The 115,076-nt window shown below is 45.0% G+C and overlaps 1 protein-coding gene and 1 pseudogene across 1 annotated transcript; one reads left to right on the top strand and one right to left on the bottom strand.

The window, feature by feature from the left end:
• Positions 1-22,593: 22,593 nt before the first annotated feature.
• Positions 22,594-23,437, bottom strand: LOC106972507 (peroxiredoxin-1-like; annotated as a pseudogene).
• An 8,538-nt stretch (positions 23,438-31,975) lies between these two features.
• On the top strand, positions 31,976-113,724 carry CDH1 (cadherin 1). The gene is made up of 16 exons (XM_015069392.3): positions 31,976-32,144; positions 33,028-33,142; positions 89,663-89,880; positions 91,538-91,681; positions 91,781-91,936; positions 92,691-92,835; positions 94,195-94,370; positions 94,631-94,759; positions 96,761-96,943; positions 98,204-98,448; positions 102,428-102,573; positions 105,518-105,742; positions 106,057-106,287; positions 109,187-109,317; positions 110,900-111,043; positions 111,950-113,724. Exons 1-16 carry the CDS (start codon positions 32,097-32,099, stop codon positions 112,157-112,159), a joined length of 2,646 nt encoding a protein of 881 aa, XP_014924878.2. The 5' UTR covers positions 31,976-32,096; the 3' UTR covers positions 112,160-113,724.
• The last annotated feature ends 1,352 nt before the right edge of the window (positions 113,725-115,076 follow it).

Genomic DNA, 115,076 nt, shown 5'->3' with positions numbered 1-115,076 from the left:
GCCTTTCTGCCTATGACATACCAAGTTTGGATGTCAGCATTTATTCAATGTCCCCACCATCCATGGACATGAATGATTCTACTTTTTTGCCCTTAACAATGTTGAAATAAACTCCTTGGAGCACCCAACTCTGCAGATGCTTCAAAGCCAGTCCTCCAGTGACTAGGAATGAGTCTCACTAGGGTGGGAGGGGCCTGTGGTTCTGTTTGGGATCAAGGCTGCTTGTTTTCCAAGTGGAGGGTTCAGTCAAGGATGACAGCTTGGTGCTGAAAGGACCCCTTGGGCTCATTGTTTTAAGTGATTCCCCCCTCACCCTCATCCAGACTTAAAAGCCAAGGTCCCAGATCCCTAATCCAAAAAAGCATGAAGTTGTTGGAGGGGCACCTGGCTGCCTTGGTTGGTGGAGCATGCAACTCTTGATCTCAGGGTTATTAGTTCAAGTACTATTTTGGGTATAGGGATTGCTTAAAAATCTTACAAAAGTGAAATTGTTGGAAATAAGAGTTCAGATGGCCAAGAGACCTGTCTGTTTGGCCTCATCTTCCCAGTGTTTCTCCTTAAACCCCCAAATGCAGAGCACTTTGAAAATTGCCCCCAATCCACCCCTGTCATTTTTCAGATAGGAAAAGATACAGGTTCCAAAAGCAAGCACTCCCCCAAGATCATCCAGCAGGGCCGAGATGGGCAGAGCCCAGGCCTCACTTCACACGGTGCGTTTTCCCTTGCTGCTGACCTGAGCTGAGGGGCTGCAGATAGGACCCATCTCCCCAGGTGGGCTTGTCCAGGCCCTTGAGAAGGGGCCTGAGGAAAATGGCTATCATCCTTGGAAGGTGGGCAAGTAGCTGAGGCCTCAAATTCATGGCCTCCATTGGAAGGCATGGACCTTCCTTAACCACAGGCCCACACAAAGGCACTCCAAGAAGGGTCCAGGCAAGGAAATGCCGAAGGATGGCCAGTCGGGAAGGGGCCCTGAGGTCAGCTTGGTGGCCTGCCATTTAACGGGTGGGGGCAATCACTGGAAAGCCCCTTTTTCAGCCCACAGCCTGTATGTCCAGTTTCAAACTCGCATGGGAACTCCACAGGGCCAACTCTTGGGCTAAAGGTAGAGCTACTTCCCACCTTCCACTAAGGAGCCACGGTTCAGGGCACAGATTCAAATTCTGGCACTTCCAGTGTATGTGCCTTAGACAAACTACTTAGCCTACCTGTGCCTCACTTTTCTCATCTGTAAAATGGTCATAGTAAATAAATTAGTATCTGTAAAATGTTTACAAGGGTGCCTGGCATACAAAGCTGCGTTAAGTGTGATCTCTACTGTGGTGGTTGTTGAGACTGGCAGGGCCAGTTACTGCTCCTTTATCTCCACACCCACAGCCTGAGTGGAAACTGCACTTCCCACCTGTAGAGAGACATTCCCCGTCTGCACAAAGTAGTGAGGGCAGCCGTGATTTCTCCGCAAGCCCTTCCCCACATGCCCAGCAGAGGGCACTATTCATCAGAACCGCAGACCGTCCCGAGCGCCTTCCACTCTGGCGACTGAGGGCAAAGTCTACAGGAAGGGAATCTGAGGGCGGAACAGTCTCCCTGGCTGGCACGCACCTTGCAACGGGAGTCTGCTGTGCGCCAGGAAATGCCTTGGACATTTTGGTGACGATAGTGGAGGCAGCGGCAGTCAGTATTGGGCAGTGACTGGCCCTGCCTTTCACGTGGGTGGAGTCAGTTACCTGCATTCTTCCACCAACAGTCCTAACAGGTTTTATGCTTCCCTTTTTAAGAGGAAATTGAGAGTAAAGAGAGTAAAGGCCATATACAGACAATGAATGACCAAGGCAGTTTTGGGGTCCAGGTTTCCTTGATTCCCAGGTATGAGCTCTTTTTACTATTAAGAATAAAAACTCCAAGGCACCTGCCTGGCCCAGTTGGTGAAGCTTACAACTTTTTTTTAAAATTGCTTTTAATGTTTTTATTTATTTTTGAGAGACAGAATGAGGAGGGGTAGGGCAGAGGGAGAGGGAGACACAGAATCTGAAGCAGTCTTCAGTCTCTGAGCTGTCAGCACAGAGCCCAACGTGGGCCCTAACTCATGAACTGGGAAATTGTGACCTGAGCTGACACTCAACTGACTGAGCCACCCAGGCCCCCTGGAGCTCACAACTTTTGATCTTGGGGTTGTAAGTTCAGGCCCTGCTTTGGATGTAGAGATTACTTAAAATCTTTATTTCTTTCGAGAGAGAGCTCACATGCAAGCTGGGAAGGAGCAGAGCGAGAAGGAGAGAGAATCCCAAGTAGGCTCCATGCTGTCCACACAGAGACCAATGCAGGGCTCAACCTCAAGAACAGTGAGATCATGACCTGAACAGAAATGAAGAGTCAGATGCCTAACCGACTGAGCCATCCAGGTGCCCCTAAAATCTTAATTAAAAAAAAAAAAAAAAAAAAAAAAAAAAAAAGGAATAAAAATTCCAGCTATGATGGAAGTGTGGGTGCTGACAGGTAGTGAGAGAGGGTCTTCATATAAGGCATAGGGTCCCCCATGCAAGGCAGAGTTGACCCTACCTGACCCTGAGATTCTGAGGCCCTGACACTGAAAAGCCACAGCATTTCCAACCACTTCTGGGGTCCCCCTGATTATGTGGGGCATTGGTTCACTTAACTATTTATTGAACATGTATTCTGTACCAGGCACTGTTCTAGGTGCTGGAGATACAGAAATGCAGAAAACATTCACAATCCCAGCCCTTAATATACTGGGGACTTTGGGTGAAATTGTGGATAAGGCTCACATACCATATGAGTTGACTCAAACTGTTAAATAAAAGATATTCTATCTTTGTGCTGGAACAAGCATGGCTTCACAGCTATCTGGAAGGCCAGGTTTTAATCTGGTTCTTCACACATCCAGAGTACTGGGCCAGAATGTGGCTTCACAGGCAGAGTTAGCCCCCAGCCCAGGAGCAAAGGTCAATCCACTTTTCTACCCACCTCATGCTCCATCCACACCATGACATTCCTGTGTGTATACCGCAGCCCATGCATCCAAGCTTTGTCTACTGATCCCCCACAGACAGCCTTCCATCCCCTGAGCCTGGGAATATGTACCTGGGCTATGCTGGCTGCCCTCTGGACAGACCTGGTGAAGGCCTAGGGCCATTTGGTCAGGGAAAGGTCCCGATGGCAAGGGAGGGGACCCGGGTGCTAGCAGTCACAACTCCTTGGCCTCATGGAAGGAGCTGGAGGGCCAGAGCAGGGCCTTCTAGAGCACAGTGCAGAGGCCCTTTCTGCCCAGTCTAAGGACAATCCTGCCAACATTCAATGGGAGACATACCATAAATAAGATAAATCAGTAAAATACATGGTACAATGAAAGGTGAAGCTATAGAAGAGAAAGCTGGGATCAGGTGCAGGAGGGATGGGGCTGGGGGCGGGGCTCAGTTCTAATAGTCGGGGAAGTCCTCGCTGAGAAGGGAGCATTTGAGCAGAGTGGAGGGTACTGGGGAGCAAGTATGCAGGTATGTTTGGATAAAAGGAACAACAAATGCAGTGGCCCTGAGGCAGGAGTGTGCTGGGTGGGATTCAGCAGGGAGGCCAGTGTGCCTGTTGCAGAGCAGGAGTCAAAGGGCAGTGGGAGGTGAGGTCAGATGCGTGGCCCAGGGTTCCCAGTTCTGGACTGCTGCCTCTACTCCAGGGCTGGAGGCTAAGTCTAAGAAGCCCTGGAAAAAGGCCTGACTCAGCAACCTGGGTTCTCTCCCAGAGCTGGTGAAACCTGATTCCTCCTCTGCTCCATCCACAGCCACTGAGGAGGCAGCAGCCAGGACCTGTCCAGGCCTGCGGGCAGCTGCAGAGCTGGCAGGCAGGAGCTGCGAGATTCTTCTCTCAGTGGGTGGGGGAGCCTGTCAGAAAGGGTCCTCAAAGTCCAGTGGGGCAGATTCCTGGTGAAGAGTGAAGCCCCTAGAGGGCACAGAATGGGTGTGAGTCACCTGAGGGTGTGACCTCTCTAGGCCTCAGGTTCCTAAGACGGCCCTCTCTCTCAGGGCTGAAAAGAGGCTGCTGGGAGGTAACACTTGGAAAGCACTCAGCACTCTGCCTTGTGTTCAGTTAGCGTTCAGTAAGTGGTGACTGCTGTTATTGTTGTTGCTGCTTGTTATTTGGCCTTCTCCAAGTTAGGCCCAACCCTCAGCTGCCTCAGCATTCCTGTGCCCACTGCCCAGCAAGCTTCAGGGGTGTGGCGGGCCTGGGGAGGAATCTGAGAGGGGATGGGTGGGCCAGGAATGCTTGGGCTGGGTTCCATCCGTTCTCTGCCCCCTGCCTTCCAGTAAACGAGGGCCGGCCGGCTGATAGGACAGGGCAGGTCTCTGTGTGTCACCCTGGAACCTGACGACCAAGACATTGTGGGGAGACAGTGCTAAGTGATTACAGGAATTATTATCGTTAAAGCTCGTGTGAATTAGATACTTACCATGTACCAGGCAATATGCTAAAGTTTCACTCCAAATCAAAAACAGAGTTATGTCTACAGGATCTGACCCCTTTGCCTCTGGGACGTCACCTCCTACTGCTCTTTTTCTTCATTCACACTGTTGTTATGACTACATCAGCCTCCTGTTTGTCCTGAAAAATTCTAGGCTGGCTCCCACCTCAGGGCCTTTGCATTTGCTGTGCCCTCTGCCTGGTTTGCAGTTCCCCTCGATATCTCGGGACTCCCTCACCTCCTTCAGACATCATTCAAATGTCAGTCTGTCAGATTCAACCCCTGGATTACCCAGTTTAGAACTGGCAATGCTGCCCCCTCACCACACCTTATTTTTCCATAGTGTTTATTGTTCCCCACCATACTATACTTTATATTTTATCTATTGTCCTATTTAGTTTTACTCCTCCCCGTACCCTTTGAAGGTTAGCTCTGTGAGGGCAGGGATTTTTGTCCCTTTTCTTCACTGCTACATCCTCAACCCACAAAATAGTGATAGGAACATAGTAGGTATTCAGTAAATATTTGTTGAATAAAGGTGCTTTAAATTCTCAAGGCAGGTTTTATAAGTTCCTTTTCGGAAATGAGGAAACTGAGGCCCAGAGAGGCAGGGCAAGTCACCTGCGGTCATGTACAGACGACAAGCAGCAGAGCTGAGAGAATCCAGGAACAGCATGTGTGACATCTCATTTAACCTTGACAGCAGTCCCAGGAATGGTTATGATCATCCCATTTTACAGAGGAGCAAACCGAGGCCGGAGAGTGGCACAGGTGGGAGATGAAGCTGGTTCTGTCCTGACCAAGCCACTGTTTTGTGTAATAAGGGCTTCTTGCCTGTGGCAGGATTTGAGATGACTTTGGCCAATACACCAGGCAGGTATGTAAGTATTAAATGATCCTAACTCACATAGAAAGTTACTCTATTTTCAATTTTCCTGCAATCCTGCTTGCATCAAGGAAAGAGTCCTCCTTTTTTTGTCCTTAGCAAGTCTAATGACTTAAGACTTATGGTTCTCTCTCTGGCTAAGAGGGCCTAGGGGTACTTGGGTGGCTCAGTCGGTTGAGTGTCTGACTTCGGCTCAGTTATGATCTCATGGTTCTTGGGTTCGAGCCCCAGGTTGGGCTCTGTGCTCACAACTCAGAGCCTGAAGCCTACTTCTGATCCTGTGTCTTCCTCTCTCTCTGCTCCCCTCACCTCTCTCTCTCTCAAAAATAAATAAACATTAAAAAAAAATTTTTTTTAGAAGGCCTAGAATTTAACAGCATTGTTCTGTCATTATTATATTTATATTTACTTTCTAGTTATGGCAAATGATGCTGGTTTTCCATTTACACTACCGTAAATGTTTTGCGTTCAAAATATATTTCCTTGGGGCACCTGCGTGGCTCACTCGGTTAGGCGACCGACTTCAGCTCAGGTCACAAACTCACAGTTCATGAGTTCAAGCCCTGCATCGGACTCAGTGCTAATGGTGCAGAGCCTGCTTGGGGTTCTCACTCTCCCTCTCTCTGCCCCTTCTGCATTCTCTTTCTCTCTCAAAATAAATGAATGAGGTTTCATGAAATAAAATATATTTTCTTGGGGCACCTGGCTGGCTCAGTTAGAAGAGCACACGGTGACTCTTGATCTTGGTGTTATGGGTTCGAGCCCCATGTTGGGTGTAGAGATTACTTAAATAAAACTTTAAAACAAAATATATGTCATAAATAAATAAATAAATACATAAATACATAAATAAATAAATAATAGTTCCTTAGATTTTAAAGAGTCCATTTAAGGGGCGCCTGGTTGGCTCAGTTGGTTGAGCATCTGATTTCGGCTCAGGTCATGATCTCACGGTTCGTGAGTTTGAGCCCCGCGTTGGGCTCTGTGTTGACAGCTCAGAGCCTGGAGCCTGTTTCCGATTCTGTGTCTCCCTCTCTCTCTGCCCCTCCCCCACTCATGCTATGTCTCTCTCTCTCTCTGTCTAAGAAATAAATAAACATTAAAAAAATTAAAAGAAAAATAGTCCATTTAAGGGCACCTGCATGGTTCAGTTGGTTAAGCATCTGACTCTTAATTTCAGCTCAGGTCATGATCTCATTTGAGCCCCGTGTTGGGCTCTGCACTGACAGTGCAAAGTCTGCTTGGGATTCTCTCTCTCCCTCTCTCTCTGCCCTTTTCCTGCTCACTTGCACATGCGCGTGAGCACACTCTCTCTCTCTCCCCCAAAATAAATATTTTTTAAACAAATAAACAAATAGTGAATCCACTTAAAGAAACAATATTAAGTAAACATTAGTGAAGGTAGAACTCAGGGAAGCCGTAAGCAGTGAAGGTGGTATTTCAAAGAATGAAGCTATAAAATTAAAATCCATGCTCTACGTTTTAGATGTTCTTTCAAAGAGTATTCACTTTTTTTGGAGGGGGTGGCAATTTACATCCAGAAAGTAAAAGAAAAATTATGTGCTAATCTGGGTATTAAAAGTTGCCTACAGGGGCACCTGGGTGGCTCAGTCCAACTTTGGCTTAGGTCATGATCTCACAGTCTGTGTGTTTGAGCCTCGCGTCAGGCTCTGTGCTGACAGCTCGGAGCCTGGAGCCTGCTTCGGATTCTGTGTCTCCCTCTCTCTGATCCCCCTCACCCCTTTTCATGCTCTCTCTCTGTCTCAAAAATAAGTAAACATTAAAAAAAATTTTTTTTTAAGTTGCCTACAGTTCAGAGCAGAATGGAACTTTAGGGACTGGAGAAATCCAGGAAAGCTTCCTGAAGGAGGAAGCCCTTTGGGTTGGCTTTAAAATATACATAGGAGTTAGGGGCGCCTGGGTGGCTCATTCAGCTAAGGATCTGACTTAGGCCCAGGTCATGATCTCACGGTTCGTGGGTTAGAGCCCCACATTGGGCTCTGTGCTAACAGCTTGGAGCCTGGATCCTGCTTTGGATTCTGTGTCTCCCTCTCTCTCTCTCTGCCCCTCCCCACTCGTTCTCCCTCTCTCTCTCTCTCTCTCAAAAGTAAATAAACATTAAAAAAAATTTTTTTAAGTATATATAGAAGTTAGATAAGGGCTGAAAAAAAAAGAAGAGTCCCCTGTTTTCACTTGCCATCAAGTAAGGTAAGAAAACTGAGGCCCAGAGAGTAGTTATAGTTCAAGTCTTGAGGGAACCCAATGAAGTAGAAAATAAACCAAGCCAAGCCAGGGGAGGTAGGACCAGGGGTGGCAGGGAAAGGAGGGACAGCAAGGACCAGGGTGGCAGTGGGGGTGGGGAGGAGAGGACAAGAGAAGTTTTGGGCTTGAGGCAGTAAGGAGTCCCAGTGGGCTTTGGAAAAAGGGAGAGGCCCCTAAGAACAGCAAACAGGTAGGCAGAGTGCATAAGAGCATGAGCTCCGGAGCCCCACTGCCTGGGTTCAAGTCACTCTCTGTCATTCACGACAAGTTATCCATTTCTCTACTCATTAAGAAGGGGATGATGAGGGTACATTCCTCACAAGGTTGCTATAACAATTGAATAAGTTGATGCATGTAACAAACTTAGAACAGCACTTAGTATTTGGCAAGTCCTCAATAAATATTAATCCTTATAGTTATTATTATTAATAACTATAGGGTGGACTGGAAAAAACAAGACGTTGGAGTCAGGATGCTGATCAAGGGGCGCCTGGGTGGCTTAGTCGGTTGAGTGTCTGGCTCTTGATTTCAGCTCATGTCATGATCTATCAGTTCATGAGTTTAGGCCCCACATTGGGCTCTGAGCTGACAGTGTTGAGCCTGCCTGGGATTTTCTCTCTCCCTCTCTCTCTGCCCCTCCCTCACTCTTGTTCTCTCTCAAGTAAATAAACTTAAAAAAAATGTGTTGGGGTGCCTGGGTGGCTCCCCACGTTGGTCTCTCTGCTGTCAGCACAGAGCCCACTTTAGATCCTCTGTCTCCCTCTCTCTCTCTGCCCCTCCCCCACTCATTCTCTCTCCCCCTCAAAAATAAATAAACATTTTTTAATATATATTTTTTAATGTTTATTTATTATTGAGACAGAGACAGAGCATGAACAGGGGAGAGGCAGAGAGAGAGGGAGACACAGAATCTGAAACAGGCTCCAGGCTCCAAGCTGTCAGCACAGAGCCCGACACGAGGCTCGAACCCATGAACTGTGAGATCATGACCTGAGCTGGAGTCGGATGCTCAACCGACTGAGCCACCCAGGCGCCCCTAAATAAACATTTTTTTAAAAATTTATTTTTAAAAAAAGGATGCTGATAAGAAGGCTGCCACTTCTGTGTCTCAGTTTCCCATCTGAATCACCTGCTCTCTGGGGGTTCTCCTTTCCAGCTTCGTGAGGTGTGGGAGCCCATGGAGTACAGGGAAGAACAACTACTAGAACTTGGTGCCTGCCTCATCGTTCAGCAAATATTTATTGAGCCGCTGAGTGCCAGGCCCTAAGAATATATGGAAAAACAAGAAGGCCCCACCCCATGCCTTCCTCATAAAGCTCCAGGAGGAACCAGGCAATTACAATGCAGACCAGGAGGAACCTAGCCTGACCTGGTGTGGATGGAGTCAGGGAGGGCTTCCTAGAAGAGGTAACATCCAAGCTGAGACCTGAGGTCTGTGTAGAAGTTTGTCAGGAGCTGGAGAAGGAGATCAGGAGGAACAGCATGTGATCAGCAGGGAGAGGGGCATGACCAAATTAGTACTCTAGAATGATCCCTCTAGCATGTGTCCCAGATATACTTGCATATATGCAAAATTCCAGATGGACAAAGCCATTCAATGTTGTTGCATTGTCTGTAAGAACAAAAGATTGGTAACAACCCTTACTTTGGGGGGGGGGGTGCTGCTTAAATAAACTGCCACATTCACGGCTTGGGATGGATATTCTGCAACTGAAAGCAAAGAAGGAAGAAGCTCTTTAAGGACTGATGTGGAAAGATCTCTAAGGTATCTGCCAAGTGAGAGAGCAAGTTAGAGAACAATGTGTAAAGTGTGCTACTTTTTGTGTAAAAAAAAGCGGGGGGGGGGGGAATGAGGGTATGAGTTTTTTTGTTTTTGTTTTTGTTTACCTAAACATGCAGAGAGAAACTCTAGGATAGAATAGAATAACCATCCAAAAGAACTTCTTGTGATGACAGAAATGTTTGTATTTGTGCTGACCGACACTGTAGCCACTAGCCACACATAGCACTTGAAATATGGCCAGTGTGACTGAGGAACTGAATGTTTCTTTCCTTTAATTTACCTAATTATTAAATTTAAATCCAAATAGCCACATGTGGAGGGATGCTTGGCTGGCTCAGTCAGAAGAGCATGCAACTCTTGATCTTGGGGTTGTGAGTTCGAGCCCCACATTGGGTGTGGAGATTACTTAAAAATAAGAAAATAAATAAACTTTAAATAGCCACATGTGGAAAGGGGAACTAACCAGCACAGAAAACGTTGCTGTGACCCAAGTAGAGGTGATGATGGGCGGGGCAAGAGTGGTAGTGAGGAGTAGACAGAAGTGAGTAGATTCAGGGATATTTGGGAGGATTGGATGGCCTATTGGATGTGGGCTGATAGGTGAGTGAAAGGATGGACTTACAGGGACACCCATCTGGCTCAGTCAATAGAGCATGTGATTCTCCATCTTAAGGTTGTGAGTTGGAGCCCCACATGGGGGGTAGATTCACTCAAAAAAAAAGCAGGGGGCATGCCCAGGTGGCTCAGTCGGTTAAGCCTCTGACTTCAGCTCAGGTCATGATCTCACAGTTGGTGGGTTTGAGCCCCACGTCGGGCTCTGTGCCAACGTGGCACACAGGATCTCAGAGCCTGGATCCTGCTTCTGATTCTGTGTCTCCCTCTCTCTCTGCCCTTCCCCCGCTTGTGCTCTGTCTGTCTCTCTCTCTCTCTGTCTCTCAAAAATAAATAAAAATGTTGAAAAAAAAAAGAAAAGAAAAAAGTAATAAGGAAGGTGTTACAGACTAGATGTTCAAGCTTCTGGTTTAGGCAACTGGTTGATCATGGTGCCATTTTCTGCAATGAAGAAGAAAATTAGAGGAACAGGTTGAAGAAGGGCAGTGATGAGTTTGGTTTTGGACATGCCTGTATTTTGAACACTTTGAGGTGCCTACGGGACATGTCAGTGCAGATGTTCAGTTGCAGTACAGTTATATGAGAATCAGGCTGTGGAGAGAGGTCTGGGCCACACCCAGGCAGGGGACCTTGGAAGGGAGGGGCACTGGTGCTAGCTTCCCACAGCCTCCATCCTGCTTCCCACTAGAGATGGAAGAAGGAAGTGGCCACCAGATAGAGAGGAAGGAAGAAGAGTAAAGGAGAAGTGAGTGGGGAGACCCTTCAAGATCTTTATGTCATAATTCTCATTTCTATGGAGTGGTTTCCTGGGGAAAGAAGTAAAAGCTGAGGGACAAGACCCAAGTATAGGGCATGAAGGAGAGACAGAGCTTCAGGGACCCTGCTCTATCATCTCATGACTTGCCAGGCAATTGGGAGGAACGGGCAGTAAGAGGAACAAGGTACCCAGTCTACCCCTGTGCTTCCTGGCAGCCCAGCAGTGAGAAAGCTTGGGGATGGGGAAGTAGGATGTCACTGGGCCAACCCCAGTACTGAAAATCTAAGAGAGTACCCCCATCCTGGATGACCCCATGAATCAATGAGTCTATGAAAGTTTCAACAAGAGCAGCTGAAAAGCTGAATAACAAGTAGCCAATGAGAACTTCAAAGGAAATGATAATACAGTAAAGCTATGATAATAATAATAATAACCCCCTTCTCTCAAGAGCTTAAGAAAACTTGTAAAAGCCAAGTAGTTTGCAGAATACTTTTTTTTTCTTTTAACCCATTCCAATCAGGTGGCCAGAGCAATCTAATCTTTTTAAGATATAGATCTGATAACATTCATTGTGCTCTATGATAAGGATATTATGACCCCCATTGGACAGGTAAGAAAATGGGGAGGGGCACCTGGCTGGCTCAGTTGGTTGAGCATCTGACTTTTGATTTTGGCTCAGGTCAGGATCCCAGGGTCATAAGATCGAGCCTCCGTGCTATGCATGAAGCCTGCTTAAGATTCTTTCTCTACCTCTCCCTTTGCCTCTACCCTGCTCATGCTCTCTCTAAAAAAGTAAATACAAGGATGCCTGGGTGGAGCAGTTGGTTGAGCTTCTGGCTTCAGCTTAGGTCATTATCTCGTAGTTGGTGAGTTCGAGCCCCACATCGGGCTCACTGCTGTCAGCACAGAGCCTGCTTCAGATCCTCTGTCCCCTTCTCTCTGCCCCTCCCTTGCTTGTGCTCTCTCTCAAAAATAAGTAAACACTTAAATAAATAAATATAAAAAAGTAAATACAAGAAAACCTTGGATTGGGAGTAACTTGTTCTGCAAGTGTTCCCCAAGACGGGCAAACGTTTCTAACACATTTTAACTTGATGAACGAGCGACATCTTACAATAGGAGTAGTATGTGATGCTGAATGTCACATGATCACAACTAAGCCAGTGGTTCTTCTCTCTTTCTTTCTCTTGCTGCGGTATTATGGGTGATTGTCTGCTATACTCCAATGCTCTGTTTCAGCCCGGTGTTTGGCAGAAATCGGTGACTTTTCCAGAATATTAGAAGGTGCCCACAACTGGCACTAGCCTATTTTTTGTCACTTCTAAGCACGTATGGACAGTCCTTTGCTTTTCCAAACAAGAGTAAGCTTAGGAATGCTTTGCTTCATTCTAGGTCAGGCTGCCTGCAGATATAGACCCTGTCTTCTGCTGCCTTATTGCCGGTTACGTTAAATACAGTATATGACAAGAGTTTATCAATACTTTACTGTAGTCAACACACATGCGAGTGTATACAGTGGCCCCCATGCAGAAGAAGATTCCATTGAGCCAATAGATAGCAGTGATTCCATTAGTGATAGGAAAATCTGTCCTACATAATAACTGTCCTCTCTCTTGTTTCCCTCACACGAGCCATGAAGTATTTTAAATGTAAGTGCAGGTTCATTTGTTTATTTTTCTTTATATTTTGTATTTTCTTTGTTATTTTGTATTATATTACAGTATTATAATCATTTTTATATGAATATTTTTGGGTTGTGGAAAGAATCATCTGAGTTTCCATTATTTCTTATGGGGAAATTCATTTTGATATACAAGTGCTTTGGATTACAAGCGTGTTTCCGGAACGAATTATGCTCACAAACCAAGGTTTTACTGTAAATAAAAATTTTAAAAAGCAAATTTAAATTAAAAAATAATAAAAATAAAAAATATCTTTAAAAAAATAAGTAAGAAATAAAAAGAAAATGGGGATAAGATAGGTAGGGAAACAGCTGAGATTTGAACTCAGGATTTCCTAGCTCTGAGGTCCTTATGCAGTCCACTTCTAGGCCCAACACATCATCCTCCCTGGTGTGGCATTTTCTCCCTCCCACTGATATTGGCCCTTGGCCAGTGTTTCCCCCTCTTTCTCCTCCTGATACCTCTCCACCCTTCCATCCCTCCCCTCCCTCCCTCCTTCCCTATGTCTCAATGGAAGTGAAGTCAAGATTGTTTTTGGTGGAATGCACTTTATGATCTTTGAGAAATATTTTAAATGTGGATCTCATATATAGTTTCCATTAAGGAAAAAACAATAAAACCAAGTCAATTCATTCTTATACGTCACTCTTTTTTATTTCCGCTAGTAATTCAGTTGACCCACAATTAAAGAGGAAAAGTTTCCCTAATGCTAATCAGGTTGCTCTTGCTCCTGCTGGCTGGGGTCAGGAGCAAGTTTATTTTTCCAGAGATATTAGGCATCTTGACTCATGAGCCACCAGGGAATAACTTCAAGTTTTTCATTTCAAGTGTTTCAGAGGGCTGCTTACAAACACTCTGCCCATCCTCCCTGTACCTACCAGGTTTCTTGCTTAAGACAAATACTGTTGCTTTTGAGTTTCGCTGCCTCCCAAGGATTACCCCTCCCCCCTCTGTGCCAGAGTGACCTTCTCAGAACATAGATCTCATCATGTCCCTTCTTTGCTTAAACACTTCAGTTCCGTTCCCATGACCTACTAGATGAAGTCCAAGTAACATGTCATGTGAAGCCCTCTCAAAACCCTGGCCTGAATTGACCTTACAGGCCTAATGCCTGCCCACTCATCACCTCTCACCAGGTACAGGCCCCACAAGCCACAGTGGGCAGTTCACTCTTAGAACATACGCTTTCCTATTCTCCTTTGCTTGTGTTGTTCCCCTGTCTAAGAGTCTTTCCTTCTCACCCCATCTGTCCCTGAATCTGGTAAACTCTTACAAACATTTCCTCTGCAAAGCCTTCCATATAATCCTAGGAGAGTCAGAATTACCTATTCCCTTGACATTTTGTTCCTTATGCTAGTAGAGCTCATGAGAGCCTAGCTCTCTTTTTTCCTTTAAACATTTTACTTTATTTTATTTTATTTTTTTTTAATGTTTGTTTTTGAGAGAGAGACACACACAGAGTGTGTGCGAGGGAGGGAAACACAGAATTTGAAGCAGGTTCCAGGCTCTGCGCCACCCAGGTGCCCCCTTTAAATTTTTTAAAACTTATTTATTTTGAGAGAGAAAGAGAGGGAGAGAGAACGGGAAAGGCAGAGAGAGGGGAAAAGAAAGAGAATCCCAAGCAGGCTCTACACTTGTCAGCGCAGAGCTCAATATGGGGCTCAAATTCATGAGCAATGAGATCATGACCTGAGCTGAAACCAAGAGTCCGAGGTTTAACCACCCAGGTGCCCCATGAGAGTCTAACTCTTAGGCGTTTTGTGTCCATCTCCTCCATGTCTTGAGCTTACTGAGGGCCTCTGCCTTAATATTCCCAGCCCACATTCTCTTTTTCTTTTTTTAAGATTTTTGCTTATTTTTAAAGTAACCTCTACACCCAACATGGGGCTCAAACTGACAATCCTGAGATCAAGAGTAGCACGCTCCACCGACTGAGCCAGCCAGGTGCCCCTCCAGCCCACACTCTCACTGCAGCCCCACGCACTGTACCTGGGACCCAGGCAGGTGCTAAGAAATGCTGAATTGAAATCCAAGACCGAAAACCTTCTCTGAATCCCATCTTCACATTTCCAGTAAAGGGAGTTAATTAACAGCTGGCCTCTCAACTTTCAATACCACTTTGCCCCTCCTTTAGCTTACAGGTGACTTGGCTCCTGCCATAATGTCACTTCACCCAGGAAGTCTTCCAGGTTTGAAGTCTCCCTCCTATGAGCGTTTCCTTAGCGCCTGCATTAGCACTTATCACCCTGAATTATAAATGCCTCTTTACGTAACTATCTCCTTCACTTGTCTGAGGATACCTTGAGGGTAAGGGACTATGGGTCTAGCCCAGGGCAGGTACCTGGTGATAGTTAATAATTACAGAGCACTTTCAGCATGCCCAGTGTGTTTTGAGCACTTAACATATACACTTTATGAATACTCAAAAAAAATTTTTTAAGTACTTTCTACCCCAGGGCACCTGGGTGGCTCAGTCGGTTCAGCCTCCTACTTGGGCTCACGTCATGATCTCGCATTTCCTGAGTTCAAGCCCCACGTTGGGCTCTATGCTGGCAGCTCAGAGCCTGGAGACTACTTCGGATTCCGTGTCTCCCTCTCTGTCTCTGCCCCTCCCCGGCTTGTGCTTTGTCTGTCTGTCTGTCTCTCTCTCTCTCAAAAATAAATATTTTTTAAAAATTTTTTTATTTTTATTTTTTATTTTTTTTTAATTTTTTTTTTTTTAACGTTTATTTATTTTTGAGACAGAGAGAGACAGAGCATGAACAGGGGAGGATCAAAGAGAGGGAGACACAGAATCTGAAACAGGTTCCAGGCTCTGAGCTGTCAGCACAGAGCCCGATGCGGGGCTTGAACTCACGGACTGCGAGATCATGACCTGAGCCGAAGTCGGCCACTTAACCAACAGAGCCACCCAGGCGCCCCTAAAAATTTTTTTTAAATAAAATACACTCTCCTCCCAATGTCAGGCTCAAACTCACCACCCCAAGATCAAGAGTCACATGCTGTACTGACTGAGCCAGCCACGCACCCCTGTATACTAACTCATTTAAATGCCAGAACAATCCCAGGATGTGGGTATCATTAGCCCCATTTTCCAGAAGGGCAAACTGAAGCTAGAGAGATTCTAAACTTGCCCAAAATCACACGGCCAGGAAGTGGAGGAACAAGGATTTTAATCCAGGCCATCTGGCTCCAGTGCGAACTCTTACCCACTGCATGATAATAACTGCATAGTGATGAACGGAAGTAGGGTTGATGGTAAGGAGCCTGGTACACCTTGAACTCCTGCTCATCTTCTCCTAGGAGACATGGTCCCATGCCAGACTGCAGGGAGTTGACCAAATGCAAGGCCAAGATCTGTACTAATAAAGCGTTCTTGCTGTATAGCATTTTAATAAAGACTTGTTTTCCTCTGCCAGAGAAGCCACCCCATTTCCTGCTACCCCACAGGGAGGTCCTGGGAATGGTTAACATTGCTTTGCTGATGAATAACCTCTAAAGTAGCTTTAGTAACAAAAGACCTCACAGTACCAGGTCTGCTGCCAGACCTCTTGAAGACAATACCCTCTCTTCTTGCTGGTGGGCACAATATATGGCTCAACCCCCTGAAATATGCACATTATCTTTGACTTGGTAACTCCCCCGGCAAAACCTATCCATGAGATTCATCAAAAGTGTATATATAAAGGAGTTCCTCATAACATTGTTTATAAGACTAATCACTGGAAAACCCCCCAGGTCTATCAGAAAAGGGATTAGTTTAATAAATTATAGGCATCGGGGTGCCTGGGTGGCTCAGTCAGTTAAGTGTCCCACTCCGGATTTCAGCTCAGGTCATGATCTCACTGTACATGAGAGTGAGCCCTGCATTGGGATCTGAGCTGATGGCACAGAGCCTACTTGGGATTCTCTCTCTCTCTCTCTCTCTCTCTCTCTCTGTCCATCCCCTGCTCACACATGTGCACATGCTTGCTCTCTCTCTCAAAATAAATATTTAAAACAAAATAAATTATAGGCATCTAACAGTGGAAAAGTATACAGTCATTAAAATGCTATTGGAAATCTCTATTTATTGATGTGATAGGGTACTCATGAACTGCTGTTGAGTAAAACATAGGTTACTTTATAGAACAGGTAGAATTAGGTAGTTTATTCCTGAAAGATACATTAAAAATGGTAATAGTACTTGCCTTTGGGGAGAGGAACAGAGTAGCTGGGGAACCAGAGAGGAAGAGTTACTTTTTTTTTTTTAAGGTTTTTTTTTTTTTTTTTTAAGTAACCTTAAGTAATCTCTACACCTAACTCACAACCCTGAGATCAAGAGTTTCATGTTCTACTGACTGACCCAGCCAGGCACCCCAGAAAGTTACTTTTTAATTTGTATTATTATTATTATTATTTTTAAAGTTTGTTTGTTTGTTGTAATCTCTACACCCACCATGAGGCTCAAACTCCCGACCCCAAGATCAAGAGTCACATGCTCCAGCTAGGGTCACTGATACGGCTATTCTAGTTGCTAAGATACTATATTGGAATTTTTTCATATTAGTTCATAATCAACTGCTTCCCTGAGGCCCTCAAGGACTCCCCACACCTGCTGCCTGCCCCCATGGCCCCCAAACCTCCCTACCACCCAGTAATCAAAAGGGTAAAGGGCCTGGGGTCCCTGTTCTGGTGTTAAGGGCTGGTGTTTATTATTTTGAGTGGTGCCTAGGTTTGCCAGTTGTTAAATATTACTAATGTCATTCTTGCTTATTGCCCTGGATTGTAAACACCTGGTTATGTTGTCTGTTCATTCCACCAAATGGAAAGCTCCTTGAGGGCAGGAAGCCACCCCCTTCACCAGCAAAACTCTTGGCACATGCTAAGTGCCTGACGTGTGTTTACCAAATGAATGGATGGATGAGTGAGTGAGGAATGAATGCAGCCTGAAAAGTTGGAGAGTCACTCCGGAAAATTACAGGCCTCTCATCTTCCGTCTGGACTCTGGAGTTCCTTCCTGCCATGGAGACCTTGCTCTTTGCCCAGGTTTTATCTCTGTGCTGGTCCCTGCAGGAGGCTCCGTCCGCTTGCCACAGTCTTTCTCAGCTTCACTTTCCCTTCCTATAAAACATGGACTGTCACTGAGAACTGCTGACCCTGAGAGGACCAAGATGGATCCCTTTCTTTCATGAGCCCATGAGTAGACAAGCACAAGTGTGTCCATATACACAGGCAAACACGCACAAGGACAGGAGGGGACAGTCAGCATGCTCACTGACTGTGGTAAGGCTCACTAACTGAGCCTGGTTTGCCCTGGGCTTTCCTCGTTTTACTTTTTTTGAGAGAGAGAGAGAAAGAGAGAGAGAGAGAACACATGGGGCAGAGGGAGAGAGAATCTTAAGCAGGTTCCATGCTCAGCACAGAGCCCGATGCAGGACTCAATTCCACGACCCTGGGATTATGACCTGAGCCCAAATCAAGAGTTGGGCACTCTAGGTGCCTGGGTGGCTCAGTTGGTTAAGTATCCGACTTTGGCTAGGTCAGTATCTCATGGTTTGTGAATTTGAGCCCTCTTTAGATCCTCTTTCTCTGCCCCTCCCCTGCTTGCATGGGAGTGCTCTTTCTTTCAAAAGTTAATAAACATTAAAAAAAAAAAAAGAGGGGGACCTGTGTGACTCAGTCAGTTAGGAGTCCGACTTTCGCTCAGGTCATGATCTCATGGGTTCGTGAGTTCGAGCCGTGTGTCGGGCTCTGTCTGGGCTGACAGCTCAGAACCTGGAGCCCGCTTCAGATTCCATGTCTTCCTCTGTCTGCCCCTCCGCTGCTTGCACTCTGTCTCTTGCATTGTCTCGAAAATAAATAAACATTTAAAAAAATTAAAAAAAAAAAAACAGGCACTCAACCAGCTGAGCTACCCAGATGCCCCTGGACTTTCCTGGTTTTAACACCAAGGGTCCTATACTCCAGGAACATCCACTATCCCTGGCAAATAGGGATGATTGGTCTCTAGCCCTGAAGGTTGGTTGGGTCATTCTTCATGGACAGTGGAGGGGTGATGGCCTTCAGATGGACTTCTGTGTTGCTGGTGCTCAGCCCAGGACCAGGCACATGGTGGGTTTGCCACAGCTCTGCCACTTACTAGTCTTGGAAAATCACCTCACCTCTTGGCGTCCTCAAGAGGGGACAGCATAGTATCTTCCTCAGAGATGTGCATGAGTCAATAATATGAAAAGTGCCTGGTACTAGTACCTGGAACACAATGAGTATTACATAAATGAGGGCCATTTTTGTTGTTGTTGTTGTTACAATTGTATGTTACATGGATGAAAGGTTTCTGGATTTTTCCATTTGTGAAACAGAAAATGTAGGAGGTATAGGGCTACAAAAGTCACCCCTCGGCTAAGCTTGCTCTTAGCAAGATTCTCCTCGCCACTTAAAAAAGAAAGCTTTCTTCTGATAAAATTCTTAAACCGCACAATTCACCCATTTCAAGCATCCAGTTCAGTGGCTTTTAGTGTATTCACAAGGTTGTGCCGTCATCACCGCAATCTAAGTTTAGAACATATACTTCCCTCTCTAAAAGAAGTCCCGTACCTGTTAGCAGTCACTCGCAATTTTCCCTCCAACCCCCCGGTCCTGCCCAACCCTAGGCAACCCCTAACCTATTCTCTAATAGGTTGGCCTATTCTGGACATTTCATAAAAATGGAACCATAAACTATGTGGCTTCTTTGAGCACCATGTTTCCAAGGTTCATCCATGTCGTAGTGTGTATCAGACCTTCATCCTTCTCATGCTGACACCCCACACCCCTCCTTCAATCCATTTTAGATATATCTAGAAAGGGTTAGACACTCGGCAAGTCAGAACAAGTTTGAGCTTGTGGAGACAGAGACCAAATAATTTTTTATTTTTGCTATATCTGTTTCTTTTATTCATTATATCTTACATTTTCTTTTGCCCTTCCTTATTGATTTTTAAAATCTTTTTTGTCTTTATTTTGCTTATTTTTTTTAATGTTTATTTTTGAGAGAGAGGGAGGGAGGGGCAGTGGGAGAGGGAGACAGAGAACCCCAAGCAGGCTCTATGCTGTCAGTGTAGAGCCCCACGTGAGGCTCAGACTCACGAATCGTGAGATCATAACCTGAGCTGAAACCAAGAGTCAGTTGCTTAACTGAGCCACCCAGGCACGCCCCCCCCCCCTCAGATTTTATTTTATTTTTTTACTTTTATAATTTTTTTGTAAATTTTTTAAATGTTTATTTATTTTTGAGAGAGAGAGAGAGAGAGAGAGAGACAGAACGCAAGCAGGGAAGGGGCAGAGAGAGAGAGGGAGCAGAATCTGAAGCAGGCTCCAGGCTCTGAGCTGTCAGCACAGACCGTGAGATCATGACTTGAGCTGAAGTCAGATGCTTAACCGACTGAGCCACCAGATGCCGCAGATGAACTTATGACCCCAAGATCGAGAGTCACATGCTCTATCAATGGAGCCAGTTGGGTGCCCCCTATATTTTCTTTATCTTTTAAAGAGATAATATTTGAGTTTTTTTAGAAGAATAAATATATAAAAAAGAAGAAGAAGAAATATATATATGTTACAAAACATAATATAACAGGTAATTGTGCACTCGCCAGTCACCCCAAATTTCCCTCTTCATAGAAATATCTGTGGGAAGATGAGGATTTGGTGTCCTCACAACCGTCCCAGCTTCCCTCTCAAACAACTCCCAATTTTTTTATCCAATTTTGAAAAAAAATTTTAATGTTTATTTTTGAGAGAGAGAGACAGTGCAAGAAGCAGGGGAGGGGCAGAGAGAGAGGGAGACAGCAGCTCCAGGCTCTGAACTATCAGCACAGAGCCCGACATGGGGCTCAGACCCACAGACTGTGAGATCATGACCTGCACCGAAGTCAGACGCCCAACTGACTGAGCCACCCAGGCACGCCAACCCAATTTTTAATAGTTATATATTATTCATAATACTTATATTTTGTTCTGTGACTATAATTAAGTCTTCTGTGCTTTGTCTGGAGGTTAAATCTAAAAACTGAAAGCAAAAGGCAACAGCACCATTCCATAAATGTCACTCACTTGAGAACCCCTGGCCTCCAAAAGAAGGAAACGTGAGCCTGGCCCATGACCCAATTTCCCATCTCAAGAAGCTCAAAGTCATTGTTTTTATTATTTTCATTTTTATTTTTTTTAGTGTTTATTTTTGAGAGAGAGTGCGAGGGGGGAGGGGCAGAGAGAGAGAGGAGGACAGAGGATCTGAAACGGTGGTTCCAGCTGACAGCAGAGAGCCCAATGCAGGGCTTGAACTCACAAACCTGGAGATCATGACCTGAGCCGAAGCTGAAGTTGGATGCTTAACCGACTGAGCCACCCAGGCGCCCCAAAGTCATGGTTTTTAGAGGCAGAAGGAAACTAAAGAACCCTTCCAGGCCAGCTGAGTCATTTTAGAGACAAGATTTCATTGGCAGAGCCTGGAGGGTGGCCTTGTCAAAGGTGAAGGTAAGAGTAGGAGGGGATTTCTCTCTCCATCCCCTCTGGGTAGTGTCCTTGGCTCTGAGAGGAGGCGAGGGGCCTTTTCTGCTGGAAGGTGGGAGACAGGTCTTTGGGGCCCGCCTGGACAGCAGTTCTGCAGCAGCTAATCTGTCTTTCCTGAGTTACCGGGTAAAAAGACATCGGTGCAAAGAGAGGGCACACAGCCAGCTATGGAGCTCCCCCGCTTTCAGCAGGCCTGGGAGAGCATGAGAGGCTGGAGGGAGCCCGCTGCCCACAGACTGCACTGAGGGAAACCCTGAGCATCGTGAAATGTGGAAATTGTTATAGTTAATGTTCATTTAGTACTTCTTGTCTGCCACATTTACCTAGGTTATTTCACCCAATTCTCAAGACCACCCAACCAGGTAGGTGCTGCTGTTATCCCCATTTGTGCAGATGAGAAAATTGAGAACCAAAGAGAGTTTGACTCCTTCAAAGGCTTATAACTAGCCGGTGGAGGAGCAGGATTCAGGCTCAGGCAGTGAGCACCTATCCATGCCAGTTCCATGCTGGGAACCATTTTGTCATACTGGTGTTGGAGCCCGATCACCAGCCTCAAGCCTACTCTGCTATGACCTGGTTGTTCATCTCTCTGGGCCTCAGTCACCTCTTCTGGAAAATGGGTATAATACATTCTGCTCTGTAGGCAGGTTGGAGAACCACATGACCCCCCCACCCCCACTAGGGCCCACCCCTCTGGTTTTAGCTCTCATCATTACCCCACCCCACCCCTTGATGCACTGAAGCCCCAGCCTGGCTGAACAATCACCAGCTCCAGCCATGCCCTTACCACCTTCTCCTGGCTGCCCTGGGGCCCGGAATTTCAGGTCAACTTGACAGATCAATCCTTGCTCAATTAAGCAAGGTTTGCCTCTCAGTTAAAATGGTACCTATAAATAAAGCCTGCCCTGACCCTAGCAGCGTAGCATGGAGATTAAGAGGCTTTGGAGGCCAGTGGTCCTGGGTTCAGATTCCAGTTCTATCACTTGTACTGTGTAACCCTGGACAAATCTTGTCACTACTCTGAGCTTCTGCTTCCACGTCGGTGAAATGGATGTAGTGATAACACCCAAAGGGAGGTGCGAGGCCCAGTGAGAGAAGGCATGCAGAGTATGCTGAGCTTCAAAACATGGTAGCTATCTTCTTGATGATACCACATATTGCAATTACGGGCATTTAGCACAATGCCTGGTACATAGTTAGCATTTAATAAATATTTAATAAATAAATGGATAATGTTTACCTGTCTGCATCCCTCATTACCTCTGAGCTTCTTAGGGCAGGACACATTTTAAAAAAAATTATTATTATTATTATTATTATTATTATTATTATTATATTATCATCTCGGTTCAGGTTTAATAGAAATGGCAAAAGATCCAAAGGGATGCCCCACTACCATACAGATCAGTTGGCCTACCCTCGTAGCACAGCTCAGGCCATTCTCTCCAGAGGAAGAAAGGCGGGCCCCCTCAACCCCTGAAGGAAAGGCCTGTCCTGTCTCATACCACTTCTGCACTGAATCTGAAGTCTTGTGTTTTAAGCATGACAATAATACAAAAGAGATTCTGTTTTCATGGCCCCCCACTGCAGCCCAGCCCTAAAATGAGCCAGTGCTCACTTCTGCTTAGAGAAATATTTTTTGCTTTTCTGGACATCAGGCTTGATGCTATCACTGCCAAGCTTTCAGCCAGCTGGGTGTACTTCCTCATGCTTGTCAGTAAACTGGACAGCTTGAACCACTCTCAGAGTCTCATCCACAGAAAGGCCGATGGGAAGGTCATTCACGGCGATCTGCTGAAGGATACCTTCATCGTCAATGATAAAGAGGCCCCTAAACGAGATGCCTTCGTTAGCCTTTAAGACTCCATAGTCCTGGGGCGCCTGGGTGGCTCAGTCGGTTGGGCATCTGACTTCGGCTCAGGTCATGATCTCACACTCTGTGAGTTCAAGCCCCGCGTCGGGCTCTGTGCTGACAGCTCAGAGCCTGGAGCCTGCTTCAGATTCTGTGTCTCCCTCTCTCTCTGTCCCTCCCCTGTTCATGCCCTGTCTCTCTCTATCTCAAAAATAAATAAAACATTAAAAAAATTAAAAAAAAAAAAAAAAAAGACTCCATAGTCCTGAGCGATGTTACCTTGGGGTCTGATACCAAGGGAATGTTTGTGGGTCCCAGTCCTTCTTATTTCTTGGGTGCATGGCTCCCTTTTAGGTGACAGAAATGAGAATCCACAGAGGCACCAATCACTTGGCAATCAAGTTTCTTACATTCTCCTGCCCTGTCACTGAAAGCAATGGTCTCCTTGGGGCACACAAAGGTGAAGTCAAGAGGGTAAAAGAAGAACAAAATGTATTTTCCTTTGTAGTCAGACGAACTGATGTCTTTGAACTGGCCATCTGGCATAACAGCCGTGGCTTTGAAGTTGGGGGCGGGATGCCCAGTTTTGGCATTTCCTCAAGACATCTTGCTGTCAGCAGCTCTGAGACAGAACGCACCAAAGACCAATCAGGAAGAAGACGCCTTAATTTTTTTAAGTAAACTCTACACCACACATGGGGCTTCATCTCACAACCCCAAGATCAAGAGTTGCATGCTCTACCAACTGAGCCAGCCAGGCACCCCAAGGGCAGGAAACATATTTATTTCTGTGTCCCCAGTGCTGAGCAGACTACCTGGCACATGGGAGTGCTTCATAAATGTTTGTTGTTTGCCCTAATGTTATGGATCTGGGCAGCCGTCATCTACGTTGCTAAAACTACAAGGTAAAAGGCTGCTGGAGAACTTGATAATGGGGGATTGGGTGACACTAACTGAATCTTAGTATTCTAATAGAGCTGACGAATTTCTTGCTTCCAGATATGATGTTGCAGGAAATAGTACCACATATGAAATATTTTGCCTAAAAAAAAAATGAACCTGAATCAAATCAAGCCTCTGGATCTGAGGACTAGTTTGTGTCACATCTAGGATAGAGGTACATGTTACATGACACGGTGAGGATGCATTTGACCAAATACAAAACATAAGACCTCCAACAGGACAAATAATCCAGTGTCTTAAAAAAAAATCAAAATAGAATGGGATTATATCAAATTAGAGAAAAGAGGATCTGTTCATTATCTTGATTGTGTTGATGGTTTCACAGCATATGCCAAAACTCATCATCAAATTGTATACTTTAAATATGTACAGTTCTATTTCAAAAAGCTAAACAAAAAGGGGTGGGGAGACTGTTATGGAGACTTAAGGGACATAACAGCCCAATGTGAACTGTGACTTTTGCCAGGATCCTGATTCAAATGAACTAATTGTAAAAAAGACATTTATTTTTAATGTTTACTTATTTTTGAGAGAGAGAGACAGAGTGCAAGCCAGGGAGGGGCAGAGAGAGAGAGAGAGAGGGAAACACAGAGTCTGAAAAAGGCTCCAGGCTCTGTGCTGTCAGCACAGTTCAGTGGGGCTTGAACTCACGGACCCCGAGATCATGACCTGAGCTGAAGTCTGACGCTTAACCAACTGAGCCACTCCGGTGCCCTGTGTAAAAAAGATATCTTTAAAAATATGACCTAGCCATTGGATGATATTGAGGAATTATTGTGAATTTTATTAGGCATCATTACATAATGGGATGATAGTCATGTTTTAAAAATGTCTCAGAGATGTAGACTGAAATATTTATAGGAGAAGTGACATGTTATCTGGGATTTAAAAAAATATTCTGCAAAAATAAAAAAATTTAATGCAGAGGTAGGGGTGCCTGGGTGGCTCTGTCGGTTAAGTATACAACTCTTGGTTTCAGCTCAGGTCATGATGTCATAGTTCATGAGTTCGAGCCCCCCGTTGGGCTCCACGCTGACAGCACAGGAGCCAGCTTGGGATGCTCTCTCTTCCCCCCTCTTTCTGCCTTCCTCTCTCGTGCTCTCTCTCTCTCTCTCAAAATAAATAAATAAACTTAAAAAATAAAATAAAATAAAATGCAGAGGTACACTTCTGTTAAAATGGCCAAATGACCCCACCACATGCTGGTGACACCCTGGAGCAATAGGAGCCCTTGCTGCTGGTGGCATGCAAGCCAGCTTGACAACTTCTTACAAAACTAAACAAACTCTTACCATCCATTCCAGCAACTATGCTCCTTGGTATTTATTTACCCAAAGGGCTTGAAAACTTACATGTACACAAAAACCTGAACACGAATGGTTATAGCAGCTTTATTCATAATTGCCAACACTTGGAAGCAACTAAAATGCCCTTCAGGGGTGAGTGGATAGTTAGATGATGGTACATCCAGACGATAGAATATTATTCAGTGCCCCCCCCCGAAAAAACCAAGCAAACAAGCAAGCCACAAAAAGCCATGGAGAAATCTTAAATTAATAAAAGAAGTCATAAATAAATACATAAATACATACATACATACATACATAAAGCCAACTGAAAAGTCTACAAACCTTATGATTCCAACAGTTGGGGAGGGAAAATTTTTCTTTATTCTTCAAAATTCTTCTAGGTGACTTAAGAATAAAATTGACATGAGTCTGATTAACAGAAGGAAAAAAAGCTTAATTACATGCACGTGGAGGCCGAATCATAAAATTGAGACCCAAAGAAATGATCAAGGCATGCAGCTTTTATACATTTTAAAATTTTAATTCCAATATAATTAACATACCGTATTATGTTAGTTTCAGGTGTACAATTAGTGATTCAACAATTCTACACATTACTCAGTGCTGATCATAACAAGTGTACTCTTAATCCCCTCCCCCCCACCTCCCCTCTAGCAACCACTGTTTGTTCTCTGTAGTTCAGAGTCTGGTTTTTTGTTTGTGTCATTTTTTTTTGTTTGTTTGTGTTGTTTCTTAAATTCCACATGTGAGTGAAATTATAAGGTATTTGTCTTTCTCTGGCTTATTCCATTTAGCATTATGCCCTCCAGATACATGTTGTTGCAAATGAAAAGATTTCATTCTTTTTAATGGCTGGGTAATATTCTGTTGTGCATATATACAACATCTTCTTTATCCATCTATCAGTGGACACTTGGAACACTTGCATAATTTGGTTATTGTAGAGCATATATCTTTTTGAATTAATGTTTTCATTTCCTTTGGGTAAATACCCTGGAGTGGAATTACTACATCACATGGTGATTCTATTTTTATTTTTATTTTTTAAAATGTTTATTTATTTACTTAGAGCAGGGAAGGGGCAGAGAGAGAGAGAGAGAGAGGGAGAGAGAAAATCCCAAGCAGACTCCATGCTCAGCTCTGAGCCTGATGTGGAGCTTGATCTCACAATCAGGAGACCAGGAAATCATGACTTGAGGTGAAATCAAGAGTCAGATGCTTAACCAACTGAGCCACCCAGGAGCCCCGATTCTATTTTCAATTTTTTGAGGAAACTCCATACTGTTTTCTGCAGAGCTTTTTTTTTCTAAGTTTTTTTTTTTTTTAATGTTTATTGGTTTGTTTGTCTGTTTGTTTGAGGGAGAGAGCACAAGAGGGTGGGGGGTGGGCAGAGAGAGAGGGTGACAGAAGATCAGAAGCAGGCTGTGTGCTGACAGCAGAGAACTCAATGCGGGGCTCACACTTGTAAACCGTGAGATCCTGACCTGAGCCAAAGACGAACGCTTAACCTACTGAGCCACTCAGGCACCCCTTTTTAAATTTTATTTATTTATTTTAAGCAATCTTTACACCCAGTGTGGGGCTTGAACTCCCAGAGATCAAGAGTCACATGCTCTTCTGACTGAGCCAGCTGGGCATCCCCCACAGAGCTTTCATACATTTTACATGAAGAAATATAATCTGGGAGGAATTGACAGGATAAAGAAAATTTAGGGAGCTCCAATTAATAAGCAATTTTAAACAGAATTTGGGCTGGGGTAGTAAATGAGTACAACTAACAAGGTTTATTTATATAAGCTTCCCTGGCTCTCACTTCTCTGTGTCTCACCATACCGATGGATGTCTATTTACCTCCTGGTACAGGGAGGGTATCTTTCACATGGGAGATTTATTTCCTACTTTCAGGCGGACAAAGGAGGGTCCAAGTGTCTTTTTTGCACTGGCTATTTCTTAAATAATTCAAAATAATCGATATGCCAAAATGGCATATGGGGGGGGGGTTGACTTGTGCCCCCAAACACTTATATGACATTCTGGAAAAGGCAAAATTATGGAGACAGTGAAAAGATCAGTGGTTGACAGGAGTTAGCAGTGAGGCAGGGATGAACAGGCAGGCAGAGCACAGAGGATTTTGTTTTGTTTTGTTTTGTTTTGAGCACAGCGGATTTTTAGGGCAGTGAAGTGACTCTGTGTGACTCTATAATGGGGGATACATGTCGTTATACATTTGTTCAAACTCATAGAATTGTAATGTAAAGTTTGGGTGATTGTAAGTGTCAATGTAGGCTCATCACCTGTAACAAATGTACCACTCTGGTGGGGTGTGTTAGGGGATGCTATGATGTGTCAAGGGGTATTTGGGAAATCTCTGTACTTTGCTCTCAAATCTGCTGTAAACATAAAACTGCTGTTGGAACACCTGGGTGGCTCAGTTAGTTAAGCATCCAACTTTAGCTTAGGTTATGTTCTCACGGTTCGTGAGTTCAAGCCCCACTTTGGGCTCTCTGCTGTCAGCATGGAGCCCGCTTCTGATACTCTGTCTCCTTCTCTCTCTGATCCTCCCCCTCTTGTGTTCATTCTCTCTCTCAAAAATAAACAAATATTAAAAAATTTTTTTAATTATTAAAACTGCTGTAAAACAGTCTTTTTTTTTAAAGAGGGGTGAAAGGTGCAACAAGACTTGGTACAACTATAAAGTTTACAAATTAGGAAATTATGAAAATTGCAAAAAATAATGATTGGACCTAGATGATAGATACGTGGTATTTCATTACACTCTACATGGTACGCAGTATACTACCTTCTTTGCTTTGTGTTTGAAATAAAAATGTTTTTTGCAGACGTGAGTGGTTGAGCCGCAAAGGGCAAGGGCCGCACCCCTATCGGTTACCATTATTTTAACAGGAGGCTGAAGCTGGATATCCAGTCCCCTCCCATGTGTGCTGGCAGGCAGCCTGGCCCAGCAGAGGTTCCAGGAGCCCCTAAGACAGAGCCTCCTCTCTCCACAGTGTTGGGCGCTTGATCTGGCTGGAATTTCTAGCAATTTCAATTTCCCTGGGATTCCTCTCCAGCCAGCGGGGGGTTAAGCTCCTGTCAGAGAGGCTTGGGGAGGGGGTGCCCCTCTCAGTCTGAGTACCAGTATTACCACCGCTTTGCCAGGAGATGAAAGCAACCAGAGTGCCTGAGGAATTAATCATTAGCCTCCTGGCCGATCAGTGGCGAGGACACCCAGGAAATGAAAGTTCATCGGAGTCACACCCTGCAATAAGGAAACTTTATTGCTGTCCCAGTGATGGATGCCCAGTGAACACCGGCGGTAGGGTCTGTCATCCACCTGGAGCGGCTCCAGCAAGGCCTCTGGTCAACATTTCTTTTCACTGTAGATACTCGAAATTCTACCATTAACAGCGGACTGGCCTTCAGAGAGATCTAACTCCAAGATTTTGATTTTTCTTCCCCTCAGTTGAGAAGCTAATGAACGCAGTGGACCTTACCACCTGCACTGACAAGGTTGGATACAATCTCAGAGGGTACGTGGCCCTCCCAGAAGCCCATCCACAGACACCAGTTTAAGAACCTTGGGCGGAGTTTACTAGCTCCAAAGTTCTCATTCTTTTGAAAGGAGCACACCCAAGAGCCCTCTTTAAAATGCAAATGATCCCTGGGAAGGTTGAAAAGACTAACCAGCCTGTTTGAAAGAGTTTTTCCAAGCTTGGGCAGAGATAGCATAAGAGATTTTAATGGTGGGGTGGGAGGCTGCACAGGGGCTCACAATTTTGCCTAGCACTGGGAAGGGAATGTAGTGAGCCAAGAGTGCCGATAGCTAACTTTACAGAGCATTTACAACAATCTTGTGAATTAAGTGCTACCAGCATCCCCATTTTATGGATGAGGAAGCTGAGACTAGAAAAGGTCAAGTGACATGCTATGCAGTTAGTGGCAGAGGGGGAATTTGAGGCCTCCATCAGCCTAAGATCAAAGGCCATCCTTTTTTGATGGAAGAGGAAACAGGCAATTATTCACTGAGGGCCACAGTCACTCAGTGCTCCACTTCCATCCCCGATGTGTCCCCTCCTCACTCCAATAAGCTGAGAGCGGGCAGTGCTTCACGACTGTTCCCTGGAGCTTGAAGGACTTGCTGAGAAGTCTGAAGAGAGCATCATGCTGACCTGTCTTCACTGCCCCTAATTGTTTTCTAAAATCCTTTTTATTGAATTATCAGAGTGTAATGGAAGAGTCGATGAGAGTCGCTTCAGAGTTACAAGGCCAGGGCCTGCTGGGTGGAGAAAAGCAAAGCCCTAAAGGCTCCCCAGGCTGAGCAATGGTATAAAATATGTATTTTTACATAACTGGGAGAAAAAAAAGAAACGGACAAGCCACCCCGTGGGGGAAACGCCTCTTTCCGTATTTCCATTATCTTGTGTAATGCACAGTCGGGCAGGAGCCTCAGTGGGAAAGGAAATACTGGAGCCTTTTCCCTATAAGCCTCCTGGTGGGTTAAGAGGCAGAGAGAGCCAAGATGCAGAAATCCAAATGGCCTGGGCCGGTGCTCAGAAACCCATTAAAACCGTGGGGACAGGTGAGGAAACCCATTACAACTGAGGGGCCGGGTGGGGGAGGGGAGCTGGGCTGATTCCAAAGATCGCCTTGGTTGGCAACAATACCTCTCCTCTGGGCTGAGAAAGTAGTCTTGGTGAGCTCAGATTCACCTTTAGGTCTGCGTGAGGTATTCTAAACGGGGCCTCCCCAGTGAGGAAGGGGGACACGGGGCGATCCCTCCTAAAGAACAACCACCACACCAAACATTTACCGAGCAGTTGCTACCTGGTGCCAAGTATTCCCTAGTGATTTTCCTGCATGGCTTCCATCGACCCATTTATACAGATGAGAGCATCGAGTTGCCCAAAGTCCTACAGCTGGTGAGCGGCTGACTCCACACTGTTGTGTAGTTCTGACCGGGCTTAGGAGGGTGAAGGGAAACACAGTGTCCTTGTCAGGGTAGCCAAAGCATACTGACATGGCTGGCCTCTGGCAGTCGGACAGGGAAGCTATCTGACCTAACGTTTGCATGTCTGTTCTTTTTTTTACCCTAAAATTATTTCACTAAGGACAGAATTCTCTAGAGAAGGCAGTGGTGGCAAGAGCGTGGTGTTAAGAGCCCCAATCTAGGGATCTGGAGATCTCAGGTTCTAGTCTTGGCTTTGATGTTAACTTGCTATGGGACATTGAAAGTTATTTGCAGAGGTGCCTGGGTGGCTCAGTTGCTTGTGTCCAACTACGGCTCAAGTCATGATCTTGAAGTTCACGAGCCAAAGCCCTGCCTTGGGCTTTGTGCTGACAGCTCTGAGCCTGGAGCCTGCTTTGGATTCTGTCTCTCTCTCTGTCTCTCTGCCCCTCCCCGGCTCACACTTTTGTCTCTCTCTCTCAAAAATAAATAAATATTAAAAAAAAAAAGTTATTTGCAAATAACAGGCTTGGATAATCTTTAAAGGGTCTCTTCCAGGTCAACATTAAAAGACAGATTGAGGGGCACCTGAGTGGCTCACTTGGTTAGGCATCCGACTCTTGATTTTGGCTCAGGTCAGGATCTCCAGCTTTGTGAGAGCACATAGGGCTATGTGCTGACAGCTCAGAGCCTGCTTAGGATTCTCTCTCCCTCTCTCTCTGCCCCTCCAACCACTCACACTCTCTCTTTCTTTACCTCTCTCAAAATAAACATTAAAAAAAAAAAAAAAAGAGGACAGGTTGAAAACTCCAGCTCTAGCTCCTAGACAATCTGGGGTCTACACGCGGTGAAGCTGATAGAAAGAAGGGTCCTGGAATCAGAGCACCTCCCTCACCTCCTTGCCTCCAAATGTTTATGCCTCAGTTGCTTAGCAAATGAGAATAATAAAAGCTCTTGGGCTGTTTTGGAGATGATATTAAGTGAGAGGGTCAATGTTAAATGCTTGGCATAGAGCCTGGCTCAGTACCTTTCAATGCTCTGCACCTATTGTTGCTATTGTTATCCTTATCCTTCACATCTGTATAGAGCTTTTATGGTGCAGGAAACATTGGTCTTGTTTGTTTGTTTGTTTGTTTGCGAGAGAGACAGAGACAGCACGACTTGGGGAGGGGCAGAGAGAGAGAGAGAGGGAGAGAGAGAGAATCCCAAGCAGGCTCAGCACTGTCAGGGCAGAACCCCATGGGGGGCTGGAACTCACAAAACTGTGAGATCATGACCTGAGCCCAAACTAAGAGCCGACAGAGCCACCCAGTTGCCCCTTATTTATTTATTTATTTTCATTTATTTATTTTTTTTTAAGTAGGCTCCATGCCCAGTGTGGGATTTGAGCGCACGACCTTGTGATCAAGATGTTCTACCGAGGGAGCCAGCCAGGCTCCCCAAAACATTGGTCTTATTAATTGGTTGGCAACCTCACAACAACATAGGGAGGATTTTGTGATTAGTATTCCCATTTGGAGGGTGGAGAAACTGAGACTTGAAAGGTAGGTCCTGCCCAGTGGATTGATTTGTACACTCACGAACCTGTGGAGATCTGCAGTTAAGAAGACAGGACCCGATAAAGAGAGAAGTCCTTTCTGCCCCCAGGTGTTAGTGAGCCACCGCGCGGCTAGGAGGGAACTTGGTGGAAACAGGAATCCTGGAGCCCCTATTCCCTCCCCGGACTAGCAATCCATTGCTGGCCAGCCGGTCACCCGGTCGGCTGGAGGCTGCGAGGCGGGGTCAGGGGCGGGCCTACCGCCCCCAGCCCGCGGGGGAAGCCGAGACCCAGCCGCGCCGCTCATTGGCTGCGGTCCGCAGGTGTACCCTCAGCCAATCAGCGCTGTGGGGGGCGGTGCCTTCCAGGCTCACCTGGCGGCCGCGACGCTGCCCGGCTCAGTGGCGTCGGGAACCGCAGAGCACCTGTGGGTTCGCGGAAGTCCTGCCGTACTCTAGCCCGGCCAAGCTCCGCGGGACCCAGCCCGACCCGACCTCTGCCCGGCCCGCCATGGGCCCTCCGTCGCGTAGCGTCTCCGCGCTCCTGCTGCTGCTACAGGTACGTCGCGTCCCTTGGTTTTGCGGGGGACGCCTTCCGGCCCCACCATCACGCGCCCGGCCCCGTTCCTCTCTCTCCTCTCGTCCCCTCTTCTTCCAAGAAAGTTTAGGTCCAGGAATGGCCTGGAAGCTGCGCCGCGCTCTGGGCTCCACGGAGGTGGGAGTGGGAGCGGGTGCGGGTGGAGAGCGCGTGGCTTTGCCCACTCCCTCGCGCAAATACTAGAGGTGGGGGGCGAGCCTCGCTGCGGCTCTGGGGACTCCGAGCTGGCGGAGGTAGAGGCTGGGGGCGGGCAGTGGGGGGCGTGGGGCAGGGTGGGGGCCGGGGTACAGAAAAGGGGAGTCCCGCTGCAAGTCGGGGGAGCCAGGAGTAGTGGAGATGACCCCTGAGGTAAGGAAAGGGAAATCAACAGAAATAAAAGCACTTGCCTATAAAGAAAGGCTCGTAAACAGGTATGGGGCGCCGTGGGTTAATAAAGGGCTCAAAAGGTGTTGGGGCGCCCCTCCGTGTGAGAAACTAGACTTAAGAGTGGGAGTGTTCCCAGCATAAGGAAAGTGAAGTGGGGAACAGTAAAGTTGCCTCTAGTGAAATTAAAAAGGAGAATGCAAAGAAAGGAGTGGTTGGTCGGGAGGAGGTTGACCCAGCAGGCCCCCTCTCCCGGGAGTACCTGGGAGCTTGGCGGCAGCAAGTTTCGGAATGAAAGAGTTTGGCGTGGCTGCCTGCCCTGGGGGTTGGGGGTGAGGGTGGATCCCTCCCACAGGCCGACGCTGGGAGCAAGGGAGGGGCGGCGCGGTTGGTTTCGGTGTGGGCAGGAGGCGACCCCTCCTCGCCGGGGGGAACCCCCCTCCCCCGATCACCCCGGTTCCATACCTTTCCCCTACTCCAGGTCACATCAGGGCTCTGCCAGGAGCCCGAGCCCTGCCGTCCTGGCTTTGGCGCCGACAGCTACACGTTCACCGTGCCCCGTCGACATTTGGAGAGAGGCCGAGTCCTGGGCAGAGGTGAGGACGTACTGCTGGGGTCCCGAGCTGGGTGCGGTGGGAGTGGGAAGGGTCCGAGAAATTGCTCCCACGGCTCTGGGCTGGACCGCGCAAACCCTTTTTTCCTGGCTCAAATGGCACCCCTTTGGAATTTACACAGATGTAACGATCTAAACTTTTACTGTGGTTGAGAGAGCTATGGTATTGGTAATTATGTTGGGGGGGGGGGGTGCATTTTTTAGAGGCCTTTAATGTGTGTCAAATTGTCCTGACCACTTGAGAGTCTGTCATTTCAGGCTGCTAAAACCTGATGTGTGGGGTGAGGGGCGGCAGTAATTCCCGTTTTGCAGATGAGCAAACGGAGGCTCAGAGGGTGGAGTCCACTTGCCCCAGGTCTGCCAAGCAGGAATTTGAACTAGGACTGATTCCCAGGCCCCATTCTGCACCATCTCTGGGATGACTGAGGTGCCAAGGGTTGTGGCATTTGCTCAAAGAGATGAAAACATTTTGATACACTTACTATTCCCCCAATGAATAATGGTTTAAAAAACAAAACAAAACAAAAAAAAACCAAAAAACCAGTAGCTGTGACTCAGGAATGAAAACACACACAATGTACTTCTGGGCCTTATCACTGTGATAATCAGGATTCTAGAGTTAGCTTTATTTCACTGTTGCCCAGAAATGAGAGAGCAAGGGAAGCTTGGTTTCTCTTCTGGTTTCATTGATTCCCAGATGCTTATTTCCTACCAAACGATTTCTTCCTCTTGATTTCAGTTGATTGGGCAAGTATCATAAGTATAAAAGAGACACTTTTTAAAATGAGAAATCACCCACAATTCCCCTGAGGAAATTCACTGCGTTTATTCTTCCAGTCTTTGGCCACATGAAAACTTGAGCAATCACGCTGTTGTGTGAAAATTGTTTGAATTTTGGAAGTTGTTCCAATAGTGGGCGGCATTCCCTCCCGCCCCCCCCACCCCTACCTCCACCCCCACCCAAACAGAGAAACTGCAGCTCCATTGATTAAACATACTTGGTTTTCTGAGCCCTGCCTGTGTTGTGTGGAGCTTTCTATGAAGTGAGAAAGGAAGTGTCTGATTTTGCAGTGGGTCCACCATTAGTCGATGGTTGACAGCTTGCCCAGCCCTGTGCTGGGTAACTCAGGAATGAATTGAAGAGATATGGAGACACTCCAGCCTGCTGTTGGTATTTCACGTTCCAGCAGATTATGGAGAATGCCCCAGGACCCGCTTAGAGGGCACTGTGGGACATGGGCATTCAGGTGCCAAAGAATGTGGGTGGTGTGGGATGTTTTGATGAGTATCAGTTGGCAGTGAGGGCTGCTGGCTTCTTGGAGGAGGCAAAGTTGACCCGGCCTTGAAGATTGGGGCAGGAGTTAGAAATTGGGGGTGTGCCTGTGTATATGGGGGTGTTCCAAGACAAGCGCCGGTCACTTTGTTTTCCCGTACCAAGGCTTTTGGTAAGTCCAGATGTGAGTTAGTCTGCTTTTATCACTCCTGCACCCCTCTTCCCCAGACAAGCTCTTGGTCTGACCAAGAATATTATTGCATAATAATATAAATATTACCATTATTATTAATAGCAGCCTATTCCTTTTGAACCAGACTCTGGGGCAAGTGCTCGATTTTATCCCACTTAATATTCCCAAGAACTGGGGCGCCTAGGTGGTTCAGTCGGTTAAGCGTCTGACTTTGGCTCAAGTCATGATTCCCTAGTTTGTGGGTTTGAGCCTCCCATCCAGCTCTGTGCTGTCAGTGTGGAGCTTGCTCTCCCTCTCTGCCCCTCCCCCACTTGCACTCTTGCTCTCAAAAATAAACATTAAAAAATATGTATATCTATTCCCAAGAATCTTATGAGGGTAGGCACTGTTGTTATTTCTATTTTGCAGGGGAGGAAATTGAAACGTAAAGCAATTTAGTAATCCGTTCAGAGATCCACAGCTGGTCTTTGTCCTGTTCTCTCCCCCTCTCAATCATTTCAAAAAAAGAGGTGTTTGGAGAATTAGTGTCCATTGTGCAGTAAACGTTGTCTTCCCTGTGTGCCTGAGAGAGCAGAGGTGTTGATATAGCAGGACCCCGAGAACAGGAGGAGGTGGTGATGGAGATGGGTCACAACAGGTGGGAAGTGGAGAGAGAGGCCTGTGGTGGTGAGCTTGGTGGGAGAGGCAGCTTCTGAAAGCCGCCTGTGTGGCTGGGTTCAGTGTCCTTTATGTCCAAGACCCGTTCCATCAGCAGATTTGCTGACATTTCACCGTTTAGACCTTCCTCCGAGTCCCGTGTGGAATTACCCCAGGACGGAAGTGCCCTTCTGGTAAAATCACACATGTGACCTTAGAAGACTGGCTTTGTGACTTAAAAAGGCAGTTAGGATTTAGGGTGGTGGCCTCACTCTCTTTGGACCCTCCAGGGAAGTGGAAGGATGTGACATTAGCACCAGGTTTAAATATTCGCTTCACGGGAGTTTGAAAATAAGGAACCTGTTACTTTTTGTCCACCGTTTGCCATAGGGTGTCACGAATAGGGTTTGACCGAACTCAGGGGACCCTGGAGTGGTTTGCTGGGGCGATTATTGTGCTCTGTGAGATGGACGACCCCACGGCCTCGGCCTTGAATTTATGTCTTTGGTAACTCTCCAGGTTCTATTCTAGAATAGAGAATGTTTTAAAAAACAAACAACTTTAAACCAGTTCTCTAGAGTTTGAGAATTTTTCTTTTTTCTGGCATAAACTGGTTTGAGAAACCCCGGCTATTTCATATTGCCTTCAGCTTTAAGTTGATTGAGGGGTGAGCTGCAAAAAGCAGACAGGCTTGGAAACCAATGGCTTCTTGCTTTGCTTCACCGCTTGGTTTCAGGTGTACAGGGCTTCTGTTTTGGGTTTGAGCTCTGGCTCCTTGATGGATTGACCTAGCTCACAAGCACCCACTTGTGTGGATTAAATACATCCATTTCCCCCTTTCTAAAAGATGTGCTGAAAGGTGGTAGAAACAGGGTGCAGGCCTCCTAATTAAACTGGGCCTAAAAAAAAACAAATACGGAAACCTGCTTTGGGAATCTCCTTACATCATCAGACACCCACTCCCCTGTCCCTCAAACTCATTCAGTTCATGATTACTCACATCTGTGACAAAGGTTAATGTCAAGCTCACCGGGGAAGGAGATCTGGGTCCTCCCAGGTCCTGGGCCCTGTAAGGCTAAGGAAGTCTGGCTGCTGCTCCCCCTGGGGCCTGCCTGCCGGACCTGTGCTGCCTCTGCCAGATGGTTATGGAAATCCCTGTTTGCTCTCTAGAGCTTTTTATTGGGTGAGACTTTTCTTCCGAAATGCTCACCTTGGTGTCTGTTACACATTCCCTTCCAAGTGTAACCCCAGATAAGCCAGACGCTGAAGCAATCACCTCTCACATCTCCCAGGAGCTGCCAAAATCCTAAAATCCCCGAGAGGCACCTGTCACAATTCAGACTTTGAGTTTCTACTCTGCTTCAACTCCCATCTCTTTTTAGGGCTTTAGGCCTTCAAGGAGGGGAATGAAGTCTGTATGGCTGGTCAGGAGAGTTTGTGAGTAAGCACATCAAAGGTCCAGGTTTGTCTTTCAGCTCCTAGCTATGTGACCTTGGTTAAAACGCTTTATTTGATTGGGTCTCGGTTTCTCCACCTGTGAAATGGGGGGGGGGGGGGGCGGGTAGTAGTACTTAGCGGTTTGTTGTGAGGATTAAAAGGCATGTTTGTTTTAATTTGGCTAGCCAACAAGTAAGAGTGCCAGCACTGGGCTAGACTCTGGGGTTACAGTAATTAATAAAGCAGATCTGGGCTGAACATAAGAGAGATGATGTAAAGAAACAGGAAATATTAAATGGTGCCTCATATTCTTAGCACAGAGTAGGCACTCAAATATTATTTTGAAGAAATGAATGAATGTTTATTACCCCTCATATATTGGCTTATTTTTTCCCCCTCTCAAATTCTTTGGCCTCAGGCCCGTCCTAGATCTAAATGGACCAGAAGAGTTGTCAGTTAGAACCTTCTAAGATGCACGTGAGCACTGCATGCCCAGTCTGTGCTTCTAGAAGCTGGGCTACCCCATAAGTGTGTCCCAGGATTACAGCGTGCTGAGTGATTCCTTCTGAATGCCAGAGGGCAGAGGCGGGAGCCCTCAAACCTGAATCTGGAAGGGGAAAGGCAGCCATTTTTAAGTGTTTTTCATCTTTGGTCAATTGAAAGAAATTCCTGTGGTGGCCTTTCGTCCTTTCTCTGCCTCTCTCTCTTGCTACTTCAACTTTATCTTTCATACACTTGAGCTCATGCTTGCTGCTGTCCAGAGGGCTTTAGCCACCTTGTTTTTACACATTTCCTCTTCGCCTTCCTTCCTCTTCTCTGCATCTAATCCTCCACCCCCCCTGCCAAGGCTCTGGTGGCATATTTCCATCATTTAGAAGGTTCTTGAGTCACACTGCCTAGATTGAAACCCAGGGAATGTCCCTTGCCACCTGAGGGGAGGTCGGCCAAGGACCTTATCCTCTAAGCCTTAGTTTCCTCATCTGTAAAGTGGGCCTAACAGTACCAGGTGCTCAATGAATATTAAATATTAAAGCCCCGAAGTATTTGGTGCCTTCTGCTTGCGTCTCTCCCATGTGATTTACCTGTGGTTCAGAACTTTTCCCTGTGCTCCTTCCCACCCCGTAAACCAGCCAAACCAGTTTCCTCACTCTCCCCGATTCTGTGTTAAAGCAAACACTGCTCTGCAAACAGTGACAGACCAAAGTGCCCTTTGCTAGGAGAGGGAATTTGGTGACAGTCTTCTTGTTTGCCTCTGCCAGCAGACTCCGCGGTGGGGCTGCCTGTGGACCTGCTTGTGACTATTGTTTGCAGATGGAGTGGGAGGGGTGGGGCAAGGAGTAGCTGGGGGGTGGGAAAACAAGATGACCCTGAACTTGTCAGCTTCTGCCTGGTTTTTAAAATTATTTCATGGGACACCCGGCTGGCTCAATCAGTAGAGTACGGAGGTAGACTTTTGATCTCGGGGTTGTAAGTGGGTTTTTGTTTGTTTGTTTATTTATTGATTTTGAGAGAGAGAGAGGAGAGAGAGAGAAAGAGGAAGAGAGAGAGAGAGACAGGAGAGAGAGAGAGAGAGAGAGAGAGAGAGAGAGAGAGAGAGAGAGAGAGAGAATACGAGCAAGCACTCTCACCATCGGGAGATCACAACCTGAGCTGAAACCAAGAGTCAAATGCTTGTTCGACAAAGGTGCCCTTTTGGGTTGTAAGTTTGAGCCCCACGTTGGGTGTAAAGATTACTTAAAATCCTTAAAAAATTTAAATTATTTTATAATACACATGCTGTAGGATACTGTGTGTTTTCCCATTGCCAGAAATGCTCCGCCCTAGCTCCTGAGAGTATGGGTTACCTGCATGGCTTCGTGTGGGATCACCTGGAACACTTCAAAGATGCACATTTGCCCTCCTGCACATCACTGAACTACAGTTTCTGAGAGTGGAGATCTGGACATGGTAGTTTTTAAAGCTCCCCAGGTGTCTGCTGCCACCAGATTTGTTGTCCTGGACAACTCCAGTAGCTAGGTCACAATGTTTGATGAGTAAATACCTGGTGCCAGTGGGGTATGAACATCTCGTTCAGCCTGAGGCCAGGGATCCAAGGGCACCCTTGATCTGGAAGGGATAAGGCTGGTCCTTCTGCCATGCTGGCAAAGGAGTGCTCTGTGGGTGTGGGGTGGGCACATGGGGTGGGAATGGGGGACCCAGAGAAGTAGCTGCCTCCCCACCATACACCTCTTGCTTGGGGCACTGACTTAAGACCAGCCTTCGATCTCAGGGAGATTCCAGAAATCTCTGAGACCCTTGCAGGGGGTAATTTCAGTACATTCTGAGAAGGGCTCTGCGGTGGGAAAATGTTCAGAGGATTCAGTGAGCGCTCAGTTTTACCTGCTGGGCTTTGGTGAGTGATAAGGCTCCAGCCAGCCAGAGGTGAACAGACTCTCCAGGTATGGGAAACGGGGTGCCCAAAGGCATGGCGGGGCATGAAAGAGGCTGGAGCTGTGCTTGCAGGAGATGGTCCCAGGAAGAGAGTGCCTAGGTGTAGACCACAACCAGGCTATCACAGGGCCTTGGACTTTAGTCTGCAGGTAATAGAGGGTTTACTTTGTTGTTTAAGAAATCTCTATGCCCAATGTGGGACTTGGGTGCATGACTGTGAGATCAAGAGTCGCATGCTCCACCAACGGAGCCAGCCAGGGGCCCCGGGTTTTCTCTTTCTATTCTTTTTTTTTCCTTTCATTCCTTCCTTTTCTTTTAGTAGAAATCATTCACTTGGTTAAAAATATATAGTGAATATATATATATGTGTGTGTGTGTGTGTGTGTGTGTGTGTGTGTGTATATATATATATATATATATATATATATATATATATATATATATTGCCGACAGTGAAAAAGTCTCCTTCCCACCCCGACCCAGGAAGTGGCAGAGTTGGGGCTCCAGTCCTGCACTTGAATCTTCTAAGACTTGTGCCCTCATTGTGACCCTCATCTGCCTTGTTGCCAAACTGCATCTCCAGTGGAAGCTGAGTCCCCTGAGGGAAAGGAATTCCCACCTTCTCCTTGGAAAAGATGTCTTTATACCTTTTGTGTCTCACTGATTTTAACTGTGATGCTGGAATTCATCCTCTTTTGCTTTTGAAGGGCCTCTTTTGTCTTATATGGGTGGGTAACTTCCAGCCTGTTTGCCTGTTACCTTCACTTCCAAATAAATGCTAGCTGAACCACACTTCCTTCTTTCTTTCTCTCTTTCTCTCTTTCTCTCTTTCTTTCTTTCTTTCTTTCTTTCTTTCTTTCTTTCTTTCTTTCTTTCTTTCTTTCTTTCTTTCTCTATCTAATCTGTGAGAGACAGAGTGTGAGCAGGGAAGGAGCAGAGAGAGAGGGAGACACAGAATCTGAAGCAGGATCCAGGCTCTGGGCTGTTAGCACAGAGCCCGATGCGGTGCTCGAACCCACAAACGATGAGATCATGACCTGAGCTAAAGTCAGACCCTTAACTGAGCCACCCAGGCATCTATGAACCTCACTTCTTTTACTCTCTGTCTTCAACTTTCTGGGTCCCTGAAAATGCAATTCTGTTGGCATTGAGAATTAGAGCTTGGGAGGGAAACTGTAGTATAATGAGGTTCCAACTGGGGCTTAAAAAAAATATTTTTTTAATGTTTATTTTTGAGAGAGAGAGAAACAGAATGTGACTGGGAGAGGGGCAGAGAGAGAGGGAGACACAGAATCTGAAGCAGGCTCCAGGCTCTGAGCTGTCAGCACAGAGTCCGATGTGGGGCTCGAATCCACTAATCCCAAGATCACAACATGAGCTGAAGTCAGAATGCTTAACCAACTGAGCCACCCAAGTGTTCCCTCCCGCACCAAACTGGGACTTTTTCAAGGTGCGGGAGAGATCTGGGCCTGGATCCCTGTGAGCTCAGGCATTACTGCTGCAACCTAATGGGGCCTGTCTGGAAAGGTTGAACCTGTTCACCATGAGCAAAATCATAAACGGTGGCCAGCACAGGCCCCCGTGGGATAATTGGCCAAGGCCTAGATAATAATTAGTGGGCCTTGTAATTAGGAAAACGTGTAACAAGCTGAAATCCTTTCAGATTTATGGTACCTGGGCAAGTTGAAGGCTACGGAGAACACCTGTTTCTGTGGTTTGGCATTCAGACACACTTCTACACCTTCTCTGTTCCCAGGAGAGTTCTCCTGAAGGCTGTTGTAGAGCATCTTAGGTCATTCTCCTCTACCCCTACCCTAGCAGTCTTTTCTCCATCCAGCAGCCACCAGTGATGGTTTTTAAAATTTGAGGAGTTCCTGGGTAGCTCTGTCAGTTACGTGTTCAACTCTTGATCTCAGCTCAGGGCTTGATCTCAGGATTATGAGTTCAAGCCCTTTGTTGGGCTCTGTGCTGGGCATGAAGCCTACTGAAAGGAAGAAAGAAAGAAAATTTAAGTTAATACAAATAGTGAATAGTGTATTGCATGCCTGAAATCAATAAAATGTCTGTCAAATATACTTAAGAAAAATTAACTTAAAAATCAGAGTTGGCCAGTGGTTCCTCATTTCACAGAGAATGTAAGTCAAAGTCCTTTCTATGATATGTAAGGCCTCCGTGATCTGCCCCCCACCCCCAAACACTTCCCCTACCCCTTACTTCTTGCTATCAATTCTTCCTGACTCTACCTAGAAACACACCAGACACACTTGTACCCCTGGGCCTTTGCACTGGCTATTGCTGCTGTCAATAATACTTTTCTGATATCTGCATGGCTCACTCACTTACTTTATTTTTAAGTAAGTTGTATGCCTAACGTAGGGCTTGAACTCACGACCCTAAGATTAAGAGTCACATACTCTACTGATTGAGCTATCTAGGTGTCTCTCATGGCTGGCTCATTTAGGTCCATGTTTTTGCTTACATGTCACCCTCTCAGTGAACCCTTTCTTGAGCCCCTATTTAAGATAGTTACTCCTTCTTGCACTCCCCTTCCTTTTTTGCCTTATTTTCCTCTGTAGCACTTTTCACCATCTAGCATGCTATGTATTCCACTTATTTCTCCTGTCCATTTTCTTAAAAAAAATTTTTTTTAATGTTTATTAGTTTTTAGGGAGAGAAAGACAGAATATTAGTGGGGGGGGGGGCAGAGAGAGAGGGAGACACAGAATCTGAAGCAGGCTGCAGGCTCCAAGCTGTCAGCACAGAGCTTGACATGGGGCTTGAACTCACCAACTGTGAGATCATGACCTGAGCTGAAGGTGGACACTTAACCAACTGAGCCACCCAGGAGGCCAGGGAATTTCATCTTGTATATTTTACTGGCTGTATTGTGTCTAGAGCAGTGCCTGGCATATAATAGGTGCTTAACAGGTATTTGTTGAATGAATAAATGAGGTTTCAGTGTGTGTGTGTGTGTGTGTGTGTGTGTGTGTGTATAGACCTATATATTTTTTGTGTTTAGGAGATATTCCAGGGTGGTTTTTGTATTTAAGAAAAGCTAGAACTTTGTCAGTGTGAGCCATAGAAGGACATGAGGAGGAGGGGACGTTCACAGGGCATGTGTCTCAGCTTGGCCCTCTCCAGCTTCTCGGAGCCCTGCACACCTCTGGTGTAACCTTACCTAATTGTCTTGTCACAAAACAGCTTGTAGTCTAGAGTCTAAAGGTCAGAGGAGCCATTTCTGCCCACACTTCTTGGTGTAAGGAAGCACCAGATCAAAATCTAAACAGATACCTGAGCCAGCCAGGGCCATCTGTTGGGTTTCCTATTGTCTGGGTAACACCTTCCTTGAGCAAGACTCCCAGACGCACCCAACACCTTCCTGGGTATCTGCAGCATCCTTCGAGGCCATTAATTGTTCAAGACCTGGTATCCATTCTTCCAGATGTTGGCAATGCACAGAAGCCTGGAAGGAATTCGCTGTGAGGTGCAAAAAACTCCCAAGACAAAAATTTAGAGCCGACTTAATTAGCAGCTCATGGCCAAGAGAGAAATCTCACAACTCCAAAGTCCATCTGATTGATGAATATTGAGAAGGTACTATATGGCAATTTATGTAAGATACGTTACCCTGCCTTCAGGAAGGTAACTACCTAATGGGCAAAGTTGCCAGATTTAGCAAATAAAAATACAGACACTTATTTATATTTGAATTTCAGATACACAGTGATTAATTTTTTATTAGTATGTCCCATGCAATAGTTGAGACATACTTACCAAAAAATCATTATTGGAGCACCTAGGTGGCTCACTCGGTCAGCAAAGTGACCGACTCTTGATTTCGGCTCAGGTCACGATCTCCTGGATCTCACCTGGCCACGAGTTTGGCTCTGCACTGTCAGCATGGAGCTCGCTTGGGATTCTCTTTCTCTCTCTATGCCCTTCCACCACTTGCACGCACACGCATGCTCTGTGTCTCTCAGAATCATTATTGTTTCAACCTGCATTCCCGTAAACAGCATTGCTTCCATATGCTGTCTCTCCCCTTCAGACCTCACAACAACCAGTGAGAAGTGACTGTCGTGGCTCTGAGAGGCTGTAAGATAGTGCAGCTCATGCCGACAGGAAACTGGAGAGCCTGGAGGTATGTTCTGGTGGCTTTTGGGCTCCAGAGCACAGCAAAGCCCGTGCCCCTCATGGCAGGAAAAGACAGCCAACCAGATGGTCTGCGATTGACCAAGTGAAGGGGATGGGTAACTCCTGCTCTCAAGGTCTCAGGGGGAGGGAAATCCTTCTAGATGAGCATCCTCTGTCTGATCACTGAACACATTTGTGTGGACCACCTGCCAACACGAGTACTGTGTTTTCTAGGCACCGAGGCTATAACGGGACAAAACAGACAAAAATCCTTGCCCCCTTGCCCCTTCCCTTCTAATCAGAGGGGGCGGGAGAAGGCAACGTGGTGATCTGCGGAAGGAGAAAAATACAGCAGGAAAGGGGATAGAAAGAACTGTGTGTGGTGGAGTGGAGGCATTTGGGGGAATCATCACTAAGAACCGTATTTACTTAAAGACCTGAGGAGGTGAGGTGCTCAATAGATGTTAGAATTGGACTGTGTCTTTGAGGGGATTGGACTTGCCACATTCTTTTAAGCCCAAATTGGTGCCATTTAAAGACTATTCTCTTAAAAATAAGATAGAGATTATTCTCTTTATAAGGTACAAACTCCCAATTATTAAGACACGGGATACACCGTATAGCATAGGGAATACAGTTAACAGTAGCGAACAACTTTATGTGGTGGCAGATGGTAGCTGGATTTATCTGGTGATCTCTTTGTAATGTGTATAAACGTGGATCACTGTGTTGTACACCTGAAATTAATACATTGTAGGCTGGCTACACCTCAGAGGAGGAAAAAAGGCTATTCTTTGGGCAGGTATTTTTTTTTAGAGGAATGATCCTGAGAGCTAACGTCTCCTTTAAAAGGTATCAGATTCAAACCAGGATCTAATGTGCTTTCCAAGCCACCCGCCCCTTGGCGTGTTGCCCAAGAGGCATATGGCTTTAAGTCTGGTTTTCTTAACCTCCTCACGGAGGAGGGATGGGATTGTCCTGTAAGCATCATGATTCTTGGGCATATTTGGGTGTGTTGGGGGGTGGAGGGTTGAGTTACATGTATCCTGGTGTCCCAGGACCTCTTTGGTCAGAATGAAGTATGAGGACTTTCAAAGACTGCAAACTTCCTCCTCCTCAAATTCTTCATCACAGTTGTGTGGGAGTGTTTGAAAAGGGAACAAGATGACCAAGTTGTTTGTGGGAAAAGTTGTGCCTTTTTTGTAGGAAACGTCATCCCTTGAGTCAGCCATGGGACAATAGCCTGAGCTCTTATTGACAGGTGGGGTGGAGCGCTGAATCACCAGCTGAGAGGCCTCCCCTGGTGAGGTTATCAGGATCAGGTTGAATCCACTCTGACCTCATATTCACAGTAACAGGTACTTTAGGTGACTGCTCTTAGTCATAAGTCCCAGGATACTGGCCCTAAGATCTCTTTCCTCTTCGCCAGAAGCCTGGAGTTTGCAGAAATGACAGGGCTCAGCAGCTGCTTGGTGGAGTTCACGTGGCCGATTTCATTAGCACCTCCGCTCCTGGGCTTATAATGACTAAACTTTCTGGAGAAATTAGAATTTGTGGGTGTACTTCCTGTACCTTCTGATTTAAGTCTGCGTCGGTAAAGAAATGCTCTTGTATGCCTTGCAGATGGATGTTTCAGAGCTTGTCATTAAAATCTTTGAATTGGAAACTTTTCATGTAAATTGTGCTGATTTTTCTTGGGACTTTAGTTGTAATTTCTCTCTTTTTTTTTCCTTCCTCCTTTCTGCTAATCCTCTCACCCAAACCATGGGAGTACTTAAAAACTTCGGGAATGAAATACCTGGGAGGTGGTTCAGCTCAGGAAACTTTACCAGGTGTGAGGTTGCACTCCCAATTTCAACAGATTTGATGTCAACGTTGTGCCTTTAATCTTTAGCGCTTATCTATTTCTTTTTTATCCTGTAAAGTGAAGGAAAGAGTCTCCTTGAGCTCCCTCAGAGAGTAAAGATGAATTGGGGAGGGCAGTAGGAGGAGCAGAATTGTCTGGGTTCAAATTCCGACTCTTACTTGCCATGTGACCTTGGGCAATTTACTTAACCTTTCTGTGCCTAGTCCTCTCCCCTTTAAAAAGGGGATAAATTGTAGTTCCTGCCTTACAGGGTTGAGAGAGGATTCAGTGAGTTAGCATGTCTAAAGTGATTTCAGTGCCTGGCACATAAACGCTTTTAAGTATTGAGGTGGTTTTTTGTTTGTTTTGTTTTTAATTTTTTTCAATGTTTATTTATTTCTGAGAGACAGAGACAGAGCATGAACAGGGGAGGGGCAGAGAGAGAGGGAGACACAGAATCCAAAGCAGGCTCCAGGCTCCGAGCTGTTGGTACAGAGCCCAATGTGGGGCTTGAATCCATGAACTGTGAGATCATGACCTGAGCCAAAGTCGGAGGCTTAACTTTACCCAGGTGCCCCTTAAGTATTGAGTTTTTATTATGAGATGTTTCTGCTTTAGATTTGTGTCAAGGGGGTGAAAAAAATGGTTAAATATTAGAGACCAAAGGAGCCAGAGAGGAGGATTACGGATGAGGAAGGGCTCCATCCCCTGTGTCTTTGCTCCTGACCTCCCCAAATCTAAGATGCGCTCTACCCAACACCCATTCAAGTTCATATTGTTTGTCCATATGTCAACCACTGCCAACCAGGTACACTGTCATGAAGCCACTTTATGCTAATTTGTAGTCAAACCTATCAGTTCAACAATCCTATGAACCTGACAGTAATATTGTCTCCATTTTACAGAGGAGGAAACAGACCCAGAGTTAGTGACTTGTCCAAGGCCACAGAGCTAGGAAATGGCAGTGATTTGAACCCTGGGTTGCTAAACCAAAGCATATGCCACCACCTCCATGTGCTACCTTTACCTGGCTGGTGCTGTTCTGTGAACTCCAACTGCTCAGGTCCCTTTCAACCTGCTGTTACTATTTAATATAATTCCCCAGTGTTTCTTGAATTAAGTATGTTTAGATACTTATTGCCGCCCCCCACCCAGCGTTAACATGAAGATAGCATATTATATATATATATACATTGTTCTGTACTTTGTTTTCTTTACTTGATATTTCTTAAAGATTGTCCTCATTTTTTTTTTTAAGTTTATTTATTTTGAAAGTGGGAGAGAAAATCCCAAGCAGCCTCCAGGCTTGTCAGCAGGAGGCCCAAAGTAGAGCTCAAACCCATGACACTTAACTGATTGAACCACCAAGGCGCACCTGTCTTCTCTTGATGGCTATTGACTGTTTCTGGTCTTTTACAAGTAATGTCAAGAGCCTTCCATTTATTTATTTGTTTGTAACCTCTATGCCCAATGTGGAGCTCAAACTCATGACTCTGAGATCAAGAGTAGCATGCTCTACTGGCTCAGCCAGCCAGGCACCCCTGTTAAGAGCATTCTAGATGCTGTGTGCAGGATGCTTGTGATATGGAGGTATTTGTGGCCCCTGGGATGGTCATGGATCATAGGAGACAGATTCCTCCCCACGCCAGTCCTGTCATGGGAGAAGTACTGGGTTTTCAGGATTTCCTGATGATGCATGAAATAGGGTTGTTCTTAGTATTGAGCCAAGGGCAGATTCTCTCATCGAAACTGAGGACTTTAGTCTTGCCAGGGGTTCTTGCCCAGTCTCCCATGGTGCCTATCAGTAGTTCAGTAATACTGTTTTTACCCCGTGCCCAGGATCGTTAAGCCTCCCTGAGTGGGAAGTTTTATGGATGATTAACTACCATGGTCTCTACTGCTGCCCTTTTGAGAAAGCGGAGAACCAATTAATCTGCTTTGAAATACTTGTAAAGGCTATCCTCCAGTGGCCCCATGGAGAATGGGCTGAACGGCAATGGGGCAGAAATGCAGCCAGGAGGGAGACTTCTGAGATTGGTTTGAAGCACTGGAAACGTATGTTCTATGTTCTGTGTACTGATAGCTCCTTTTCCAGTTGTGTCCCTGAAAACATCTGTGGTTAACCCCAGCATCACCCTGCATCTGTAGCCCTGTTCCAGACCGTGAACTGCAAGGTCTCCGTAGCCCTCAGACCCTCCCTCCAGAGAAAGATTCAGAATTGTTCAATATTAAATTCAAAGAGCATGTTTTTAAAAAATCCGTTCTTTGGGAGCAAAATTAGAAGGGCCCTTAAGAATAACTTCGTTTTTCTTTTTTTTTTTTTTTTTTTAATTTTTAAGTAATCTCTATACCCGACATGGGGCTCAAACTCACAACCCCAAGATCAAGAGTTGCATACTCTACAAACTGAGCAGCCAGGTACCCCAAGAATCATCTAGTTTCTGTGGTGCCTGGGTGGCTCAGTTGGTTAAGTGTCTGGCTCTTGTGAGATCAAGCCCCACTTAGGGCTCCACACCGAGTGTGGAGCCTACTTGGGAGTCTCTCCCTCTCTCTGCTGCTCCCCTGCTCCTGCTCTCTCCCTCTCTCAAAATAAATCTGGTTTCTTAGTTTATACATGAATTGGCTCATTCACTGAGGTTAGGTGAGTGGGCCAGAGTCACACAACTGGTAGATGTTAGAATAAGAATATTGTTAGGGGCGCCTGGGTGGCTCAGTTGGTTAAGTGTCCGACTTCAGCTCAGGTCATGATCTCGCGGTCTGTGAATTCGAGCCCCGCGTCGGGTTCTGTGCTGACTGCTCAGAGCCTGGAGCCTGTTTCGGATTCTGTGTCTCCCTCTCTCTCTGACCCTCTCCCGTTCATGCTCTGTCTCTCTCTGTCTCAAAAATAAATAAACATTAAAAAAAATTTTTTTTTAAAAAGAATATTGTTAAACTGCACCATAATAACCATCGCACCCGTTTATTGATTGAGTACTCAACTGTTCATATAGGATCTCATTTTTTAATTCTGGCACTAACCTTTGAGGTAGTATGACAGTTCAATTTTCAGAATAAGATGGAAGCTTCTAGAGGTTATTGACCAACCCAGGATCCCACACCTAGAGGCACATCTCTCTGCCTCGCCCGGTTTTTTACCATCCCTGTGCTCAGCACCTCCATTTCTGGGAATATCTGTATTCCAGATTCTTCACTTTGGCTTAGAAAGGAGGCTTAAGGTCCACCCAATACAGCCTTCGAAGTCCTTGACCAGTTTTGGCCCTTGGGGTAAATGGGGCTTCAAGATGGCCTGCCCCTTTGAAAACCCAGAATGAAAGGGGTGGTACTGGTGCCCTTGAGCTCCACCCCCCCTTCTTTTTTTATTTTTTAAAAAGTTTATTTATTTTGAGACAGTGAGTGAGCAGGGGAGGGGGAGAGAGAGAATCCCAAGCAGGCTCTGAGCCCTCAGCACAGAGCCCCATGGAGGGCTCCAACCCACGAACCATGAGATCATGACCTGAGCTGAAACCAAGAGTGGGACGCTAAACCAACTGAACCACCCAGGTACCCCTCATTATTAGTATTTAAAATTTTTTTTTTGTTAGAGAGCTCACGCACACTAGTGGGGGGTAGGAGCAGAGAGAGAGAGAGAGAGAGAGAGAGAGAGAGAGAGAGAGAGTCTTAAGCATGTTCTACGCTCAGCACAGAGCCCAAAGTGTGGCTTGATCCCGCAACCCTGGGATCATGACCCGAGCCAAAATCTAGAGTTGGACGCTTGACTGACTCAGCTGTCCAGGCGCCCCCAAGCTCCTTTTAAATCTGAATGGTGAAGTGTGGCAAGAGACAAAAGTTTGCAAGCCGCCATTTCAGAGCTTCATAGTCTCCTTTAATTATTGTATTTTTCTTTTCTAAACTAACACTTAAAGTTTGTTCTTAATCACTTGGGGGTGGAGGTTTTAAACTATTTAACTGTGTGAATGCCTCAGCTTACTTGATCTCCCTCACAAGCAGGATCAGAGGGAACATACTTTGTTTTTAAAAAAATTTAATAGTAGTAGTGGATTAGGATTATTTAAAAAAATTTTTTTAAATCTTTATTCATTTTTGAAAGACAGAGCACCAGCAGGGGTAGGGTGGAGAGAGAGGGGGACACAGAATCTGAAGCAGGCCCCAGGCTCTGAGCTGTCAGCACACAGCCCGATGCGTGTGGGACTCAGACTCACAAACCGTGAGATCATGACCTGAGCCGAAGTCGGTCACTGAACTGACTGAGCCACCCGGGCGCCCCGGATTAGGGTTATTTTTTAAGTGGGGGACTGGTCTTAATCCTCTGAAGATTGACACTGACATGTTTACAGATGGAAGGAGGCACCTGGGATGGGTAGGGAGACGGGTTGTGATTTCATCGATGAAATCACAAGTTCGATATTGTCGGTACTGCGTGATGGATATGTGGGGCTCATTACACAGTTTCCTCTACTTTTGGACATGTTTGATATTCTCCATTATAAAGCTTAAATTCTACAAAGAGAACCTGAATATAATAGAAAGTTTAAACATCCTCCAAAATTCTCTCCCCTTCTCAGGTGGCTGCTGTTAACGGTTTGGTACGTATCCTCCCAGACTTTTTTCTAAGCATTTTTAGAACATGTGTGTCCATATTTGTGGTTTTCTTTTGCTAAATTGGAGTTTTCTGTAAATGGAAGTATGAATTGTTCTGCAAAATGTAACCATCTCCTGCCCCTCCTTTATAATATGTCCTGGGCAGTTTTGCACATCAGTGGTTGAACTTTTCCCCCTCATTCTCTTTAACCTGAGGAAGGTGTTTTTAATATCCTAGAAGCTGATTGAGTTCCCCTCAGTACAGTGTTTGAGTGCCTACTGTGTGCTCTGTGTCAGTCACAAAGTTTCTCCTGTCTTGTGGGGTTTGGCGACGGGTCGGAGCTTTGGAAAACTCTGAGATGCCAGGTTTTCAGACAATGGGTGCATTCAGAATCCAGGTGGGGTAAGACCTGTGTGGGCTGGAGCAGCTGGAGAAGCTTCTTCCAGGGGGAGTCTGGTGGAGCCTGGCCTGCGGTATTGGGTAGCATGTGAGCAGGAAGGTGGGGAGGAGTCTGTTGTTGGCTGAGAGGAGGATGCCATTAGCCAGTGGGTGTGGAGGAGACCACCCGTGGGGATTCTGGGGGTAGGAACATGACAAAGGGGATGTTTGGATGGTGTCTCAGGAAGCTGAAGTGAAACTGAGCTCCCAGCTCCGGAGTCACAGCAGGATGGTGTGGGGCTAAGAGGAAAGTCCCTCGCCCCCCCCCCCCCCCCCCCCCCCCCCCCCGCTTTGGCCCTTCCAGCTGGCCTCTGGGGCTGATGGGGCCTAACAGGACCATAGAAGGACAGTAATGTGGCTGCTGTTGGCTGACTGGGTGGGGCCCTGTTGGCAGAGACCGGGGCAAGCTGGGAGAACAGGAGCAGCAGGTTGCCTGCCCTGGGGCTAGTGGGCTGAGTCAGTCCCAGGCTCTGCTGGAGTAATCTGGAATGGGCCATAGCATGAACCACAGGCCCTCAGAGGCGGGCATGGTCTGGCCTGGGGCATCATATCTAGGGCATTCACCCAGCTGTCCCACAGCCACCTGAATGCTTATCTAAAATCCACCTCTGTCCCCTGCCTTGCTTCCAGGTGCCCATCTCAGCAAATGGCACCACCCATCCTATCTATTCATTTGTTCATTACTCATTCATTCATTTGGTAAATAGTGATTAGGAGCTATTCTGTGTCAAGCACTGTTCTAGGACTGGGACACAGCAGAAAACCAGACATGTACACCTCACCCAGGTGGAGTTTGTGTTCTAGTATGTTGATGGGAACAGGCTGTATACATAATAAACACGTAAAACATTTAGGGGCTTGGGATGGTGACAAATGTTGAGGAAAGGTGAATCTGAGTGAAGAATTGCTGGGAAGCAGTGGGTTAGTTTGAGAAGGCCTCACTGAAGAAGGTCATTTAAGCATAGATCCAAGAGAGGTGACGGAATAGGCTATGTGGGGAAGGGTGTTCTAGACTAAGGGAACAGCAGGGCAGAGGGCTTGAGGTGGAATGGAAGAGCAAGAAGGCCAATGTGCATGGATTTGAGTGACCAAAGTGGAGGGGGCGATAGAAGGGCAGAGGGGGATGACCCAGGGCCTTGTAAGGACTTTGTCTTTAACTCCTGGCTCCTCTCTCCCGTTGACTTCACAATTTCTTTTTTATAAAGTAGTCTCCATGCCTAACGTGGGGCTGGAACTCAGAGCCCTGAGGTCAAAAGTTGCATCCTCTACTGACTAAGCCAGCCAGGTGCCCCTTCTTTCCCTGCTTTAGTCCAGATTCCACCCCCACCCCCCCCACACCAGTTCTTGTCTCTTTGCCTTATCTCTTCCCTTCTCCATTCTAGGCAGTGGAAGATTCATAAGTACTTGTTTGACGAGAAAGGCTCTTCAATGGGCGAGTATCATGCTGGTGGTTAAGAGCTTGGGTCCTGGCCCCTGATTGCTCAAGTTTAAGACCCTGGTCCAGAGTAAGGCCCATGCATTCACATTTCTGATGCTGCTGGTGGTCCATCCCCAGGGTAGCCAGACCCTATACCCTCCACCAGCAGCACTTGCTGTGCTTTCTGCCAGGCTAACTCATCTCTCAGGGCTAGCTCAGTTGGTGCTTCTTCCAGGAAGTCTTCCTGACCTTCTGCTCTCAAGGCCTTGGTCAGGACATCTACCCTCCAGCCCCTTCTCAGGTTTGGGATCCCCTGAATTCTCTCTTCCCAGCAGGTCGGGTGCCTGTGAAGGTCCCCGGCACAGCACCTAAAATGTAGTTGGCACTCAATTGAGTAGTGTTTGAGGAGAGGCTATTCACTGGGGAGAATTAGGCTATGGGTCTAGGGTCCCTGGAGCTTGGGGTGACCTGTTCCCATCTGTTGAGGGCTTAGGGGGAAGTGTATTATAATGTAGAGGAGAGGAGAAAGTCAGATTCCTAGACCTCTTATTTTTTTAGTCACATTTTGCTCTTCTTCTTCTGAAAAACAACAAAAAACCACTTATAGCTGAGCTTGGATGGGATTCCTTTGGCCATTCTTTTAATCAGTACAGTAGAACCTTGGTTTGCGAGCATAATTCATTCTGGAAACATGCTTGTAATCCAAAGCACTCAAGTACCATGCGAATTTCAGGAACCATTGGTTCAGTTGTGATCTTGTGACGTTCGGCCTCACGTACTACTTCTATTGCAGGATGTCGCTCCTTTCTCAAGTTAACATTTATGAGAAATGTTTGCTCATCTTGCAGAACAAGTTATCGCAATCCAAGGTTTTACTATCATAGGAAATTTAAAAAGTTTTATCTGCCCCTCCACTCATGGCTATTTGCTTCCTAAAGATAAGTCAGGTGTAAAAAGCAGCTTAATTTAAAGTATTCATCTTCTCTGCTTTTTACATTGGAGGGAAATTAGGGTGATGGCTACTTAATTTTTAGAGTGTTTAGCGTCAGCCAGCCACTTAGCTCAGAACTTTAAGTCACTCTTTAACCTACTGAGCCTGCCCTTTACCAGACACTCCTGGGAGGTCAGGGCTGCTGGTGAAAATCACCACCCCCTCTGCAGAATTTCCATTCTAGAAGTGGGAGGGACAACTAGCTAAGTACAATGTTATTAGGAAGTTGGGGGAAAAAGACCCATGTAAAGCAGGGTGTGTGGGGGGGGGGTAGGGGTTGCATCTGGAATCTCATCATTGCCACCACCACGTCCTTGGTGTCCTAGGCCATTCCCATTCCCATTACACAGATGATGAGTTTAGAGAGGGAAACTACTGGCAATCCTGAGGGTGGAGGGTGTGGAGACAGTTGAGGAAGTGGCTGGGAGGGTGAGGAAAGGAAGGACCTGGAAGTGAAGGAGGGAAGTTAATATTCATGGGCGGGGGGATGTCTCAGGCTCCTGTCCCCACTCCTTGGAAGGTGGACACCCTGAATGCTCTGCCATTTGAAATGGTGATTAGTTAATTAGCAATTGTTTACAGCTCTTCAGCCGTAATTCTGGGAAATAGCTTAGTCTTTATTGTGCTTCAAAACCACGAGTGTAACTAATTAAAAATGCAGACTACTGGGCCCTACACCTCAGAGATCCCCATTTATAAATCTGGGAGGGGTTCGGGAATCTGCATTTTTAAATAAACCCCACTCTGTGCTTAGATGGAGGTTCTGGGATTGCACTTCAAAGGAAGCTGGTGCACAGCTTTGGTTCCCAAACCTGGGCTACAGTTTGTCTCACCCAAACCTGGGTTACAGTTTAAAGCGCAGACTTGGAGAAACCTCCCCGTGAGACATCCAGAGTCTAGAGATCGGAGGGGAACTGGCGCATTTAAAAACACATGTACTCTCTTCTGGTGATTCTTGATTGGGCTTAGTTGGGGTGGGGAATCCATGAACCCACCTGAATGTAAACCAAGTGGGTTTGTGTGCACAAGTGCACTTAGAAGCCTTTGATGGGTTCGGTGGGTCCACAGCTTTCATCAGACTTTGAGACATCCAACTCCCCTGAAAAGAGACGTTTAAGGCTTGGCTCTGGGCAGCAGAGCAGAGTGGGAACCCACCCCAGTGTCTATCAAGTCAGAGGTGAAGAGAAATTACATTGAGGACTGTGAACTTGCATGTTTTCTTGGAGAAGCAGATATGAACAAAATAGGCAAATCATGTGGCCTAATGACAAAAATTGAGGTGGAGGAAGAATTCTATTGTGTTTGGAAAGGAGAGCTTAGATGGCCAATGGGCTTTTCCTCTCTTTGGTCCTTTCTTCCCTCCTCCCTTCCCTCCCTCCCTCCCTCCTCCCTCCCCTCCCTCCCTCCCTGCCTCTCTCCTCCCTCTCTCCTTCCCTCCGTCCTTCTTTCCTCCATTAGTCATCTTCCATTCAGGTAGTCTTTGGGCATCTGCCGTCTCCAGGATCCTCAGTGATCCAGGCTGTTAGTACAGGAAGGGCAACGTGGATGATTCAAGACGAGTAGATGATTTGAACTTACTTGGTTTTGGACTGAGGTGTTAGGAGTTGCCCAGTCAACATTAAAATGCATCACCAAGCCCTGCTGCTGTCCTGGAGAAGCCAGCATGAAACTCAAGCTGAGCAGAAAACAGATTCAACATGGAGATAAGGCAGCTGCAGTTTCAGTTGTAAGGTTGGGCCATGTAAGAATTTTAGGGACTTTCCTCCCTGTGAACAGGGACTACAGTTGCTTTTCTACTTTTCTGGGTGGGGGGACAGGGGGTGGGATTCGGTTATGAGTAATCCACCTGGAGTCTGATAACAGAATCAGCGAATGTGTAAGGCATTTTGGAAATGTGATTCCAAATGCGCTTTTGAGATTTTAGAGGGCTACTAATCATGAACCTGAGGACTCATGGGTTATTAAAAAGATTTGCTCTGAGACAGGTGATTTATCTCCCCCCCCCCTTTTTTCCCCCAGTGTTTATTCACTTTTGAGAGAGACACAGACACACACACACACACACACACACACACACACACTCACACACAAAAGCATTAGTGGGGGAGGGGTAGAGCCAGGGAGACACAGAATCTGAAGCAGGGTCCAGGCTCTGGGCTCTCAGCACCGTGAGATCGTGACTGAGCTGAAGTTGGACACTTAACCAACTGAGCCACCCTGGCACCCCTGAGTTATCTCCTTAAAAAAAGACATTATATATATATATTTTTTTCTTTTTTTTCTTCTTTTTTTTTTTTTCTGGACATGTCATGGCTTTCAAACACTTAACATTTGTTAAAAGATTTATTTTTCCTTCATGGGGAAGTTCACTAATATAGTTGGATCTGGTTTCTCCTTCTATTTTGTGACTTGTTCTCAACTAATCATCCTTAGTATAAGTGTCAAATAATTGAAGGCCATTGCTAAGAACCTTTCAGTTATTGTTACATTTTATTTTATTTTATTTTATTTTATTTTATTTTATTTTATTTTTTTGTTTTTTGAGAGAGAGAGAGGGCATACATGAGTGAGAGGCAGAGAGAGAGAGAGAGAGAGAGAGAGAGAGAGAGAACTGAAGCAGGTCTTGAGCTCACCCAATGTGAAACTCAAACTCCTGAACCGTGAGAACATAACCTGGGCATGAAGTCAGATGCTTAAACTACTGAGCTGCCCAGGTGCCCCAAGAATCTTTCAGTCACTGAGAGGCACTGGCTTTACATTTGTAAGCTCATTTAGTTTGCACACCAACCCCATGATGATCATTTCCATTTTAGAGACCAGAATGAGGCTCTAGGAGGTCCCCTTGGCTACTTTGTGGCAGGGTGAGGACTTACAGTTGGATCTAAGTGCTAGGACGCACAGCTACCCTTCACTGAGGTAACTAACTCAGGCTGTCCAAGGTCTCAGGAGTCCAGTCCTGGGACATTCCTAAAAGGATTTGTTTTCAAGGATGTCCTGTCTTTCTGTTTTCTTCCTCTGCAAAATGGGATTAGTAGTACCTATTTATAAGGTTATTGGGGAGATTAAATGAGATGAACAATAAAGAATGTCAGGCATGCATTGGGCATTCTGAAATAGTAGTAGTTATTGCTATTGCTGATAACTGTAAAACATAATCACTATTTTTATTATTATTTTATTTATTTTTGAGAGACAGAGTGTGAGGCGAGGGAGGGGCAGAGAGAGAGAGAAGGAAACGCAGAATCCGAAGCAGGCTCCAGGCTCCCAGCTGTCAGCTCAGAGCCCATCGTGGGGCTCGAACCCACGAACCACGAGATCATGACCTGAGTGAAAGTCAGATGCTCAACCGAGACAGCCAGGTGCCCCTATTTTTATTATTACAGTGATAAATCTCTTAACATATGCCAGGCATTGTGCTGAGCATTTGTATAGTAACATAGAACTTCCCCAATCACTCTGTAGGAGTAGTAGGTTCTCCACCCAATTTCAAATGAGGAAATAGAGGCCCAGAGAGGTTCATTTATTTATTTATGTAAAAAAAATTTTTTTAATGTTTATTTTTGAGAGAAAGAGAGTACCAGCAGGGGAGGAGCAGAGAGAGAAGGAGATACAGAATCCGAAGCGGGCTCCAAGCTCTGAGCTGTCAGCACAGAGCCTGGCATGGGGCTGAAACCCATGAACCATGAGATCATGACCTAAGCCAATGTCAGACACTTAACCAACTGAGCCACCCAAGCGCCCCCAGAGAGGTTCATTTAGATTGTGGTTCACCATGACATGTAGATCTGTTGCTTAGAAGGTCTTAAGGCCATTTTTGACCTCTTCATGGTAGGATATGATGAACTGGATCGTCCCTTCCAAATTTTATTTTATTTATTATTAAAATTTTTTTAAAATGTTGTGTTGTTTTGTTTTTTTGAGAGAGAGAGAGAGAGAGAGAGAAACAGAGAGAGAGGGAGACACAGAATCTGAAGCAGGCTCCAGGCTCTGAGCTGTCAGCACAGAGCCTGACGTGGGGCTCAAACTCACGAACCACCAGTTTATGACTTGAGCTGAAGTTGGACGCTGAACTGACTGAGCCACTCAGGCGCCCCCTTATTTATTTATTTATTTAAAAAATTTTTTTTAATGTTTATTTCTGAGACAGAGACAGAGCATGAGTGGGGAAGGGGCAGAGAGAGAGGGAGACACAGAATCTGAAGCAGGCTCCAGGCTCCGAGCTGTCAGCACAGAGCCCAACACAGGGCTTGAACCCATAAATCGTGAGATCATGACCTGAGCTGAAGTTGGCCGCTCAATCGACTGAGCCACCCAGGCACCCCATTTTATTTATTTTTTAAAAGTGTATTACTTATTAAAATTTAAAAGTTTATTTATTTAGAGAGAGCGAGGGAGAGAGAGAATCCCAAGCAGCCTCCTGGCTGTCAGCACAGAGCCTGATGCAGGGCTAGATCTCATGAAGCGTGAAATCATGATCTGAGCTGAAACCAAGAGTCAGACACAACCAACCGAGCCACTCAAGTGCCCCTTCATTTATTTTTTTTTAAGTAAGTTTTACAAATATTCTGGGGGTCAAACTCACGACCCTGAGATCAAGAGTCGCAGGCTCCACTGTCTGAACCACCCCCCTTCCACATTTTAGACAATGATATTCCAATAATGGGGAAGTTGGGATCCCCCAGATGATGGGGTTTCTTTTTCCTATGGTGCCAAGACTTCTTGAAACAATGTTCTTTCCTTTAAGACTTCATTAAGAACCTCCTCTTTCTGTTGGTCTATTTCTTCACTTTCTTGAAGAATTTGAAGGCATGGGTTACCTAGATAACATAACATCTCCTGTCTCAGATAGGGATTAGGAAATGAACAGAGGAAAATTCAGGATAAAAGATGAAGATAGGAGGAGGGTTGAGTAGCCACATGCTTGCTCTAAAGGCTGTATCCCTGCTAAAAGGCTACACATTTGGCTTTGAGTTTCCTACCAAAGTAAAGAGGGAAATAAGATCCCTTGTTTGGTTGGTGTTTTTGTGTATTAAGCATAAATCAGTCCCTTAGTGGGGAACTCAGATGCTCTGGAGAGCTCGTTCTCCTGCACTTCTAGCAACACCCCTTATACCTCAGACTTCCCATTTGTAATTGTCTTTATTATACAACTGATACTTGTTTGATACTTGTTTGTTGTCGGGAAAATAATAAAAGATGTGGACAACTAAGAAGAGAGAAAAGATTTAAATTGTGCATACTATCCCTGCTTAGATATTAGAATGGGAAATATTTTGGTGTGTATCCTCCTAGAAGTAAGATCCCTATTATTATATCTCTTAGGCAGTAATATAATTTAAATGCATACTATAGCAATAATAATGTAACGGTGGAGATTTTACTCTTGCATGTTTCTCTAGCACTCTGCTGCCAGAGGGCGATTGTGTCTGCTGTTCCTTGAGCCTGGGACACCCTTCCGCCAGGTTTTTCACGGCTCTCACCTTCACTCCTTCCAGGTCCCTGCTCCAGTTTCACCCCCATCAGAGTTTGTCTTGTATAATGGTGCATGCCTGTACCCTGTCACTGTACCCCGCTACCCTGTGTTGTTTCTCATGGCCCTCAATACTGTCAACTTTATATTGTATGTTATTTCCTTGTCTCCTTTTCTTAGAATGTGAGCCCCTTGAGGGTGGGACTTAGTTTGTTTTATCCATACCTCTAGGGCTCAGAACACCACCCTGCATATAGTAGGTCTTCAGGTATTTGAATGAATTCCTATACATAGCTCTTATTTCTGTGTTTATTACATATGTGATCTATATCAAAAATTACAGAAGCTAAGTAAATGTTTTATAGAGATGTATGTACATATGTACAGTTGAAAACCATGATCTTGCTATGTTATACCTACTTAACATATTTATACATACTTAACATCTGTTTGCTGCTTCCTTCCCCCCCCCCTTTTTGTGTTTTGTTTTGTCTTTTAATTTTTGAGAGAGAGAGAGAGAGAGAGAGAGAGAGAGAGAGGGAGAGAGAGTGTGTGTGTGTGTGTGTGTGTGTAAGCAGAGAAGCGGCAGAGAGAGAAGGCAGAGGATCTGAAGTGAGCCCTGTGCTGACAGCAGAAAGCCTGACATGGGGCTCAAACTCACAAACTGTAAGATTATGACCTGAGCCAAAGTCCGATGCTTAACTGACTGAGCCACCCAGGTGCCCCTGTTGGCAAGGAGCACTGTTGTACACCTGGCTTTTTTCGAGTCTTAGTCCATCTTGGAGACCTTTCCTCCCAGTCAGTTCCATGTCCTGTCTTGGCTGCTATTTCATTTTTTATTTTTATTACTTGTTTTTTATTAAAAAACATTTTTTTAATGTTTATTTATTTTTGAGACAGAGACACAGCATGAGTCGGGGAGGGACAGAGAGAGGAAGACACAGAATCTGAGGCAGGCTTCAGGCTTTGCTCTGTCAGCACAGAGCCTGATGCGGGGCTTGAACTCATCAACTATGAGATCATGACCTTTGCTGAATTCGGACGCTCAACCAACTGAGCCACCCAGGTGCCCCTGTTTTTATTATTTTTTAAATTCAAGTGTAATTAACATACAGCATTATATTAGTTCCAGGTATACAACATAATGATTTAACAATTCTATACACAGTGCTCATTATGATAAGTATACTCTCTTTTAAAATTATTTTTAAAACTTTTTTTAAGTTAATTTTGAAAGAGGGAAAGTGTGAGTGGGGGGAGGTGGGGGGGGGGAGGGAGAGAATCCCAAGCAGGCTCCATACTGTCAGCACAGAGCCTGACACTGGGCTTGAGCCCATGAACCAAGGATCATGACCTGAGCCAAAGTTGGATGCCTGACTGACTGAGCTACCCAGGTGCCTCATGATAAGTATACTCTTAATTCCCTTCACCTATGTCACCCATCTTACCCCCACCATCCCTCCGTCTGGCAACTATCAGTTTGTTCTCTGTATTTAAGAGTCTTTTTTTGTTTGTCTTTTTTCTTGTCCATTTGTTTGGTTTCTTAAATTCCAGTATGAATGAAATCATATGGTGTTTGTCTGACTTATTTCACTTAGAATTACACCCTTTAGTTCCATCCATATTGTAAATAGCAAGATTTCATTCTCCTTTTTTATGGCTGAGTAATATTCCGTATGTATACATACCACATTTCTTCATCCATTCACCTATGGGTGGACACTTGCATTGCTATGTAAATTTGTATTGTATCTTGGCTATTGGAAATAACCCAATAAACATTGAAGTGCATATATCTTTTCAAAGTAGCGTTTTTGTAATCTTTGAAATATCCAATAGTGGAATTACTGGATCATATGGCAATTACAGTTTTAATGTTTTGAAGGACCTCCATACTGTTTTCCACAGTGGCTGCACCAGTTTGCATCCCCACCAACAGTGCCCAAGGGTTCCTTTTTCTCTGCATCCTTGCTAACACTGTTTCTTAGGTTTCTGATTTTACCCATTCTGACAGATGTGAGGTGATAGCTCATTGTGGGGTTTTTTAAAGATTTAATTTAATTACAGAGAGTGTGAGTAAACATTTTGAAAGTTTATTTTATTTAATATTTGTTTTTGATGGAGAGTGCACATGCACAAACAGGGGAAGGGCAGAGAGAGAGGGAGACACAGAATCCCTAGGAGGCTCCAGGCTCCAAGCTGTCAGCACAGAGCCCATCGTGGGGCTCGAGCCCACGAACCACAAGATCACGACCTGAGCCAAAACCAAGAGTTGGATGCTTAACTGACTGAGCCACGAGGAGCCCCTAAAGATTTTATTTTTAAGTAATCTCTATACCCAACATGGGGCTCAAACTCACGATCTCAAGATCAAGAGTTGTATGCTCCACCAACTGAGCCAGCCACGTGCCCCTCATTGTGGTTTTGATTTGCATTCCGCTAATGATGAGTAATGTTGAGCACATTTCATGTATCTGTTGGCCATCTGTATGTCTTTTTTGGAGAGATACCTGTTTGTGTCTTCTCCCCTTTTTTAAATTAGATAATTGGGTTTTTTTGGTGTTCAGTTATATATTTTGGATGTTATTATTTTTTTAATGTTTATTTTGGAGAGTGAGAGAATGCAATGAATTGGGGAGGGGCAGAGAGAGAGAGAGAAAGAAAATCCCAAGCAGGTTCTGCACTGTTGGTGCAGAGCCCGATGCAGAGCTTAAACTCACAAACCACGAGATGATGACCTGAGCCGAAGTCAGATGCTCAAATGACTGAGCCACCCAGGTGTCTCTGTGTAGAAGCTTTTTATTTTGGTGTTGTCTCAATAATTTTTGTTTACCTTGCCAAAGGAGACATACCTAGAAAAATGTTTCTACAAACGATGTCAAAGAGATTACTGCCTGTGTTGTTTTTCAGGAATTTTGTGGTTTCAGGTCTTTAATCCGTGTTGAGTTTATTTTTGTATATGGTGTGAGAAAGTAGTCCAGTTTTCCCAATGCCATTGGTTGAAGAGACTGTCTTTTTCTCATTGTATATTCTTTTTTTTTTTTAAGTTTTTTTAACGTTTATTCATTTTTGAGAGACACAGAGAGACAAAGCATGAATGGGGAAAGGGAAGAGAGAGAGGGAGACACAGAATCCAAAGCAGGATCCAGGCTCTGAGCTGTCAGCACAGAGCCCAACATGAGGGTCGAACTCAACAACTGTGAGATCATGACCTGAGCTGATGTCAGACGCTTAACTGACTCTCTATTCTGTTCCATTGAGCTATATGTCTGTTTTTGTGCCAGTACGTTTTTGATTACTGTTGCTTTCTGTGTATCTCAAAATCTGGCGTTGTGATACCTCCAGTTTTATTCTTCATTTTCAAGATTGCTTCGGCTATTTGGGTTCTTTTGTGGTTCCACACAAATTTTAGGACTGTGTTCGCCACTATTATGTTTTCTTCACCTTTGTCTGAGGATCAGTAGTTGGAGGGGCTCCTGGAGGACACTTGTTCCACCCCTTTCTCTGGCCTAGATGGTCAAGCTTAGCTTCCTACCTGCCATCCTGAGAGTCTTGCTCACCACCACCTGGTGTGAGCTCCAGGGAGCTCTGCCTCACATGCCCAAAATGTCACCTTCTGGACTCAGGCCTCTTTCCCATGGATGCCAACTCTGGCCAGGTCCCCTCTGCCTCCATTCTCCCCCTGGGACTGGAAGGATCCCACAGGTAAGGACTTGGATCCCTTTTCTATCCTACTCTGACCCCAGCCCCAAACATAGAATTTGGCACTGAGTAGGCACTCCAGGAATGTTCATGGATGGATGAATGACTCATGTTCTGTCAAGCAGACATCAGTCAATCTATGTTTTTCGGGGCCTGCCTTTTGCTGGCACCAGGGTACTGCAGAAAGGGCAACGTGCCAGGCCCGTGCCTTCAGGGAACTTCCGTTCTAGTGTCTGAATAGACATTGACATGTAAATGAATAGGATTTCAGGGAGTGGCACATTCTGTGAAGGAGTAAAGCAGAGAAATGGGGTAGAGAGTAAATGGAGTGAGGAGGGGACCTCATGTAGGGAAGAGTGGGTCAGGCAAGTTTTAGGAGGGAGTGTGTGTTATGTGTAGTGATGGAGGGGAGGATGCCAGAAAAAGAACTGTCAGAAGCAGAGAAAAGCCAAGACCCAGAGCCCAAGACAGCAAAGAGCACAGTGTACGGGGGGAAGAAGAGGCCCTTGTGGCAAGGGCCTGGTGGATGTGGTGTGGTAACAGGTAGGAGACTGCATTGGAGGGGTAGGCAGAGGCCAGATCCTGTCTCTGGGTTAGATGGTCCCTTCATTTATATTTATATTTATATTTATGTTTATATTTATATTTATATTTATATTTATATTTATATATTTATATTTATATTTATTTATATATTTAAATATAGATATTTAAATTCCATGTTGCAAATGGCAAGATTTTTTTTTTTAATTTTTTTTTAACATTTATTTATTTTTGAGAGAGAGACAGAGCGTGAACGGGGGAGGGGCAGAGAGAGAGGGAGACACAGAATCGGAAGCAGGCTCCAGGCTCCGAGCCATCAGCCCAAAGCCTGACGCAGGGCTCGAACTCACGGACCACGAGATCGTGACCTGAGCTGAAGTCAGACACTTAACCGACTGAGCCACCCAGGCGCCCCAAGATTTTTTTTTTTTAATTGAGTAATCTCTATACCCAACATGGGCCTCAAACTCACAACCTCAAGATCAGGAATCACACACTTTTCCCACTGAGCCAGCCAGGTGCCCCAAGATTTCATGCTTTTTTATGGCTGTGTAAAGATAGTCTTTTCTGAAAGACAGGTAAATACCTCCGTGTCAGCTTCCACCCTGATGAAATGATAGAACCATTCCATTCGGCTGATTTATCCTTCTGGTAAATCAGGGAACCACCTTTGCCCTCAACTGGAGGCGGTTCTTTCTGTTTGTTTAGGAAACCAGAACATGAAGTTTATTCAATGAATATAGGTAGCTAAGTGGAGGCTATGTGTCAGAGGATTTGGAATGGACGGTTGAAAATGAGCTGCTACCCCCTGTATCCTGTCTCTCAGTTCCAGCTAGATCTACCCTCCCCTGACTGCTGTACATATGTGCGGTTTCCCGCTCCAGCTCTGTTGCAGGTAGCATGTGGTTTTCTCTTCCAGGCCTGAAATAGCAGCTAATGTTCACTGAACTTCTCTTGTGTCTGACCCTGGGCTAAGGGCTTTACATGGATTAACCTGTTGAATCATCTCACCCCTTGAGGAAACAGGGACCATTGTGATCTTTGCTCTACAGATAAGCAAAGTACCGTGGGAGGAGGTGGTTGCTAAGTGATGGAGCCAGGGTTTGAACTTAGTCATTTGACCTCTCACATGGGCTCTTAACCACTTAATACTATACTGTGGGGCTTCCTGTAGGACTCTAGGATACTTGTCTCACAGTCGACCTCATACTGCCACATGATGGCCAAGAGTTTATGTCCTGGACTCCTTGCAGACAGGATCATTGTCCTCATGACTCTTGTCCTCTGGCCAGGCATGGAAGGGAAGGGCCCCATTAGTTCTGTGATGCCTCCTCTCTAATTTATGGCTTGACAGATACTACTCCTCCCAACCTCTTGGGAGAGAAGGATAAGTCTCTTTAATTAGTCCACTGAGGTTAATAAACCATAGACCTTTCAGGGAAAGTTCAATAAGCGTTCTCAGAGCATCTTTTGTGCGCCAGGCTCTGCATTCAGAACGAGAGATCGATGTTAGCCAACGTTTATTGAGTACTTACAGTGTGCCCACCACTGGACTCACCTCTCCCTCCATGTGTCTTTTTTCTTTTTTTTTTTTTTAAGTTTTTCCCTTTTTGAAAGTTTATGTATTTAAGTAATCTCTACACCCCTACACCCAACGTGGGGCTCGAACTCACAACCTCAAGATCAAGAGCCTCATGCTCCACCCACGGAGCCAGCCTCCCTGCATGTACTACCTTGCATGTATCTTCCCACACTCTGTGAGGTAGCAACTATTGTTACTACTACATTGTAACAGGACAGAGGCCTTCCTAAAAATCACCGCACTGCAAAATCACCCAATAAAAACCACAGGACTTAAAGGGAAATGGCTAGGGGCACAGCACTCAAATACTTCATTGTGATACATTAAAAAAAAGTTTTGCCTGTGGGAGTAGGTATGATGGGGCTGCGTCTTGTGAGTTCTTGTGGAAGGAGGATAATCGGAAGTCAGATGGAAAGTGGTAACACCAGATGCAGATGGGTGTGGCTGGAAGATCTGTGTGTTTTGTGCATTCCTACCCTTCAGAGTATACTGCTCCGTATTCACCTATGTTTCTCACAGACAAAATTACACACATGAGCAAACTTGAAATTGGAGTTATGCTCAAATTTTTCCCTAATAAGTCATTCATGTTGGAACACATTTGCATTTTCGAAACAAGTATAATAGAACTGACTGTATTATCTGTATCTTGCAGTGAAGTAAAACTGAGTCTTAGAGAAGCAAAGTGACTGGCCCAGGCTTATGCAGCTAGGAGATGGCACAGCTAGGGTTTAAACTCAAGTTCTCCTGAATGCTCAATGCCACAGGGCTCTTCCTGTTCTCATTCGGGGGAAGCAAGTTATGCTAGCAGAGCTGGCCAAGAGCAGAGACTCTGGGACATACCTAAGAAGAAAGAAGGGTTTTGGCAAATGGCCAGGAGTTACCAATATTCAGGAGTGGATATTATTAAAATGTCCAATCTAGCATGGACCCTTTGCAATCAAAGTGTGGATGCCTGGCATCAAGTGCTCAAACAGGTCCTGAGGTCCTGAGCAGCAGCTTGCGGGGGAGGGTTGTGGGCATGGGGGAAGCCCTCCCCACCCCACCCCACCCCACCTCACATCACCCCGTGGTTCCGGGAGGAGGCCGCTCACCCGCTGACAGGGGACTTGTTCAGTGGATCAGCCATTGGTGCAGCTGTCCGTGCCTCCAAGCTGAGCTGAACGTCAGTCCTCACTGCATCCTCAGTAAGTACGTGGTTGGTTAGTTTGGTTAGTTCTTCCCGCATTCCCACAACTTCTCATTACGAAAAACTTAGAACATACATAAAGTTAAGAAATAGTCCAGTGAACACTTGAATACTTTTCATTTTACAATCAGCACCGTCAGATTTACTGTCCGTGTATTTACGGTTGCTCTGTGAGCCATTTGAAAGCATGTTACGGATTATCACCTCTACATATTTTAGCCTGTAGCTTAGGAGCAAGGGCATTTTCCTTTTGAATCACAACTAAAAATCACCATTGTCTCAACAAAGAAGATTTACAGTCTCCTCTGACAGCCATTCCATGTTCAAAATATCCCCAACTCTCCCAGGAATGTCTTTTATTGATTATAGAATCTTGCAAGCCATTTATAAAATGTTGGCTTCTCTGATCACCATGTAGACGGTAGGGGACATGAGAAGTGGTGGCATTCTTCCCTTCTGATCAGAGCCGCTGGCCTCCTTCTGTTCTCCCGTTTTGGGGATAGGACTTAGAACATCTGTTGGTTGCAAGGAGGCAATGGAAGTTTCTGTTTTTGTGTTTGTAAGCACGTGAGTTTCATGTAAGCTGTATCCATGTACATATCAGCCACACATGGAACTCAAGTTTGTAATTTTAAAAGACTTCTTCTGTTTCCTTCCCCTGTAATAAAGCATAGCTGGGACTTCTAGATCTGAAGCTTCGGGAAGTAAACAGAGCTGGTGGAGTCAGCATGTTGCTTTCAAAAGGAATAAAAGGTTATGATTTAACAGGCCCTGAAGTTAGACCTCAAGGTCAAGACAGTATAAACTCTGGTGTAAAGCATTTTCCAAAACACTGACTTATGATGCTTGGGTGTTCAGCGTGAGCTGAATACCCCATTTCCACTTTTTATCTATATTCCACAGGCTCCCCCAAGAGAGGAAATTTAGCAGTGAAAGTCATAAAGTCCCCAAAGACAGCTATTTTGGATTTCTTTTAATGTAGTAGCAGGTAACAAGGACAGTTCCTGTAATTTTGCTATTTTGGATAATTATGTTCTCTACAAACACAAAAAGTGCTTAGTATTATGCCTGATGTGCACTGAGTTCAGTGTTAGCCACCCTACCGTGTACTCACATGCGGATTTGACTCACTCAGACTTGAACTTGCCTATAAATGTTTTACATAGTAAAGTCTCATTTTGTTTGCAACCTTTTTTTTTTTTTTTTTAAGTTTACTTATTTATTTTGAGAGACAGAAAGAGTGCAACCGGGAGGGGCGGGGTGGGGGGAGGACAGAGGATCTGAAGTGGGCTCTGTGCTGTCAGGAAACTCAAACTCATGAACTGTGAGATGATGACCTGAGCTGAAGTCGGACACTTAACTGCTTAAGTGACTGAGTCACCCAGGTGCCCCTTGTTTGCAGCTTTTAAAGAACAGGAATCCTTTACATCTACTTTTACAGGAAAACTTAACACGTTTTGATTTATGCAGTATTTTTTCATGTCCTTTTTTTCTTTAGTGTTTATTTTTGAGAGTGCGTGTGTGAGCGAGCCGGGAAGGGGCGGAGAGAGGGGGGCAGACAGAAGTTCCAGAGCAGGCTCAGCACTGACAGCAGTGAGACTGATCCTGGGCTCGAACTCACAAACCACGAGGTCATGACCTGAGCTGAAGTCTGATGCTCATAACCAACTGAGCCACCCAGGCGCCCCCAATTTACGCACCATTTTTAGCAAAACAACCTGTGTGTAAAATGCAAGTGTGACGGACTTATAGGTCCGCTAGAGTCTTTTTCTGTCTGCACTTTCTCATTTAATCGTCTCCGCAGTCCTTAGATTAAGAGGTTGCCATTAGACCCATCTCTTAGATGAGGAAACTGAGGCCTGGCGGAGGACAAACGAGTTAACTTGAACTGGAGGTCTGTGTGTGTGTGATTAATTACTACCAGGCGGTCCCACCTCCTATGGATAGCCCTGTCACAGATGTGATATTGGTGTTGATAAGCCTTATAGAGCGTGGTGTTCAGGTATGTCACCTTCCTGTGCCACCTCCAGGGTTTCTCCACAAAATCCGTGTGCTCAGAAACCATCTGTGAAAGCATAGTGGTCAAGAGCGCTGGGGCCACACAGCCTGTGCTCAGATTCCAGTTTCATGTCAGTAACTTACAAGCTGTGGGACATTGAGCAAGTTACTCAACTCCTCCGCACCTCAATTTTCCCATCTGGTAAATGGAGATAATACTAGCATTTCTTATAGTTACTGTGAAGATCAGATGTCTGATATCGTGAGCCTGCCCCATAGTATGCGCTATACAAAGTATTAGTGGCAATAGTAGTATGTGCGTAGAAAAGGTCAGTGGGAGAAATAGTAGTTGTTGTAATTACCACCACCAAAAGGCTTCAGCTGGGGCTGCCTTCAAAGCAACTCTGTGTCTCAAGTGGTGATTTTCTAGGGGCAGTGACATGTTTCCTTAAAAGATGATTAGCAAAGCCACAATAAGATAGCACTTTGCACCCACTCGCTGGGATGGCTGTCATATGAAAAACAGAGGGGCAAGTGGCTGACTCACTGGGTAGAACGTGTGAGTGTTGATCTCGGGTTTGTAAGTTCAAGCCCCACAGTGGGTGTAGAAGTTACTTAAAAAATAAAGTCTTCAGAAAAGAAATAAGTAAATAAAAATCAAGTCTTCAGGAGCACTTGGGTGTCTCATTCAGTTAAGTGTCTGACTTCGGCTTAGGCCATGATCTCCTGTTTTGTGGAATCCCCACATTGTGCTCTATGCTGACAGTGCGGAGCCTGCTTCGGATTCTCTGTCTCCTCTCTGTCCCTCCCCTGTTCATGCTCTCTTGCTCTCTCTCCAAAATAAATAACTAAATAAACATTAAATAAATAAGATCTTTGAAAACCAAAGAAACAGAAAATGACAACTGTTGGTTGGCAAGGATGTGGAGGAGTTCGTTCACATGCTACTGGTGGGAATGTAAAGATGTGGAAAATGGTCTGGCATTTCCTCAAAAAGTTGAGCGTAATTGCTATGTGGGCCAGCAATTCCACTCCTGGGTATATACCCAAGAGACTTGAAAACATATGTCTACACAAACACTTGTACGTGAATGTTCACAGCGTTATTTCTATCAGCCAAAAACCGAACAAACAAAAACAACAACCCAAGTGTTCATCAGTTGATGAATGGGTAAGCAAAATATGGTCTGCCCATATAATGGGATGAGATTCAATCATTAAAAAGAACAGGGTGCTGATACATGGTACAACATGGATGTCTTTGAAAACAGGCTAAGCAAAAGAAGCCAGACTCAAAAGGCCACATAATGTGTAATTCCATTTATGTGAAATGTCCAGAATAGGCCAATCCATATGGACAGGAAACAGATGAGTGACTGCTGGGGGGGAGGGGGGGAGAGGGAAGGAGAGGAATTGGGCTGCTGATGGGTATGGTTTTCTTTTTGGGGTGATGGAAATTTTCTGGAATTGGATTGTGGTGATGGCTGCACAACATAGGGAATAACTTAAAAATCACTGAAATTATGCACTTTGAATTGGTGGATTTTATGTTATGTGAATTATGTCTTGATTTTTAAAAATGCCAAGGGCTAGAAAATACGTTATTAGTGAAACAGTTCCTGTTTGGAGTAGTAGAGCTTTATCTGAGCTTTCAGGAAACAACCTTGAAATGTAGGTGATTCCGCACGGCCCCACTCCCTGAAGAACCCTGAAGGGATTCTGGGAAACCACAGCCACCTACCTGCTGAAGAAAATGAACACCCAAGATAAGTTTGATGTATTGTGTAATGCAAAGGCAGGCAGGCTCTCCAGATGAGCCTAAGCTAATGGCTTAAAAGGGTGTTTTAAAGGAGAACATTGCATCCTGACTAGTCTGAACTCCTGCCCAGTCAGCAGAAATGGAACATTGAGACTAAGAGGGGAAAGTATTTAAAACTGGGATCGTTGGCAGGTCTTTGCCTTGTTGTATGGAGTTTGGTTAGTGCACTGTTTTCCCATTTAACTGATGGGCAGAAGGTTTTCCTTCTCTCCCTGGCTCCTCTGGCATGCCTCCTTTGTCAGAAGGCAGGAAGTTCTCTGGGAATTAACACCCAAAAGTTGCACCCTTATCTAAGCAAGTAAGGCCTTTGGGGATGGTCAGGTCGCCACTCCGGTTTCACTAGGGTCAGTGAGGTCCAGTATCAGCCAAAGTGTTGAGCCAACTTTACTTATAGTTCTTGTGCTGTTGAAAATCTCCAAAGATCTCCTCTAAATGGGCCTTGTCAGATGTCAACACACTGCCTGCCCCATCAGCACTTAGCTTTCTACCTGGAGTGCCAAACTTTAATGAAATGCCCCAGTGGCTTCTCTGAGAAAAAAAACCTCTCCTGTCTGGAACCTGACACTCCCATTAGGTGATCTTGTGCAGGAAGAGTGAAATGATAGAACCAGGGAAGAGAGTCTACAGAACAGATGAGAGAGGTAGGGCAAAGTGGAGACTATAAAGGCTTTGGAGTCAGGCTGGCCTGAGTTCAGTTTTCATCTCTGCATGTTTGCTAGCTGTGTGACCATGGGGAAGTCACTTCACTTCTATCAGTCTTGGTTTCTTCACCTGTAAAATGGGACCACAGTACCTACCTCCTAGGATTGTGAGGATTAATTAAGAATCTGCAAGGTGCTTGTGATGGTTAATACTTGAACACTTAACTAGTAATCATAGGTGTGAGATCATTATAACATAGCGTACTAGCCTGTTTGAAAAGACTCATGAAGTTAAGATGGGTACTCCTGACTCATGAGTATCCTTGTCCCCCTTCTGTTGGGGCTGACCCCAAGTCCCTTAGTCAGTGTCTAAAACTGGGGATTCGGAGCCTTCAATTCCTGGTCATTTCCAGGCTCCACCATGGTCTCTGGAAAGTATGTTCACCTCTGTTGGTCTACTTGTTCAGGGTTTATTTGCTCTTGGATTGACTTTGGGGCCATCTGGCCCATAATATCTTACCAATGTTTAGGGAAGACAAAGGCACCATTTATTCACTTGACAAATGTTTATTGAGTACCTATTAAATGCTTGGCAGTGTTGAGTATGCTGTGGATATATAGTAATAAACACAACATTTCAGGGACCGGCAAAACTTCTGCTCTCATGGAACTTAGGAATAGTAGGTAAATAGTAAGTAAATAGGTCTGGTAAATCTATAATGAGAGGTGGTAAATGCCATAAAGAAAAAACAGAAGAAGCATGAGGAGGGAATACTAGAGACAGTGGGGTGCCGTTTTAACTAGAACGTTCAGGAACTGCATCGAAGGTAACATTCACCTTGACCTTTGAGTGGAGGAAAGGAGAGAAGGAGCCATGAAGAGCATGGTCCTCTGGGTAAAGGGAACAACAAATATGGATGACTTAGGAGCATTTCTAGCATGTTGGTTTTAAACAGTGAGTGAGGTTGGGATGGTTGGTGACAGGTCAGAGAAGTAGCTGGGGCCTGACAATAGGGAGTTGGGCATTTATTCGGGAAGAAATGGGGATCCTTGGAGGACTTTGAGTGGATCACAGGCAGATCCTGATCTGACTGGTTGTACCAGGCCATTGTGTGGAGCAGAGGCACAGGGGACCTGGGGCAGGGTTAGGAAGACCTTCAGGAGGCTACTGCAATGATCTGAGCATCAAGAGATGAGTTGGGTGGGTCTGGGGAAATAAGTGTCCAGTGCTTAACTGTCACCATGTTCTTTGCTTCCCGTTTTCATTTCCCTGCCCCAACCCCTTACCTGTGCTTTGTTTTTTATTATTCATAGCCCTCAAAACACGCCAGCAGGAGGTTTGGAGTCACTTCTCTGCTTGCTGGTGCTCGAAGGTTGGGGTGGCATTGGAAGCAACCAATCTTTGTGGCATCATTTGAGCCCCTTCGTTCTCATTCCCCCTCCCAGCAGTCACACGCTCAGTGTGTCTTTAGGCCAGAGCTCTGCTTTGGGAATCTCTGGCCCCTTCAGGAAATTCTCAAAGGCCATGGAGCTTCCTACTAGCGTCTACATCTTTACTGGTAATTCCATGGACTCCCCCATAGACCTTGAATTGGTTCCGAGGTTCTCACTGCTAATAAGTTCTCAGGAGGGACACAGAAAAGGAAAAGAGTAATGGGAAACTTCGTTTCACAGGCATGGAGTTATTTCCAGGTGGCCTGAGAAGGGAGGACACTGTTCCCTGTGTTGCCTTCACTTTGATCTGAAGAAGTGGGAAAGCATTGACTTCCTCACATTTAGATCTTGCCCATAGGCAAGGGGCCACCACACCCAAAAGTAGGAGTGGCAAGTCCTGAGGGGTATGGGTGAGTCCAGAGGGAGGCACTGATGGGATTTTAGTCTACTGGAGGGCCATAGAGCCTGTACCACCTTCGTGGCCCTGCCTCTCCTGCAGGGTGGCCTCATAGGCAGCTGCATAAGTTTCCAGTTCTGAATGTCTATAATGTGACAGCTACTGCAGCACAGTTTACAGGGTCAGCCACATGGGATGCTCTGGCTGAGTGCTTGATGAGAATTCTGATCTTACCAACAGATTTCCATGGTGTGTAGGGACCATTCTTTCTAAAATGGACGAAACTGAGACTTAAGGGTTGATGTTGATCATACAGCTGGTTAGAGGCATAGTTGAGATTAGAATCCAGATCTATCTGGACTCCCAAGTTCATGCACCTACAAGTTTATGCAGCTCAGCTGCATGGGGGCTACACCTGCTGAAGCCATCTGAGCGAGTGAGGGGTGTTGGGGAGGCCTGGCAGCCCAGTTCCGTTTGAGGGTAGATCTTAGCATAAGACATTTCCTTTCCTTCCCAAGTGGTCTCACTATTTCGATTCCCCCCCTGACCTTTATCTTGCCCTCTGGTGCCATCGTTACCAATGTTTCTAGGCGTCAGCCCTGTACAGTCTGTCTCTTCTCCCAGCCTGTCCCTCATTCTGTAGAGGGCAGTGTGCCATTCTTGCCCCTCTGCCTCTGGACTAGTTCCAGGGGTCAGTGTCCCTCTTAAAGCATGACTTGTGGAAAGAAAAAAGCATTCATCCTTTAGCTCATTAGACTGTGACCCTGAGAATGTACTTCTCAAGCCACAGATGGAATTGGATAGAACAGTACCAGATAGCCTCTCATATCCTGAGTGTCTTGTTTCTGATAATGCAACTGACGTCTGCGTTAGGGGTTTTTGGAAGCCTGAATGCAGGGCTTTCCTATTGAAATTAGTTGGCTAAACACTATCCCTCCTTCAGTTTAACTCTGTCATTAAAGAAAAAACTGTCAGTTTATGTGAAGATAGAAAGCAAACATGAACCAGTTCAAATGGTACAACAAGATATAAAAGCAAGTCTCCCTCCCACTTTTCCCATCAGCACTTTGCCTCTAGAGACAACCCAAGTTACCAGTCTCTTGTATCTTTCTGAATGTTGTTTTTTTAAAGATTAATTTATTCACTTAAGCAATCTCTACACCCAACGTGGGGCTCAAACTCAACTCCGAGATCAAGGGTCACCTGCTCTACCGACTGAGCCAGCCAGGTGCCCCTCTTTCTGAAGATATTCTAAGTGTGTTCTTCATCCCATTTTGCTTTTTGATATTATTTAAAGACAAGTTCCTCCATATTATTACACATAGATTTACTTGATTCTTTTTTTAAAATTTTATTTTAGAGAAGGTGCCTGGGAGTGAGCAGAGAAGGGGTGGGGGGGGGGGAGAGAGAGAAAGAATGAATCTTTTTTTTTTAATGTTTATTTTTGAGAAAGAGAAACAGAGCACAAGTGGGGGAGGGGCGGGGGGGGAGGAGTCACAGAATCCAAAGCAGTCTCCAGGCTCCTAGCTGTCAGCACAGAGACTGATGTGGGGCTTGAACTCACCACAAACCGTGAGATCATGACCCGAGCCGAAGTCGGACACCTAACCGACTGAGCCACCCAGACGCCCCTACGTGATTCTTTTTCACAACCATTTCATTCTTTGTAATTTCTGCACTATTTTCTGTTGAGTGGATGCTTATTGTTTATTTAACCAGTCTTCTGTCGATGCCGTTTCTGTCTTTTGCCACTTCCCCACGCCTGCAGTGACTCTCCTTAAATACGTATCCTCCTTTACCTGTGTGAGTCTGGCTGTGGGATGAGGTTGTAGACGGGGGCTTTGCTGGACAAGAGGTGGTAAGAATGGAAAATCTCTAAATGTGGTCAGAATGCCGTCCAAAAAAGGTGTACTGGTTCCACTTGCCATGATGTCCAAGAAGACCCCTGAGCCCACATCTTTGCTGATACAGTTCAGATGGTGTGTGTCATTGATGAGAAAACTAACCCAGGAATAATGAAAGGACTTGACTACTCATCTTCCTGGCAAACCCCTGAGAGAATCTGGTCACCTAACTCGGCATCCAGCATTTTTCTTACTAGACCGGCAGACCAGAGTCCTCCCCAGCAGCACCCCTTCCTTGTCTGGTCATGTGTGGATCATCCCTTTCCTTCATGCCACCCATGTGGACCCCCTCCCTATGATCTCCTGCATCCTGGGTTGCTGAGATTCTCAGAGGGGCCCTGGTCCCCTGGGGACAAGTCTTCTGAGCTTTTGCAAAAATATAAATTCTTCTCCTGTAGAATGAACAGAAAACACCTTATATGTGGTCCCCTACGATTCTTTTTTTTTCTTTTTTCTAACCTAGGAATGAGCAATATGTTCACATGGCTGAAAAAGTGACCGGTACAAACAGCATACACAACAAAAAGTTGAGTCCCACACTGTCCTTTTTTTGGTCCAATAACAGCCCTACCCCCCCCTGTAATCTTGCTTAATGGTTTCTTCCAAATTTGTATATGCAAACATAAGCAAGTATGAATATATATTATCCTGTGTACTGCTTTGTGCCTTTTACCACTTGACAATATGTCTTAAGTTTCGTTCCATGGTAGTGTATAAAGTGCTTCTCGTTTGTTTTGTAGCCACAATAGTATTTTTTTGGAAACTAAAGAAATTCCATAGTTTATAACTGACCTGTTTTTTTTTTTTCATTTTTTTAAGTGTTTGCTTATTTTTGAGAGAGAGCGAGCGAGGGAGGGGCAGAGAGAGAGCGAGACATAGAAACCGAAGCAGGTTCCAGGCTATGTCAGCCCAGAGTCGGACGCAGGGCTTGAACTCACGAACTGAGATCATGACCTGAACTGAAGTAGGACACTTAACCGACTGAGCCACTCAGACGCCCCCTGACCTTCTCTTGATGGATGCTTGAATTGTCTCCCATATTTTGCTACTACAAACTGCCTTAATGGATAACGTTGTACATAGTTCATTTCGCATGGTGCAATATTCCAGTTTTGATCCCATGGGAAAATGGTAAGAGTCTGGGTAAAAGGACCGTGGAGTCTTGTCTGAGTTGAAACCAGGAAAATGAGAAGTTGGGGAGCTGCTGCTGGGACAGGGGCCACAGATACTGTGGTGGCAGCAAACATACAGTTGCATCTTGCAACAGTGGCCATGTGGCCTGTGGCTCTGCCCCAGCATATGGCACAGTCCATGTTTCCAAACCTTGACCTGGTCTTCATGTCATTTTTTTTTTTTTTAATTCTACTTGGAATTCTTGGAGTGAGCACCCTAATCTGAGATATTTCTCCTTTTTCCCGGTACTTGGAGGGATGTAGGATTGGTTGCAGGGTTCATTTCTCAGGAGCCTGTGCAAGGGCACACACGTGGGGTCTGAGGGTTTACCTTTAGAGCCAGCTGAGTGGATTTAGCAAACGCTTTTGGAAGCAACTCACTTTCGCATCAATGCTTATTTGTTCTTGATAATGAAAAATGATGCTAGCATCTATTAAAGAAGAGAAAGCCTCCTCTTGTAAGCTCTATTGGACAAGTGAGCACTTGTTTCGGAGTCATCTGCAAATGCATGTGACCCAGAGACTCTGTGGGAAATGCCTCACTTCTGCAGCCTTGGCTTCCAGCTGTTCTTTGGAGCCGTTTTAGGAGTTTTGTTGCAAATGTCAGAGGCAGGAGGCCCCAAGCTTTTCCAGCACAACCCACACTTGGAAAAGGTGCAAGCCTTCTTTGTGTTGCAAAAGAGGTTTCCAGACCTTGTTCCTGAGTTTACTGAATGATTCCAAATTCTGAACTCTGCAGCAGATTTCCGTGTTTCCGCAGCCAACGTCAGCACATTTCTGTGTGAGCCAGGGCTTGGGAACTGCTGCCCCCAGATTGGCGCATATTTCTATCTGGGTTGTGTTCTTTATAGAGAATTGGGTCTGGCTTTGGTGGTCTATCTTTGTGGCCAGGATGGGTCTGCCTCCATTTCACATTGCTCTTACCTCTCCCTGGAGCTTCTCTCCTTCCTCAAGTCAGAGCCTGTGGTGGCAGGTCCTGGGTGTCAATTCTGCTTCAGAGAACGACTAGCTCTGTGACCTTGAGCAAAGGACTTAGGCTTTTCTGGGCCTCTGGCTCATCAGCATCCAGGGTTTAAAGAGCACCACCTGCTTTATACCAGCTTGGGAGTCCAGGTTTTCACGTGCTCAGCACAAAGCTTGCGCATAATGAGTATCCTTATATTGGATATTTATTCTTCTAATTGCTGCTAATTAGGAATTATTTATCTCCTCTCTTCTCCCTCCCCACTTTAACACCCTAACCTTGGCATTATGGGGTGCATGGATTGTATCTTTTCTGAACCATGGGACTTTGACTCAGAGGAGACCCAAGTAACTTATTTTTGTTACAGGTTCATCCAGATGTGAGTTACATACCACACAATTTACTCACAGCAAGAATACAGAGAGATAATTTTTATAAATGTACGCAGCTGTGTGGCATCCCCACAATCCGCTTTTAGAATGCTTTCATTCCTCAAATCCCCTCCTGCCTACTGGCAATCAAGCCTCATGCCTACCCCACTCCCAGCTCCAGCCTGCCGCTGCTGCTTTCTGTCTCTAGTTTTCTAGAATTTTTGCATAAATAAGAAGGTACTCTTTACTGCACTGGTAAAAAAATAAAATAAAATAAAATAAAATAAAATAACCAAGCCTGGGCCATGCCCCAGACTAACTGAATCTGATCTTCCAGAGCTGGCAATCTTTTCCAGTGTTTGTCCTTTTCTTCCACTGAGCATAATGTTCATCAGTGCTATTGCCCTTAGCGGCGGTGTGTTGTTTCCTTTTGTTGCAGAGTAGTTTAGTTATATTATATCTATCCTAATAACTGCATAGGTTAATGTTTTTGTTTTGTTTTGTTTTTTTGTGAGAAAGAGAGCACACTCATGAAAGTTGGGGGCGCGCAGAGCAAGAGAGAGAATCTTAAGCGAGACTTAATCTCACTGTGAGATCAGGACCTGAGCCCAAATCAAGAGTCAAGAGTTGGATGCCCAACCAAGTCACCCAGGCATCCCTAAGTTTGTTTTTTAATGCGTAAATGGAGAGAAAGAAGAAACTTAGGAAAGAAGGTTCTTAAGAGTATTATAGTGTCCATACCCTAATCTTATTTTCATTTTTTTAAGTTTGTTTTTTTTTTTAACGTGTTTGTTTATTTTTGAGACAGAGCATGAGTGGCGGAGGGGCAGAGAGAGAGGGAGACACAGAATCTGAAGCAGGCTCCAGGCTCTGAGCTGTCAGCCCAGAGCCCCATGTGGGGCTCAAACTCATGGACTATGAGATCATGACCTGAGTTGAAGTCGGACACTTAACCGACTGAGCCACCCAGGCACCCCCCCCCCCCCATTTTTTAAAAAATAATCTACATCCAAGGTGGGGCTCCAACTCATGACCCTGAGACCGAGAGTCACATGCTCTTACGACTAAGACAGCCAGGTGCCCCCATGCCCTAATTTTAGAAAAACAGGCTATCAGGGGCATCTTGGGTGGCTCAGTCAGTTAAGCGTGGGACTCTTGATTCGGCTCAGGTCATGATCTCACGGTTCATGAATTCGAGCCCTGCATCAGGCTCCTTGCTGACAGTGCAGAGCCTGCTTGAGATTCTCTCTTTCTTGCCCTCTCTCTGCCCCTCCTCCCCTGCTCGTGCTCTCTCAAAAATAAATAAACTTTAAGAAAAAAAAGAAAAATAGGCTATCAAGGGATTGCAGGACAGGGGAAATGAGTGAATTAGGAGAGGGCTATAGAAATCTGAGGGAACAAATTACAGGCATAGACAGTGGCTTTTCTGTATGAATGGGAACTTGAGGACATTGTGCTTTTGGCTTGTTCTTTTATTTTTTATTTTTGGTTAATTAAATGCTCATATTGAGATATGCTTCTCACATCAGATATTTCACCCATTTAAAGTGTAGGATTCATGGGTGCTTGGGTGGCTCAGTCAGTTGAGTGTCAGACTCTTGATTTTGGGTCAGGTCATGCTCAGGTCATGGTCTCACAGTTTGTGGATTGAGCCCCATGTTGGGCTGTAACAGAGTCTGCTTGGGATTCTCTCTTCCTCTTTCTGCCCCTTCCCTGCTTGGTCTTTCTCTCTCTCTCCCTCTCTCTCTCAAAAGTAAATAAATAAACTTAAAAGTGTAGGATTCAAAGAAAAAATAAAGTGTCGGAGTCAGTGGCTTTTCAATACATTTACAATTGTGCAAACACAGACAATTTTAAAACATTTTCATCATCCCAAAATGAAATCCCTCACTCCATTGCTGTCACTCCTCAACTCTCCCCACCCCAAACCCCACCAGTCCTAGGCAGCCACTAATTGGTTTTTTGTCTGTAGGTTTACCTATTCTGGACATTTCATATAAGTTGAACCATAAAAAGCAATCTTTTATGATTGGCTTCTTTCACTTAGGGGAATGTTTTCAGGATTCATCCATGGTCTGGGGCGCCTGGGTGACTCAGTTGGTTGAGCGTCCAACTTCACCTCAGGTCATGATCTCATGGTCTGTGAGTTCGAGCCCCGCATCGGGCTCTGTGCTGACAGCTCAGAGCCTGGAGCCTGCTTTGGACTCTGTGTCTCCCTCTCTCATCCCTCTCCACCTCATGCTCTGTCTCTTTCTCTTTAAATAAATAAATAAACAAACAAACATTTAAAAAAAAATTTTTTTTAAAAAGATTCATGCATGGTCTAGCATGTATCAGCAATTAATTTCCTCTTATTGGTGAATAATAATCTCTTACATGGATAGACTGCATTTTGTTCATTTATCAGTTGAGGGACACTTAAGTTTCCACTTTTTGGCTGCTATGCATCTGTGTTTTCTTACATTTTTCCTTTGATGGATACACGGTGCTGCTTTATGAAATTAAAAACAAAAAACTAGGGTTTGGTAGGGAGTTGGTGTGGGTAACAAAGCACCCTCATAAAAAGTGACTCAGAAAATGTGAGGTGTGTGTTTTTCCCATCGTGTCAGCATTCATTGGCCCAGGGTAAATTGGAAGGGAAATCACTGGGTATGCTCATCTTACTGCCAGACAGTGGTAGAGAAAAGAGGGGGTCCCAAAAGAAGTCAGGCTGTGGAGAAGATAGCGTATGTAAGGGTTAAGACTATGGATTTCAGGGTTCAGTTAGACCTATATTAGAATTCCAGCCCTGCCGTTCATTGGTGTGTGATCCTGGGAGAGTCACTTAACATCAGTCACTTAACTGATAAAATTGAGAGTGATCCTTCCCTTAGTGATTGTGATAGTATAAAGTACTTACTCTACCTCTGGCCTGGCACAAAGGGAGCCCTTGAAGAGCCATTCTCCACCCCACTGGGTGCTCTAAGCATCTGGGGCAGATTTAAAATATGCTCAGGCCTGGGTATTTTTAAAAAGCATCCCAGAGAATCCATGTGCAGAACATGTTAGACCCTGGTTGGAGATGATGTTAGAGATATTTTGGTCAAGGTGCTTTATTGCACACTTGAGCCCTTCCTGTTGCATTAGCGGCCAGGATCTAGTCCCCTACCCCAGGCCTGTGAGCTGCCTTTACCTGTGAGGCGTCTGCAGGAGCTGGAGGGAGGAGGGGTTCAGCTGCCTTGGAATTTGGAACAGAGTGCCCTTCCTGGCCGCAGGCAAACCAATAGAAAGGAAAAGTGGGCAGAAACTGTGGTGTGAGGGGGAGCCTTTTCTTTCTAATCAATAAGCAAACAGTTCCTGGAGTTGCCCAACCTGGCCACAGGAATGTTTCCTGGATTGCAGCCTGTGGGAATGATCAATTATCGCCTCTGTATTTAGTCAGGCGGTCGGTGTTTGTGTACTTAACATGCAGCCAGAAGTGGGGACAGTAAAGCTCCCAATTTAATGTGGAAGCCAGAGGGTCTGCCTCCCCATTCTCTTTGTTCTTTTTGAGGAAACCAAACAAGTTTCCCTCCCTCTGTCAGGGAAGAAGTCCCTGCTCCACCTCTGCAACAAGCAAGGTGCCAGCTCCTGTTAGAGTGAAGTTCAGTGTTTGCCCACTTCCCTTTTTTAAATGAATTGAGATGGGATTCCTTTTTGCCTGGTAGTGTCCACCCTGGAAAATGGAATCCAAGTCCTCGGGCTTCTCAAGCTGAGCCACTGCAGCCCCACTAAGGCAGGAATATTGAGGTTAAACTGTGTGAGGTTTTATCAGTGGGTGCTGGCTCGTTTCTGAACTGTCCAGTGGAGGCCTGGAAAGGCAAAGGATTTAAAGCAGTTGTTTTCTGGCCTTGATATCAAAAGGATGGGGAGGCGCTCTGGCCCTTCTGGACTGGAGGAAGCAGGAGCCATTGCTGCCCGTGTGGGATCCACATGCTAATGTCACTTTCTTTGCACTGGAAAGTCAGCCCCAGGAGGGCAGGGATTGTTTCCCTGTGTTCATGGCTGCGTCTTCAGTACTAGAACAGTAGGTGTTTGGTGGGTGTGCAGGGCTTGAGTAGCCCTGGAACTGTCCCCCACACTGCCAAATGGCTCGCTACCTTGCTTTGGTATGCAGCCGGAAGCTGGGAGAAGCTTCTCAAATGCCCCTTCTGGAGGCCTTCCCAGATGCCCTTTATTAAATTGTCCCCTCCACCCTGGCCATTGCATAAAGCCTTGGAACCCCCTTACCTGCTTATTTTTCTCTCTCAACATTTTTCATTCATGACATTTGTTAACTGAATTGTTAATGACCTGTTCTCCACCAGAATGTAAGCCCCATGAGGGCAGGAGCCTTACTTTGTCTATTTGCTGTATTTCCCAGTCTTTAGAGTGTATTTCCCAGTCTTTAGATTTCCCAGGCAAAGAGTAAGGGCTCAGTAAATACTTGTTGAACAAAGAATCCTTAAAACAATCCCTCCAAGGAGATAGATGGATATCTCCATTTAGAGAACAGGAAAACTGGTGCTCAAGGGTGGGGGGTGGGGGGGGTCAAAGTAACTTGCCTACAGTGGCACATATGAAGCAAAGTGGGGATTTGAACCTGACTCAGTTTGACCCCCTTCACACAATGTACAACTATAAAACTGTGTGTAATTGGTTTTTACCACTTCCACAGTTGGAGTTGGTTTTAAAAAAAGAAAAAAGTGCCGTTGATGATACTTTTTTATTCTGCTGATTCTGATCAGCATCCTTGGTGTTTGCTCTCCAGAGAACGAACAGGGCATTAGCCTATGAAGAAACACAACTGGGAAGCAAAAATCCACCACTAGAGTGACCCCGTCAGCATGAGTAACCTTAAAGCAGGGGAATCAAGGGTGCTGGGTCACCCCTTTATCCTTGCTGGCTCCCCTTTGGAGAGGAGGGGCCTGGGCTAATTGTTCCTTGATCTGTAACCTCACTGTTTTTTGTCCGTGCAATGATACCCTGCTCTCCACCTCAGTCTGTTTTATGGTTTTTATATTTTTAAGATTTAACTTTTAATCTCTATACCCAACGTGGAGTTTGAACTTACAAGTTTGAGATAACAGTCATACACTCGACTGACTGAACCAGGCAGGCACCCCATTCCTTAATATGTTTTGATGGAAACAGATGTGAAGGAGCCTGCTCCTTAATTCCTACCCAGGCCAGGATCATTGTTGACGTCTGTTTTTAGGGTGTTAGTTAAATGAAGACACAGTCGGCGCTTGGGCGGCTGAGTCAGTTAAGCGTCTGACTTTTGCTCAGGTCATGATCTCTCAGTTTGTGAGTTTGAGCCCCACATTGGGCTCCACACTGGCCATGTGGAGCAGCTTGGAATCCTCTCTGTCTCTTCCTTTATCTCTCTCTCTCAAAATAAATAAATAACTCAAAATTTTATAAAAAATAAGAGGGGCGCTTGGGTGGCTCAGTCGGTTAAGCATCTGACTTCTGCTCAGGTCATGATTTTACAGTTCATGGGTTCGAGCCCCGCATCAGGCTTTGCACTGACAGCAAGGAGTCTGCTTGGGATTCTCTCTGCCTCTCTCTCTGCCCCTTCCCTGTTCATGCTCTCTCTCTCTCAAAAATAGATAAATAAACATTAAAAAAAAAACCCTTCATTAAAAAATTTTTTTCAATGTTTGTTTATTTTTGAGAGACAGAGACAGAATGCAAGCAGGGGAGGGGAGGAGAGAGAGGGAGACACAGAATCCAAAGCAGGCTTCAGGTTCTGAGCTGTCAGCACAGAGCCCAACATGGGACTTGAACCCATGGACTGGGGGATCATGACCTGAGCCAAAGTCAGCAGCGTAACCGACTGAGCCACTCAGGTGCCCCCGCCCCCCCCTAAACCTGCACTTTAAAAATAAATAAATAAAGACAGAGTCCACTTATTTATTACTTAGTTTTACAGTTTGTATGTATGTTTGTATTTTGTTTCAAGTTTTTATTTACATTGTAGTTAGTTAACATATAGTGTAATACTGGTTTTAGGAGTAGAATTTAGTGATTAATCACTTGAACGTAACACCCAGTGCTCACCACAAGTGCCCTTCTTAATCCCCACCCCCCACCCACCTCCCTCCATCCACCCTCACTTCTCTATCATTGACAGTCTCTTGTGGTTTGCCTCCTCTCTCTTTTCTTTCTCCCTTCCCCTATGTTCATCTGTTTCATTTCTTAAATTCCACATGAGTTAAATCGGGTGGTATTTCTTTCTCTGACTTACTTCACTTCGCATAATACACTCTAACTCCATACACATTGTTGCAAATGGCAAGATTTCTTTTGATGGCTGAGTAATATTCCACGGTATGTGTACGCATGTGTGTATATGTGTGTGTGTGTATGTGTGTGTGTGTGCGTGCGCGTGTCTGTGTGTGTGTATGTATATGTACACACACCACATCTGAGACTACTTATAATTTGTTCCGGGCAAGGTCGTGTCGAGAGGCCGGTAGCAAGAACGTGGTAGATTTCATGAAAGTACACTTCCCACCCCTGAGATTCCATGGGAGCTGCCCGTTAGCACGGGAGGTTGGGCGGGTGCAGGCACCCCAGCCAACAGCTCTCACGGAGCATTGCCACTCAGGTTTTATGGGCACAGGCTGTAAGTCATGCTGGTCCACCGGGAGTCCACGCTGTTTATCTTCCCCAGAAAAATGTTTGAGGTGTAAGCTAACCGATGAGAGGAACTTCGACTTATTTTAGCTCTGTAATGGTGTGACCCACAGCAGCACATTCTTGGATCTGAAATTTAAAACTTCCTCTTTCACTTGGCTGTCTGACTGTCCCTATGTTTTTCTGTGGCGCTGGGACTGAATTTCCAAGGCACAGCATTCCTTCAAGGAGAGAGAGGGAGTATATGTGTATAAGGGGAAGATGGAGACAGGGGACACTTTCCTGTTATTACTGTTACTCTACCTGTCCTGTTCTCCTGTGGGAACTTGCTGTTCTCCATTCAGCTAGGAACTAGTTGACGCATAGCTTACTGATACTAAGGTGGTTAAGTCCTGAAGCTGCCTCAGACCACAGGTTCTGCCACTTCTTCTGCTATGTGGCTTAGCCAGGTGTCTCCACTGAGACTTCAGTTTCCTCATTTATTAGCCAGGCTGCTAAATTCCTACCACCCACGGCCAGTGTGTCAAGTAAGGCTATCGGGTTGCTAGTTCTTTTATAGCAAATGGACACATACAGAGATGTCTAGGGGCTAAGAAGATTGTCTTCTTGGTACAACTTGAATCTCAAATAGAGGCCTGATAGTCCTTTCCTTCCCGTTATTTATTTTTTTATTTATTTAATGTTTATTTTATTTTTGAGGGAGAGACAGCCAGACACAGAATCCAAAGTGGGCTCCAGGCTCTGAGCTGTGAGCACAGAGCCTGACCTGGAGCTTGAACCCACAAACCATGAGGTCATGACCTGAACCGAAGTCAGACCCTCAACCGTCAGAGGCAAGCAGGTGCCCCTTCTTCCCATTTTTTAAACGTGCATTTTTTTTCTTGCTGAGCGTGGGTGCTTAGTAAACCCATAATGTTGAGTAATTTTATGGACACCCATCAAAGGAAAGTGTTCCAGTATCACCCAGTGCATCAAAGGAAATGGAACCTAGAAAGAAATTTTATAGGCGGTGGTGTCCGTGGAGAATTACGGCTTTGTGATTGGAGTTAGAAACAGCATGCCTAACCAGCAAAGAGAGGCTCCTACCTAGCAAAGTGGTAATATGTCTCTCTCCCTAGGATTTCTTTCATCCATCAGGTTAAACTTTTTGTCTTGTATCTTCAGTATTTAAGGTAGAAACCACAGTCCTTGGTTTGGAGATATGCAATGGCAACATGACCCCGCCCCGGCAGCTCCAGGGGCCTCAGGAGGCTCTTGATCTTGTGTGTGTGACTTTGTCTTCCTAAGGCTGAGTGCTCAAGTTCAAATGGTCCTTGAAATACATCTAAATGCAGGGTTCTATGATGTTGGCTGTGGGAAATGCGTTCCAATGAGAGAGAAACAATCCATAATGCATTCCTTTGTGTATAGTGTGGGGAAAACACTGCTTTCAAGTAGTTGCCGCTGAGAGATTGGGTTATCCCACTAGTTAGCAAATAACTCAACTATGGTTAGCTGGCTTTGATTGTAGGTCCCTGTCCTTACATCTCAACATCTCCCAGAAATACATGAAGGCTTCTGAGACTGTCTGGTTCCACCCACTCACATTCCAGCTGTGGGGCTGGGTGGGGGTGGAAGAAGAAACGGAATCCTTAAAGCAGGACTGTTGGAGCCACAGTGGCAATTCCAAGCAAAGAATGTTGCTCAGTGCTCAAAGCCCTGCCCTGGACCAGAAGCTTTTCATGAACGTGGGTTTAATTTTTATTTGAACCTCAGTCACTTCTTCCAGGGTCCTCTGATTAAAACTACTACTTGGTGCCACGTGAGTTAGAAAATAGGGCCCTTTTAGGATAAATAGCCCGCAAAAGTCACAATGTGTTAAAAATGCTTTTTAGGGGCGCCTGGGTGGCGCAGTCGGTTGAGCGTCCGACTTCAGCCAGGTCACGATCTCGCGGTCCGTGAGTTCCAGCCCCGCGTCGGGCTCTGGGCTGATGGCTCAGAGCCTGGAGCCTGTTTCCGATTCTGTGTCTCCCTCTCTCTCTGCCCCTCCCCCGTTCATGCTCTGTCTCTCTCTGTCCCCCCCAAAAAATAAATAAACGTTGAAAAAAAAATGCTTTTTAAAAGTCACTTTTCTTTTCGTCATTTTAAAAGGAATTCATTGTAATTTTGATGCACCATATAATATGTACAAAGATATAGAAGGAAAATATGTTTAAAAAACCAGAATCGGGGCTCCTGGGTGGCTCGGTCGGTTGAGCATCCGACTTCGGCTCAGGTCGTGATCTCGCAGTCTGAGTTCGAGCCCCGCGTCCGGCTCTGTGCTGGCAGCTCAGAGCCTGGAGCCTGTGCCTGTTTCAGATTCTGTGTCTCCCTCTCTCTCTGCCCTTCCCCCACTCATGCTGTATCTCTCTCCCTGTCAAAAATGAATAAACATTAAAAAAAAAATCAGAATCGCCCCTTGCCCCCACTTCAACCACACTTCGAATCTGCCCCTCCCACCCAACAATTACCATTAGGCTCCTGGTGGGTAGAATTGCCTACTGTTGGGGGATGTTTAAAGACTTTTTCTTCTTAATATGTATTCTTTTATTATTGCTAGATAAGCATGTCCCCATTTTGCAAATGGAAACAGTGGTGAAGAATGCTCACTTTGGAGCCGACAGCTCAGCCCCTCCAGTCACAAGCATATAATTGAGGACAAAGAAAGCGGAGGTAGTGGTCCCTACCCCAAAGGGTGGCAGAAGGTGAGGAGGAATTACAACACAAAGAGCACAGTGCAAGGGTCTGGCTTGTAGAGAACACCATGAGGCCGAGCGGTTAGGAGCAAGAACTCTCAGACGGCCTGGGTTCCAGTCCCAGCTCTGGGCCTCACGGCCTGCCTCGGTTTGTTCCCCACATGTGAAAAGGAAACACTGGTAGTACCACCCTCAGAGTTCTGGAATGGAGTGAGTTAATATTTGTAAAGTGGTTAGAATGGAGCCTGACACTTACTGTTCTACAAGTGTGTAAAAATATTAAGAGAATAGTAGATAAAAGGTAGTTGAAGCTATTAGTCGAGGCTGTGGTTTTTGGTGGTGGTGGGGATGATGTTATTGCAGTGAAAAAATGTCCACATCTAGAGATGGCCACCTGGGTTCTTGGCTCTTGTCACTGGGATTTTGGTTTCTAGACCAAATGACCAAATGACCAGTTTTAGGAAAGGAGGTCATCCTGACTTAAAGAACACTTACTTAATCCCTTGCTGGCTTTATGTTTATTTTTGTTTAATTTTTTATCGTGGAAACGTTCAAATATACCCTGTCCTCATGGACTGATTCTCTTTTTCTTGTTTGAGTCCCCCATGCTGCCATTAGTGGTCACTGTGGCTCTGAGACATGGCCTGGTCCTTGTCAAGGTTGAAGCAAGGAGACTTCTGAAGCTGGAGATTCCCTCATCTTTCTTGTAATTTCTGGTTTCTCAGCCCAGAGGATCAGATTGCACAGAAAGATAATGGGCCTTAATGAGCACCTGGAAATTCAGGTTGGGGCAGCGCACACTTCTTTGTCACTTCTCAAGGGGTGGGGCTTAGCCACCATTAAGACAAGATGACCCAAGCTGGTTAAGCTCCTTGGCTCAAAGTTATTTGCAGAACCGTTTAAAAATGTTCAGGCTGCCGCCCTTGGCAAGTCCAGTCCTGCTTGTCCCAACTTTCACTGCCCAGATTTGGGCCAGCTGGGGAAAGGAATTAAATCCGTGCATAAACCAGAGCAGCTCTTGTCCTTGTTTCTGTGACAGCCCCCCCCCCCCCCCCCGATCACCCCATTACTTCTGCTGGGATGGGTTCAGGGGAGGTTATTTGAAAAACATCTAGTTTGAGATGGAGATCCTATTTTAGACTTAAAAGGCAGTGTCTGCCCATCCTTCAAGGACTTTGCCTTTGTTCTTCTCATTTTTGGTTCCCCTGTTCATGTAGCACATACTTGGCTTCTAGCAAATACTTCTAGCTTGTCTACCCAAATGCACAGAAAAAATAATCATTATCTACTGCTTGCACTGCTCTTTCACTTGCAAAATGTGATCACATTTGCTGTCTTGGTTAATATTCACAAAAACCCTGAAGAGGTAGGCTCCATCAATGGTGGTATCCTTCATGTCCCAGTAGAGAAAACGGAGGCCCAGGGGGGTAAAGCATATTGTTTAAGGCCAGTCAGCAAGAACATGGTGGAATCTGGGTTTATTATCTGGTCACAGATATTAGATATAGAACCAGCCTATAAGGCGAGGGTAGAGGTGGGACCATGGCTGTGATTTTTTTTTTTTTTTTGTATAAACCTGGAGGACTGGGGGGTGGGGTGGGTGGGTGATTATTTGAAGGACCCTGCTCCCTTCCTGTGAACTATCTTTTGTTTGGCTGGATAGCAACTCCCAGTTACTTGTACAAGGTGGCCCCAGATTTCTGTCATCCCTGGATTCTAGCTAGGGGGCAAAATAAACCAGGGCCTTAACAGTCTCTTCAGGGCAAGGGAACGCGGTCATGAGAAACTCAGGGTAAGGGCCAGTCCCAGCTCTGCTTTCACTAAGGATAGGATGTCAAGCAATTTTCTTAAGCTCTCCAACCCTGGATTTCTTCATCTTCTGAATATCTTCATCTTCAAAATGGAAATGATCATGGTGTTCACCCACCCACACCAGTCAGGTCTTATTTTCTCTGGAAAGGGTGTGGCTGTTGGCTTCAGAAACATTTGCAAGGGTGGCCCCTGGTGGAAGAAAGTGAAAACTGCAGCCCAGGAATTAGGGGTGGCTTTAGGACTTTGTGGCAGAGACGTGATCCTCATGAATGTAGAGGTGTCTAGCCTTGTAAAATAGGCTCAAGAGCAGGAGTTTTTATAAAAGATCTATTTGGAAAAAGTAAAAATTACACTAGAGAAATGAAGGGGGAGTATTTGAAAGGGATGAAAACAGGCCACCTTGAGAAGTTCCCAGAATGAGCTGCTTTATCAGCTGTTCCCTGTGTCTAGCTGGCTCTTGAGACAGGTTTCTGCAAGACTGTCTCCTTCAGGTCTCTGCTCAGCCACCTCCACCTCAAGAGGCTTGCTCTCATCATCCAGTAATAGCTACGCCTTTCTGAATCCCCCTCTCCTGATCACTCTTGTATTACTCTCTTTAATTCCTTTCTGTCTAGCATTTATCACTTCCTGAGATGATTGATTTCTGTATTTGTCCATGTTTTCCACAACAGTTTAAGCTCAGTGAGGAACAGTGCCTTGTCTGTCTTGTCTACAAGTTTGTCCTTAGAGCTCAGCACAGCTTCTGGCATAGAGCTTGGTGGAAACCTGTAGAATGAGCACTTTAGGACATTTTTCACCACCAGCGTCACCATCTTTGGGTATTGGTGGTCTTTAAGTGTTAATACCTTAATAGCTATGAAGTTTTAAGTAGAGTTTAGAAGTCATTGGTCATAACATTCCCCCACCCAAGTAGTCCTTCCCTGTCTTTTGCATTTGTCTTGCTGCCCTGTATGATCAGGTTGAAGACTTTCTGTGCAACTTTCATTATCTCCCCTGACAATGATCAATTTCTCTTCTGCATCAGATTGAAAGCAGGTATTACCTCTCTATGCCTGAGATAATAAAAATAGAATTAGCACTCAACAAGTATTTACAGTTATCAATGTCTTCTGTGGGACACTCATGAGGGTTGAATAAATGATTAACCAAAGTCACATTTGTTTTCAAAAACTTAATTGGACAGACATTAATATAGTGCTTATTATGTGCCAAGCACATAGAGATGTAACTTAAGTCAACCCTAGGGGCACCTGGGTGGCTCAGTCAGTTGGGCATCCAACTTCGGCTCAGGTCGTGATCTTGCGGTCTGTGAGTTCGAGCCCCGCGTCGGGCTCTGTGCTTGGAGCCTGGAGCCTGCTTTGGATTCTGTGTCTCCCTCTCTCTCTGACCCTCCCCCGTTCATGCTCTGTCTCTCTCTGTCTCATAAATAAATAAACAAACAAACAAACAAACGTTAAAAAAACAAACTTAAATCAACCCTAGTAGGTAGTTGCTTTTATTGCCTTCATTCTACAGATGGGTAGACTGAGGCACAGGGAGATTAATTTGCCCAAGGTCACAGAGCTAATAATAAGCAGAGCTGGGACTTGAACCAGGTAGCCTGTTCCAGAGTCCATATTCTTTAGAGAGAGTGAGTGTGAACGAGGGAGAGGGATAGAGATAGAGGGAGGGAGAGTATCAAGCAGGCTCCACGCACAGCTCAGAGCCTGACCCAGAGCTTGATGCCATGACCCTGGGATCACGAGTTGAGTCAAAATTAAGAGTGGGATGCTTAACCAGCTGAGCCACCCAGGGGGCCACCCCCAGAGTCCGTACTCGTTATCATCATGCCATGTCCCTCTCTCATTGTCTGCCACTGGTTTTGAAATGTCAACATTTATGTATTTATTTAAAATGTTTATTTTATTTATTTTGAGAGGGGAGGGAGGGAGAGAGAGAAAGAGAGAGAGAGAGAGAATGAATGAATGAATGAATGAATGAATCCCAAGCAGCCTTCATGCTGTCAGTGCAGAGCCCAACTCAAGGCCCAATCCCACGAACTGTGAGAGGATGACCTGAGCTGAAGTTAAGAGTCAGATGCTTAACCAGATGCTTAACCAAATGAGCCACCCAGGCTCAGTTACCCCACCTGCTACTTAAATGTAGACTCTGCAATGTCTCACTGTACCTTAGTCTCTAACTTTTGGGTTCAGCAAGCATTCTGTCTCAGTAATCTTAGTGGTCTGTTTTTATATTGTCAACAGCCAACTGAAGGAGAGGTCCCTTTTGTTATTGAAAAGAAGTTACTTTCTAGACAGGTCACTGTTTGTAGTTTACAAGTAGATAAGAAAGAAAATCAGGGGCGCCTGGATGGCTCAGTCGGTTGGGCGGCCGACTTCGGCTCAGGTCATGATCTCGCAGTCCGTGAGTTCGAGCCCCGCGTCAGGCTCTGTGTGGACAGCTCGGAGCCTGTGCCTGTTTCAGATTCTGTGTCTCCCTCTCTCTGACCCTCCCCCATTCATGCTCTGTCTCTCTCTGTCTCAAAAATAAAGAAACGTTAAAAAAAAATTTAGAAAAAAAGAAAGAAAATCAGACCACAATGAACAGTCTTCCTGTAATTGTGAAGAACATGATGATAATATTGACTACTTTGGTATCTTTGCTGTTCTGTCTCCAGACGATGGCTTGTTTTGCGTGAGTCAGGCTTTTGGTGGGTGAACCACGTTTGCTTTTTAGAGAAGGAACACTCATGTCTTTAATCTGCCCCATTTCCTAATCGCTGTGACGTGTGCCCTGCAGTGAGTTTTGAAGGATGCACCGGTCAACCAAGGACAGCCTATTTTTCTGATGACACGCGAATCAAAGTGGGCAGCGATGGTGTGGTTAGCGTCAGACGGCCTCTGCAGCTTCATAAACCAGAGATGAGTTTTCTCGTCCACGCCTGGGACTCCAGCCGCAGGAAGCTGTCCACCAAAGTTACGCTGAAGGCAGCAGTGCGCCATCACCACCGCCATCACGTACGTTGGAGCATTTCTTGGAAGTTCACCATTGTTTTAGTCCTCTGGCTAATGCAGGTTCCCTAGCCTTGGCACCATTCACATTTGGGGCTGGATGGTTTTCTGTTCTGATGTTTAGCAGCATCCCTGGATGTAGCCCACCAGATAGATACCAGCAGCATGCCCCTAGCTGTCATAACCAAAAATGTCTCCAGACAGCCAATGCCCCCCGGGTTGGAGAATCACCTCTAGTTGAGAACCATTGGTCTAACTGAACTAATCGTTGGGAATTTTTTTGAGTAGGTGCGGGGAGGGATCAGCCGGAATGATGGCGCAGTGTAAATACCTGTATTTTCTGTGGGAAGTGTAGAATAGTGGGTAAGAGCATGGACACTATCTGGGACTGAATCATAGCCCTGCCACTTACTGCCTGAATAGATATAGGAGAGTTACTTAACCCCTCTGTGCTTGAAATTCCTTATCTGTAAATGCAGATAATAATGAGTGCCTGAATTAATACATGTGAAATGATATAACTGTGCTAGGCATACAGTAAGTACTCAGTAATTGTTAACTGTCTTTTTCTTGGAGGGAGAATGAGCAGGAGATCAATCCTCTGATCATTTTATTTTACTCTTTGTGTTTCTAGTGGGGAGAGTCTTGGGAGGGGAAGAGAAGACTCAATGGGAAACATTTTTTTTAAGTTTTATTTATTTATTTTGAGAGAGAGACAGCGTGAGCAGGGGCAGGGCAGAGAAGGAGAGAGGGAGGGAAAGAGAGAGTGTGTGTGTGTTATTGGGTATGTGAGTAACTAATATGTAGGAATGCAGTACTGGGAAGGATTTCTTATCTCATGTCTGTCTTGTGCATTTTGAAACAAATTTGAAAAGCCAGGAAATAGTGCTTAAATCACATTTGGCAAACAGTGATCAGTGATTATGTGGGGAGTGGGAGATGGAATTGTCCTCTGGAACCTTTACAGTATTATGGTTAATCACTTTAAAGCACTTAAACAATTTGGAAGAAACTTTGCTTCCATCTTCAACTATCTTATTTCCCTGTGTGTGCATAAAGCTATCTTTATCACACATGAAAACTGTTCAATACAAGTCTCAAAGGGCGTTTTTGGTTCCCATCCCAACAGCTTTAGTTAGAACAAATGGAAACTCAATAGATAAAACAACACAATGAGGTTAAAGAATTTGTATTGATCACAAAGTAGTTCTTAGCACCAATTCCTAAAACTTACCTCATCTTGGCTGATAACTCCACTTTGGAGGCCTATACCCCAAGGAAAAACATAAAAGAAAATTGAAACACTTGAATATCCAGTTGTTGAATAAGCTCTGATATTACATCATCAGAGTGTAATGTTCTTTTAAAAACAACAGGTATAATATATATAGGCTTGAAATAACTTGCAAAATAATATCAAACTCTCAAATGTATAGTTGTGTATGCACACTGGTTACTTGAACTCTGGACATGAGAAGGATCAAAAGAGAATGCCATCTTTATTATATGGCAGAGAGGTTCATTGGGTTGTGTTTTGTTATTAAGTTAAAGTCATCGACTGCCCTCAGAATGCTGGAGATGCTGGCTGGGTCAGTGGAACTGTTGGGCCTGTATTATTTCTCCTGAATTACCTGATTTTGTTCTTCATCTCCTTTCCTTTTAGGACACTCTCTCCGAAACCCAGACAGAAGTGCTCACATTTCCCAACTCCCAGCATGGTCTTAGAAGACAGAAGAGAGACTGGGTTATCCCTCCTATCAGCTGCCCAGAAAATGAGAAAGGCCCATTTCCTAAAAATCTGGTTCAGGTAGAGAGCAGGAAGTTCTTTACTTCTCTGGGAGCAATTTGTCAGAGAAGGACTAAGAAGAAAAAGGGATAATGCTGTTTCTTTCTGTTTGGTCTTCAGATCAAATCTAACAGGGACAAAGAAATCAAGGTTTTCTACAGCATCACTGGCCAAGGGGCTGACACACCTCCTGTTGGTGTGTTTATTATTGAAAGAGAAACAGGATGGCTGAAGGTGACGGAGCCTCTGGATAGAGAACAAATTGCCAAGTACATTGTGAGTATCTCTCAGAAGCCTGTTAACAATGGGGTCATATCCTCCCAAAATTTTTTGGTCAACCCATGTTGGATCCCTAGATCAGGTGCTCTGGACATGTGAGGCTTAATTTGATAGCTCTGTACCTGTTAATAAAGGGAGATGACAGGAGAGCTGGGGAAAAATTGGGGGGGGGGGAGGGGAGCATTAATATTTTCTTTGTTAGGAATAAAGAGAGGAGAGTCCTTATGCATGAGTTAAGACCCAAGGTAGCAACTTTTGGGGCCAAAAGTCCCTGACCCAGAGGAAGAGGCCAGTGATGACATTGGGGAGCAAAAGCCATTCTTAGACCTTGGTATCAGAGTAAGCTTGGAGAGCTGAAGGGTAATGCATTGAGGCCAAATGTAGAAAAATCTGGGGAGACACTAGACTGGAGCAGTCAGAGCAAACATTAGCCTGCTGGGAATGAATCAGAGTGTTTTAGGGTTCTACTGTTTTCTCCTAGGCCTGGCTCCCTAGCCCTCCTATGGGAAATGGGAGCTCTGACCTGGTAGCTGTGTTCTCCAGCCCATGAATCTTTACATATCATGACCTCAAACATTGTCATGACACCACTGAAGCAGCAGCACATGTCCGAGAAAAGTTCTCTGCTAGGGTGTCCTTCCTTGGGTCTTGGAGAGTAGTTGGGGGGGGGGGGGGTGGAGGCCAGTCACATGACTCCTTCCCTTTCTTCCCCCTGGTTGGGACCCACGTAACCTTCACTTGGCTGTTTCAGCTGTACTCTCATGCTGTGTCTTCAAATGGGCATGCAGTCGAAGACCCAATGGAGATTGTGATTACGGTGACAGATCAGAATGACAACAAGCCCGAGTTCACCCAGCAGGTCTTTGAAGGTTCTGTCATGGAAAGTGCTCTTCCAGGTATGGCCAATACATAAGGTGCGTAGTTCCCAGAAAGACACTTAGATTCTTTGGACTTAAGAGTGTTGGGCTGGTGTTTGGGGTCAGGCCCTTCATAGCGATAGAACTTCTTTAGAAGCTTGCACCATGTGTATAAAACATCCCTTCTACAGAAATGTGTATTATAAAATAGGAGCATTTTAAGAACCTTCCGTGATTAAGAAACAGATGCATGCCATTCATGACCACATTCTTTTCTGTCCCCTGTAAAGGTAACCGCTGCCCTGACTTTTGTGGTAATCATTCCTTTGCTTTCATTTGTCTATTTCACTGTGTGTATATTTATCTCTATATAAGCTCTTGTTTGTTTTGCATGTTTTCAAACTTTATGTACAGGGAACCACACTCTACATGTATTTCTGTGGCATGCTTCTGTCGTTTAGCTTTATGTACATACGGTTCTTTGTGTTCGTGCCTATAGTAGTCCAAGGCCATTCATTCTCATTGTCATGTAGTACTTCTTTGCATATATCTCCTGATAGAAACATGCAAGACTTTCTCTAGGGTATAAATCCGTAATGGTAGATGGCTCAGTTGTATTGTATGTGCCTGACATACAATACAAGTATTGTACTTGCTGACAAGCTGTTTTCCAAAGGGATTGAACCAGTTTACAGTCCCACCAGCAACATATATATCCTGGAATTTTAGACTTTTCCGCTCTGTTGACTGTGTGGTGGTATCTCCATACAATTTTAAATTGCATTTCTCTGCTTTATTAATGGGCTAAGCATTTTCTGTGTTTGCCGGCCCTTTGGGTTTCTTATGACTTCTTTCTTCGTCTTTTGCTCTTTTTTTTCCCCCTTGGGCTATTTTTTTCCTTTTCCTAGTGATCCCTAAAGAATTTTTTTTGATATGATCAGCACTAGTCCTTTGTCAGTCACAGGTGCTATAAGTATTCTCTTCTACCTTGAAGGCAGTGATCTCAAGTGACCATCCTCTCTGGTGAAGCCGTGACTTACAAGCCACATCGGAAATTTGTGGGATTTTTCCTAGTTTTCACCTCATTCACTCTGTTTGAGAGACATGGCACTGTTTCAGTTTAAGGTTACTTATTCCCCATAGTCCTCCCCTCCAGCCCAATCCAAAGTATCTTGTGGCAAAGCTGAGTCCTTGGAACACTGCTCATTTGGTGGAATGCTGTCGTCAACCCTCCCCCCCGCACTGGTAAGAATTTTGGAAATCAGAAAATGGAGAGCCATGACACAGTACCAACCCTAGGCTTCTCCTGGAACATTCTGGACAGAATTGAGCTGAGCAATCTTGACCAAAATCCAAAGTGCAGCTTAACTGAATCTTCCTCTCCTTTGGCACTTCCAGGAACTTCTGTGATGCAGGTCACGGCCACAGATGCAGATGACGACGAGAATACCTACAATGCCGCCATCGCATACACCATCCTCTCCCAAGAGCCCCCGCTGCCTCAGAGCACAATGTTCACCATCAATAGGGACACAGGAGTCATCAGTGTGGTCACCACCGGGCTGGACCGGGAGGTCAGGGGTCAAGAGGATATAGAGGGGGTTGAGGGCAAATAGACATCAGCTAGATCACGTGGACCGTGCAAAACTCGGCAGAGGCCAGTTGCCATGTAGCATGTTATGGTCTGAGCTTTGCATCTAAACATCTGTCTAGAGGTTTTATACCTAGAAGGCAGGCTAGCATTCAAGCAAATGATAAAGTGTTTTGATGCTCTGGGCTGGGCTGGGCCTGATGTGGTTCTGGGTCCTGACTCCAATGTGTTTGATCTCTGCAGAGTGTCCCCATGTACACTCTGGTGGTTCAGGCTGCTGACCTGCAAGGCGAAGGTTTAAGTACAACCGCAACAGCCGTGATCACGGTCACTGACATCAACGATAACCCTCCCATCTTTGAACCAACCACGGTAATTTTGCAGCCCCTCGGTTTTCAAAGAAAGGTCCTCTGTTGTTTCACAGTGCTCATGGGTGAAGCCTTTGACAGCTTTCCCTAGACTACTGAACTTCAGAAAGCAAGCAGATTGGGGTGGCAGTTGTCCCTGCCATCATTAGCCTGGGCCCTATTGGCACACGTTTGTGAAATTATAAATGGCACCTGAGGTGCCTGGCTGGCACAGTCAGTGGAGAATGTGACTCTTTTATAATTTTTTAAATATTTTTTTGATGCTTTTATTTATTTTTGAGAGAGAGAGAGGGATATGACAGAGCATGGCTGGGTGGGGGGGGGTGGCGGGGGGAGCAGAGAGAGAGGAAGACAAAGAATCCAAAGCAGGCTCCAGGCCCTGAGCTGTCAGCACAGAGCGCCACGTGGGGCTTGAACTTCACTGTGAAATCATGACCTGAGCCGAAGTTGGAAGCTTAACTGACTCAGCCACCCAGGCACCACAGAGCATGTGACTCTTGATCTGAGGGTTGTGAGTTTGATCCCCATGTTGGGTATAGAGATTACTTTAAAAAAGAAAAAAAGGGGGGGCACCTGTTGAATTCATGTTTTCATTTTGGGTATCTTGGTCACAAGTCCTACCAGGTTTTGTTTATTCATTGAACAAATATTTTCTTTCTATTCTTTTCTTTTTTTAATCTTTATTTATTTTTGAGAGAGAGAGAGAGTATGAGTGGGGAGGAACAGAGAGAGAGGGAGACACAGAATCCAAGGCAGATTCCAGGCTCTGAGCTGTCAGCACAGAAGCCCGACATGGGGTTTGAACTCATGAACCACAGTATCATGACCTGAGCCCAAGTCGGATGCTTAACTGACTGAGCCACCCAGGCACCCCAGAACCTTAAATCTTAATACATTAATTAGAAATTAGCTCAGTGGTTAATAACAGAGACTTGTTATGTCCTAAACAAATAAGCGTAAACTTTCTGGTGTCACAAAAAGCCCAGAGCTAGATTATCTGTGGTGTCAATGAAACCTCTTTTGCCTTACTTTGCCACCATCCTTGGTGCATAGCTTCCATCCTCGGTGTCCCCTTATGGCCCCAGATGGCTGCTAGCCCTCCAGCTATGTCTGTGCCTCGTTCAGGAAGGAAGCAAGGCCACGGGGAGCACAAGGCATTGCTGCTAAGTGAAGTCCTCTTATTTCTGTGCAGACCCATACAAGTTCCATTTACCTCTTAGCAACTGTAGTCTTCAAGGATGACTGGAAGTAAAATACATTGTCTGGGCACTTTGCTGCCTCCAACAATACATTTCGCGAAGAAGCGGTGAATGGATATTAGTATTCAATTAGCAGTGTCTGCCACCCTAACCTAGGCATTGTGAGTAACATTTATAGTAAGATTTGACAGGAGGTTGGCCAGCGCGGGACAGGGGACAATGGAAGAGTGCTCCAGGCAGAGGGATCAGCATATGCAACATGCTCTGAATCAGTGAAAAGCTTGATGCATAGCAAGAACTGAAAACCAGTCAGTGTAGTGAACTAAATGAGGTTGGGTCCTGCACGACCTTGTAGACTGAGGTAAGAATGTTAGAATTTATCCTGAGTGCAAGGGGATGTCATCAAAGGTTTTAAGCAGAGGACTCTACTGACCAGACTTTTGTTGTAAGAAAATTATTGGTACCACTGGGAATGATAGGGAGAGGAGAGTAATGGATAAGCCACAGTGTCTTGAATTTGATTAAGACCATAGTCATCAACTGGGTCAGAGTGTGCTGTGAGGGGCTCAAGTAGCCAGGTCCTTAAAAAGCTTCTTCAGGTAGTCATGAAGGATGATGTTCCTTGAGTAGTATTGGCTGCTCCACCAATAAGAAACAGAGGCTCAACTGATGGAGTGGGCATTTCCTCCAAGACTCTTCTCCTTGAATCTTGGGCTCAGAAAGTACTCCTTTAGCCCTCTAGGCCCTGGCTCATCTATTGGGTCTCAGGATGTCCTAAGTGGTCCATTTTCTCCTTTGCTCTGTAGTACCAGGGGCAGGTGCCTGAGAACGAAGCTAATGTCGAAATCACCGTACTCAAAGTGACTGACGCCGATGTCCCAAATACCCCAGCGTGGCAGGCCGTGTACACCATATTGAACAATAAGGATGACCAATTTGTCGTCACCACAGACCCAGTAACCAATGATGGCATTTTGAAAACAGCTAAGGTTTGTATGGTGCCTGGCAAGATGCAGAAACTGACATCTTGGAAACTCCCCTGTCCACTGGTGTCTTCTCAGAAGTAGAAGTAGCACGGCATTGGTGGGGTAAGGGTGGGAGGCTTTCCCAGGATCTGTTGCACCATTTGGGATTTGCAGTGACTATTCCAGCACATGTGAGACTCAGGAAGCTCCTTGAGGTTGAAGAGAAAGAAAATACCATGTGTTTTAAAAGGCTTGCTCCCTTAAACATTTATCTACTCCTCCCCTCCATATCCATTTTGCAAATAAAAGGGAAAATAGTCTACTGGTCTCTGCCATTTTGCTGGATTATTTTAGAAGTGGGACAAATGACTTTTTGAGAAATGTTTTGGAAACCTGAAGACTTAGGAAGTTGGGTGATTTACTTGTTGAGGTTACTCAGAGTTCATGGATCCCTGAATCAGCCCCAAGGCTTTGACTTCCTCTTGAGCAAGTGAGCAGACCATTCTGCATTATTACTTTATGCATTACTTACTACATAATCTTATCTCCCCCTAACCATCCAACGTCAACATTGTCTATGCTACCAACAAAAGAAAGAAGCTAGTAAAATGAGTCCCTACCATACACAAAGTCCTTCATCAAAGTTCCCAGTTTTTTCCTTATGGCATCTCCATGAAGTATTCCTTTTCCTACATATTTAGATGTAGAAACAGATCCAGAAGTTAAGTTGCCTGGATCACACAGCTAGGATATGACCCAGCTGGGCTTTGACCTTGTTGCTGACTGATCTGAACTGCATGTTGACAGTAAACTTAATTGAGGTCATTGAGGTGGACAAGCAGGGTCTTCTGTCCGTCTGCTGTCACATGGATGGCATGTCACATGGGATGTGAACATTCTTACTGGCCTTGAATAATGAATGACTTAATGTGCTAGTGTTTGTTCACTGGGGTTTGCTGTTTGATGTGTCCCGTAGTTTGTTTTTATTCTTCTCCTAGGGTTCTCATCTTTATTATGATTGCATGGTAGTCATTGGGAGCTTTGTAAAACTATGCATGTCTGGGCCCCACCCTCAGAGACTGCTATTTACTGGGTTAGAGTGCAGGCCTCCATTTTCTTCAAAAGTTCTCAAGTTAATTCTTCCTAATTAACTAGATTAGCTAGATTTGAGAACCCCTAGGATATTGCTAACCAAAAGCAATAGTTAAGGACTTAATTTTATTTATTTTTTTAACTAACATAAAATGTATTTTTGAATTCTTTTTTTTTTTTTTTGCTCCTTAGGGCTTGGATTTTGAGACCAAGCGACAATACATTCTGTATGTGGCCGTGGAGAATGTGTCCCCGTTTGAGGTTATTCTCTCCACCTCCACAGCCACAGTCACCGTGGACGTGGAGGATGTGAACGAAGCCCCCATCTTTGTGCCTCTCCAAAAGGAAGTGCACATACCTGAAGACTTTGGTGTGGGTCTGGAAATCACGTCCTACACTGCTGAGGATCCGGACCAGTTTATGGAACAGAGGATAACGTAAGTGTGAGGATTTTTTGACAGACTTGCAACAATTGAGTATGAGTGTATGTGTGTGTATAAAATACTTTGTTCATAGCATTTTACCATCATCGGTCTGTGCAAGTCCCCTCCTCCCCCCCCCGTTTTTTTCTAATTCCATTTTACTCTCATTCTCCACACTTTTTCCGTTCCCTCCATAGCCAGCCATTCCCGATTTACTGTTGCTTCCTGTTTGCAAGTTCATGCAGTGTACTAAGAATGTGGTTTTAATTTACATACATGATGTCGTGTTAGAAGTAGCTCGGTATTTCTTCTCCTTTTAAACTTGAAGTCACCCCATAATCTAAATCACACCCACGGATGTTGAAACCACACCTGCCAACCAACAACAACACCCCACAACCATCTATGATAAAGAATGTTCTTAATTTTTTGAGGGCTGGATTTGACTAGGAAAAAACTATGAGAATACAAATCCAAAGAGGACACATGTGTCTTGTTAGTAATACTGTGATTTCCAAGAAGTAATGGGCCTCTGCCAATGCGCCCACTTCCTCTTCTTGGAGAGGTAGGTTCCTACCTGTTAACATGTACTTTAGGGGAAACTGTCACGACACCTGAAGTATCTTCTTCTAAAGTTTATTTAAGTGATCTCTACCCTCAATCTTGAACTCATGACTCGGAGATCAAGAGTCACATGGTCTTTCAGTTGAGCCAGCCAGGTGCCCCAGGCTCTCAACTATTTAGAGAAAAACATACAAATCCAGAATAGCGTCTTGCATAGTAATTGAGTGTGTTCTTGTTTGGTGGGGTGTTTGTGTTTTAGCATCAGTGCTTTTGACTGGTTCAAGATGAAGTTCAAGCCGAGTTTAAGTGTGATTTCAGCCTCAGTGGTTAGTTTGGGAAGTGCTGATTCTGTCCTAAGTGAAAGGGCTCCTGAATACCTTTGGACCACACATGTGCCCTGTATAGGAGGAGCTATATAAAAGGTGCAGGTAGAGATCTTAAAGGCTGCTAGCACTGAGTCATTAGGTCAAGAGTGATGGGGAATTTTTAAATGAAGGAACCAGGCTGATAACACCCAAACCTTCTGATTGTATTTAACATTTACTTAAAAAAAAAAAAAAAAAAAGTAAGGACAATATAACATAATGTACCACTTGATATGTATGATTCAGTAGCATGCACACAACGTCACTATGGAAATATTTTTTTTTGGAGTAAACTAAAGTTGAGGCAGAACCTAGTTAAGCGTTAGAATCTGATTTTGCAGAAATGCAGAGAATGAAGAAACAAATGCCACAAATCTGGCCAAATGCAGAATGTGGGAACTGTATGACAAATGACACTGGAATAAGTGGCAAAAGGGCAGGGAGGACTGCTTTAGATCAAAAGAATATTAAGAGGCAAATGAACCAATTGTAATATGTAGACTACAACTTGAAGATAGATTCAACACTCCAACTATAAAAGATACCTTGGAGTCAGTTAGAGAAATTTAAGCATGGACGTGGCATTAGATGACAGTAAGTAATTATTACTGTTTTTGTTAGATGTGTTGGTGGCATTATGATTATGTTTTGTTTTATTTTTTTCTAATTTACTTATTTATATGGGGCACCTGGCTGGCTCAGTTGGGTAAGTGGCTGACTTCAGTTCAGGTCATGATCTCATGGTTCATGAGTTAGACTCCTGCATTGGATCTCTCTGCTGTTGGTACAGAACTTGCTTTGGATCCTCTGTCCCCATCCCTTTCTGCCCCTCTCCCACTGGTTCTCTCTCTCTCTCAAAAATAAACATTAAATTAAAAAATTTTTTAAAACCTTATCTATATATGCTAAGATATTTACAGGAAAAATCTTTTGACATTTGAGATTTGCTTTAAAATAATCTTAATTTCAGGGCACCTGGTTGGCTCAGTCAGTAGAACATATGACTTTTCATCTTGGAGGTCACGAGGTCAAGCCCTATGTGAAGTGTACAGATTACTTAAAATCTTAAAATACTTCAAATGTGTTGAATTTGTACATGTATCCAATGTACTGCTCATAACCCAAGGAGTCCTAGGTGGTCCAAACTATTAGGGCTAGTAAGAAGTGTTTTGTTTTGTTTTTTTTTTTTAATTTTTTTTTTAATGTTTATTTATTTTTGAGACAGAGAGAGACAGAGCATGAACGGGGGAGGGTCAGAGAGTGGGAGACACAGACTCTGAAACAGGCTCCAGGCTCTGAGCTGTTAGCACAGAGCCCGACGCGGGGCTCGAACTCACAAACCGCGAGATCATGACCTGAGCCGAAGTCGGACGCCTAACCGACTGAGCCACCCAGGCGCCCCAAGAAGTGTTTTTAATCAAGGTTGAAAACTATAGTGGGAAACCAAAGACCTCTTGTATGGTTTTCGTTGAATGATGAAGCCTTGGACTGTATGGTTTCCAGGCCAGTTGATGCCTTAGCTTGCAGTAGTGTAAGGGTCATTTAAAGCTTCTCTTTGGGCAAGTACGGGGACCAAGTCTGTGTGTAGAGGCCCTTACTCCTGGAACAAAGACCACTTGCTAAGTTCATGGCTTTGTACTCCTAAGGAAGTGGGGATATGCCTGGAGGTATCCAGGGCTCTTTTATCCTTAGCTTTTTTGCTTCTTTTTCTGAGCCTTGCCATGACCCTAGCAGATAGCTGGGCAGTATATCTCTCTTTTTCATGCCTTTGTTTTCTCTGATTGACTGCTTCTGGTACTCCCAAGTAGGTATAGCTTAACAGATCATTCTGGCATTTTGAATAAAACTTTTCTCTCCCTTTGTAAGGCCAGAAGGAACTTGAGCTTCTCTGGCACCTGCCATGAAAGGCCAGTAGTACAGCGCATCCTCCAGTCACTGTGTCAACACGAGTTTCCAAGTGTTCATGGTGGGGGTTTTGAGTGGCATATTGCCACCATTTGAGTACTGTACCCTTTGGGGAGCTGACCTATAAGACTCTGCTTTAAAAATACATAAGGAGGGGCACCTGTGTGGGTCAGTTGGTTGTGTCCGACTCTTGATTTCAGCTCAGGTCACGATGTCACGGTTTGTGGGATCAAGCCCAGAGCCTGCTTGGGATTCTGTCTCTCCCTTTTTCTCTGCTCCTCCCCTGCACATTCTGCTTCTCCCTCTCAAAATAAATAAATAAACTTAAAAAAAAAACAAAACCTTAAAGTTCATAGTACTCCTTGCTTCAGGCAAAAATTACCCAAAGATACTAAATATATTGGGTGAAAGTTAGTTGGTGAACAGGATATTGTCACATTTTCTCCCCTCAGACCATAGACTAATGGTCTTTTTTCCCCTTAGGAAAAAAGTACCTTTAATGGGAAGAAATCAGGTGCCCTATCCCTTATCCAAGTGATCAAAGTTAACCAAGAAAAGAACAGATGTCATGTGCCTCTTAATGTCCTCCTGAGAAGGACAGTCATCACTTATCCAGTGCTCTTGCTTCCCTTTCCCTCACATGAATTGAGTTTACTTAGAAGGGAATAATCAGACCAGCCCAGATTGAGGAGCTTTCTCCAAAACAATTGGCCTGCACATTTCAAAAATACCAGTGTTGAGAAAGAATGGAAAGGCTAAGGAATGTTTCCAAATTGAGGAAACGTGACATCTAAATGTCATGCGTAGATGGATCCTGAATCAGGGCAGGGATGCTCCGGAGGACAGTTTTGGGGAAATTGACAATTTAAATATGTACCATATATTAAATGTTACATTTCCTGAAACTAAAAATCCAATTGTGATTATATAATAGAATGCCTCTGTTCTGAGGGGATAATACGCCGAAGTATTTATGAGTAAGAGAACATGATGGCTGCAACTTCTTCTCAAATGGTTCAACAATGGGTGAATCCAGGTGAAGGGGACATGGATGGTCACACCTTCCTGTAGATGTGAACGACGAACAAAGAGGAACCTTAGCCTTCTTAGCTATGTGCCGTTCACTCTTGTATTCTAAGCCAGAGCTTGTGCCTTTTCAGGTATCGGATTTGGAGGGATGCTGCCAACTGGCTGAGGATTGATCCAGACACTGGTGCCATTTTCACTCGGGCTGAATTAGACAGAGAGGACTTTGAGCATGTGAAGAACAGCACGTACACGGCCCTCATTATCGCCACCGACAATGGTAAGGATGTTCTTAGGGTTTGGCCTTGGCCGCCTCACCCTCCCGGCTCGTTTGCTTCTTTGCCCCCCACCTTTCTTTTAGAGGCAAGAGTTCATTCTTCCTCTTTTATCCTTAAACAAAAAACATACGATTTTCAAGGGCACAAATAATTTAGGTCAAGTAGAAGTGCTTTTCACCATTCCCTCTTTATACCTGAACCCACTCCTTCCCCACAGGAGCCAGACTGCCTGGGTCCAGAGCCTAGGACATAATACCTATGTGACTTTGGACTTACAAGCTTATTTCTATGTCCCTCAGTTCCACTATCTGACAAAATGATAATACCCCATCTAGATTTTTAATGAATTCATTTATGTAAACATGCCTAGAAGAGTGTCTGCTACATAGTACTACTCTATAAGGACTATCATTATTTTTATCATCATCATTATTAGTGAAATGTGACTCCCTCTGGGCTGTTTCTGTGTGTTTGAATTCAATTTTCTGCATATGAATTATAGTTTATTATAAAGCCACTATCTAGTTTATAGCCTGGTTTTATTGTAAAAACCATTATTTTATACATGTTGATTTCTATTAAATTTTTCATTTACTTGATATGTAATTTATTATTATTTACAATATGTCTTTAAGACACAGATTTACTTTGGCACTTTATAGATTTACCTCTTGGTAATAAAGAAATGTTACCTAGGGCTGCCTGGGTGGCTCAGTATGTTAAGCATCCAACTCTTGATTTTGGCTCAGGTCATGATCTCATGGTTCGTGAGTTTGAGCCCCACAATGAGCTCTGCCCTGACAATGTGGACCCTGCTTGGGATTCATTCTCTCTCTCTCTCTCTCTCTCTCTCTCTCTCTCTCTCTCTCTCTCTCTGCCCCTCTCCTGTACACACATGCTCTCGCTCGCTCTGTCTCAAAAATAAATTTGAAAAATTAAAAAATAATAAACTGTTACCTGGATCTAGCATAATTTAATTATTCACACATTAAAGAACACTGGGATGGTTTCTACTTGGTCATTATTTCCAAGACTTTCATACGTAAACATCCTTGTACATGCCTCTATGTGCAAGTATTTCCCCTGGCTAGATATTTAGAAATAGAATTATTGTTAGAACCTACTCACTTCCTGACATTGTGAATGAGTCTCTTTCCCTCACTAACTTACCAGCTTTCTGAAGTAGTTGACAATCTAGAAAACACAGCAAAGCGAGTAAGGCCATGATGGAGCTGGACGGATGGCTGTTGAATGGTGCAGCCTCCATCACATTGTGAATGTGCTGGGGAAAGATAAACCTGTTAGAATTTAAAGCCTGTCCCTGGAGCTGTCATTTGGGAGTTAGTGAGGAAGGCAAGTTAGACCTTGACTGGGTCCCATTTGCAGCCTGAAGCAGGCTCCAGGCTCTGAGCTGTCAGCACAGAGCCCGACGTGGAGCTGGAACCCACAAACCGAGAAATCGTGACCTAAGCTAGAGTCAGACGCTTAACTGACTGAGCCACCCAGGCGGCCCATGTTTATTTATTTTTGAGAGAGAGAGAGAGAGAGAGAGAGCGTACACAAGCTGGGGAGGGACAGAGAGAGGGGGACAGAGGATCTGAAGTGAGCTCTTCACTGACAACAGAGAGCCCAAAGCGGGACTTGAACTCATGAACCCTGAGATCATGACCTGAGCCAAAGTTGGATACTTAACCAACTGAGCCACCCAGGTGCCCCTAATTAGAAAAAATTTTAAATGGCCCCTGCTGGGTTTTTGGGTTTTTTTTTTTTTCCTCTCCCGTAAGGTAAAAGGATTCATTCATGGATGAATGCATAAATAAAATATGGTATATGTATACAATGGAATATTAAAACATGGATAAATCTTGGGGGCATTATGCTAAGTAAAAGCCATGTCACTAAAAGATAAATACTGTATAGTTTCACTTAAGGTGTGAAAGTGGTCAAATTCATAGAAACAAAGTACAATGGTGGTAAGGGGCGGGGAGGGGGCTGGGGAGAGAAGGAAAGCAGGGAGTTATTTAATGGCTACAGAGTTTCAGTCTTGCAAGATGACACTGTTCTGGAGATCAATGTGAATATACTTATACTGTTGAGCCTAAAATGTAAAATGAACTTTAAAATGGTTAACATGGTAAATTTTATGCTATGTGGGGTTTTTTTTAAAGCCATCATTTTTTTAAGGGTAAAAAGAAAAAATAATCACCACATTCTTGCCACCCAAGCATGATTAGAGGTTTGAGATAATAGTCCTGTGCATTTTTTTCTATAACAAACTAATATTGGGGCACCTAAGTGGCTCACTTGGTTAAGTGCCCAACTCTTGATCTCAGCTCAGGGTTGTGAGTTGGAGCCCCACGTTGGGCTCCATGGTGGGCATGGAACCTACTTAAGAAAAAAAAAAAACCACACTAATATTAATGATGATGCTTGAGTGTCTACTCTTTCTACCATTTTATGCTAGATGCTAGCATAAAATGGTAGAATACGTATGTCAGAATGTAAAAGAAATGCACACAGAAGTGTCCAAGTCTTTTTTTCCCCAAGTCTACTTTGAAAATCAACTTGCAACTTGTAGCCATTTCAAAAGCTCAACCCTTTGATAATGACCTGAAAGCCAGAGAAGTTCGGAAAGGGAGAACTGGTAGGGGGACAAAGAGGAATTCTTGGAGTGGTTCAAGTTTAATGGATGCATAAAGGTACATGCAAAAGAGTAGGGAGCCTGTCCTTGGTGTGAGCAATAACTTGAATAATTGTTGTTAAAGTGGGGAATAGCGTGTTGGAGAGCTGCCTGACCAGAAGTGAAGATGCCCTGAGATGGGGAGGGTGGGGCCTGGTGATGAATCTCTGAAGAGCCAAGCCAGGATTGGCGTTTGGTCTGATTCGAGGCAGTAGAGCTTCATGAATGCTCCTGAGCTGTGGCATTTCCTACATATTTTCTCTTAGGTTCTCCACTTGCTACTGGAACGGGAACCCTTCTCCTGATCCTCTCTGATGTGAATGACAATGGCCCCGTACCAGAACCTCGAAGTATGGATTTCTGCCAGAAAAATCCACAGCCTCATATCATCAACATCTTTGATCCAGATCTTCCCCCCAACACATCTCCCTTCACGGCAGAACTAACGCACGGGGCAAGTGTCAACTGGACCATTGACTACAGTGACCAAGGTGGGAACTGGAGTCTTACTCTGACCCCATGCTTTTCCCTGCTCCTGTCCCCCACCCACTTCTGAAAGTCCCTTCTCAGCTTCTCAGATGTCACCTCTTTTGTCTGACGCTTGTTTATTTGCCCCATCTGCATTTGAGGCATTCCCCCAAAGGTCCCTTTCCTTTCCTGGTATCTGACTCTGTAACATACTGCACAGTGATCTTCCACCCAAGCAGCTCCGTTTTCTTTACCCTAATAATTCTAGAATGAGGTTGTTTTGTTTGTTTGTTCTTTTTCTCCTGATCCCATCATTTATTTTTGTTGCTTCCTCCAGCCCGTGAATCTCTAATTTTGAAGCCAAAGAAAACCTTAGAGTTGGGCGACTACAAGATAAATCTCAAACTTGTGGATAACCAGAACAAGGACCAGGTGACCACCCTAGATGTGTACGTTTGTGACTGCGAAGGGGTCGTCAACAACTGCAAGAGGACCATGCCTTACGCTGAAGCGGGGTTGCAAGTTCCTGCCATTCTGGGCATTCTCGGAGGAATCCTCGCCTTACTAAGTAAGTATGCCTGGCAAGCGTTTCAGTCTTTGGCTTCTAAACTGGGGGAGGTTTATCTGTTACTGAGCATTTTAAAGTTGAGTTCGCCAGGACTGGAAGGGAGCACTGTTCCATTAAATCAACAGGAGCCCAGTCCGTCTATTTTGTTGTTCTTTGAATCCTTCAGGGCAGTGCATACAAATCGCCTGCATGAGAATTCTGATCTGGGGTGGGACCTCACATTCCACCTTTGTCACCAGCTCCCAGGGGGTGCAAATGTTGGAGGTTCTTAGAGCAACCTGGAGCAGCAAGTCTTTAGGGTACTATTCTCATCAGCATGGTCGGAGCTACCAACTCATCACCCCCACCTTCCGTCCTGGAGAAGGGATGAGAGAGGAAGTGGAAGGCACGTATCTGGAAAGTGCACCTTCACTCCCATTCCAATGGCTCAAACACAACCACGCCTAGAATGTCCCACCCTAACTGAGTGGCCATGTGCCCATTTAACACTTGGCAGAGAGTGGGGGTGGAGTGTAGGGTGCATAGTGAGTATCAATGACTATCAGGACAGAGTGGGGGAAAGACCGTGTATAATTAGGGGCTGAAAAGGGCGGTCCAGGTCATGAATGCCTTTGCATTCAGAAGAGGGGGCCTCTTGAGGGAGCCTCAAGGAAGGTTTGGTGGAAGATGTAGGATTGTTGGGACGGGGACTAGTGGCATCCAGATGGACAGAGGGGCATTCGTGATGGTTCCCACACTACCACACTAGTGAAGGCACAGAGAGGAAGGGGAGGCAGGGAGGAGACCAACGTGGCTGGAGTAGAAGAAAGTTCTTAGAGGGAGCAGTGGGGCCACCTCTGGGGTTTCAAGTCGACTCAGCACAGGTGTTCTTTCCCCTGCCACTTGCTGCTTCAACAGATTCATTTGCTCCTGCCCTTTGCTGCTTGTGTCATCTCCAAACCCAGAAGGAAGGAGAGTGTTGTTTAGAATTCAGTGAGCTTTCTGGACTTGTGTTCCTCAGAATTCACATGGCTTTATTGCCACCGTGGGATGAGGTTAATTCACCTTCCTGTGTCATCAGCACAGGCGTGACAGTACAAGCCCTGCCTGCCCACTTCGTTCCCACTCCAATTATATTTGAACAGGCCAGTCTGCTCTGGGGACAGCAGTTACAAACTAGTACTTTCATTCTGAGGAAAATGTTCAAGACTGCAGTTTACCCTTAAAATACCGATTTTTTTAGTAATAGCCTTACCTCAATTTGTTTGGGGTATATTTTATTAGACACAGAGGCCAAGGACAACATGGCAGAAAGCTTAAATGTGGAACAACATTGAAAGCAGAAGCAATGCCAGGATCCACACTTCTAGCTTCTTGTTCCTTGTGGGCAAGCATAGAATTTAGCCTTCTAAAGGTGATTCTACAAAGATGCCAGGACATGTGGATGTTCACGTAATCCCTCAATATTTGATTGCTTGCTTTGTGCCACGCTTTTTGAGGATCCCACTGGGGTTACTGAGGTTTTGGTACAGTGTATGGAGTGGTACTTCCTGAAGCAGTAAAAATATGTAGTTACTTTTCTAAAGGTATAACATTTGAGTAACGTTTGATCAGTAACATCTTCTTGGAGATGATAACCTGCTCCTTGCTTTTACTTGCTCTATGCTCCAGGTGGATGGTGACTGTTGGCATCTTATATGGTCTTCAGGGCCGTGTCCTCGGTGCCAAGGCAGGTCTAGGCTGACCCAGCAAGTGCTCACTGTTCCTGTTTATGGATTGTGATCAAGGAAGTTTGCTTATCTGAATAAAGTCTTGGAAACTTGCTGATTTCAGAAACAATAGGGAGTTTGGGTACTTCTAAGAAATCTTTTCCCCAAGTCTATGCAACCTCCTGTTTTCAGTCCAATAATACTGTTTCAGTAGGATGTCCTTTCCCTCCTCCCTCCCCCTGTAGGGTGTCCTTTAGAGGTACTTGGGCACAAGCATCTATGAAGAAAACACATTGAATCATAATTTTTTCATTCACAATAAGTAGTTTAAAAGTTTTTAACAGCTGTTAATCATATATACCCTAGAAACATCCCATGATCAGATGAAAACTTTGGAAATTAAACAGATCGTAGAGCTTGCCCACATGATTTTTATCTTAAGATAAGGGAATATACCAGGTGATTATATGGTCTGTGTCCCATTCCTCTGAACTGATTAGAAATAATGTGCACCTGTCAATCACATTTAGGGTGACTCAGCCCTGTTCACAAACCTCTAATGGTTCCAACTCAGAATCAAAGCCAAAGTCCTTCTAGCAGTTGACATATCCCTGCCACCCCTCTATTTGCTTCTTTCCCCCTCACTCACCCTGCTATGGCCATGCTGACTTCACTTTTCTTAATCATGCCAATCATGCTTCTGCCTCAGGTCCTTTGTCCTTACCACCATTTCCTCTGCCTGGAGCATTTTAACTCAGATTCTGAGAAATGACTGACTGGTTTAATAAATCCAGTTAGGGGCGCCTGGGTGGCTCAGTCAGTTAAGCATCCTATTTCGTCTCAGGTCATGATCTCCCAGTTTGTGAGTTTGAGCCCTGAGTCTAGCTCTGTGCTGAAAACTCAGAGCCTGGGGCCTGCTTCGGATTCTGTGTCTCCTCTTTCTGCCCCTCCCCCACTCATGCTCTGTCTGTCTCTCCCAAAATTAAATAAACATTAAAAAAGATAAACAGTCCAGTTGAAGACACGCTTGAATTCCCATGTAATTGTCCACTATGTTATACTGTATACGTTAACTTCAGGTATATGAGCATCGCCATGTGGGTTGTCTGATAGCCATCTGTCTGGTAGGCGAGGCAGTGGTGCTGTGTGATAGCTGCTTTTTATGGCCTTCCTGACCTGTGGCTCTCCTTGTTCTCTCTTCCCCACACCAGTCCTGATTCTGCTGCTTTTGCTGTTTGTTCGGAGGAGAGGGGTGGTCAAAGAGCCCTTACTACCCCCAGAAGATGACACCAGGGACAATGTTTATTACTATGATGAAGAAGGAGGTGGAGAAGAGGATCAGGTACCTTTTTAAAACTGTGGCAAAAAGCTATGTGGTGATCTTTGTTTGGAAGAAGCAATGATTAGGAGAAGGTAGGCATTTAAAATACCGTTGTTCTGTTCAGCACCCAGATGAATGGACAGATGCAAAGGGCAGTTAAATAACTTGCCCAAGTCACACAGGTAGGAAGCACTCAAACCAAGTAGTCTGACTCAAGCCTGTTCTCCTCATGGCTGTTCTCAGGACATGAACTTCAAATTATTTAGACATAAAGCACTTAATCTGTTGTGATATTTTGTCCCTTGAGTTTATAGGTATGCTAAACTTTTGCCTTTCTTTTTGTAGATGTTAAATCTTCAGGCCTTCTTTATTTTCCCTGATTTTGGAGATGATCTTACCTTGCCCCGGAGTTTTTTTGTTTTGTTTTGTTTTGTTTTTGTTTTTTAAAGTAACCTTAATGCCCAACGTGAAGCTCAAACTCAGGGACCCGAGATCAAGAGTCGCATGCTCTACTGACTGAGCCAGCTGGGCACCTTTCTGGAGAGTTTTTGAAAGTGTATTCTATCTAGAAAGGGAACCTTGGGCCCCATCTCGGAGTTCTGCTTTTGACTCCCGCCATGCATGAGCACATTTGCTGAGCAATGTGGTCTGGAAGAATAGCCTGTCTTGCATAACATATTAAGGGGTGCAGAGAAATGTCCTTCAGGCATTTGTGGGACAACTTCTGGTCTCAGCTACTGTCTTAGTCTGTGTGGACCGCTATAACAACATACCACAGACATTGCTTCAAAACCACAGAAATTCATCTCTCACAGTTCTGGAGGCCGGGTTGTTTAAAATCAAGGCACCAGCAGATGTGGTGTTTGGTGGTGGCTTGCTTCCTCCTTCATAATCAGCCATAATGTACTCGCACGGCAGAAAGGAATCTCCAGGGTGTCTTTTATTAGGGCACCAGTCCTCTTCCCGACGGCTCCATCTACCCTCCTGACGTAATCACTTCCCAAAAGTCCCACCTTCAAATACCACCACCTTGAGCATTAGGTTTCAATGTATGAATTTTGTGAAGGACACAGGTATTGAGTATATATGGCAGCTAGGCTCACAAGAATCTGTGGATCGGCTAGGACTTAGTTAATAAGGTATAAGAGCCTACATCCTTACCACAGGTGCTCCTCATGATCATTTGATGTCTTTCCTTTTTTTTTTTTTTTTTTTTTAATGTTTATTTTTGAGAAAGAGACAGAGTGTGAGTGGGGTAGGAGCAGAGAGAGAGGGAGGCACAGAATTCGAAGCAGGCTCCAGGCTCTGAGCTGTCAGTACAGAGCCTGATGTGAGACTTGAACTCACAAACCATTGAGACCATGACCTGAGCTGAAGTCGTATGCTCAACCGACTGAGCCACCCAGGCACCCCTGATGTCTTTCCTTCTAGGGCTATTGTGAAAACTCTTAGGTTGAAAACTGTCATTTTAGTTTACACTGGCAAATGCTTGCAACTATTGACAGGGTATTTTCTGATACCAGAATCTATAATCCAAATGTATCCCCTTATTTGTGACTGTTTCTTTTTACTCTGGGGTCTATTTTTACCTTTTTCTCCAAAGGACTTTGACTTGAGCCAGTTGCACAGGGGCCTGGATGCTCGGCCTGAAGTGACTCGCAATGATGTGGCACCAACCCTCCTGAGCATGCCCCAGTACCGGCCCCGCCCTGCCAATCCTGATGAAATTGGAAACTTTATTGATGAAGTAAGTTAGCAAAATCAAAAGCCATGGTGCCATTCATCTCTAAACTCAGGAACAGTTGTGTTGAAAGTCAGGAAAAAGTCTTTAGATTCTTTGCTTTATGTTTTCTCCTTGTCTGATCCCTGACTGCTATTTTTTATTTGTGTCTCATCTGAATTTCAGAACTCAGAGCACTTCAAATCGTTCCTAGCGAATTTGCAAAGTCCATATGGCAAAACCAAGAATGACTTGAAAGGATTTAGTAAAAGTAGACATGAAGCTAAAGGAATTCAAAGTAGATCCAGTTTGGTTTCACTAATGAGTCTTTTTGCCCCTGCATCCCATTCCTGGTTGGGATGTGATATTAAATGTGTATCATAAGTCTACCTAAGGGCCAGAAAAATAGCATCCCTTTGTATATGTCAGAAATGCATTCAGCTTTAAATTCCAGGAGCTTAAACACATATAACAGAGGGTACCTTGTTTTTGTGCTTGTTACCTCATGAGCACAAGATGGCTGCCACACTTCCAGGCCTTGGGTCTGTGTATTCCAGTCAAGAAGAAGTAGGAAGGGTAGGGTAGAAGCCAAAAATTTTCATTCAGGCAAACTGTTACTGCCAAGTAGGGAGTTTATTCTATATGTTACAATATGACTGTTTTCAGCCTCTGTCCATCCTGACGGGCTTGTTTGTCTCCTGCCTACACATAACTTATCATTAGTATAGAGGAAAAGATTCTGCAATTTACCTGTAATGTTCTCTTTTCATGAAATATATATTAGATTTGTCTTCCTTGACTGTGGTGTCACAGGATGGTTGCATGGTCATGTGTGACTTGTTGCTCGAGGCACCTGGAGGAGGCATCTTGCCTCAGATGACCGGTGTGCGATTCCTTGCATTGAAAGATCCTTTCGTCTTCCTTCTTCTTTAGAACCTGAAGGCAGCAGACAGTGACCCCACTGCTCCTCCTTACGACTCTCTGCTTGTGTTTGACTATGAAGGAAGCGGTTCTGAAGCTGCTAGTCTGAGCTCCTTAAACTCCTCGGAATCAGACCGAGATCAGGACTATGACTACCTGAATGAATGGGGCAATCGCTTCAAGAAGCTGGCAGACATGTACGGAGGTGGTGAGGATGACTAGGGGACTCAAGACAAATGGGGAAGGAGATGGGCCCCTACATCGTGTGATAGAAAATGCAGGGCTCCTGGTTTCTCAGCTCCCTTCACTTGAGATGACTTTCTGGGGAAGAGAGTCTGCTCGGTGATGCAGTTAGGATAGTTGGAATTTCCACTTTATAGATCTAATCTGTGTGTGTTCGAATGATTTCGCCCTAATTTTTGAATCTTTTTTTCTTTCCTCACTCTTTAAGTGGTGATGCTGTCCCAAAGACCCCCATATGTTAATACTTCAGAACAATAGCTTCAGCCTCAAAAGGTTCTGCTAGCAACTTGCAGATTTCCTTAAGGGTTTTCGTCTCATTTTTTAAGGGAAGGGAGGGGTCAACTGCCCTATTATTTTGTGCGTGTGTGTGTGTGTGTGTGTGTGTGTGTAATTGTTTTTAATTTGTGTACTTTTTTCCTCCTATCACTGCACAGTGCCCCTTGTTCTACTATCCACTCTTACTCCTTCTGAACCTACATTGCCCCAGACAGGGGTTCTCTGATGCAGAAATTTGGGGGCCCTTTCAGGATAAGTGTGGTCTTAGTCTGGCCATAGTGTGACTGGGTATTATTTACTCTTAAGACCTTTAATCTTCTGAGTATATAACTTGAAATAGGTATCCATCCACTTACTTGTTGTGCATAAGAAAGTTTGTTATGTGTATGTCATTACTGGGGTGATCTGGTTCTAAACAGGAAGCCTTGACCAGAAAGGGTGGTGAGTTTTCAGGTGCCACTCCACATCTAATGTTCATCTAACACTCAAACAAGATATTCCAACACTTACGGTAGTGCCTCGAGTGCTGCAGCCAAAGACAGAAGGTGTTTGTCCCAGCGGAGAGCAACATGAAAAATGGGTTTGAAGGTGGCAGGAGACAAGTTGTTGAGCCTGGCAATTTAGGAAACTGAGGCTGAGGATGGTTGAGGTGGCTCTGCCTCTAGTCCTGAAAAAGAATAGAAGAATCTTAACATGTGACTCCAATCAGGATCCTGCTACCAGAGTTTCTTCCTGACAGCCCAGAACCCCCCAAGTGCCTGCTGTTGTTGATGTCCACAGGATATGCTGGCTGATCTGGAAACATCTGCCCCAAATTCCAAGCATGCATAGAAAACAATATCAGGGAATCCAATTTATTTTCCTTAGGGGCAGGAAGAAAATACGGCCCTAAAATGTGTCAGTAAGGGGAGTGTGGGGAGAACTCTGATTTGGATCTTCTTTTAGTTGAAATGTGAACTTCAAGAACCTTTTGACAACCATGGAAAATAATCTTATCTAAATTGCTTTACTGTCTGTCAGGTGTTTTTTGAAGAAAAAGAAAATCATCCCTGCAATCACATCTTGGAATTGTCTTGATTTTTCAACAATTTAAACTCGAATGTAGTCCTGTATAGAGAATGTCACTATAGTTTTGAGTATATATGTGTGTGGGTGTTGATAATTTTGTATTTTCTTTGGGAGTGGAAAAGGAAAACAATTCAAGCTGAGAGAATTCTTAAATATTCATTTTTATAAATTTTATTAAAGAATTTTGTTAAACATTGTCAGACACATGTTTTATTTGGTTAGCCACAATTCCATGCAAGACCAGTGGTACTTGGGCTTATTCAAAACATGGAGAAGGAAGCTTCATGTTGAAATGACTCCTCCAGAACTTTGTGTCCTTCTATTGTGGGCAGAGTGTGGGAAACTGCATTTACAAATTCACTTTACTTGAAAACTATCCATATGGTATGTGGAGAAGCCATTAACATTCTCTTCTTAATGGAAAAACTACTGTGGGCATTGCTGAGGGACCTAGTAGAGCTTCAGACAAATTCAGTCAGTCAGCAAAAGGTTTGTGTAGTCCAGTGGTTCACCCCTGGGGGAGAGTATGGCTCCCTCTCCCGGAGGACTTTGTGCAATTTCTGGAGATACTTTGATTGTGATGACATCAAGTCAAGGCCAAGGATGCTGCTGACCATCCGGCAATGCACAGGACAGCCATGTGCAACAAAGAATCATCAGGTTCAAAATGTCAGTAGTGCTGCTGTTGAGAAACCCTCTTACAGTTCTGTCACTTTCCTCTGCTGGAGTCTAGGACTTGAGATAGATATATAAATTTTTTTAAGTGGTGGTCAAATATATACACAGATCTTGACTTATGTGGTTATATCCCAATAAACCATCATAAGTTGAGAATATGTCATAGTGCATTTAATTTGCCTAAGGCACCAGACATGAGATCGTAACCCACTTTAAATGTGCTCAGAATACTTAACATTAGCCTATAGTTTAGTAAAATCATCTCACACAAAACCTGTTTTATTTATTTTTTTAATATTTATTTTGAGAGAGGGGCGCCTGGGTGACTCCGTGGGTTAAGCGTCTGACTTCGGCTCAAGTCATGATCTCATGGTTTGTGACTTCGAGCCCCACGTCAGGCTCTGTGCTCAGAGCCTGGAGCCTGCTTCGGATTCTGTGTCTCCTCTCTCTGCCCCTCCGCAACTTGTGTTCTGTCTCTCTGTGTCTCTCAAAAAATAAATAAATGTAAAAAAAAATTAATATTTATTTTGAAAGTACATCATGAATGAGGGAGGGGCAGAGAGAGAGAGAGAAAGAGAATCCCAAGCAGGCTCCACATTGTCAGCACAGAGCCCTATAAGGGGCTCGATCCCATGAACCATGAGACCATGACCTAAGCTGAAATCAATCAAGAGTGTGTATGCTTAACCAACTGAGCCACGCAAGTGTCCCTCACATTAACCTTTTTTATTTATTTTTTTAATGTTTGTTTATTTTTGAGAGAGAGAGAGCGTGAGCAGGGAAGGGCAGGGAGAGAGGGAGACAAAGAATCCGAAGCAGGTTCCAGGCTCTGAGCTGTCAGCACAGAGCCTGATGTGGCTCTGCCTCTAGTCCT

Source organism: Acinonyx jubatus, chromosome E2 (assembly GCF_027475565.1).
Source record: "Acinonyx jubatus isolate Ajub_Pintada_27869175 chromosome E2, VMU_Ajub_asm_v1.0, whole genome shotgun sequence".
Classification (NCBI taxonomy): Eukaryota; Metazoa; Chordata; class Mammalia; order Carnivora; family Felidae; genus Acinonyx; species Acinonyx jubatus.
This window is presented reverse-complemented; position numbering and strand designations above follow the sequence as displayed.

What these genes read in the sequence shown, in the direction of transcription:
- CDH1 (XM_015069392.3), top strand. Translation starts at nt 32,097, where the DNA reads ATGGGCCCTCCGTCGCGTAGCGTCTCCGCGCTCCTGCTGCTGCTACAG. An exon ending in AGGCCGAGTCCTGGGCAGAG is followed by an intron (nt 33,143 to 89,662) that starts GTGAGGACGTAC and finishes TGTGCCCTGCAG; the next exon opens with TGAGTTTTGAAGGATGCACC. An exon ending in AGGAATCCTCGCCTTACTAA is followed by an intron (nt 106,288 to 109,186) that starts GTAAGTATGCCT and finishes TCCCCACACCAG; the next exon opens with TCCTGATTCTGCTGCTTTTG.